The sequence below is a fragment of the Peromyscus maniculatus genome, chromosome 17 (genome assembly GCF_049852395.1).
Source record: "Peromyscus maniculatus bairdii isolate BWxNUB_F1_BW_parent chromosome 17, HU_Pman_BW_mat_3.1, whole genome shotgun sequence".
Classification (NCBI taxonomy): domain Eukaryota; kingdom Metazoa; phylum Chordata; class Mammalia; order Rodentia; family Cricetidae; genus Peromyscus; species Peromyscus maniculatus.
This window is the reverse complement of record NC_134868.1, coordinates 1,531,942-1,668,603: the sequence shown is the minus strand read 5'-3', so window position 1 is coordinate 1,668,603 and position 136,662 is coordinate 1,531,942. Positions and strand designations below refer to the sequence as shown.

The 136,662-nt window shown below is 51.9% G+C and overlaps 8 protein-coding genes across 19 annotated transcripts in view; 3 read left to right on the top strand and 5 right to left on the bottom strand.

The window, feature by feature from the left end:
- Positions 1-2,526, bottom strand: part of Borcs8 (BLOC-1 related complex subunit 8) — a 9,591-nt gene extending 7,065 nt beyond the window's left edge. For both annotated transcript variants that reach the window (XM_006995472.4, XM_042262949.2), the window contains exons 1-2: positions 2,387-2,526; positions 528-640 (exon numbers count right to left, since the gene is read on the bottom strand). In XM_006995472.4, the coding sequence (XP_006995534.1) occupies positions 528-640; positions 2,387-2,423 (150 nt within the window). In that variant the 5' untranslated portion in view covers positions 2,424-2,526. The remainder of the gene's footprint in view (positions 1-527; positions 641-2,386) is intronic.
- Positions 2,527-2,774: 248 nt separating this feature from the next.
- Rfxank (regulatory factor X associated ankyrin containing protein) lies at positions 2,775-13,149 on the top strand. Of its 7 annotated transcripts, none has more exons than XM_076553050.1 (9): positions 2,775-3,183; positions 4,033-4,227; positions 8,276-8,356; positions 8,757-8,822; positions 9,001-9,101; positions 9,198-9,323; positions 9,682-9,748; positions 10,033-10,113; positions 11,040-13,149. In XM_076553050.1, the coding sequence occupies exons 2-9, from the start codon at positions 4,041-4,043 to the stop codon at positions 11,057-11,059; spliced, it is 729 nt and encodes a 242-aa protein (XP_076409165.1). In that variant the 5' UTR covers positions 2,775-3,183; positions 4,033-4,040; the 3' UTR covers positions 11,060-13,149. The 7 variants fall into 7 exon arrangements, with proteins under 7 accessions (XP_076409165.1, XP_006995531.1, XP_076409164.1 ...); XM_006995469.4 differs by lacking the exon at positions 11,040-13,149 and adding an exon at positions 10,761-10,963; XM_076553049.1 differs by having other exon boundaries at positions 2,898-3,183; positions 8,774-8,872.
- Positions 10,458-12,690, bottom strand: Nr2c2ap (nuclear receptor 2C2 associated protein). Its single transcript, XM_006995468.4, has 5 exons — positions 12,556-12,690; positions 12,153-12,243; positions 11,860-11,965; positions 11,720-11,787; positions 10,458-11,138 (listed from the first exon to the last, which is right to left on the bottom strand). The coding sequence occupies exons 1-5, from the start codon at positions 12,591-12,593 to the stop codon at positions 11,019-11,021; spliced, it is 423 nt and encodes a 140-aa protein (XP_006995530.1). The 5' UTR covers positions 12,594-12,690; the 3' UTR covers positions 10,458-11,018.
- Positions 13,150-21,024: 7,875 nt separating the features above from the next.
- Positions 21,025-48,538, top strand: Ncan (neurocan). Its single transcript, XM_006995473.4, has 15 exons — positions 21,025-21,118; positions 25,072-25,151; positions 26,488-26,886; positions 28,253-28,427; positions 28,523-28,650; positions 28,956-29,249; positions 30,444-31,004; positions 32,159-33,406; positions 36,830-36,946; positions 38,192-38,305; positions 39,112-39,270; positions 40,574-40,656; positions 42,763-42,907; positions 43,648-43,830; positions 45,397-48,538. The coding sequence occupies exons 2-15, from the start codon at positions 25,079-25,081 to the stop codon at positions 45,525-45,527; spliced, it is 3,810 nt and encodes a 1,269-aa protein (XP_006995535.1). The 5' UTR covers positions 21,025-21,118; positions 25,072-25,078; the 3' UTR covers positions 45,528-48,538.
- Positions 48,539-51,674: 3,136 nt separating this feature from the next.
- On the bottom strand, positions 51,675-60,052 carry Hapln4 (hyaluronan and proteoglycan link protein 4). 3 transcript variants are annotated; one of them, XM_076553047.1, is made up of 6 exons: positions 58,779-60,052; positions 58,503-58,608; positions 57,697-57,817; positions 57,106-57,468; positions 55,039-55,362; positions 51,675-54,081 (listed from the first exon to the last, which is right to left on the bottom strand). In XM_076553047.1, the coding sequence occupies exons 2-6, from the start codon at positions 58,503-58,505 to the stop codon at positions 53,690-53,692; spliced, it is 1,203 nt and encodes a 400-aa protein (XP_076409162.1). In that variant the 5' UTR covers positions 58,506-58,608; positions 58,779-60,052; the 3' UTR covers positions 51,675-53,689. The 3 variants fall into 3 exon arrangements, with proteins under 3 accessions (XP_076409162.1, XP_006995536.2, XP_076409161.1); XM_006995474.3 differs by lacking the exon at positions 58,779-60,052 and having other exon boundaries at positions 58,503-58,652; XM_076553046.1 differs by lacking the exons at positions 51,675-54,081; positions 58,779-60,052 and adding an exon at positions 54,091-54,887 and having other exon boundaries at positions 58,503-58,743.
- A 1,224-nt stretch (positions 60,053-61,276) lies between these two features.
- Tm6sf2 (transmembrane 6 superfamily member 2) lies at positions 61,277-67,622 on the bottom strand. Its single transcript, XM_006995475.4, has 10 exons — positions 67,376-67,622; positions 66,076-66,179; positions 65,264-65,361; positions 65,075-65,178; positions 64,645-64,727; positions 64,003-64,127; positions 63,538-63,639; positions 63,141-63,233; positions 62,622-62,741; positions 61,277-61,708 (listed from the first exon to the last, which is right to left on the bottom strand). Exons 1-10 carry the CDS (start codon positions 67,468-67,470, stop codon positions 61,499-61,501), a joined length of 1,134 nt encoding a protein of 377 aa, XP_006995537.1. The 5' UTR covers positions 67,471-67,622; the 3' UTR covers positions 61,277-61,498.
- Positions 67,623-71,638: 4,016 nt separating this feature from the next.
- Sugp1 (SURP and G-patch domain containing 1) lies at positions 71,639-102,619 on the bottom strand. The gene is made up of 14 exons (XM_006995477.4): positions 102,316-102,619; positions 96,973-97,144; positions 92,551-92,651; positions 90,006-90,224; positions 86,660-86,783; positions 86,226-86,326; positions 85,459-85,582; positions 79,171-79,532; positions 74,754-74,860; positions 74,124-74,301; positions 73,789-73,895; positions 72,320-72,465; positions 71,943-72,072; positions 71,639-71,797 (listed from the first exon to the last, which is right to left on the bottom strand). The coding sequence occupies exons 1-14, from the start codon at positions 102,347-102,349 to the stop codon at positions 71,771-71,773; spliced, it is 1,932 nt and encodes a 643-aa protein (XP_006995539.1). The 5' UTR covers positions 102,350-102,619; the 3' UTR covers positions 71,639-71,770.
- Positions 102,620-102,695: 76 nt separating this feature from the next.
- On the top strand, positions 102,696-128,321 carry Mau2 (MAU2 sister chromatid cohesion factor). 3 transcript variants are annotated; one of them, XM_006995479.4, is made up of 19 exons: positions 102,696-103,005; positions 110,817-110,834; positions 111,308-111,373; positions 113,297-113,392; positions 114,104-114,198; positions 115,381-115,408; positions 115,838-115,993; positions 116,694-116,840; positions 116,911-117,001; positions 117,733-117,836; positions 118,233-118,310; positions 118,590-118,655; positions 120,640-120,723; positions 121,208-121,257; positions 121,442-121,519; positions 121,630-121,741; positions 123,967-124,057; positions 124,450-124,577; positions 124,700-127,046. In XM_006995479.4, the coding sequence occupies exons 1-19, from the start codon at positions 102,712-102,714 to the stop codon at positions 124,772-124,774; spliced, it is 1,857 nt and encodes a 618-aa protein (XP_006995541.1). In that variant the 5' UTR covers positions 102,696-102,711; the 3' UTR covers positions 124,775-127,046. The 3 variants fall into 3 exon arrangements, with proteins under 3 accessions (XP_006995541.1, XP_006995540.1, XP_076409160.1); XM_006995478.4 differs by having other exon boundaries at positions 102,697-103,005; positions 120,640-120,726; positions 124,700-128,321; XM_076553045.1 differs by lacking the exons at positions 102,696-103,005; positions 110,817-110,834; positions 111,308-111,373; ... (1 more) ...; positions 114,104-114,198; positions 115,381-115,408 and adding an exon at positions 115,591-115,730 and having other exon boundaries at positions 120,640-120,726; positions 124,700-126,165.
- The last annotated feature ends 8,341 nt before the right edge of the window (positions 128,322-136,662 follow it).

Here is a 136,662-nt window from a genome sequence, read left to right as displayed (position 1 = left end):
TCCTCCACCCCCCACCTGAGTCCTCCACCCCCACCTGAGTCCTCCACCCCCACCTGAGTCCTCCACCCCCACCTGAGTCCTCCACCCCCCCACTTGAGTCCTCCACACACACACCCCGGAGTCCTCCACCCCCACCTGAGTCCTCCACCACCACCCCCCGAGTCCTCCATTCCTTAGCTGTCTTGGTTGGGGTTTCCCTACTCCTTGCTTAGACCACAGACTCCTGCAGTCCTCTTCCCCCAATCTATGTGGCTGGCAGGCCTCCAGCCCTCGGCACTATTTCTTCTGCCTGGCACACCCTTCCGTGGGCTCTTCGCTCACCTTGCTGGTCACAACACAGACCACGCTGTCTCCTTCAGAAGCCACCCAAGGGCTGTCCCCACGCTGTCCAACCTGACTCAGCTGCCACAGGCCACCTCACCAGAGTCTCTGCTTTGACTTCAGCCCCTCTACATGTAGCACCCCACTCCTGATCAGGAGCTGTGAGTGGATCGGGGGAGATCCTCGGCAGGGCTGGCAGAACTCACCTTGTGCTGGGCCAGCTCTGGCAGTGAGCGGCGCACATGTTCCTGTAGCCGGTACAGGGCCACAGACGGCTCGTTGGCCAGGACATAGACACTCTCGGTGAACTTGTCTGTGACTGGGTGACATGGTGGGAACAGGAGACAAGTATTAGACCCCGTCTTTATTTTATTTTGAACTATGTGTATATGTGTATCTATGTGAGTGTATACACCCATAAGTGCAGTGCCATGGAGGCCAGAAGAGCTAGCTGGTGGTTGTGAGCTGCACACTGTGAATGCTGGGACCCAAACCCCAGACATTTGTAGACCACTACTGAGACCTCTCTAGCTTTTTTTTTTTTTTTTAAAGCTAGGGTCTCATGTAGCCCAGAGCAGACGTTAGCTTTCTGTAACCAAGGATGACTTTGAACTCCCAACCTCCTGCCTCCACCTCCTGAATGCTGCGAATGCAGATGTGTGACGCCCACTTAGTTTATGTGGTGCTGGGCGTGTAACCAGAGTTCATGCATGCCAGGCAAGCGCTCTGCCAGGTGAGCACAAGCCCACATTAGACTCCTGGTTGTTCAATCTTCGAGCCCAATCAGAGGAGGGGACCTGCCCGGGTGCACTCCTGCACCGGCCATCCACTGAATTCACAGGCTTCTCCCACTGCAAACCCACTGTCAGGGACACTGGCGAACAGTACTATGGCCTCTTTTATAACCTGCATGGAACATCATACGAGAATCCAGGAGCTCTGGACTCCCTGAAACTCACTGTGTAGACCAGGCTGTCCTCAAACTCAGAGCAATCCTCCTGCCTCTGCCTCCCAAGTGCTGGGAAGAGAAGCATGCACTAGCTGACCAGAGGATGACCAGAGAACCCAAAGGTGCCTCAAGTCCACATCCTCGTGTGGCCTCTACTTTGACCAAGATGGGAATGGTGTGAAAGCCCACACCCCGTGCTGTGATGGAACAACCCTTAGGTATACCCCGTCACCAGCCCTGCCACAGAGCATGCCTGCCGAGCTGCCCTCTACAGAACCCAGCAATCGCTTCCTTCTCCCCAGAACTCATGTGTCCCCAAGTCAACTGCACATAAACCATCATCCCACGGTCGACTTCGAGCAAGGGCTTTCCAGTCAGCCAAGTCTCCAACCTTCCTGCCCCATCCATCAAGAATCGTGTTGCTTCCAACTGCACTGTGCCCACTCCCTGCCGGTACCAGACCAGCTCTGACAACCGTCCCAGCTCCGGGCTGCAGAGGGCGCCAACACCCAAGGCAAAAATGACGTAGACCCCGCCTTTCTTATCATCCAGGGCTTCCACCAGCCAAAGAAAAAAACCCACTTATCCGGTTTTTATTTATTTTGCAATGTCGGGGATCAAACCTAGAGCCTTGGCAACATTCTGGGCAAAATGCTCACGACTGAGCTACTGCCCCAGCTCTTCTCCTGAGACTGAGTCTCCCTAGGATTAAACTGGCCTTCAATCGGTAATCCCGCTTCTTGCCGCTAGAGGAAAGACTAGAGTACTTCGTCCCCCACCTGCTCGTTTACGTGTTCACAGGATAAGACACCAATTAAACTGAGCACGGGGCGCGCGCCTTTAATCCCAGCACTCGGGAGGCAGAGCCAGGCGGATCTCTGTGAGTTCGAGGCCAGCCTGGGCTACACAGAGAAACCCTGTCTCGAAGGGGGGGGGAGGCAGAAGTGTTAGAGGCTAGCCTGATCTACACAGCGAGTTTTCCAAAACAGCCAGGGCTACATCCTGAGACCTTGTCTCAGAAACAGAAAACAGAGCCTTCCCCCGCCCCGGGTCACTACGCGGCGGTCACATCACCTCCCGCGGGGACCCCGCCATCCGCCCGGTGCCCCGCAACACCTTTCTTTCCCTTCAGCTGCATCTCTGGTTCTTCCATAGCGAAGGCCGCCAGACAGGGCCCCAAAAACGGAACCGGAAGTCGGGAGACCGGGACGGCTGCCTAAACTTTCCGGGTTGAAACAGCCGCCGCGAGCCTGCAGGTCTGGCGTCAGCTTTTGTTCAGACCGGAGATGGAGGGCGGCGACCCCGCGCGTGCGTGGGCAGGGGGAGCCTTCCCGGCGCTCTAGGGCACCGCGTCAGGGACCCCCTGGGGCTACCACGTCCCTGCGCACGCTGACGTCCCTCGGACCGGGAGGCACTAGTGAACCCCGGCCCCTTGACCTCCCAGGTCCCCCACGTGTCTCCGCCCCCGGGAGCCCCGCGCTCCGCCCGCAGGCGGTGCCGACTGCGGAGACGGTGGGCGGGGCGGAGGCTGCACATGCGCAGTGAAACCCTCAGCGGGTGCAGGCGCCCCCGGCCCGTCGCGGGGAGGCCGCGCGCATGCTCCGCTGTACTTCCTGACCTGCGGAAGCCGTGCCCGGCCCTCGGGTCTTAAAGGGCCAGAAGCAGCTGCGGGTCCTTGGCACTTTTGCTGGGAAGGGGTGCGCAGGCGCAGTGGGGAGTTCTCCAGTTGGAGTAGTCGTCGCGTATTAAGTTGCTGCTCTCTGTCCCAGCAGAGGAAGCGAGAGTGCTGAGCGTCCGACCACCAATTTGCACCTCACTAGATCCACTGGACCAGAAAAGTTTGTGAACAGGGGATCCCGAGTTTTGGGATACCCAGGCTTGCAGCGTAGGGGGACGGAGGAGGCTGGAGGGAGGTGAGTGAACCTCCTGTGTCGTAGCGTTTATAGAGCCCTAAGTCATTTTGGCGGACCCCGACCCAAATAACCACCGAGGCACACTGGTAAGTTTGGTGTTAGTACCCCTCTGTGCTGTCTTCTGACATGACCTCTCTGAGGCCTCGTTTTTTCACCCTATTGAGGAGAAAACTGAGGTTCAGCTTAGTCATAGCCCAGGTTTCCACAGCTTGTAAGCGAGGGGATTTGAACACAGACTGCTGCCCGAACTACGATTTTATTGCCTGGTGCAAGTGCCTGGGACTCTGGTGTTAATTTCTTGGCAATAGCAATTATCCAAAGCCTAAAGTTTCCCATTCTCACTATACAAGGCAGAGTATGCAGACCATGCCTAGTGTGTGTGCGCATATATACATATACATACACACCACACACACACACACACACACACACACACACACACACACAGAGGGAGAGGGAGAGAGAGAGAGAGAGAGATTTGAGATTTTTGAGATAGGGTCTCTCTAACATAGCTCTGGCTGTCCTGGAACTTACTGGGTAGACCAGGCTGGCCTCAAACTCAAAGGATCTACCTGATCTACCTGGCTCCTGAGTACTGGCATTAAAGGTGTGCACCACCATGTCAGGACCTAACCAAGTCCCAGCCCCGATAAGAACTAATTTATTCCTTTATTTGGGGGTGGGATGTGCCATGGAGCTGATGTGGAGGCCAGAGGACAACTTTAGTAAGTTCTTTCCCTCACCATGTGGGTTCCTGGGATTAAACCTAGGTCATCTGGCCTGGTGTCAAGCTGAGTCATCCTGGGGACCCAAGAGCTTTTGATAATTATTGTCATCTCTTCCCTCTAGCTCCCACCATGGAGCCCACTCAGCTTGCAGAGAACCTCACCCCAAACCAGCAGTCCCCTGCTCCTGAACTTGAGGATCCTGAGGACCCCAGAGACGAATCCCCAGACAGCTCAGATACTGTGGTCCTCAGTCTGTTCCCCTGCACCCCGGAGGCTGTGAATCCTGAAGCAGATGCCAGTGCATCCTCATTACATGGTGAGAACCTGGGTTTCGGTGAGGGAGACTGTCAGGTTCCACACGAACTCTCTGCCCTCATGGCAGGAGACTTGGGACCACTCTTTCCCTCCACACTTCTAGGTTTTTTTTTTTATTTCAGTGTGTGTGTGTGTGTGTGTGTGTGTGTGTGTGTGTGTGTGTGTGTGTGATATATGCACATGTTCCTGAGGTTGTGTGCATGTGTTCACACTACTGATGTGCATATGTGTGCACATGCATGGAGACCAGACGTTGACATGTTGTATTCTTCAATGACTTGTATACCTTGTTTATAAAAAATATTTTATTTTTTAAAATATTTGCCAGGTATGGTTGGCACACATCTTTAATCCCAGCTCTCAGGCACCTCTGTGAGTTCAAGGTCAGCCTGGGCTACAAGGGAGTTCCAGGACAGTCAAGGACAGTCAAGGTCACTTAGAGAGACCCTGTCTTTAAAAAGTGCGGTGGGATAGGTAGAGAGATAGCTGAATTGTTTAGAGCACTTGGTCTTCCGGAGGATCTGGGTTCAATTCCCATCACCCACAGAGCAGCTATAAACATCTTAACTCCAGCTTCAACCCAAATTCCCCCAGAGATCTGACTTCCTCTGGCCTCTGAGGACATCAGACACACACATAGCACACATACATTCATGCAAGTAAAACATACACATAAAATAAAATAAGTAAATCTAGACAAAAAAGTTTTAAAGGGTTTATTTTATTTTATTTATTGTATATTGTTATTTTGCCTGTGTGAGGGTGTCGGGTCCCCTGGAACTGTAGTTACAGACAGTTGTGAGCTGCCGTGTGCTCTTAACCACTGAGCCATCTCTGCAGCCCCTAAAGGATTTTTTTTAAAAAGATTTATTTGTTTATTATGTATACAGTGTTCTGTCTGCATGCATATCTGCAGGCCAGAAGAGGGCGCCAGATCTGATTACAGATGGTTGTAAACCACCATGTGGTTGCCGGGATTGAACTCAGGACCTCTGGAAGAGCAGTCAGTGCTCTTAACCTCTGAGCTATCTCTCCAGCCCCCCAAAGGATTTTTGAATGTTTTATTTTATGTGTATGAGTGCTTTGCCTGCATGTATCTGCACCATGTGCATGCAGTGCCTGAGGGGGCCAGAAGAGGGTGTCTGAACCCTGGACGGCAGTTGTACACCCACCCCCAACACAGATGCCGATCAAACCTGGGCTCTTGAACCCCAGAGAAACATCTCTGCAGACCCTAAATTTTTACATTACATTTATTTATTTCATGTGTGTTTGTGCACATGTATGAACATGTGTGTATGTGGAGGATAGAAGGCAGTTTTCGGGTAGGTTTTCTCTTGTATCTCACGGGTCCTAGGGACAGATCTCAGGTCATCATGCCCACAACACGTGCCTTTACCAGCTGAGCCATCGTTCTGGCCGCCACTTATGTTCAAGACAGAGTCTTTGAACCTGAAACTCACTGATTCAGCTAGACCTGCTAGTCAGTGAGTCCTAGAACTATAGAGGCAGAAGCAGGCAGGTCTCTATGACTTAGAGGCCAATCGGTCTACATAGTGAGTTCTAGGCCAGCCAGGGTTACACAGTGAATGTTTAAAAAAAAAATCTGTGTATTTGTATGTATATGTGCACATATATGTATGCATGTGTGTGTATATGTATGTATATAGAGAGAGCCTCTCTATTTAGAGTCCTGGATGTCTTGGAACTTGTCATATGGACCAGGCTGGCTTCAAACAGAGATCCGCCTGCCTCTGCCTCCTGAGTGCTGGGATCAAATGCGTACTCCTCCACACCTGGCCATTTTGTAAATGTCTTTAGTGTGGCAAAATACATACATTTACTATCTGGACAGTTTTTTGGACAATTGCAGTACAGGTTAGTGAACTTTGGCACACTCACCAGCTTGTGCCACCATCACTTCTACCTAGTTCCAGAATATTGCCATCACTGCAGGAGAAAACTCCCCTCCCGAGGCCGGGGCAACACTGATCTGCCTCCTGTCTCTGGTAATTGCCTGTTCACATTGTTCTGGTCGATAGTGTCCTGGGGGTGGCCCAACATCTTGAACTCATGATTGACCCAAGTGTGGCATGGGGCAGCGAGCTCTTCATTACTCTTCATGATCACATAGTATACTAGTGGGTGGGCGGACCACGTTTTGTTGACCTGTTTATCTATTCACAAACATTTGGGTGGTTTCTTTTTATTTTTAAATGTGTGTGTGTGTGTGTTTGAGCATGCATGCATGCACTGGTGCCTACAGAAACCAGAAGATATTGGCTCTTGCTGGAGCTGGAGTTACAGGTGGCTGTGAGCTGGCAGTGTGGGTCCTGGGAGCTGAATGAACTCCAGTCCTTTTTTAAGAACAACTGGTACTCTAATTGCTGAGCCAGCTCTCTGCCCACCCCCCAGCCCCCCAGGTTCTTCTGTGCTGTTGGGAATAGTATTGCTTCGAGCACCAAGTTTTCATTTGAACTAGGCTGTCTGAGTACTTCAGAGGTAGAAACAGGAAGATTTGAAATTCAGGGTTATCCTCAGCTACAGAGAGATCCTGGGCTACACAAGACCTTGTCTCAGGAAGGCTCCCACGGAGATGACTGGGTCAGGTAATGCTGCCCTGTGGACACAGGGACCTGAGTTCAGTCCCAAGCAGCCAGAGCAGAAGCTGGTGTGGTAAAAACACTTGCAGTTCCATCTCTGGAGAGGCAGAGACAGGAGGGTCCCAGGACCTGATGGACGGCCAGCCTCGCCCAAATGGTGAGCCCAAGCCTGTCTCAAAAGGCAAGGTGGACAGCTCCTGAGGAGTACCCCTGAGGCTGACCTCTGACCTCTATATGTGAGTGTGTGTGCCCCTCAAGCCTGTTTGTTCTGTGGCCTTTTTATGGCCCCTCTCTTTGGTTTCTCTTTGTAGCCCTGGCTGTCCTGGAACTCTCTCTGTAGACCAGGCTGGCCTTGAACTCACAGAGATCCACCTGCCTCTGCCTCCCGAGTGCTGGGATTAAAGGTGTGTGCTACCATCGCCTGGCTATTTACCTCTCATTTTTATTTACTTATAATCTTCAAAAGGATTTATTTTTACTTAAAAAAATTATGTGTATGGGTGTTTTGTCTGCATGTGTGTCTGTGCAGCATGAATGCCAGGTGCCCACAGTGGCCAGAAGAAGGCATCAGGTCCCCTGGAACTGGAGTTACAGTAGGTTGTGAGCCAACATATGGGTTTCATAAACCAAATCTGGTCCTCTGGAAGACCAGAGTGCTTTTAACCACTGAGCCATCCCTCTAACCCAATTTTGATTTTTAATTAATTATGTATATGTGTAGTGCACATATTGTCCACAGAGGCCAGTATTGGGTGCCCTGGGCTGGAGCTACAGGTTGTGGTTGTGAGTCACACAACATGTGTGCTAGGAACCAAATTCAGGTCCTTTGGGAGAGCAGCAAGCACTCTTAACCAAAGGACGATCTCTCCGTCTCCCTTCTCTTGTTGTTTTGTGCTGGGAATTCAGCCCCATCCTCACATTAGGCCAGGGCTGTGTCACTGCCCTGGGTCAACAGCCCTTCTCTGCCTCCACCTTCCCTCCTCCTCTGTTTGCTTTGGTTTTTACCAGACAGGGTTTCTCTGTAGCCCTGGCTGTCCTGGAACTCACTCTGCAGACCAGGCTAGACTCGAACTCAGAACCCTTGGAGTGCTGGGATCAAAGGCATGTGCCACCACTGCCTAGCCTCCTATTTTTTTAACATAGGGTTTCATTCTGTAGCCCAGGCTGCAGAGACTCATGATACCTGCCCCAGCCTCCTGAGTAGCTGGGAAAGTGAGCCTGTACCACTAGGCCCCGCCCCTCGCCCCTCATTTAAAAAGGTTATTTTATTTCCTGTTAGCGTCTGTGTGGATGTGGGTGTGCACATGGAGATCACAGGGGTGGCCTTTGCAAGCCTTGAGCCATGGAGATCACAGGGGTGGCCTTTGCAAGCCTTGAGCCTGCAGCACATGCCTGGCACCCCGAGACAAGCAGACACTGGGGAACAGGCTCCTCCTCTCCCTGCAGGCAGCTTCTTGAAGCACTCAACAACCCTCACAAACCGGCAGCGTGGGAATGAGGTCTCGGCGCTGCCAGCTACCCTGGATTGTAAGTAGAACTCGAGGAGGGGTGGGGGGGGGCTATAGGATTCCTTACAAGCCTGGCATGGCATCCCAGGGCCCAGCACTCGGGAGGTGGAGGCTGGGGGGTCAGAAGTTCAAGGACATCCCTGGCTACTTACTGAGCTGGAGGTCAGCCTAGACAAAGAAAAGCCGTAAGGGAGGGAGGAATGTGGCTCAGCTGGTGTCTGCTCACCGGCATGCACAGAGTTCTGACTTCACCCCAAGCTCCTCATAAACTGAGAATAGTAGCACGTACCTGTCACTCAGCACTCAGGAGGATCAGCAGTCCCAGGTCATCCTTGGCTACATAGCAAGTTGCAGGGTAAACTGAGACAGGCCTGGGGAGGGGTGGAGGGGGTGAGCACTGTGCCTGTCTCTGGTCCCAGCTCTGTCCATCCACCAGCTTGCAGCCCAAGGGGAGCTGAGCCAGCTGAAGGACCATCTGCGGAAGGGTGCGTGTCCTGTGTGCATGCACATGCCTGTCGGGTAGGGGAACTTATATGTGAGTGGCTTGTGTGTACAAGTATGTTTTGTGTGTGTTCCCGTTCATGTGACCCCCGAACCCTGCCCACCCCACTCATGAGAGTGCAGTTTTGTCATCTCCCACCCCATGTCCCTCCCACTTGTCAGGTGACAACCTGATCAACAAACCAGATGAGCGTGGCTTTACCCCCCTCATCTGGGCCTCAGCCTTTGGAGAAATTGAGACAGTTCGCTGCCTGCTAGACTGGGTACGTCCTGGGGACGCGGGGACAGGCTGGGCCCGAAGCCTCTGAAGCTGCTGCCTTTGAGATGGGCTGTCCCACTTAAGATTTCTGCTTCCCTAGGGTGCTGACCCTCACATCCTGGCCAAGGAGAGGGAGAGCGCCCTGTCGCTTGCCAGCATGGGCGGTTACACCGACATTGTGAGGCTGTTGCTTGAACGTGATGTGGACATCAACATCTATGACTGGGTGAGCACTGCCGCCTGGATCTGTCATGGCCCCTAAGCTTCCATTCCTGCTCCACATGGATGGAGTCCCTGGGAGGTGCTAGGCCTGCCCTGGGTTCTGGGAACACAGGACAACTGTTATCATAGCTGGTAAGAGTCCCCATTGTCTGGGAGACAGATGCACAAAGAGAATGAGTAGAGCTGTGAGGGCAGGCTCACCAGCAGCTGCAGGAGCCCCAAAGCCGTGAGAAGTCAGGGAGGGCTACCTGGAAGAATGGGCGTCTAAGAGACACAGCATGAGAGCCCATGTGGTAGACAGCAAGTGGGTGAATTGGCAGCCAGGGCAGGGGCAATGGTTTTCACCTAGTCTTATCCCACAGAACGGGGGCACACCACTACTTTACGCTGTGCGTGGGAACCATGTGAAGTGTGTGGAGGCCTTACTGGGTGAGTAGGAGATCACTGGGCACTTTGGGAATCCTGGACTCCAAAAGTAGACAAGAAGAGGCAGAGCAGTATGTGGGCTTTCATGTTCGATCCAGTCAGCCACACTGCCCCCCCCAACCCCCCAGGGACTCTAAATCCTAAGTCCTGTTCTTTGGGTAGGGGGCACTGAGGTCTTGCCACTGCCCAAGGTCACTGCAGACCTATAGCTGTACCATGGGGGGGGGGGGGTCATTTCAGCCCTGCAGCCCCCAAGCCCTGTGCCCAGTGTTGGTTCTGCTTTGCAGCCCGGGGCGCTGACCTCACCACAGAGGCTGACTCTGGCTACACCCCAATGGACCTTGCAGTGGCCCTGGGATACCGCAAAGGTGGGCTTGAGATCCTGGGGTGGATGGAGGGACCGTGTGTGGGGTGGTCACAGAGGGGTACACAGGATGCTCCCCGAAGGTGCTAGATGATGCCCTTTAGCACCCTGGCACCTCCTCATCCTGGCTCTTGGCACTTGGGCTGTGGTCGGGACACCTGTACCTGACAGGGATGGAAGCCACTCTCGGGTACACAGACTCGCAGAGATACTAACAGCCCCAGCTCAGCTCCAGGGTAGGTGTAGATCTTAGTCCTCCCTGGCACAGGCACGCACCGTGACACACGGTGCTGGGGTGAGCACTGAGGCCACCCCAAACTTGTATCTATTTCTGCTGCTCTAACAGAATACAAGATAGAAGGTTTTATTTAGACTCATGGTTCTGGAGGCAGGAGAGCTGCAGCCCTGTGGCCACGCTGGCTGAGGGTCTGGTATTGCTTTGACTGAGTGCGGAGCAAGAGTGGGTGTGGGGCAGGAAGCCGAGAGAAGCCGGGAGGCCGTGTCTGAAAACAGCCGATTCTCGGAGCTCTGCCCTGCCCTGCCCAGCTGGAGCAAAGCCCACTTGTGAAGGGCCCCAGCCTGAGCTGAGCACCTCTGGGGCCTCCTGAGCAGTCTCCCCAGCCCCTGTCCCACTCATACCTCCTCCCACAGTGCAACAGGTGATGGAGAGCCACATCCTCAAACTGTTCCAGAGTACCCTCGGGCCTGCCGACCCCGAGTGAAGACAGCCTGTTGGGAACCCAGGCACTCAGGGAACAAACCAGTCTGCCCACAACTGGCTCGAGGCAGCTCCTGGACAGTGGCGGGAAGGGGCCTGCCCCAACAAGAACCAATAAATCTGTGGAGATCTTGAAGGGCTTCCAGGTGCCTCCCAGGGGGCTTCCTGGAGGAGGTGACCGCCGATAGCTCTCATACTGCTTTCTCACCCAGCACCCGCAGGTGGTAGATGACCACACGGCCAAAAAAGTCGGTGGTGTCCTCAAAGGTCAACTTCAGTCGATCCACCTCCACAGTGGGGATGGAGAAGGTGTGGCCTCTTGCAGTCAAGGAAATGGTGACTTTGTTTCTGACCGACCAGGCCACCTTCCCAGTTCAGACGCCACCCAATGGACTACAGACCCTTTCTTGGTGCCTCTCATACCCAGCAAGAAATCAACAGCACCTTTCCCCCTATCCCTCACGGGGTTTTTCTGTGTAGCTCTGGCTGTCCTGGACCTCACTCTGTAGACCAGGCTGGCCTCAAACTCAGAGATCCACCCGGCTCTGCCTCCCGAGTACTGGATTAAAGGTGTGCGCCACCATTGCCCGGACCACCTTATTTTTTTTTTATACATGGGGTGGCCTCAAACTCACTGTGTAGCTGAGGACTACCTTGAACTCCTGACCCTCCTACGTATACCTCCGGAGCACTAAAGCTCCATGTAATAGCTCCTACTCAGATGTAGGAGGCCAACGCTTTAATTCTTTGGAGACAGTATGGTTATGTGGCCAGGCTGGCCTAACATTTTAGATCCTTCACCTCAGCCTCTCCAGTGCTTGTACCACCACACCCTCCAGAGCCAAGCCTTTTAGAAGACCACGTCCCTCAGACCCCAGGCCAAGCAGGATATTTGAAGAGCGTTGCTGTCCTCAGGGTAGAGGTCCACAATCTTGCTGAGGGTGTCCTTACCTTGTGAACCTGCAGTGGAGAAAGACAAGCTGAGAATCCAGGGAACCCCTTTGACACCCACCTCTCACGACCTTCCAGTACCTTCCAAGCAGCTGTGGCGACTGGAGAAGCCGCCCTGGAACTGCACCTGCAGCTGTGTGACGTGAACACGCTGGGGAAACTCGAGTGTCACCCACTGGGAGGGGCCCTGGAAGCAGATGGGTACTTGGTAACCACAGGGTAAGGGCCTGTTACGCTCTGCTCAGTCCCACGGCCACAGCCAGTCCAGGGAGAGTGAGCATGCGGTCATTTCTAGTTCTCCCCAAAATTCTCAAGGCACCCTGCACCCCGAATCTGCTTCACACTCGGAATGGAGGGGCGTGGACGCGCCTCACCTGGTCCGAGTTCCAGCACGTCTCCTCATCCTGGTCAAAAAGATGTTTCTTCCCAAACTGCCGGCTGTTGCGATGAAGCACAGAACTCACCCTGCAGGACAGGCGCAGGGCTGGGGGCCTCGGCGTGACTGTGAGCCACCCTCCAGGCCAGCCCCAGCCCAAGAACTGCCACCAACAGTCCGGAACAAGACCACCGGACCTCGCCCGGCCAGGGACTCGGCCGCCTGGCCCCGCCCCCGGCCAGGGACACGGCCGCCTGGCCCCGCCCCCGGCCGCCTGGCCCCGCCCCCGGCCGCCTGGCCCCACCCGACCCCAGGTCGGGACCCCAGATCCCAGCTGGCCTCACCACCGCGGCTCAGCTCCCAGTTCATCCGCCCCGAGTCCCACAGCCCCCGAGCCTCACCTGCTCACGGTCTCGGGGCAAACCAAAGACTGGCTCATCTCGGCTCTGCGACGCCTCGCCCAGAGCTCGCGCGAGTTCGAACTCCGGCGCTGCCACTCCCCACTTGACCCAGGTGACAAGGCGGGTGATCCGGAACCGGAGAGACAGAAGCGGCCGCCTAAACCTTACAGCCTAGCCCGCGTCTTTGCAGATCTGCGAACCCGACACCAGGACCCGGAACCGCGTGCGGACAGCGCACGCGCAGTGTAGCCAGGCCCACCCCTGCATCCGCGGTGCCGGGGCGGGGTTGGTGGCGACTTCGCTTCGCCTCTTAAAGAGCCCGCACCCCGAGGTTCCTCATTCCGTGGAGCTGGAGGGAAAACGCAGACAGCCCCGCTCCCGGAAACGAAACGTTCTCACACAGCCTTCTTGTGATCGCGTCTCCTGCGGAAGGCCTCCCTCGCCGCGGATGCAATCCAGCTCCCCCAGCAGGGTTGGGAGGGCGCCTGCCGCCCCTCGGGAGGCTAAGCAGGATTGCATGTTTCATGCCAACATGGACAATTTAGCAAGATGTCTCAAAATTATTTTTGGTATATAATATATTCCTTAATGTATCTTGTGTGTGTGAGGGCTTTGTCTGCATGTATGCCTGTGTACCACTTGCATGCCTGGTGTTTGAATGAGACTCCATGTGGGTGCTGAGAATCGAACCCCAGTCCTTGGAAAGAACAACAAGTGACCTTAACCACAGAGCCAACTCTTAAGCCCTTAAATGTGCTTTTTGAGGGGTTAGGAATTTAGCTCAGTGGTAGAGCGCTTGCCTAGCAAACACAAGGCCCTGGGTTCGGTCCTCAGCTCTGTAAAAAAAAAAAAAAAAAAAAAAAAGTCACGGTGAAACCAGATGCTCTGTAGGCTAATTTAAAAAAAAAAAAAAATGTGGTTTTTGAGAAAGGGTCTCTTGTAGACTTGGCTGCCTGGAACTCCCAGAAATCCTCCTGCCTCTGCCTCCACACCCTGCTGTGGGATTTAAATATATTTTTTTAATTAAAAACATTTTATTGCTGGGCGATGGTGGTGCACGCCTTTAATCCCAGGCTCAGGAGGCAGCGGCAGGCAAATCTGTGATTGAGGCCAGCTTGATCTACAGAAGAGTGCCAGGAAATCCAGGGTTATAGAAAGAAACCCTGTCTCAAAAAACAAAACAACAACAAAAAACCATTTTATTTAATGTGTAATGAGTTTTTCTTGAATGTTCATATACCATGCATGTCTGGTACCTCTCCCTCTAGAAGAGGACATCGGATCTTCCCGTGTCGGTCCTCTGCAAGAGTAAAGCGCTCTTAACCACTCTCCAGCCCCTAATTTTTTTTATTACATTTATTTGTATAAGTCAGAGCACAACGTGTTAGGAATTGGTTTTCTCCTTACACCACATGGATCCTGGGGACTGAGCTTGAGTAATCAGGCTTGGCCATGCCCTCAGCTAAGGATGTAGTTCAGTGACCGAAGGCTACCAGAAACTGCTAGGTGCTGAGTTAGTTCCATCGCCAGCCCCGAATGAAGTGGTAAGTCTCAGCAAATGGTGTCCTAGCACGTTATGGAAGGCTTGTTCAGAGAATCAGCATAGGAGGGTTTTGTAGGATGAACAGCTTATCCCAGTGGGAACAAAACAAAACCAGACTCAGACACCCCAAACCTCGTGGGTTCAGGGATGAACCACAAGGACAAACAGGCTGAGGAAGCCCTGAAGGGAGGGCTTTCTGGGGGGGACACGTAGTGGGAACGAGTTCCAGGCCAGGGACTGGAAAAGTAAAGGCAGAGACTCAGATGACAGACCTGTGGAGCCACTGCGCCCTGGGCTGGAGCAGCTTTGGGGAGAGGGTTGGACCCCCACCTCTGTGAATTAAGACTCAAGCTAGAGCAGTCCCTGGCCTGGGGTTGAATGGTCTTAGATCTTTTCCTCTTTGTACTAGGGCCAGGAGGGTTCCCAAGGCATCTAGTGTTCCCCCAAGCCCACCCCAGGAAGCAGGGCTGGCAGGCTAACTGGGTCACCATCGGGAGAGCTGCCCTGCTAGCCTGTAAATGCCAGGACTTCGGTTATGGGTCCCATCCAGACCTAGCTTAGCAGTCCTCCAAGGGCTGTGGAGGAAGCGTGTGTAGTGAAAAGCTTGGCTGTGTGATCTCAGACAAACATTTGACCTCTGAGCTCAGCTTCCTGTCAGTGGAGAGCAGGCTGTTTGGTTGATGCCTAGTAACAATGAGACACTGGGACTCAGACAAGGTCTGTCTCCAGGCACAGGCTCGTCATTATCCTGCCTAGGGCTGTCTGGTATCACTCCTATGGCACTGAATGCAAAAAACGTGGCCATGGTGCCTGAAGGCTGCATACAATCCCAGCCGGATCCTTCCTATATCGCTCCTGGCTCTGGCAGGAGGCTGCCTGGCCCCCTGGGACATGGCCAGCTCCCTACCCTCTTCCCGCCTCCTCACCCCACTGGCGCCTGGGCATGAAAGAGCCTCCTGTTTCACCAGGGAATTAGTAGTTCTGAGTTCCCAGTGAGGCAGCCAACGTGGTCCATTCATCCGCCTAAGGAAGGGAGCCCGGAGCCGCCCCCTTCCCACCGCTCTACAGGCCCGAGGCAGGGAGGTGCCATGAGGACCGGATCTGCCTATTCATTCGCTCTCCATTTTTTTCCTGTTTGTTTGTTTGTTTGTTTGTTTGTTTGTTTGTTTGTTTGTTTGTTTCAAGACAGGGTCTCACTGTGTAGCTCTGTCTGTCCTGTAACTCACTCTGTAGACCAGGCTGACTTAGAACTCTCCGAGATCCTCCTGCCTCTGCCTCCCACGTGTTTGGATTAAAGGAATGCACCACTATGCCTGGTTTTCTTTTTCTCTCTTTCTTTTCTTTCTTTCTTTCTCTCTCTCTCTTTCTTTCTTTCTTTCTTTCTTTCTTTCGACAGAGTTGCTGGCCTCAAATTCATTATGCAGCCAAAAATAGCCTCAGGCTCCCAGTCCCTCTCAGGTGGTTGGTGGCATTGTGTGTGACTGTCTACATGTGACCATGGACAGCTAGAGGGATATTGCCCCAAGACCTGGTTGTCCAGGAGCTTCCTGCCACCCATGTGGCCTCTGGGCCATTCATCCCCACCACCCCCCTTACCTCATCCCCTGATGGCAGCCCCAGGGTGCTTGAGACAGAAAAGGCCTTCCAGGCTGGAGGTAGGGACTTTCTGGATCCCAGAGTGGGCCTATAAATAGCTCTTTGAGCCTTACGGATTCCCAGGCAAGGTTCCCTCACTCAAGACCCCGGCAACAGCAGGTCTGGGCACGGGGCCAGTCCTCTCTTTTCAGCCCTGGCACCAGCCCAGGAATGGGGTTGGTGCGAAACTGGAGGGTCAGCTTGGCTCTGGGACTGCAGACAAGGTCTGTGCAACTTTAGGCAGGGCATCTCATCTCCCTGAGCCTCAGTTTCCCCCAGCAAATTCCAAATGAGCAACAGTAAGATGGTAGCCCTGGGTGTGGTGAAGCACGCTTCATCCCAGCACCCAGGGGCTGAGGCAGGAGAATCAGAGGACCAAGATTATCCTCAGTGGACCAAGGTCATCCTCAGGGACCAAGATTATCCTCAGTGGACCAAGGTTATTCTTAGGGACCAATGCCATCCTTAGCTGCTTAAAATGAATTGCAGGCTAGCCTGGGCTGACACTTGGTCTCAAAACTGCAAAACAGTAATGCATGAACGCATTCTCTCTCTCTCTCTCTCTCTCTCTCTCTCTCTCTCTCTCTCTCTCTCTCTCTCTCACACACACACACACACACACACACACACACACACACACACACACACGTTTCCTGTTGCATTCTAGCAATATATGCAGAGTACTCATACTCTCCATTGAGAGGGGTAAACTGAGGCATGGGAGGATGAGGTGGCTGGTTCAGAGTTGCACCGCTATGAGTGGTAAAAACAGCAGATCTTTCCCCTCGTTCATTCAGAACATCTTTTTTGTTTGTTTGTTTTGTTTTCCTAGACAGGGTTTCTCTGTGTAGCCTTGAGTGTCCTGGACCTCACTCTGTAGACCAGGCTGTCCTCGAACTCACAGAGATCCACCTGCCTCTGCCTCCTGAGTGCTGGAATTAAAGGTGTGCTCCGCTGCTACTGCCCTGCATAACTTTTTCGTCTTGCTGTTGTTTGTTTAAGATTGGTTCTTACTTTAGCTCAGTCTAACCCAGAAATTACTGTGTAGCCCAGGCTGTCCTAAAACCCGTGACAATTCTCCTCCTGAAGCCTCTTAAGCACGAGGATGACAGTTGCCAGCCGTCACGCCGTCTTCAGGGTGATAAGTTCAGAAGGTATGAAATTTGCTCTGATGGGGTGACATGGGGGGACGAGGGGAGAGAGGGGACGGTGCATCTTGATTTGATTGTCAACTCGATAGGATCTCACTAAGAAAATGTTTCCCTAAGGAAACAAACTTTTGTTTGTTTGTTTTTTAAAGTAATGTATTTATTTAATTTTATGTGCATTGGTGTTTCGCCTGCATGTATGTTTGTGTGAGGATGCCAGATCTCCTGGAACTGGAGTTACAGACAGTTGTGAGCTGCCATGTTGCTTCTGGGAATTGAACCCAGGTCCTCTGGAGAGCAGCCTGTGCTCTTAAGGGCTGAGCCAACTCTCCAGCCCTGGAAACAAACTTTTGGACATGTGGGGCTATCTAGATTAGTTGACTAGGTGGGAAGGTCCCCTTCTGAATATGCTGTCTTTACGTTAGTTTTCTGAAGGATTTTGTTACAGCTACCAGCAGACCAGTGTGGAGGGGTCTCCAGTGGGGACTGACCACTTTGCACACACTGTACCCAGGGCTGTGTTCATTGGTTAGGCAATATTGTTATTTATTGGAGGGGGTGCACGTGTGCCATGTGTGAATGTGGAGGTCAGAGGGCAACCTGCAGGACTCAGGTCGTCAGGCTCGGTGCCTTTACCTTCTGGGTCACCATCTTAGTCCAAAATTGCCCACTGTTTCAATTTTATTTCATTATTTTAAAAGAACTTTTTGGTGGGTGGTGGTGGCACACACCTTTAATCCAGCACTCATGAGGCAGAGGCAGGCAGATCTATGAGTTCAAGGCCAGCCTGAGCTACAGAGTGAGTTCCAAGACAGCCGGGGCTACACAGAGAAACTCTGTCTTGAAAAAACAACAACAAAAAGAAACTGTCTTGAAACACCCCCAAAAACAAAAACAAAAACCAACCGTGTGTGTGTGTGTGTGTGTGTGTGTGTGTGTGTGTGTGTGTGTTAGGTTTGCTCTACATATTTAACCCTGTCTCAAGAGCAAACCAAGGCTGGAGGGCTGGGACCAGGGCTGTGGGTAGAGTGCTTGCCTAGCATGCACCAAGCCCCAGGTTCCGTCCCCAGCACCACATCCCCCAGGCATGGTGGAGCATGCACCTGCAATCCCAGCATTTGGGAGGTAAAGCAAGAGGACCAGGAATTCAAAGTCATCTTTGGATACACGGGGAGTTAGAGGCCAGTCTCCTTACATAGCAAGCTCCAGGCTGGAATACATGAGATCCTGCACTGTTTTTTTTTAAGGATGTGGCAGGTGCTGAGACATGGGTAGTTAAGAGCATTTGCTGCTCTTGCAGAGGACTCAAGTCTGGTTCCCAGTGCCCTTGTATAGTAGGTCAAAACTGTTTATTCTGCTAGTTTCTGGGGTTCTGATTCCTTCTGACCTCGTTAGGCATTCACACTCAGAGACACACCCCTTCAAGGTAAATAGAAGTAAATCTGTGAACAACAAAACAATAGCAAGGCTGGGTATGTTGGTAACATTGTACCCATTGTTCTGGAAGCAGAGACAGGAAGGTCATTTGAAGTTCAAGTCTAGCCTAGGCTACATCCTTGCCAGTTCATACCAGCCAGGGTTACAGGGTGAGCCCCTATCTCAAATCAAGCAATCCACAGCAAGCAAACAAACAAAACCCTGAGGTCAGTAGATTAGTAATCCTGAAGCAGGGTGGGTTTAAGGATGTTTATATTATTTGAAGATAGCTGTCTTTTCTCGAGCTCACAGTTTTCTCTCCTTCCCCACAAGCAGTCATTCCCAGCCCTGATCTGTTTCCTGTCTCCGTGGGCTGGACTGTCCTGGGACCAAACATGATGCAGCCTTTAGTGCTTGCCTGTCCCTGACAATGCAGTCTCTTCATTCCAGGTTTATCAATGTGTGTAGAATTTTTCATGGCTACATAATATTCCACTGTGGAGATCTAGATTTATTCTGGTTCCTTTGGAGAGGCAGTTCTGTAGTCCAGGATAACCGTGAAATCAGGATCCCCTGCCTCAACCTGTTGAGTGCTGGTATCACTGGTGTGTGCCACCTTGTCTGAGTGAGATCTACAATCTGTGGGGCAGAGCAAATACCTGTGTGTGTGTGTGTGTGTGTGTGTGTGTGTGTGTGTGTGTGTGTGTGTGCGCGCGCGCGCTCAGGGGTGTACCCGGTACATGTGAGTGTGGAGGTCACAGGTTTGACGTGGAATGTCTTGCTCTATTTCTCTCCAATTTATTTGTTTATCCATTCACTTGTTTTTGAGACACCCTCATCGTTTTGGCTAGACCAGCTGGCTAGCAAGACATAGGACTCTGGACTGGGCAGTGGAAGAACTCACCTTTGGTCCCAGCACTTGGAGGCAGAGGCAGGCTGAACTCTGAGTCTGAGGCCAGCCTGGTCTGCAGAGTGAGTTCCAGGAATATCAGGGCTACACAGAGAATCCCTGTCCTAACCAGAGAGACAGACAGACAGACAGACAGACAGACAGACACAGGGCTCCACCTGTCTCTGTCCTCTGCACTGGGGTTATAGGAATGATACAATGACACTGCACATGACTTCTACATGGGTCCCAGGTCTCAGAGGCTTGTGAAGCAAGCACGTCCTATCCTGAGGCTCCCCCACTCCCCAGGCCCAGCCCTGTCTTCTGTAGCCCAGGCTGATCTCCATCTGGTATGTAACTGGGGTGAACCTTGAACTCCTAAGAGCTGAGAGTACAGGTGTGCACCGACTGCCATGCCTGGTTTATGGGATGCTGGGGTCAAACCCAAGGTTTCCTGCATGCTAAGCAAGCATCCTACCTATCAACTGAGGCACAGCCCCAGCCCCTAAAATCAAGGGTTCCAGTCAAGGCTGCACATATACTCCTGCCCACAGTAGGAGTATCCTAAACACATGGCCCTGGTGTGCACCCTTAAAATGATAGGACCAAGTGAGTGATGGGTGAGTGAGTGAGTGATGGGTGAGTGAGTGAGTGATGGGTGAGTGAGTGAGTGATGGGTGAGTGAGTGATGGTGAATTAGTGACGGTGAGTGAGTGATGGTGAGTGAGTGATGGTGAGTGAGTGATGTGTGAGTGAGTGAGTGAATGATGTGTGAGTGAGTGAGTGATGTGTGAGTGAGTGATGTGTGAGTGAGTGAGTGAGTGATGGTGAGTGAGTGAGTGATGGGTGAGTGAGTGATGGTGAGTGAGTGATGGTGAGTGAGTGATGGTGAGTGAGTGATGGTGAGTGAGTGAGTGATGGGTGAGTGAGTGATGGTGAGTGAGTGAGTGATGGGTGAGTGAGTGATGGTGAGTGAGTGAGTGATGGGTGAGTGATGGGTGAGTGAGTGATGTGTGAGTGAGTGATGGTGAGTGAGTGATGGTGAGTGAGTGATGGGTGAGTGAGTGTGATGGTGAGTGAGTGATGGTGAGTGAGTGATGGTGAGTGAGTGATGGGTGAGTGAGTGACGGTGAATTAGTGACAGTGAGTGAGTGATGGTGAGTGAGTGATGGTGAATTAGTGATGGTGAGTGAGTGATGGTGAATTAGTGACGGTGAGTGAGTGTTCTGCGGCTCACTGGTCCGCCTCTGTCCCCGATGATGTACGTGTCTTTCTTCTGTGTGGGTGCAGGTCAGAGACAAAGTGCAGTCACCTCTCTCCTTCCACCCTGCAGGTCCCAAGGATCGAACTCACAGCCTGGGGTTTGGCAGAAACTGCCGAGGAGAGATTATTGCCTTATCCCCCGTGACTGTTTGCCCCTGTGTGACCCAGGGACTCCTCCAGCCCATTTCTGTTCTAGGAACTGTCCTTGGAGCCTTGGACAGTCGGTTCGAATCTCTGCCCTGCCCTTTCCCTCTGCGTGACCTTAGCAAACACTCTTACCTCCCCGAGGCTGTTTCCCCACCTGTAAATTGGAGGAGGTGGCCTCATGAGGCGGGGGGGGGGGGGGGGGGGGGGGGGCATTTAGTAGGGTTCCTAAGGGGGCAACAAGGAGTGGGGCGGAGTCTGGCGTAGCCTGCCCCTGGGCTGTGTCAGAGAGACGTGAAAGGAACCTCAGGCTGGACGCCACCCCCGACCTCCATCCCACCCCCCGCCCCGCCCCGCGCTGGGGGTGGGCTGCGCATGCGCACAGCATCCCCGTGGTCCTTTATAAGCGAGGAGGCTGAGCCTGGCTCGCTGAGCACCCGGCGCAGGGGCTGGAGAAGCACCGGGCGCCGGCCGCGCGTCCTTTGTGCCCGGGGCCGTGGGGATGTGTCCGCGCTGAGGAGCCAGGTGTGGGGGGCCCGCAGAGAGGGGGGCAACAAGGTTTCGGACTTGGGGAGGACTGGCCAGGAGAAGGCAAAGCCCCCCTCCCGGATGGGGCTGGGCAGGGGGAGGTGGGGGAGGGGATCAGAGTTTGGGGGGCCAAGCACATGAGGGGCGGTCTTAGGGGTGTTGGGAACGGAAGGGAGTCTTGAATGAAAAGATATCCCCCTTCCCGGTGGGGAGCTGGCCGCGGATAGTTCTCTGGATCAAGCAGGAGGCGCCGGGAGCTAGGGCTAGGGGAGGGCACCCCGAGTTTGGAAGAAAGACAAGGGCATCCTGGACATAACCCAGGGAATCTTGGGACTGGGTACCCCGGTGTTTTAGCTGAGACACCGCTGGAATTTGAAGTGGGGATCTCCAATTTACAAGTGAATGGAGGGCTGCGGTGGGGAGGGGGCCCGTTCAAGAGTGTCTGCAGATGAGCCTAGGTCTCTGTCATCTAGCTGCATCCTGGGCTCAGGCTACCCCATCCTAAGGGGGCTCCCTGTTTTTCTAACAGATGTGGAGTTGGGGTACAGTCCCTTTTCCCAGCGAGCATGCTAATGCAGGGTGTGGGTTCTGATCTACCCCAATAAGGATGTCCAGGACCTGGATGGACAGGGAACCCCCAGATGTTGCACATCTTCACATCAGCCCTCCACACCGGTGTTTCACCCCCAGTCTGTCTCTATGGTGCATTTTTTAAACTGTTTGGGTCTAGGTGCTAGGAGGGAGGAGACCTGGCAATGAGGTATTCGAGTGACCCCCATCCATATACCACAGTGTGGCTTTGTTCATTCTAAGTGTCTGGGATGAAGCCAGGCTGAGGCAGGCCAAGGTGGGCGATGTCCCAAGCTGGGCATGTTGGGATGGGATGAATGCATGCACTGTGCTACCCCAGATCCTGGCAGTCTCAGTGGCCCCTGAACATCCCCACAGGGGAATAGGGAAGGTTCCCACCCCTTTTGTGGGGGTCTTTGTGTGTCATCATGCCATGAGGAGAGGCATAATCAGGGGCCCTGGGGTCTCCTGTGGCTGATACAACTGCAGTTAGTGTCTTTTGTTTCAAAACTGTGATGGGGACCACATTACCAGTGGCCATGCATCGGACACCAAGGCCACATGCATCCCGGTCTGTACTCAGGGCTGGTGTGGCAGCCTGTGGGAGGAGCCAGACCTGGTGGTTGATCATTGGGGGCTTCAGCAGAGGGCTCCAGACTGTGGGTGTCTTTGTGTAGCGGCCGCACAGCCTACCCAGTGAGCGCCTGCATGAGTTCTCTTTGTCATTGTCCCTGGAAGTCGCCGTGCGTGTCTCTCCTGGGGTGTATGTCTGGGGTGTGTTTTGTGAATAGGAACAGGTGATCCAGAGCATGGGGGTGCAAGGCTGAGGAATCACAGTGGGAGGGGTGGGGATCTCCAGCTTGGCTTCTCTTTTCCTACACAGTATTCCATGTTCATGCTTGTGCACACAAATCCAGTGTGAGTCTCAGGCCAGGAATGCACAGTGTCTGCAAGTGTGTGTGTGTGTGTGTGTGTGTGTGTGTGTGTGTGTGTGTGAATGTGTGTGGCCTTTGCCCAGGACCAGAAATCCTCCTGAAGCTCGTGTAACTGATGTCCCCACACCATAGGGTGCAGACAGGTATACCCTTGCCCAGACACAGCACCACAGATGCAGTCGCACACCCAGTGACACTAGATGGTTAGTGCCGAGCTCCAACTCGGTGGAGAGATAAGAGACAGGGTGGGTGGGAATGGGACGGACACACACACACACACACACACACACACACACGCGCGCGCGCGCGCGCGCACACGCACACATACACTTGAAAGTGTCTCCCCTTTCCCCTGCAGGCCCCTGCTTGCATATACATGAGGCTAATGCATCATTCATGAGGGGGTGGGCCCAGACCTCAGCCCAAATGCTGCCACTTACCTCTGGCGGCCCAGGGGAGGAAGTATTTTAAGAGAAGATTGTGGGTGTGTGAGAGTGTGAGCGGTAGGGAGACAGAAGGTATTAAGGAGGAGCATGAGGCTGACATTGTGTCTGTCACTGTGTTGGGCTACCTGGGGGTATTTTAGGGTGTTCCCAAGGTTTTGTATACAAAGAGCTGTTCTTAAATTTGATATAATTTTACAAGTCTTAGCCTGCTCCTTCCCGATAACTTCAGAGGGTCTGGACTGGATGGAGCTTATTTTACAGGTGGGGAAACTGAGGTATGGGGGAATAAGACCCCTGATGCAGAGTTGCATGGAGGTTCAGTAGGTAGAATGTGACATGGATTCTTTTGGGGTTGTTTTTGAGACAGGGTTTCTCTGTGTAGCCTTGCTATCCTGAAACTCACTCTGTAGACTGGGCTGGCCTCGAACTCAGAGATCCACTGCCTTTGTCTCCTGAGTGTTGAGATCAAAGGCGTGCGCCACCACACCCAGATGGATTCTTTTTTTTTTTTTTTTTTTTTTGAGACTGGGTCTCATGTAGTCAGGTTGACTTTAAATTCAAAATGAAGTTCAGGGTAGCCTCAAATCCTTCATCCTCCTGCCTCCACCTTCCAAGTGCTGGGATGGCAGTCTTTGGCCACCACACCCATGTGAACTCAATTGTGTGGAGAAGGCTGGGGAGAAAGAGAGAGAGAATGAGAGAACACACATTTTCTGGCCTTGATCTCTCCTAAAATCCTGAGGGGGTAATCTCACCATTAGTGTACTTCACATTGGCTCAGGGTTCCAGGGGAAGAATGGGGATCGTCTAGGTTGAAGTTGGAGGTTGTAGACATTTGCAGGTTGGTAGCCTGTCCTCTGCTGTGCATTCCAAAACAAACAACTAGCCTTCTCTGGGTGCTCAGGCAGGCCAGGCTCAGGGTTCAGCACCAAGGACAGGTCCACGGCAGGCATATCGGCTAGTGCCTGGAAAATCGGAGAGCAGAGGAAGTTGAGCTCTTCAAGGCCTCTGGAGACCTCACCCACAAGGGCCTGCTCTTCTGTGATAGGCTGAAGAGCGGGTTTGCGAGTGGCCCTGTGACTTACCCTCTCCAGTCCCCTGTGAGGGGCCTGAGCTGAGAGAAGGCCAAAGTTTTGTTGAAGAATCTCTGGGGAATGGATTTATTTTAGGCACCCGAGGTAGAAATCACTCACAGGCATTTAATAATTGCCTACCATATGCCGGATGGGACACAGCCCCTCTGGAGAGGATGGCCCCAGGGCAGAGGGGGCCCCCAAAAGGATAAGGACCCACTGCTTCCTTTAGGAGCTCCCAATCCAGTGGTGGAAACTCACAGGATTTCAGACTTGGCAGTGTGAAGTTTAATGATAATATTAGCCACAGCTGAGATGTTCTCCTTCAAGAGAGTTGCTGGAAGCATTGTGTATAAGTTGACTCACCATCCCTTCAGGCAGCTGTTATCCTCATCTGACCCATAGGGAAAGGGAGGCAGAAAGAAGCTAAGCTCCTTGCTAAAGTCACACAGCAAGGAAGAGGCAGACATAGAACTTGCTGTGCGGATCACGCTGGTCTAAACCTGTGCAGATTCTGTCTCCAGCCTCCAGGGCTGAGATGTGAGACTGTGTGAGCCACCAAACCCAGCATGGAGTGATATGCAGCACTGAAGCCCCAGCCTCAGGGTCAGGGGCCAGAAGTGGGGTCCCCACAGGAGTGTGGCAAGGACTGGGAAGAGAACCCAAGGCTGTGTAAGCCTGGAGGGTGCTGGGCGGAACCCAGGCCCGTGAGCTCAGCAGGTGCCCCACCACTGAGCTGCACTCTGCCCCACTGCTTGGATTCTGAAGTGAGATGCTCTGGGTTCAAATCCCGCGTGGCCCCTGCTTTCCGTGCTCTGTGACCTTCACCGACATGCTGGCCTTTCTGAGTTCTGTTTCCTCCATGTTCGGGGCTCGGGGAGGGTCTCTGCCATGACTCACCCTTCCTCCCTCTCCTTTGCCCCTAGCTCCAGTATGGGGGCCACATCTGCCTGGGCCTCAGGCCTGCTGGTGCTGAGGCTGCTGCTCCTGGTGGCTGGGGACCAGGGTGAGTGGGGCCTGTGGGGCTGGGGGTGGGAATCTGCTGTCAACCAGGGGTCAGCAGGATGGGATGAGGCCTTTTCATTCCAGAACCATCTCCTGCTGGTCCTCTAGCTGGGTCTGCAAAATAAAACAAGAATAGCTGAAACCAGTCTTTGAGTAGTCAAAGGGAAACAAGGCACCTGAGAGGTTATTTTTAGCTATAACCGGCAGAGGCCGGAGGTTCCCGCCTCTCACTGTCTTTTGCTGAAATGATCTGAAAAAGAAAGGTGGGGGAGAGACAGCAGCATGGGTCGGCACTGATGCCTGCCACAGGCGGGACAGGGGCAGGAAGGCCTGTGGGCCTCCCCTAGGATCTCCCCAATGGTGGTCAGTTCCAGACCTTATGAATCCCTTACTGAGTTTCTCTGTGGCCATAGGCAAGCATATTTGTTTCTCTGATCTTCAGTTTCCTAATGTCCCTAAAAGAAGACAAGCCTTTACCACTGCGGATGGTTATGGGTATTCAATGACTTGACTTCACTCACCCGACATAGTGGCACGCCTCTGTAATCCCAAGCATTTGGCCAATAGAACAGGAGGATGAGAAGTGCAAGGTCATCCTGGGCTATACAGCAAGTTTGAGGACAACCTGTGCTACAGGTGACCCTGTCTGAAACCAGAAGAAAAAAAGGAAAGAAACAAACACAGCTTCCAGTGTCTGCCTCTGGCTTAACGTCTGAGGCTTAGAGAAGGGAAGGGATTTTCCCAGGGCCACACAGCAAGCCAGAGTCAATGACTGCCGCATTCGTCCATCTAAGCAGCCTTGGAATGCTACCGAGAGAGACAGACCCATGAGTGGCCTGGCCAGCAGTCCCTTTTTGCACTGTGACACTGTGTGGACAGCCTGGCCTCTCCGGCCTCCATCTCTCTGTAAAGTGTTAGTGTAGCTGAGTGTAGTGCACGCCTTTAATCCCACGCTAGGGAAGCAGAGGCAGGAGAACCTCTGAGTTTGAGCCAGCCTGGTCTGTGTGGTGAGTTCCAGGTCTACATAGTGAGGCACTGTCTCAAAAAGCAAAACAAGGTTAGTGAAAGAAAAAGAGAAAACAGGCTGGCGAGATGGCTCACAGGTTAAGAGCACCGACTGCTCTTCCAGAGGTCCTGAGTTCAATTCCCAGCACCCACATGGTGGCTCACAGCCATCTGTAATGAGATCTGGCGCCCACTCTGTATACATAATAAATAAATAAACAAACAAACAAACAAATAAATCTTAAAAAAAAAAAAGAAAACAATCCTCCAGAACAAGAAATGTTAGTGTCCTGCTGCCCCCGCCTCTGATTCAGGTCCCCTCTCCATTCCAGACACACAGGACACCGTCACCGCGGAGAAGGGGCTTCACATGCTGATGTCAGGCTCGGGGCCCATCCGCGCCGCCCTTGCCGAGCTGGTGGCCCTGCCGTGCCTCTTTTCCTGGCAGCCACTGCTAGGCACCCTTCGAGACGTCCCTCGAATCAAGTGGACCAAGGTTCGCACTGCATCAGGCCAGCGACAGGATTTGCCCATCTTGGTGGCCAAGGACAACGTGGTGCGTGTGGCCAAGGGCTGGCAGGGGCGGGTGTCACTGCCTGCTTATCCCCGGCACAGAACCAATGCTACGCTTCTCTTGGGGCCACTTCGGGCCAGTGACTCTGGGCTGTATCGCTGCCAAGTGGTGAGGGGTATCGAGGATGAGCAGGACCTGGTGACCCTGGAGGTGACAGGTGAGTTGGCAGCAGGTAATGGGCAGGTCAGAGATGAAAGGGGTGGAGCCTAGGATGAAGGGGAAGGGTTGAGGCCGGGAGGAGGGGCAAAGGAAGGAAGAGGAAGCTGGAAAGAGAGGGTCTGAGGATGGAGATGAGGTGCCCAGGACAGAAGGGGAGGAGCTAGTGTGCAGGGGTGAGGAGACAGCAGGGAAGGAGCCAAGGAGAAGGGGGCTAGCACAGAGGGGAGGGCCTGAGGAAGAAGGGAGGGGGCTAGGATGGAACAGGGGCTGAGCGTGGAAGGGGAAGTCAGACTGGAGAGGGAGGAGCTGACAGGGAAGGGGAGGGGCTTAGTCGGGAGGGGAGGAGCAAGCCTGAGGCCCAGACTCCGGTTCACCTTACAAGTTGTCCTGTGACCTTTAATCCCAGCACTCAAAAGGCAGAGGCAGGCGGATCTCTGTGAGTTCGAAGCCAGCCTGGTCTACAGAGTGAGTTCCAGGACAGCCAGGGCTGCACAGAGAAACCCTGTTTCAAAAAAAAAAAAACTTTACTTTTTTATTTTATGTGCTTGGATGCTTTGCATGTATGTTGTGCACCAGGTGTGGCCCTGGTGCCACAGAGAGCAGAAGAGGCCATGGATCCCATGGAACTGGAGTTATGGATGGTTGTGAGCCACCATGTGGGTGCTGGGAATCGAACCTGAGTCCTCTGGAAGAGCAAAAATACTCAACTGTGGAACCATCTCTCTAGCCCCCAAATACGAATCTCTTTTAAAAGGTTAAGTGAGCCTATCTTTAAAACGTCAGTTAACACGTGCATTGATTAAGAAAAACCGATCTGGGTGTGGGGGTGAATTCACAAGCAGAGGTGGGTGAAGCTTTGTGAGTCTCAAGTCAGCCTGGGCTACATGAGACAATGTCTTTTGTGTGTGCGTGTGCGTGTGCGTGTGCGTGTGCGTGTGCGTGTGTGTGTGTGTGTGTGTGTGTGTGTGTGTTTCATTGTTCGTTTTGAGACACAGTCTCACTATGTAGCCCTGGCTGTCCTGGAACCCACTCTGTAGACCAGGCTGGCCTTGAACTCAGAGATCCGCCTGCCTCTGACTCCTGAATGCTGGGATTAAAGGCCTGTGCCACGACGGTCCAGCAAGACCATCTTTTAAAAAAGTCTGCTCAACAAAGAACAATCAGACTGCAACCCACAGATCCAGGGAGGCTATATGGCAGGGGGGACCCTAGGATGACTGTGGCTTAGAGTAAGTTTTGGTTTTACTAAAAACAAACAAACAAATAAATAAAAAGTTGGGAGAAAAAAGTCTGTTCGAGGGAGGTCTGTTCTCTTAAGATTCCACCATAAGCCTCTCCCCGGCCTCCCGGCTCCGACCCCACAGGCGTCGTGTTCCACTACCGGGCGGCCCGGGATCGCTACGCACTGACCTTCGCTGAAGCCCAGGAGGCCTGCCGCCTGAGCTCAGCCACCATCGCCGCCCCGCGGCACCTGCAGGCTGCCTTCGAAGACGGCTTTGACAACTGCGACGCGGGCTGGCTCTCAGACCGCACGGTTCGGTGAGGGGGTGCGCGGGAGGCTTGGGACGGGGTCGCTCCTGGAGGAAGGGGCTCCGGGAGCACGGGTCTGACAGCCACTCCCCTCCCACCGTCAGGTATCCCATCACCCAGTCGCGTCCTGGTTGCTACGGTGACCGCAGCAGTCTACCTGGGGTTCGGAGCTATGGGAGACGCGACCCGCAGGAACTCTACGATGTCTATTGCTTTGCCCGCGAGCTAGGGGGTAAGGGGAGCGCGGCTGGGACCCCGTGGCCACCTGTCCTTGAGTGTCAGGTGCTTTCCCAGTCCTCATACTTCCCTAAACCCACACGAATCTCTCCGAAGTCTCAGTGCCCTCCAAAGCTGCACTTGGAACCCAGGCCACCTCTCCCTGAGTGCCAGGTGTTCTCCAGCCCCCAAGTCCCTCTAAGTCCCCTCACAGCTCTCCAAAGCTGGAGCCAGGACCCGGGCCCTGAGCTTCCCGTCCTCAGTTCCGAGCTTCACCCCTTTTCCCACCCCTTTCTGACCTCCACCCTGTCCCTCTCCCAGGCGAGGTCTTCTACGTGGGCCCCGCCCGCCGACTGACTCTGGCAGGCGCGCGGGCACAATGTCAGCGGCAGGGCGCGGCGCTAGCCTCGGTGGGCCAGTTGCACCTGGCCTGGCACGAGGGCCTGGACCAGTGCGACCCTGGCTGGCTGGCAGATGGCAGCGTGCGCTACCCGATCCAGACGCCGCGACGGCGTTGTGGGGGTCCCGCCCCGGGTGTGCGCACAGTATACCGGTTTGCTAACCGCACCGGCTTTCCTGCGCCTGGAGCACGCTTCGACGCCTACTGCTTCCGAGGTGCGTTTATGATATGCCCCCATGGGGGGTGCTGAGGGCCACATCCACCACAGCCATTGTCTTGGGCCACCCTGCGTGGGTGTGCGTCATCCAGACTGGTCCCCCAGTTAGGAGTGTCTGACTGAGCCACGCCCCCAGGTGGTGTCCCTGCCCGACCACGTACACCTGGGCCAACCCCTGCAGCTACTCAGTTGTGGATGTGTTCCCTTGGGACCACAGACGCACCAGGAAAGCTTGGTTATGGCCATGCCGCCATGAGCGTGTCCCATCATCTGCATTGGGTGGAACAAACCACATGCCATTAGTTATGTTCCCTTGAGCCCATCAGCAGTAGGTGAAGGCCATATGTCAGAATCATTGGAGGCCACATCCCATAACCCTACCAGGACCATTGATGGTGGGCATGCTCCATGGCTGAGTCTTCTGTGGACATGCTTCTAGATACAGGCTAGTGAAGGCCACCTCCCTACCAGCTTTCATTTACTTGTTTCTCTTGAGACAGGGTCTCAGTGTGCAGCTCTGACTGGCCTGGGCCTCTTTATGTAGACCATGCTGGTCTTGAACTCAGGGACGCACCTGCTTCTGCCTCCAGTGCCGGGTCCACAAGCACTCCTTTATATTGTTCTTGGCTGTGGCTGTGGTTCAGCCGTCCCCATCACCAGATAAAGCCAGGTGTGCACCTGAGGGCCTGGGACAGAGAGGCAAAAGAATCAGAAATGTTAACATCATCTTGGGCTACCTAATCAGTTCAGGGCAAGTCTGGGCTACATGAGATCCTGTCTCAAAAAGCCAGAAACAAAATAATAAAATCATTCCCATGCCCATGTCTCCATGGAAACTCTGTGACAAGCATCCCCTCTGGGGGAGAGTCCCTCCTCCTCAGATGGGTCTTTCCTTTGATGTGGCCACTGCTGGGCCACTGTTGTGTCACCTAGCATTTGGAAGGCTGAGGCAGGAGGGTCTCTGGGAGTTTGAGGTAAGCCTGGGCTATATATTGATTTTCCAGGTTAGCCTGGGCTGCAGATAGACAAGAAGACACCACACTAGTGGACGGGGCACTGGAGAATTCTCCCCTTGGGCTCTGTTTCCCTGAGATGCCTTAACCCTAGCAATCCCGCCCTGGGTGGGGCTTCCCACCACTTCACTCTCCTGGCTGCGCCTGGGCCACCTCAACCACTGCTGCTTTTTCTATAGCTCATCACCTTACACCACAGCACAGAGACCCGGAGACCCCCTCTTCTGGAGATGACGGGGAGATTGTGTCAGCAGAGGGACCCCCAGCCCAAGAACTGGAGCCCAGCCTGAGGGAGGAGGCAGCACCTGAGTTCCAGGAACCTCTCCTGTCCAGTGGAGAAGACGAACCCCTGGACTCGACATGGACACAGGAGCCTCAGAGGACCCCTGGCCCTACCCCACGTGGTCCCACTCTGGCTTCATGGGTGCTCACAGGTGTCCCCAGCCCCAGCAGCCTGGGAGTGGATATGGCAGAGACGACACCCTCGGGCACACAGGTAGCCTCCACCCCCATGGCGAGGAGGGGCCGCTTCAAAGGGTTAAATGGTCGGCACTTCCAGCAACAGGGCACTGAGGGCCAGCTCCTTGGGACAGCAGAGGCCAGTGCCCAGCCTCCGACTCTGGAAGTTACTGCTGACTTCCTGGGGCCTTCTGCAACCACAGAGGCCTCGGAGAGTGACCAGAGCCACAGTCACAGTCCCTGGGCCATTCTGACCAACGAAGTGGACGTGCCAGGGACAGGTGAGTGACCTGGGGAGAAAGGAAGGGTTAGTAAGACTCACATTGTTCCAGCGCCCCCAACCTTGCCATAGTCCTGCCTCCAAATACCCATTTTGTTGTGTGTGCGTGTGTGAGTGTGTTTATATGAGTGTGTGTGTGGTGTGTGCAGTGTATGTGGTATGTGAGTGTGTGTGTGTGTGTGTGTGTGTGTTGTGGTATGTGAGTGTGTGTGGTGTGTGCAGTGTCTGTGGTATGTGAGTGTGTGTGGTGTGTGCAGTGTCTGTGGTATGTGAGTGTGTGTGTGGTATGTGAGTGTGTGTGTCTGTGTGTGTGTGTGGTGTGAGTGAGTGTGTGTGAAGGTGGGTGCATGCACACAAGCTAGTGGAGTCCAGAGGTCAACTTCAAGTGTCTCCCTTTATGACCCTCCACCTTAGGTTTTTTTGTTTGTTTGTTTGTTTTTTGTTTTTTCGAGACAGGGTTTCTCTGGAACTCACTCTGTAGACCAGGCTGGCCTCGAACTCACAGAGATCCACCAGCCTCTGCCTCCCTAGTGCTGGGACTAAAGGCGTGTGCCACCACCGCCGGGCTGCTCCTCCACCTTAGTTTTTGAGGCAGTTCTCTCACTAGACCTGGGCTCCCTCCCCTCCCCGCTCCCCCTGAACTGGAGTTAAAGACCAGGGCTGCTGTGGCCAGCTTTATGGGAGTGCTGTGGATCCGAACTCAAGTTTTCCTGTCTTCATAGCAAACACATTATCCTCTGGATCCCTCATCCAACCCTGAGTTTTGTGTTTTGAGGCAGAGTCTCACTCTGTACCCAAGGCTGGCCTGGAACTCAAAGCAATCCTCCTGCCTTGGTCTCCTGAGCACTAAGATGACAGGTGTGTGCTGACACACTTAGCTTTTACTGTTTGTTTGCTGGGGAGGGTGTGTTAAGACAACTTCTCATGTAGCCCAGGCTGGCCTCTAACTTCCATGTATCCAAGGATGACTCTGAAGCCCAGATTCTCCTATCTCCTAACGCACGGAGCGGGCTTGTTCGCCACATCTCTGGAGGCTGTGCCTCTGTGTAGTGCAGCTGCCCTTAAATGTTTATCCTCCTGCCTCCACTCCCAAGTGCTGGGACCACCAGTGTGTGTCGCCAGGCCCTGCTAACGAGAACTCCTTTGATGTCACAGGTTCCCATGGCAGCAGCAGGAGCCCTTCAGAGCCCTGGATGTGGGCTCCGTCTTTGACCTCACCTGCTGTCACAAGCCCTGACCGTGACCATGGCCTGAAGCCAGGGACAGCAGAAGCCCCCATTGTTAAATCAACCCTCCGCCACCTGCCCTGGTCTCCCTCAGAGCCTCCTGTTCCTCCTTCCAGCCCCTCGGAGGCCCCAAGTGTTGTCTACGATGAGGCGTCCCCTGATGACACCTCTCCAGACTTCCCCATTGTAGCGATGCTTCGCGCCCCCAAACTGTGGCTCCTGCCACACTCCACATTCGTCCCCAGTGTGACTCCCATTCCTCCGTCCCCAGCTTCTCCACTCCCCTCCTGGCACCCAGAAGAACAGGATGGGGCTCTCATCGCTGCCGCGCCCATCAGCCTTGGGGCAGAAGGCCTTGAAACCCCATCTCAGACCACTATGGATGCCCCGGTGGAAGCCAGCCACAAACACCCTGCTACAGATTCTAAAGAAATTGGGGGTGTCAACTCCATCCAGGCTACCAAGCACCCCAGCTCTGGCCCATGGGTATCCTTGGACTCCAGTAATGTGACTGTCAGTCCTGTACCCTCTGATGCTGGCATCCTAGGGACTGAGTCTGGGGTCTTGGACATATCAGCGAGTCCCACATCCAGTGGACAGGCCACTATGAGCAAGGTGCTGTCCACCTGGCTACCACTGCCCAGCCAGGGACTGAACACTGGTTCCCAGTCCTCACCATTGGGAGGCCATGGAGTCACCGTGAGTGTGAAACCTACAGTGACTTTGGAGGGAGGCACCCCTGAGGGTCCTAGGAAGGCCACCATGGAGCTGGTCCCCAGAGGTGCTGATGCCACTTGGGGGTTGGAACCTAAAAGTTCCATTTCTAGCACCCATGTGGCTGTGAGTCCAAGCATGGACCAAGGGACCATGGCTGGAGCTCAGGGTGTGCCTACACTGACCTCCACAAGCTCCCAAGACCACCCAGAGCCACAGGACCAGATGGTGGCCCAGGGGTCACCAGGGCCTCACAGCAGTCTACCTTCTCATCCATGGTCATCCCTGGCCTCCAGCATGGATGAAATGACCTCAGTTTCCTCGGGGGAGCCCACTGGGCTGTGGGACACCCCCAGCACCCTGATGCCTGTGTCCCTGGGGTTGGATGAATCAGACCTGAATGTTGTGGCCGGGAGTCCAGGATTGGAGAACTTCTGGGAAGAGGTGGCCAGCGGGCAGGAGGGTAAGTCCTGGATTCTCCATCTGTCCTAGTGTGGCCAGGACCTGGGGACTGGAAGCTGGGGCTTCCCTGAGCAGGGGAAATGCCCTGGGAGGGCTGGAATTTTCTAACAAAGGATGATGCTAAAGGTCAGAGGTCAGGAGGCAAGTTACATTGGGCATTTCTGTGTTGTTTTGTGCTGTTGTTTGGACAGGGTCTCTCTATATAGCCCTTGCTGGTAATGAACTGGCTATGTAGACCTGGCTGGCCTTGAGTGCACAGAGTTCCACCTGCCTCTGCCTCTCGAGTCCTGGGATAAAAGCATCCATCACCTTGTCTGGCTCACACTGGACCCTTCTAACACTCAAGGAATATGGACATTGACCAAAGCATGGGTTCCATGAAGCACTTGGGGAATTGAATTTGGGGGGAGTTCAATTTCCAAATATGCAGATAGATCACTTTGAGGAACAGGACAATGTGATGCCAAGGTCCTACCTTCAACAATTTTGATGTCTGTAGAAGACTACTGGATCTGGTTGCATCCCAGGCAGAGTAGGAAGGACAGGACATGGTTCAAGAAGTATCTAGGATGGGCAGGAACCAGAGCTGGATTGACTTAGTCTTGGAGATGGCAGGGGCTGGAGCCCTGAGGAGAAGGGGAGGCGGGAGCAGGCTCAGTGACCAACGACACTGCCTGCGTGGCCACTGTGTAACCCGGGGTAGCCTTGAACTGCTGACAGCCCTCCTGCCCTAGCTCTGAATGCTGGAATGTCAGTTGTATGCCATCATGCCCAGTGTCTGAGTCACTGTCCTATTGCTGTGGAGAGACACCATGACCACGGCAACTCATATAAAAGAAAGCATTTAATTGGGGCTGGCTTACAGTTTCAGAGGCTTAGTCCATTATCATCATGGTGGCAGGCATAGGGCTGGAGCAGTAGGTAAGAGTTACATCCTGGCATACAAGCAGAGAAGAGAACTGGGCCTGGCATGGGCATTTTACAGCCTCAAAGCCCATCCCCAGTGATGACACACTATCTCCAATAAGGCCACACCCCCTAATCCTTCTCAAGCAGTGCCACTCCCTGCTGACTAAGCCTTCAAATCTGTGAGCCTAAGGGGGGCGTTCTTACTCAGACCACCACACCCAGCCTGTTTTTTAAAATTCATTTATTTTTTGTTATGTGCATGCAAGTGCACATGTGTGTAGGTACACATATAAACACATGCATGTACGGTCCAGAGGTGCCTGTCCTCAGGCACTGTCCCTCTTGTTTATTTTTTTATTATTTTTGTTTAATGTGTGTGCATGCACATGAGTATATGCATGCCATGGCACTCTTATGAAAGTCAGGGGACAATTTTGGGACTGGGTTCCCTCCTTCTACCACGTGAGTTCCAGGAATCAAACTCAGGTCATCATCTTAGCATTAAGCATCTTCACCTGCTGAGCAACCATGCCAGTTCTCCAACCATGCCAGGTCTCCATCTTGTGTTTGAAGACAAGGTCTCTCACTGGCCTATGAACTTGCCAATCGAGCTATATTGGCTAGTCAGTAAGCCCTGGGATCCCTCTGTCCACATCTCCCCAGAGCTAGGACTGCAGGCACACACTTATCTTTTGGGGGGGGGTGACCACATGTATGTGCACTGCAAATGTGCCTAGTGCCCATGGGGATCCCTTAGAACCAGAGCTACCAATGGTTGTGAACTGCCGTGTGCATGCTGAGAATCAAACTACCAAGAACAGTGTGCTCTTAACTGCTGAACCATCTTTTCAGGCCCCTCCCACTTTGAGACAGGATCTCACTCTGTAGCCCTGCTGGCCTGGAACTTGCTGTGTAGATCAATAAGGCCAGCCTCAAATTCACAGAGATTTGCCTCTGCCTCCCAAGTGCCTGAATTAAAATCATGTGCCACCATGCCCAGCCCCACCCAGGTTTTTTGAAGTGGATGCAGAGGATTGAACTCAGGTCTGAGCCATGTCCACAGAATTACCCCCCCACACCGCACCCCCTTTTTTTAGACAGGATCTCACTCTGTAGCCCAGGCTGGCCTAGAGATCTCACCAACCCTTCTGCCTCAGTTTCCTGAGTGTGAGGATCATGGGCATGTGTTCCCGTTCCCAGACAGAATGGCAGAATGGTTCAACTTTGTAACATCTCATGGGACAAGCTCTTGTGTGAGGGGAGACTGAGGCACAGGGATATCTGAGAACTTAGTGTGTTCATGCAGCTGCAGCTGGAGCTGGAACTCGGACAGAAAAACAAAAACCAGAGCTTGTGAGTCGTGAGTTGGGCTTGGCACTGAGGAGGTAAAGGCAGGGGTCACAGGTCAGAAGTCAGCCTCGGCTAAGAAGTGAGTTCCAGGACAACCCGGATTGCTACATGAGACTGTATAAAGATGGAGTGGGGGAAGAAGGGAGACAGGGAGGAGGGAAGGGAAATAGAACGAAAGAGGAGAGGAGAAGAGGAGCCTGCAGGATGCCGAGTACAGGCTGTGCAACACACACAGTGGCAGCCTGGGCGGTCAGAGGCTGTGGCAACATCTGGAGGAAAGTTAAATAGAGGGTCTGCAGTCACCGGGTGGCGGAAGGTGGCTGTGGTGGGAGGGTGGCAAGACACCCACAGCACAGATGCTAATAAAGCCAAAAATACACCAGCTCAGCTGAGTCAGTGCCAGCCATGGGTAGGTGTTGTGATGGGGCAACCTGGTGGCTGTCAAGAGTTTCATGTCACCCTCTGTCCCAGACATGCTTACACAGGGCTGGGACTTCAGCAGGCACATCACACAGATCAGACCCCCCTGTTTCCCGGTGTCACTGCCCCAGGGACAGATGTCTCAGCACTGCAGGACAGCTGGCCAGCAGTGATTGCACACCTGCTGTGTCCTGGGCCTTGCTAGCTGATATTCTACAACAACATTCTCTGAGTGGTCAAGCTGACACGTGGCTCATAGAAGTGCATGCATCATCTCATTTTAATTAATTTAAGCGTGAGTGAGTGTGGTTGCCATATGGAATGTCACTGCTCTCAGAGAGAGAGACAAAAATCAGTGAGTACGAAAGGAACCTGGTGGGGCTGGTGAGGTTCAGTGGCCAAAGGTGCTTGCCGCCAAGCCTGAGGACGTGAGTCCAAGCCCCGAGACCCACAGAGTGACAAAGAGAATTAAATGCTGCAACTTTGTCTTCTGGTCCCTGGGTCAACTCACTGGGCTGGTGAGTCTAGTGTGACCTGAGAGAGAACTTCACTGTGAGCAGGGCATCCCACAGATGCTGTGGTGCAATTCTTGAAAGTGGTAAGGTCTGTAGCACAAAGCATGCGAGCCATTGTTCATTGGGGAGGCAACAGAGGGGACTTCACAGACAAGGACTAGTTTCTGGATTCCATGAAAGACGACGACGTGGTGGCCGGTCCGTCCTCACAGTGCCTGTCCATCCCACAGACCCCACAGATGCCTGCGAGAACAACCCTTGCCTGCACGGGGGCACCTGTCGCACCAACGGCACCATGTACGGCTGTAGTTGTGATCAGGGCTATGCTGGGGAGAACTGTGAAATTGGTGAGTGTCCCAGCCGAGCGCTGTCCTGCCCCCTGTGCTGTGGGTCAGGTGAATCAACCGAAATTAGCTGAGCCCAAACTAGTCAGCTGAGGGGCTGTGGCCTGGGGGCTGTAGCCCTGGAGAGTCGTTTCCCACCATGAGCGTTAGAGGTTAGGAGGGGACAACAGAAGGGTCAGGCGACCCCCAGCAAGCAAAGGCTCTGGGAGGCTCCCCTCATCTAGGTGGACAACAGTGTGGGCACCACTCATACCGCTAAATTGAGATTACAACACTAAGTATAAATGGTGACATTTCTTTTTTTAAAGATTTATTTTTATTTTATATTTATGGGTGTTTCGCTTGCGTGTATGTCTGTTGCACCATATGTGTGCATTGCCTGCAGAGGCCAGAAGGCAACTGGAGTTACAGATGGTTGTGAGCCACCAAGTGGGTGCTGGGAATTGAACTTGGGTCCTCTGGAAGAGCAGCCAGTGCTCTTAACCTCTGAGCCATCTCTTCAGGCCCAATGGTGTGATTTCTTGATCACTGTGCATCCTCTGCTTGACTTCACAGCCACACTAGGAATTATAGAGTCGTAACTAAAAACACAAATGAGGACCAGGCATGGTGGTGCACACTTTTAATCCCAGCACTCGGGAGGCAGAGGCAGGTGGATCTCAGTGAGTTCAAAGCCAGCCTGGTCTACAGAGAGAGTTCAGGACAGCCAGGGCTGTATAGAAAGATAGACCCTTTCCAAAAAACAAACAAACAAAACAAAACAAAAAACCCACACACAAAAAACAAAATAAATATCTTTTTTTAAATGTTGTATTTCAAAAATCCAAGAGTGACAACGGAGTAACAGCATCTCAGTTTGGCCTCTAGCCTCCCACACATGCGTGTGCATGCGTGCATGTGTGTGCACGTGTGTGCGTGTCCTTGTGGAGTTAGGTGATACAGAGGTTAACTGAATTGCCTGGTTCTCTCTGCAAACACTGCCAGTGGCGCTCAGGGGCCCTTTCAGTTGTGCAAAGGAAGCACTTTCAGGCTGCAGGTCCCCGAGGCCTCGTCCGTCCCTGACGAGGTCCCACTCGTCTGTCCTGTGGCGCCGCTGCCATTCGTGCCTCTCAGCCTCCCCTCGTGGCTGCAGAGCTGTCCCACCATCCCTATGGGTGCCCAGGGGACGGTCAGGAGGACCTTGACCCATCTGTCCCTGCGGTCTGAGTGGAGGCTGACCTCTGACCCCTAACTATCCATGTCTCCCAGACATCGATGACTGCTTGAGCAGCCCCTGTGAGAACGGAGGCACCTGTATCGATGAGGTGAACGGCTTCCTCTGCCTCTGCCTCCCCAGCTACGGGGGCAGCCTGTGTGAGAAGGGTGAGTCCCTGCCCCGACACGCCCAAGTCTCCTCTGAGTCTGGCTGAGTCCCACAGGGTGTAGATTAGTTTTATTATTTATTTAATATAGTTTAAAACTTATGTGTTCTGTGTATGTGCATGGTATGGGGCATGTGTATGCCATGGCATGCGTGTGGAGGTCGGGAAAACTTTCAGGACTCAACTTCCTCCTTTGATCGTGTCTAGTCTGCTCGCTGGGTGTGGTGGTAAGCACCCTCATCTACTGAAGTGTCTGGCGAGCCCTATCTATTTTTTATTTTATTTATCTATCTTTTCTTTCTCTTTCTTTCTTTCTTTCTTTCTTTCTTTCTTTCTTTCTTTCTTTCTTTCTCTCTCTCTCTCTCTCTCTCTCTCTCTCTCTCTCTCTCTCTCTCTCTCTCTTCTTTCTTTTTTGAGACAGGGTTTCTCTGTGTAGTTTTGGTGCCTGTCTTGGAACTTGCTCTGTAGACCAGGCCGGCCTCGAACTCACAGAGATCCTTCGGGCTCTGCCTCCCGAGTGCTGGGATTAAAGGTGTGTGCCACTGCCACCAAGCTACTTTTTTTTTTAATTTAAATTTTTTTTTTTTTTTTTTTTTGGTTTTTCGAGACAGGGTTTCTCTGCGTAGCTTTGCGCCTTTCCTGGAGCTCACTTGGTAGCCCAGGCGGATCTCTGTAATTTAAATTTTTTTAATTAATCTATTTTTGTGTGTGTGTTTGGGTGTTGTGACTGCATGTACGTCTGGGCATCACGTGTGTTGCCGCCTGGGAGGTAACTAGCCTACCTCACATTCCTGTCCCACCTCCCAGACACAGAAGGTTGTGATCGTGGCTGGCACAAATTCCAGGGTCACTGCTACCGGTACTTTGCCCATCGGCGTGCCTGGGAGGATGCAGAGAGAGACTGCAGGCGCCGGGCTGGCCACCTGACAAGTGTCCACTCGCCAGAGGAGCACAAGTTCATTAACGGTAGGGACAGTGTGGTGAGCTGGGGGAGCCCTGGAGACTTTAGAAGCCCACTGGCACCTCCCTGACCGTCACACATCTGTTGAGTCCCGCGTTAGTTCACTGATGCTCCCCAGTCTCTGCACGCCTGTTATCCCCTGCTTGTGTCAGGTCCTGAAATATGCAGTGAGACAAGTGTGTCATTAGGAAGTGACACTCACGAGGGGCTGAGGAATTTGACCATCACGCACGTCTAAGTAGGTGATGTGTCGCCTGGTGCTTGGATTACTTCCATGCTTTATTGTATTATTTCAAATCATTATTATTGTTATATATATGTTTTTGAGGCAAGGTTTCTCTGTGTAGGGCTGGCTGTCCTGGAGCTCGCTCTGTAGCCCAGGCTGGCCTCAAACTCACAGAGATCCACCTGCCTCTGCCTCCCAGTGCTGGATTAAAGGCATGCGCCACTGCCGCCCGGCTTTATTTTTTTTTTTTTTCTTCCTTTTTCCGGAGCTGAGGACCAAACCCAGGGCCTTGCGCTTGCTAGGCAAGCGCTCTGCCACTGAGCTAAATCCCCAACCCCTATTATTAACACTATGGTAATTGACAAATGGATTGGAGGCCTCTGGGTCTCTGCAGAGTGGCATGAACTGGAAGTGGCACTCATTGCTTCAGTTGGTGTTTCTTCACGTGGCACTGACCCTGTCCCTGTGCACTGTGGGGCTCACTGCACCTGGCTGACCACCCATGGTGCTGGCTTCTGGTTCGGGCTGCTCACGCTGTCCCTCCTGCCCCAGCCAGCACTGCCCGGGTGGCCTCTGACCCCACCCTCGCCTTTCCAGAAAGAGCTGACGGGACCTGTGCCACATTTGTCCTTCCGGGCTGCCCAGTTCGCCTCCCCTCACATGACCGGAGGGGCTCCAGGCCTTCCTCACCTCCGCGCTACAGCACCCACTTCCTACTCTGTCCTGCTCCACACCGCGGTCCACCTCTGAGCTCCGGGAAGCTGAGGCCTTCCCTGCCACAGAAACTGCCTGTTCCTCAGGGTGGGGCTCTGTCCTCCACCCGCGTCCCATTCACCCCCTAAGTGCGGTCATCTCCGTTCCTCCTGACCCCCTCCCGTCCTCCCCGTCCTGACTCGCGGCCCCATGCTTATTTCCCACCCTCCCTCGATGTCCTGCCGGCTCCTCCCTGTGTGATTCTCACCAGCCTCAGACTTCACCCTCCTCCAGCCTCCTCTAGTCCGGGAAAGAGAAGGCCCCCGGACATCATCTCCTTCCTCCAGGAATGGGGAGGAGCGTACCCTCATAGTCCTCCCTCCCAACAGGCTTTGGACATGAGAACTCGTGGATCGGCCTGAATGACAGAACCGTGGAGAGGGACTTCCAGTGGACAGACAACACAGGACTGGTGAGTGGCAGGTCCCTGTCTTCAGGCTGCTGAGCCCCAGTGGCCCGGCCTAATGGCCCCAGCTCACCCTCCTGTGAAGCAACCACTGGTGGGCATCATAGGTCCTCAGAAGCTCTGGGGTGTGGCTTGGCAGAAGAGCCCCGCCTAGAATCCCCAGTGAGGGGCTGGGGGCGTGGCTCAGGGTGGAGCCCCGCCTAGGATCCCCAGTGAGGGGCTGGGGGCGTGGTCAGGGGTGGAGCCCCGCCTAGAATCCCCAGTGAGGGGTTGGGGGCGTGGTCAGGGTGGAGCCCTGCCTAGAATCCCCAGTGAGGAGCTGGGGGCGTGGCTCAGGGTGGAGCCCCGCCTAGAATCCCCAGTGAGGGGCTGGGGGCGTGGTCAGGGTGGAGCCCCTGCCTAGAATCCCCAGTGAGGGGCTGGGGGCGTGGCTCAGGGGTGGAGCCCCTGCCTAGAATCCCCAGTGAGGGGCTGGGGGCGTGGTTAGGGGTGGAGCCCCTGCCTAGAATCCCTAGTGAGGGGCTGGGGGCGTGGCTCTGGGTGGAGCCCCGCCTAGAATCCCCAGTGAGGGGCTGGGGGCGTGGTCAGGGTGGAGCCCCGCCTAGAATCCTCAGTGAGGGGCTAGGGGCGTGGCTCTGGGTGGAGCCCCGCCTAGGATCCCCAGTGAGAGGCTGGGGGCGTGGCTTAGCCTGGCTTACATCTGGTTCCATCCCAACACTGTAAAATATGAAGAAATAGGTATCATTGAAATAATGTGGTTATTGCGGTGCGTGTCTGACATTCCAGTACTTGAGAGGCTGAGGCAGGAAGATCATTGCAAGCTGGAGCTTTAGCCAGGGCTACAAAGCAGTCATTTTGCACATTTGAGACTCTGTCTCAAAAAGCATCAGCAAGCTAAGCAACAGGTTAAAGGCATCAATGCCCAACTGCCTGAAACGAAGCCTGCAGAGGAGCCGTGGGGTGGGGGCGGGCAGGCGGCATGTGCCAGGCGCCAGGCAGGCAGAATGAGGAATTATTTTTGCCTGGATTGGTGTAGAATTTTGGTTTGTCGTGATGAGAATTTCTGGAAATAGATGCAGTGGTGATGGTTACACAACACTAAGATGGGGTAACGTCATGAACCACGGCTTTCAAACGATTTACATGGGGTCGGCGAGACAGCACAGCAGGTATACGCCTGTGGCCAAGCCTGATAACCTGAAGTTGATCCCTGGGGATCAAAGAAAAGGGGTTTTCAAAGGTGTCCTCTAACCTCCAAAGGTACAAGCTATGTGTGTCCCTCTCTGAAGTAATAGTTTTTGAGACAGGGTTTCTCTGTGTAGCCCTGGCTGTTCTGGAACTCGATCTGTAGACCAGGCTGGCCTTGAACTCACAGAAATTCGACTACCTCTGCTTTTCGACTGCTGGGATTAAAAGTGTGTGCTACCATGCCTGGCTCAAATAAACAAATTCTTGTAAAATTTTATTTACTTCCTTATTTGATGTGTAGGAGTGTTTTGCCAGTGTGTATGTCTGTACACCGTGTACATGCAGAGGCCAGAACAGGAGTTATCAATAGTTGTAAGCCACATGTAGATGCTGAGAATCAAATTTAGGTCCTCTGAAGGAGCAGCCAGTGCTCAACTGCTGAGCCACCTCTCCTGCTCAAAACATTTAAATGGAATAAAAATACCTTTAAAGGGAAGCTTCGTGGTATACATACACTACCACAGTTTGTAAAGAACTCATTTCCTCTTGGCCCCTATGAGATCTGGCCCTGCCCACTCTGTCCTGACTCCTTCCCTGCCCCTGGGCCTGTGCAGGACCTTCCCTGCGCTTGGCACTCTGTTCTCTGCCTGGGTGCCCCTCGGCTCCAGCGCTTCCTGTTGCCTCCTGTACTTCCAGCTGGGGTCAGCGTTTTTTCAACTATGCTGTGAAGCGGGTATAAATGAGGCAGGAAGGATAGACAAGGTGTTGCAACCTCCCAGCTAGAGAAGGGTGCCCGTCTAGAGATGTAGAGAGGGGGGCACCAGTTCTCTTGTTGGGGGTCTGGGCACGGGAATCACTCAGGAAGTGTCGGGAGCTGGGCTGGCACACAGGCACCAGAGTGACTGCAGCTCTTTCTTTCCAAAGCAATATGAAAACTGGAGGGAGAATCAGCCAGATAATTTCTTCGCGGGTGGTGAGGATTGTGTGGTGATGGTGGCACATGAGAGTGGGCGCTGGAATGATGTCCCCTGCAACTACAACCTCCCGTACGTCTGCAAGAAGGGCACAGGTACTGCAATGCCCTTCCCGCTTGTCCTCCAGACTCTTGTAGCTGTTTTCCTGACTATTCCCATGAGGGCCTGCGGCTAGTGATTTCTTTTCTTTTTCCTTTTCTTTCTCTCCCCCACCCCTTTGAAGACAGTGTTTCTCTGTGTCATCCTGGCTGTCCTGGAATTCGCTTTGTAGACAAAGCTGGCCTCGAACTCACAGAGATCCTCCTGCCCCTGCCTCCCGAGTGCTGGGATTAAAGGCGTGCGCCACCACTGCCTGGCATGATTTCTTTTTCTTTTCTGTCTTTTTCTCTTTCTTTCTTTTAAAAATTTTATTTGGTTTTTCAAGACATGGTTTCTTTGTGTAGTGCTGGCTGTCCTGGAACTCACTCTGTAGCTCAGGCTGTCCTCAAACTCACAGAGATCTGCTGTCTCTTCCTAAGTGCTGGGATTAAAGGCGTGCGCCACCACCTGGATAATTTCTAAGTGAAGGAAATAATCGTATGCATTCTGTCCACTTTCCTTTTGTGCTTCAGTTTATTCTTGTGCCTTATGCCCTAGAGAGTGGGGTGTGTCCAGAAGATTTCACACACACACACACACACCCCAGAAGCTCCTGGGCACAGCCATGTGGAGTTCTCTGGGCTCAGAGCTGTGCAGCGGTGGGAGCTGGCACCTGGAGGGCTCCCATCTAATAAGATGTGTCCCTGGCTTATCCTCACCCTCAGCCCCTCCCCTAACCAGAGCCCTCTGTCCCCAGTGCTGTGTGGCCCCCCTCCAGCAGTGGAGAACGCCTCCCTTGTCGGCGTACGCAAGGCCAAGTACAGTGTCCATGCCACCGTGCGGTACCAGTGTGATGAGGGCTTCTCCCAGCACCATGTGGCCACTATCCGATGCCGGAACAATGGACAGTGGGACCGGCCCCAGATTGTCTGCACCAAACGTAAGTACTGTGCCCGATAACCCATCCCTGACAAAATTCCAGTTGGATATCGTGCCCTGTCTCCACACAGTGGGATGGCATCATCTGTAATCCCAGCAACGTGAAGGCTTAGGCAGGAAGACCACAGTCCGAGGTCAGCCTGGGCTGTGGTGTGAGACCCACAGGAGAAAAAAAGCTAAGCTGAGGATGTGACTCAGTGGGTACAGTGCTTGAAGCTCAATTGCTAGAGCCAGGGCTTCATTTCCAAAGACCTGTCATCCTCCCAGCACTCAGGAAGTAGAGGCAGGAGTGCTGTGGATATCGCTCTATATAAATAAAACACTGATGGCCAGTGACCAGACAGGAAGTAGAGGCGGGACAAGGAGAGAGGAGAATTGGGGAAACAGGAAGAAGGAGGAAGAGACACTGCAGCCACCGCCAGGACAAGCAACATGTAAAGACGCCGGTAAGCCATGAGCCACGTGGCAAGGTATAGATTTATAGAAACAGGTTAATTTAAGATATAAGAACAGTTAGCAAGAAGCCTGCCATGGCCATACAGTTTGTAAGTAATATAAGCGTCTGAGTGATTATTTTATACATGGATTGTGGGACTGCGGGGTTTGGTGGAACCTGGAGAGAAGCCCTCCAGCAACACAGGAGGATCAGAAGATCAAGGTCATCCTTTGTTACATAGTAAGTTTAAGGCCAGCCTGAGCTACATGAGGCCCTGTCTCAAAAAAAGTCTTCCTGTGGCTGGGCAGTGGTGGCACTCACCTTAAATCCCAGTGCTCAGAGACAGAGGCAGACCTAAGCCAGCCTGCTCTACAAAGTGAGTTCCAGGACAGCCAAGGCTGTTACACAGAGAAACCCTGTCTTGAAAGACAAACAAAACAAAATCTTCCTGGTAATGCAGCCTTTCAGATAAGTGAAACCTCACCAGCCCACCTAATGCTTTCATTGTGTGTTTTGGAGACAGAAGGTCATGCACAAGCTGGCCTCAGAGCTGGGATGTGTAGCCAAGACGTGCTTCCCTCCCTGGAAGTGCTGGGTCGACAGGTGTACACGAGTCCCCACACCAGCTGATGGGCTTCTGGGCATTGATCCTGTTCTCAGCTACTCTGAGGTCAGTGCAAAGTAGCTGCAGATCCCAGGCCAGCCTGGACTGTAAAGTACGACCCACACAACTCAGGAATGGGGCTCTTTTGGTAAATGAAGCCACATTTCTAGCCCCCAACAAGTTGTTTTTTTGTTTTGGTTCTTTGTTTGTTTTTTGTTTTTCAAGACAGGATTTCCCTGTGTAGCCTTGGCTGTCCTGGAACTGTAGACCAGGATGGCCTTGAACTCACAAAGATCTGTCTGCCTCTATATCATGAGTCCTGGGATCAAAGGCTTGCGCCACCATAACCTGGCTTGGTTTTTTGAGTTTTTTGAGACAGGGCCTTACTGTGCAGCTCTGGCTGGCCTTGAACTCAGAGTTCTTCCTTGAGCGTATTTCTTCTCTTTCCATCCCCTGAGGAGGCCAGTAACATCCAACCACCCCAACATCCATCTTCACCCCTTCTTATCTCTTTCCCATCCCTGCAGCCAGGAGGTCACACCGGATGCGTAGACACCGCCACCACCAGCACCGACATCACAAACCCCACAAGGAGCACAGAAAACACAAGAGACACCCAGCAGAAAACTGGGAGAAGGACGAAGGGGATTTCTGCTGAAAATCCAGACTAAGCAAGCACATGCTCCCACACCTCCTCCAGAGCATTCACCTGGGGAGCCAGGACCCAGACAACCAGGAGAGAGAGGGTGGGAACACCCCTGAGACCCACACCCCTGCGGTCCACTGTACAAAGCTCAGATCTCCCTTTCCTTCCCTCCTGAGGTCCTCCTGCAGGGTGGCCAGAGTGGTCAGCCCAAGCCTCTAGGAGCATCTCCCAGCCACGGGAAAAGGGATCCCGAAGTCTGGCTGCTAGCCTTCCAAGAGGGGGCGACAGTGTGTTTGTGTGTGCTGGGGGTGGCTGTCACCCCAGAGATTCAGGCTTAGTCAACAGTGGACCGTCCTGAATCCAGGGTGAAGCCATGGCTAAAGGTCACTGATTCGAGAGTGGCGCTCAGCAGAAGCCCACAGTGCAAACATGACGTGCTCTGGCTTCACCTGGGATTCCCCGGAAGGGTGGTCTTTGATGTCTCTGGCTCTCTTTTGTCTTCCTTCCCCACAACCCCCCAGCTCCCCCATCCCCATAGACTAGGCGGGCCTTGAACTCACTAATGTAGCTGTGCACCGCCATGCCTGCCTGGTTCATTTGGTGCTGCAGATGGGACCCAGGGCCTCACGAGTACAGCAAGTGCCCTCTACTAACTACGCCCCAGCCTTGATCCCTGGTCTTGGTGCACAAATCTAGTGTGGAACTCTCCGTGTACTGAATTTTAGGACGTCGCTTGGAGTCACTGGCCTCCTGGGCTTCTGAGGGGAGATTACGTAGAGTGATGGGGGTTTGTATTGCTTACTCCCCCAGGTTAGTGCAGTGCTGAGATACAGTGGCTCTGTTTTGAGGTTGTTTTTGTTTTGAGACAGGACTTCACTGTGTAGCCCAGGCTAGCCTGGGACTTGCTATCTAGACCAGGCTGGCCTGGAACTCAGTGATTTGCCTGCCTCTGCCTCCTGGGATTAGCATGCCCAGACTTCTGTTGTTTATTGACATAGGATCTCTTTCTATAACCCAGGCTGGGTTTCAGCCCACAGCAATCCTTTTTCAGCCGCCTGAGTGCTGGGATGACAGGCGCACCATCATGTGTGGCAGTTCCGTGGGTTTGCGATGACAAATGTGTATAGAAATGAGATCTGGATGCCACTGCATTCCCCCCTCCATCTCTCAGGGAGACAGATAACCTCCTGCCTGGACCAAGATGGTGCCACATTTTCTAGCCCACAGCCTGTCCTTACTAAACCTTTCAGCAGACCTCAGTAAATCCCCTGCCTCGGGTTCTACCCCTGCCCCACCCTTTCCTGACGCCACACCCTGCCAGTGGACTGGCAATGCTTGAAGGGGCCCCGCCTTGTGGTCTCTTTGTAGAAGTGACACACACACCCTTCTCTCGTAATTTCACATTTTAAAATGTGATAGAGTCCACCTTACACTCCCTCTTCCCATCTGCACCTTAGAAAAGACTTCTCTAAGCCAGGGATGGGATCCCTCTCCCAGAGGGGCCAGAGATTTGCCTCCAAGGCCTCTGTCCATTTTCAGTCCCTCCAGTCTGGGAAAAAAATCTGTGAATTTGTATTAAAACCACAGTGCGGAGCCTGAGCACAGCCCAGCAGATAAAGATGCTAGCCAAAGAAGCCTGAAGAAGCCAGTTTAATCTCTGGAACCCATGTTTCAAAAAGGAAAAGCCAGGTGGGGTGGCATGAATCTGTAATCCCAGGATTAGTATTGTGAGAGGGGAGGTAGGGAGAGCAAGCTTGTGAGCCAGCTGGCCTGCAGGGAGTGGACGGCCAGAGCTGACCCCGAAAGAAAGGTCGTCTGACTTCCACACGTTCACTGCAGCCTGGGCGAAGCCATCGCACAGACCCCCACACACTGCACAAGCACAAAATAAACAAGTAAAGATTTCAAAATGTGTGGGAGGAGCTGGTGTGGCAGGCGGGAGCCGGGCAGCTTGGGGTGGGTGCTTAGCCAGCCCTGCACAAGGTCCTGGGGTCCGTCCCCAGCTCGGTTTCGATAGGAGAGGAAGACAAAGTTACAGACAGGAAGGACTTCGTTCTGGGCACTGTAATCAGTGTAAGGTTGTTTGTTAGACAGGGCCTCGTGCATCCCAGGCTGGCCTTCAGTTTGCTGTGTAGCTAAGGGCGACCTTAAACTCCTGGTTTTCCTGCCTCAGCTTCTCACGTGCTGGAGTGATAGGTGTGCACCACTATATATATACAGTGCCGGGGGTGGACCCCAGAATCGGGTGTGCTTTGTGCACATCCACTGAGCTGCAAACAACTCAGCCCCATTCCCAAATTCTGGTCTTGATTTGTGCTCCCAACACACACACACACACACACACACACACACACACACACACACACACACACGAGTAGGCTTGGAAATGATTGAGAAAAGCAAAGTGGACCCTGATCCCTAGTGGCCCCTGCTGCAGACAGCCACTGTCTGGCCTCTGGCTGTGGCTGGGAAGCCGGGAGCCACAGCTGTATTTATTTTAACATTTCTTTTCTTTTTTTGGTTTTTCGAGACAGGGTTTCTCTGTGTAGCTTTGGAGCCTGTCCTGGAGCTCACTTGGTAGCCCAAGCTGGCCTTGAACTCACAGAGATCCGCCTGCCTCTGCCTCCCGAGTGCTGGGATTAAAGGCGTGCGCCACCACTGCCCGCCTATTTTAACATTTCATGATACAGAAGGGAGACCCTTAGCCAGCCCCTGGCAATCCCGAGCTGGAGGGACGGGGGCGTGGCTGCTAGGGGCTCAGTGGCTGCTGGGGTGTGTTGCGCCCCGCTCCAGCCCCGCTCCAGGAATGGAGAGGCTTTGGCCTTTCTGGAGTGGAGGCTCATCTTTGCTCTTTTCCTCCATGGGCCACATCTGCAGCAGGAGTGCAAGTGTGTGTGTGAATGGCTACAGGTTCTGTTGGTTTTTTTCTTGGAGCTTCGATGTTCGGTGGATCTGTGGTATCTGACACTGTGGACGTTAATGTACTTCTTGGACATTTTAATAAAATTTTTTAACAGTTCATCTTTCCTGTTGCCCCCGAAACTGTTTCTCACCCATTCACCTGTCTGGTACTATTGACTGAGCCATTTGAAGTAAATGGCTCATGTATCCCAGGCTGGCCCAGAATTCCCTATGTATCCAAGGATGATCTTAAACTCATGATTGTTTTTGTTTGGAAACAGGGTTTCTCTATGTAGACCAGGCTGTTCTCGAACTCACAGAGATCTGCCTGCCTCTGCCTTCCAAGTGCATGCACATTGAAGGCATGCACTGCCACATTTGGTTTATGGGATGCTGGAAGCCTTGTGAATGTTAGCAGAGCACTCTACCCATTGGGCTACAAGCCCTCCGCCAGATGAGCCACAGCGCAATCTGAGCCTCATCACAAGCCATATACTATGCTGTGTGTAGAGGGAAAGCAGGGAATGGCAGAGGAAATAGGAATCCCTTCCTCCTCCTCCTCCTCCTCCTCCTCCTCCTCCTCCTCCTCCTCCTCCTCCTCCTCCTTTCCCCTCCTCTTCTCTCCCCCCTTCTCCTCTTCATTTAGTTAGTTAGTTTTTATTTTTTTTTTTTTGAGACAGGGTTTCTCTGTGTAGCTTTGGTGCCTTTACTGGAACTCACTCTGTAGCCCAGGCTGGCCTTGAACTCATAGAGATCCTCCTGCCTCTGCCTCCCCAGTGCTGGGATTAAAGGTCTGAGCCACCACCCCCCGGCTAGTTAGTTTTTAACAGGGTCTCACTATGTGTCCCAGGCTGACTTTGAACTCAAGATCTTCCTGCACCAGTCTCCCAGGAGTAGACCTGCATGCCAGGCGAGGGTGGATGGAGGCACAGCACGAGCCAGCCTTGGGGTCGGGGGAGACTAAAGTCATCCTATCAAACCGTGGTTTATTTGAAGACACGCAGGGGCGGGACAACGGCAAGGGTGCTGGCGGAGGTGCTCGCGGCTCAGCCCACGGTTTCAGTTCAGTCCCTGGACCCTGTGGGAGAAGCAGAGAACCACAAGGGGACCATGAAGTGAGTCCTCTCCTCCCCCTGCCAAAGAAAGAAATGTCACAAACAAAACATAACCAAGGAGAAAACGGGGAGCAGCAGCCTTCAGCACTCCACGTCCTCACTGTGAGCACAACGCGATCCAACGCCTCATGGCCCTGCCATCGAGACATTCCCACTGTGACAGACTGTATCCTTGAACTGAGAGTCTAATACACGCTTCCTCCCTTCATTTGCTATGGCAGGCATCTGGTCACAGAGAGAAGAGAAGTCACACACACACACACACACACAGACACACACACACACACACACACACATCTCAGCAGAGCAGGAGTGTGCACACGCCTCGCCTCAGCACTCTCGGCTCAGGCCGGAAGAACAGCCTGGGCTACACATGACCCTGTCAAAAACAAACAACGAAAGCAGGAAAGGAAAACCCATGCTGCTACACGCCGCTGGAGAAGAGCAGGTATGGACGGCCTGCCAGAGGTGCAGAGTTAGGGGCTCACTGTTGACTGGTTGCCTTACTCTGTAGCCCAGACTGGCCTGGAGTTCACAGCAATCTTCCTGCTAAGTCGTGAGATAAGAAGTGTGAGCCCAGCCAGGGCTACAGGGAGAAACTCAACAAAAACAGCCAGGCGGTGGTGGCACACTCCTTTAATCCCAGCACTCAGGAAGCAGAGGCAGGCGGATCTCTGTGAGTTCAAGGCCAGCCTGGTCTACAAGGCAAGTTCCAGGAGAGCCAGGGCTACACAGAGAAACCCTGTCTTGAAAAAGAAGAGAAAGGAAGAAAAAAAACAAACAACAAAGACGCTCCCATAGGAGCCCAAGAAGCAGACGTGGAGACCAAAGACACCAAAGACAGCGTGTGTGCGAGTCAGTTCTCCCTCTGCCCTGTGGGTCCCAGGGACTGAACTCAGCTTGTCAAGATCAGCGACAAGTATCTCTACCCACCGAGCCGTCTTTCCAGGCTCTGGGGTGGCCATGCACCAAGACACCAGTGACTGCTGCCAGCTCTGTAAACCCTCGTCTGCAGTGGGGACAGACGTGCACACAGGACGGGGGCGTGGGCTCCAGGTGGACCTCAGTTGGGAGGGGAGCACCAGGGGGTTTGGTGTGCATTGGGGTTATTTTTTAAAGTGTCTCACTATACAGCCTTAAGTAGCCTGAAAGGCACTCTGTAGACCAGTGGTTCTCAACCTTCCTAATGCTTTGACATGTTCCTCATGCTGTGGTGACCACTGACCATAAAATTATTTTGTTGCTACTTCATAACTGTAATTTTGCTACTGTTATGAAACATAATGTAAATACATGCGATCCCCAAAGGGACCGAGACCCACAGGTTGAGAACCAATGCTGCAGACCAAGTTGCCTTGACCTCAAGAGATTTACCTGCCTCTACCTCCAGAGTGTGGAACAAACGGTGGGCACCACCACGTCCAGCGTATGGGGGGGCGTGATTAGGGTGCTGGGACAGCGTGTGTCAGGTGGGATGACATCTAGGCAGATTTTCTCCATCCCTGAAGTGGGTCCAGCTTCTGAGTTTTCTCTTCCTGTGTAAAGTCCGTTTTCACGGGGTGAGAGTGACGGAAAGAGTCACCCCTTCCAGCTCGGCCACGAATGGTCTGGCTCATTTCCCAGAGTCACCCTGATTGGTCCAGGACTGCATGAATGTCAACCCCTGAGACTCAGGCCCATCCTCTGACCACTTGTTACACACTCCAGACACTAAACATAAGCAAATAAAATAAAGTCTACAAATAAAAGTTAGGGGGCTGGAGAGATGGCGTGGTGACTGGCTGCTCCGGCCGAGGACCGGGGCGCAAACCACACTCCATAAATCTAGTTGTAGGGATCAAGCTCCCTCTTCAGGCCTCCAGGCACACAAACACTTAAAAATAAATGAAAATTATAGATGGCTACCTCAATTCTACAACCAAATCCTGACTGAACACATTTTTAAAATTACAGAATTATTATTATGCACACATCTCACAATGCACTTGAGGAGGTCAGAGTATCTCACAGGGTCCTAGTCTTGACCCCTGGTAAACTGTTCTGCCTTTTTATGTCGGGAGGTGGGCACTGAATGAGGGGAGCTGCTTCCCAGCCCAGCCTAAGAAGTCCACTGCACTTATGAGAGAGGAGGACGGCAGCCATGTTTCTCATTCATCAAAAGGAACAAAGGTTTATTGAACACAGGGCGGTTGCACTGTGGGACCTCAGAACAATCCTGGTTCAAAGAAAACAGCCTAGACGAGTTCTGTCACTTGGTCAAACATTTTACAACCAAAGCCCACGGCCACCGGCTTCCAGACTCAGAGATGGGTTTTGCAGAAATAGATGGGGCAGGCAAGAGGCCACCAGCAAGGGTACCTGCTGCTCCGAGCGGCTCCTCGGAGCTGGGAGCCCCGGCATCTGGGATGCTGTCTACACGGTCTGTGAATGCGGTCCTGACCCCGGAGCACACGAGGGCCCCCCGAAACTGTTTGGTGGTTCCAGGCACATTCCACCCTTCTTCACCTCCAGGGAAGGAAAGCCCTGGCTGTGTGGGCTGTGTGCGGTACCACAGCCTGTCTCCTCACCTGCAGGGCGATCATTTACAGGGCGGTGGCTGGGCTCGGCTGCTGCCTGGCATAGAGTTAACGTGCAAACGAGCCGGGCAGACAGCTGCTCCGGCAGCAGAGCCTTGTCTGGGCCCATCTGAAGAAGGGACATTTGTCAGGCCCCTGAGGAACACAGCAGGCAGCTCCAGTGAGAGGTACTCTGCCCATGGCAAGAAGTTCCTGAGAGCTGCAGGTCAGTTGTCATGGAGACACTGATGGTCTCTATGGCGACAGCTGGGCAGGACAGGACCCTGGAGGGAAAGCCTTGGAGGGACAGGTGTTCTGTTACCTTGGACACCAGAGTTTGGTCTCCATGGCAACAACTGTGAGGTACAAGCTGTCTGGGGGTGGGGCTTGGACAGCTGAGAAGAGCCGGAGATGCACCTCGGGAAAGGGGCAGCTTGTTTCCATGGAGAGGCCTGGAGGAATGAATGCTAGGTCACCCTGAGGACACTCATTGGGGACGATGGTCTCCACAGTGGTCCATCAGGATGGGGACAGCCAGAAAAGGAGTGGTAGGTGTCTGGGCTCTAGGCCAGTGAGAAAGGAAAAGTGTGGTACCCATGGTTACAGAGGAAGGAGGATGCACCGTCTCGGTGGGTGTGATAGGTGAGACCTAGGGGTGGGTGCACGAGTGACCTTTGTCACCTTACGAGGCCGAGCAGCGTGTTTCCACAGCAAGTGAGACTTTTTTAGGGGTTTCAGGTCTGAGGGAATGATCTCTTTGGTGACAGCCCCAAGGAGCCTGGGAAGGGACATTCAGGCGAGTCTACTCTCTGGCCAGAGAGATACCTGAGGGGTAGGCATGGCCACTGTTCCTGGGAGCCAGCTGGGGACATTCTCCCATGAAGCCAGAGGTGTTGGGGCTGTCCTCCACAGCGACGGGGGACAAGGTATATTACCTTGGAAACTTAAAGAGACTCTCTGGAAGAGTGGGAATACACAGCCTTTGGGTTACCTGCCAGCACAGGGCATGGTCACCTTGTGACCCACAGTTTTCTGTTTCTTCACCAAGTGATGGGGAGAAGTCAGTGAACAGCTGACTGTCCAAGACCAGTTTTCCAGCTCCTGGGAAACGCAGAGGCTTTGTGTGGCCAGTCTCCAGTTAATCCTGGGGGTCCAGCCTCCAGGTAAGTGAGGGGGACTGTTTTCCAGGAGGCCACAGAAGGGTGGCTCGTCTTTAGGAAACCGTGGGGGTCCTGCTGGTCTACTGGGATCCTGGGGGTTGGGAGAGAGCGTGGCTCTTCTAGACAAAGTCTGGAAGATGGGACATCCATTATCCAAAGAAGTGGGCTTGGCCACTATCAGGGTATCTCAGAGGGCGGCATAGTCAGAGACCTCAACAATTGGGTCAGTCTGCAGCGCACTGCAGGGTAGGTATGTCACGTATCCAGAAGACCTCAGAAGGCGTGGTCAGTGTCCAAAGACCACAGGTAGCTGAGTCAGCCTGCAGCGCACCACAGAGGTGTGTCGTGTATCCAAGGGATCTCTGGTGCATAGTCTGTCTCCAGGGAGTATGCAGGGCCCCTGGATCCGCCACCAACATCCCCAAATGCCCATCTTCGCGGTCCTAGACACGCAGCGGAGTCCAGGCAGCCGGGTCCCTCGACCCTCCCGCCCAGCCTCCTCCGCCCGCCCAACCCCAGCCCCAGCCTCCTGGAGCCGGGTCTGGGGCACCTGGGGCGCGGTAGCAGTAGACGCCGAAGAGGCGTCGGGAGGCGTCGGGGAAACCCAGGCTGCGCACGCCCGGCCGAGGGCCCCCGCAGCGAATTCGCGGATTCACGATGGGGTAGCGCGCGCTGCCATCGGCCAGCCAGCCTGCAGTGCAGCGGTCCAACAGCTGCAGCTTCCACGCGGCGAACAGCTGCCCGACCTTGGCCACCGTTGCACCCCGCGCCGCGCAGGCGCGAGCCGCCCCGGCCAAGGCCACCGGCCGCAGAGGCTTCAGGAAGAACACGCGGCCTGCGGGACCCGGGGGCGTGTCAGCACGGGACGGGGCTGGGCCCGCTGGGCTCCCGAAGCCTGGAACTCCCAGCTCGGGGTCCATCCCATTCCCTGCCATCGGTTTCTGCCAGTGCGATGCCTGCGCCAGGTGGCACTTCACTGCCCCCCTGTGGCAGCCCTGGAAAATCTCCTTCCTACAGTAGCGAAGGGCCAGCAAGGGGAGGGGGCGGGGCCTGTCACTTAGGGGGTGGGGCCGATGCTCTCGGAAGCAGGGTCTATGCGCTTCAAGGAGATCTGAGTCCATTGGGCAGGTCTCCTATTTGGGGCGAGACCTATGTTTGGGAAGGTTTTCGCCGGTGGCGGAGGATGTGTTCTTGGGGGCATGGTCTACACTCTTGAAATGGACCTCCAACCACGGGGTAGGACCTGTGCATTTCGGACAGGCCTTCCTCTAGGGGTCAGGGAATATGCGCTGGAAGTGGGCCTCTCTTCTTGGGGCAGAGCCTACTGTGTGTGTGTGGAGGGGGTGTCGTCACTCAGGAGCCTGTGCCCTTAGGAATGGGGCCTAAGCTCTTGTCTGCGTTTCTGAGACAAACCTCCCTCCCTCTGCCAGGCCCTGTGGGCCAGCCTTCCCCCAAGACTATGCACTTGGGGTGGGTTTCCTTCTAGGGGGCGGGACACACGCGCTCGGGGAGGACCTCCTTCCAGGGCCTGGGCCTGTGCACTCAGGAGTGGGGCCACCCTCCGTGTGTCAGGGCCTGTGCACACGAGGTCGGTGTCCCTCCAGGGCGGGGTCATTTGAACTTGAGGGATGGGCCTCCTTCCTGGGAGAGGGCCTAATGCTCAGGAGGGCGGGAAGAGGGAAGGGTTCCCTTCAGGGGGTGGAGCCTATGTATTTATGGACGGAGCCTCCCTTCTGGGGGCGGGTATCTTCCCAGAGGGGCTGGGCTTCTTCAAGGAAAGGGCTTAACTCACCGGGGAGGTTGGACGTGAAGCAGAAGGCATCATAGCGTTCCTCCGCGTTATGGCGGTATCCATAGTTGCGCACACCGCCGTTGGTGCCTCCACCGGCCCCAGGGTTCCCAGCCCCGCCGCAGGGCTCCCGGGCCTGGCTCACTGGATACTGCACCGAGCCATCCCGTAGCCATCCCGCGTTGCACCAGTCCAGGCCGTCGCGCCAGGCCTGGTGCAGCTGCTCGGCCGACGCCAGAATGCCATCCTGCTCGGCGCACGCGCGCTGTGCTTCCACGAAAGTCATCTTGTAGCGGCCTCCGCGCGGGTGATAGGGGAAGACCACGCCTAGAGGAAAACAGATGGGAGTCTGTCAGGGTACCCGGTTTCTCACGCACCTTACATGAACCAGAACCTTCCAGTTCATTCTTCTCTCTGGCCCTCAGAGCTGGCCACACCTCCGGCCAACTCACACACATTACGGGTCCTTCGATTTACTTGTCCCCCTCTTTAGCATACTTAACCATGCCTACTCCTCTTCTATGGTCGGAGACCTTGGCTCACGCTCTTCCTATCCTTCTTCACCTGCCTAACTCTTATTCTATTCAGCCTTCAACTCTGACAGGGTTTCTATGTAGCCCTGGCTATCCTAGAACTAGTTTGGTAGACTAGGCTGGCCTTGAACTTACAGAGCTCCACCTGCCTCTGCCTCCTGAGTGCTGGGATTAAAGACATGTGCCACCACTGCCCAGTAAACTCAACTCTTAACCTTCCTCAGTCTCAATGTTCTGACAGCCCAACAGAACTGAATCCTTCCCAAAGGGACCCTGGAGCTGGAAATGCCTGTTCCTAGCTCCGGGTTCCTCTACACTGGCCCCTGAAAAGCTGGGTAGGGTGTTGAGCTCTTTGGCTTGCCAGTATTTATATTTAAAGTGCTTCTGTTTCAACTTCAGTGCACCGACTCCGAACTTGTTGCTCCCTAGACTCACAGTCAACACAACCCTGTTTCTGTGCCTAAGGACAGGGCTGGGGCTGAATCACGCGCTCTCAGCGATCCCAAGACAGATGTAAACAGCAGCTGCAGTGAAGACCCAGAGCTTGATGGACAAGATGTGGAATCTCCGCCAGGACCCTCACTCACAGGTGCCCAGGGCCTTCTTGAGACAGAGCTCATCTCCTGGTTAATAGCCGTCTACCTTGGGGATTTGGGGGAATTAAATGAGAAGCTCCAGAGAGCCCTTCAGCTAAGTGGCTGGCAAACAGAAAGCATCTAACGAAGACAGCTACTATTATCTGCCCTTGTTAAAATGTCCAAAGAGGCCAGTGAAATGGTCTCGGAGGGTAAGGGCATTTGCCACCGAGCCTGATGAATTGAGTACTGTTCTAGGACCTACTTGGTGGAAGAAGAGTCCATTCTGTAAGTTGTTTGTCACCGCCATGCAGGCGCCATGGTAGGCACACACCCATATGCATACACTTACACCCACTACAAATTCAATACATTTTTCTTTAAAGACCATGAGTTCGCTGGGCAGTGGTGGTGCACACCTTTAATCCCAGCAGTTCGAGGCCAGCCTGGTCTATAGAGTGAGTTCCAGGACAGCCAAGGCTGTTACATAGAGAAACCCTGTCTTGAAAAACAAAACAAAACAAAACAAAAAACAACCACTTTCTTCAGGCCCAGAGTTGTGGCACACGCTTTTAATCCCAGCACTTGGGAGGCAGAGGTAGTTGAATCTCTGTTAAATTTGAGGCCAGCCTGTGGGTTCCAGGACAGCCAGGGCTAAATAGTGAGACCCTGTCTAGAAAGGGGGAGGAAGAGAAGAACTCTTGCTTCTCTTTCAAAGGATGATGAGAGTTCCCCCACATCGACGTTAGGCAGTTTACAACCACCTGTAACTCCAGCTCCAGGGGATCTGAGGCAAGATGCCTTGACTATGCACACACATTCAAACACATACAGATAAATAAAAGCTGTAATAAACATTTTTAAACGAACTAGTCCCCTGCCCACTAAAATCTCCACCATGCCAACTTGATTCGGTTTGTCCCACACTGCCCCCCTTTCTCCTCTGCCCACGCTTCAGTCACCTTCCAGGTCCAGCTTGACCATGCCGGCGTCATCCTCTAGCTCATTGGTGACCTCGCACTCATAGCGTCCATAGTCCTGCAGGGTGACATTTCGGAGGACCAGAGAGGCGTCCCCAGGGCCGTCGTTCTGCAGCTCAGCCCGCCCTCGGTAGGGGCCGAAGGCTCGGTGCTGGGGACCCAGGGCCACGAAGACATCGGCGAAGGCCAAAGGATCTACTACCTTCGTCCACTTGAGGCGGACGCCGTCTTGGCCGTGGGCGGACGCCTCATAATGGTACCGGCAGGGTAAGACGATGGTGCCCCCGCGGTGGCTCACCACCTGCCCGGGCGCAGTCTGCACCACCACGGAGCCGGACTCGCCCTCTGCGGGGCGACCAATCAGGGGTCAAAGGTGCGGTAGGGCGGGACCCAGAGAAGGGATTAAGTCTAGGATGAGAAAGGAACTCCGAAGAGACTGAGTGTTGGGGACCACCGCCACCCGCCACCCACCCCACCCCCATCGTTCGCTCTTGGCCACAGCCGTGTGTTGTGTGTGGGGCGGGGGGGGCGGTGGGAGAGGGGACGGGAACTAGAGCTGCGCTCAAGACTCACCCAGCACGTGCACGACTTTCTTCCTGCCCCGCTGCGCCCCGGCAGGAACCGGGACCAGCAGCAGGAGTCCCCAGGCGACGGCCCAGAGCGCGCGGGGACCGAGGGCCGCCGGAGCGCACGCCTGCGGGCACAGGAGCCCCGACCCTCAGCAGCTCGTCCTGCCCTCCCCAAAGGGGTCTTAGCCTCGGAGCTGCCCGAGCATCAGATGACTCCTCTCGCCCTCCCTCAGGTCTCCGCCCCCGCTACCGGAGCGCACGGGAGGGGGAGCAGCAGCCCGCACCGGGGCCGCAAGGTTATCCGAGCGCCAGGAGACTGCAGCAAGCCCGGCGGCAGCATGTGCGGGGGCTGGGGCCAGCGGGGCAGGCGCGGGAGGAGGAGGGGACATCGGGCTACTGAGCCAGGCCAGGAGAGACAGCGGGAGAGAGACATGCAGACCCAGAGACAGAGACCCAGAACAGAGACCCAGAGACAGAGACCCAGAGACAGAGACGCAGAGACAGAGATGTAGACAGAGACCCAGAAAGAGACTCAGGCAGAGACGCAGAGACAGAGATGCAGAAAAAGACAGAGACTCAGAGGCAGAGGAAGGAGAGACTGGTGGCGAGAAACAGGGAAAAAGTAAAAGTGAGCACTCTCTCCCCTCCCCTCAAAATAAAGGGTAGACATTGAGGGGGCAGAGAAGGGGGAAAGTGCCAAAGAAAGAGAAAGACGAGGCAAGAGGAAAACAAAAGAGGGCGGAGATAGGCAGCGAGGAGAGAAACAGCGACAAAGGCGAGGTCGGGACCCCAGGGCAGCCCAGCACTCACCATCCTGGTCGCGGCCCCCGCTGAGCGACCCGTGCGCTTCCCGACTGCGCACGCGCACAACGTTCTGGCTCGCTGGTCCCCAGGGCCGTGCAATCCCGGCGTCTGCCTGCAAGGGGAGGAGGACGTGTGGGGCATTAAAGGCGCAGCGCGTGCTCACCGCACAGCACGGGGTGGGGGGCGGGGGAGTGGTGGAGACGGGCAGCCCTGGCGCTCCTGACCTGGGACCACGGTGATAGTGACCTTGGCCCACCACGACTTCCCAGCTATGTGGATTACCTTGGCCAGAGAAGGAGTCTCACAGGCCCCAGTTTTCACTCCACCCTTGGGATGGCAGGTATGCTGCAGCCCAGAAGTATGATATAATCAACCAATGAGCAGATGGGTAAACGGAGGCTAGCTGGTCAAGCCCCTTAACCAACTCTCCCAGCTCCTGCCAGCTCAGGGAAATCGCAAGCCCACCAAACCCCCGTGCCACCCATATACACCTCACTTTATGGTGGTGACTCAGGACTGTTACCCACGTACTCCGGGGAAGAGGGAGGAATCAGCAATTCAAAGTAATCTTCCACTACTTATCAAGTTCGAGGCCAGCATGGGATGAGAAGGAAAAAAGGGAAGAGGAGTGCAGGACTGGCTAGCCTGGCCTCTGCCCAGGCCCTGTATCAGTCGGAGGCTCGGGCTGAGGCTCAGCTGGAGGAGGGCTCACCTTGCATGCATGAGGTCCTGGGTTCCATCCCTGGCACCGTATAGCAAGGGTGGTTGTACACACCTGTCATCTCAGCACTGGGGAGGCTGAAGCAGGAGGATTAGGAGTTCAAAGTCATCTTGGGCAGTGTAGTGGTGCATGCTGGTAAGATATGCTATAGAGGCAGAGGCAGGAGGATCATGAGTTTGAAGCCAGCCTGGGCTACACATTTGGTGCTGTTATGGGGGCATACACCTAATCCCAGCACTCAGGAGGTAGAGACAGGCTGATCTCTGTGAGTTTGAGGCCAGTTTAGTCTACATAGTGAGTTCCAGGACAGCCAGAACTAAATAGTGAGACCGTGCTTCAAAAAAACAAATTGGGGGAGAAGTTACCTTAGGCCACATTGGGAATTTAAGGCCTGCTTGGGCTACATAAGACTTTGTCTTCTACAGAGTGAGTTCCAGGACAGCCAGGGTTACATAAACACCTTGTCAAAAAAAAAGTAACTGGGAAAGCCAGGCATGGTGGTACAGAATGTGTTCTTAGCACTCAGGAGGCTAAAGCTGGGGGAGAGCAAGCTCGAGGCTAGCCTGGGCTCCATATCCAGACCCTGTATCAATTCTCTGAAATGATAGAATGGATTAAGGGCTGACGAACTTGAGTCTTCTGTGCACTGGCAGGAGCAGATGGCTTGATCAAGAGGTCTGGCCGGTTAGCCTCCTGCGTCCATCTGCTCACTGGGTAATGATCCTGGAAACCCGGGCTCCAGCAGGCACTAGAGATGTGCGCATCCTCCCAAAATCACATTCCAGCACCGAGACCCAGAGGGACAAGTTCCACTCTTGCCCTTGCTGGCTGTGTCGCTCAGGGAGACTCTCAGTCTGCATGGGTCTCCAGGCAAGGCAGGGCTTGCTGTGACTGGGCTTCCACTTAAACCTGGTGAATGGTTGATCCTGGCCAGAGCGCTGGGCCCCAGTCACCCCTAAACCACCCCCTCATCCAGTTTCTAGACTAAAGAACAGGAAATAGAGAACCCTTTCCAGCCACTTACTGCCTGGCTGGCCTCAGTTGCCCTGGAAAGTGAGCCTGTTAGGCTGGAGTCGTCCCTAGCTCAGCTGTGCCCAGGTATGAATGGCCTTGGGCCAGAATCTTTACTTCTGATCTCAGTCTAGAATGTGGAGGCCCAGTGCAGCAGTCTGTTCACTGGGTCCCTAACAACGCCACCATTTGGTTATATTGCATTCTGTGTGTGTGTGTGTGTGTGTGTGTGTGTGTGTGTGTGTGTGTGTGCTGTGTGTTTGCATTGCACTTGGGAGTGAGTTCAGGTGTGTGTAGGTCAGAGGGCAACTCACTTCCTCACTGGTGGCCTTCTGTCTGTTTGGAACAACCTTGACTGGCCTGGAACTCACTCTGTAGACCAGGCTGGCCTGGAACTCACAGAGATCCACCTGCCTCTGCCTCCTGAGGGCTGGGATTAAAGGCGTGCGCCATCACAGCCAGCTTCTACCTGATTTGGGGCAAGGTGTCTCACTGAACCTGGCGCTGGCTGGCCAGTGAGCTCTGGGGACTCTCTCTTCCTCACCCCAGGGCTGGCTAGTCTCTCACATCGTTGCCACAGCAGCTGGCTTTTATGTGGTTGGGGATTTGAACTAGGGTCTTCATGCACTTTGCTGACTGACATATTGCCCGGCCCTTTTATGGGTGGAGGCGTGAGAATATAGTCCAGGCTGGTCTCCAACTTGCTATGTGGCCAAAGACAATCTTGTGCTCCTGATCCTCCAGCCTCCGCCTCCCCAGTGCTGGTACCCAGGGCACCAATGACAACTCCAAAAGCACTTTACCAATGGCTGCATCCACAGCCCCAGATGAGCTGTGACTTTCCCAGTTGACCTTAAGCATGGTCTCAACCCTTCTGAGCCTCAGTCTTCACATCTGGTACACAGAGCTGTGCATCCCACTGAGAGGCTGACTGTGAGTGTCCTGGCCCTCTGACTCATGACAGTGGCTGTGAGCACCCCACCTTCCCCTCATGGGTACAAGAAGATGGTCCCTTGCTCCAGCTCCCTGAAACACTCAGGTGGTGATGTCCTAGACATCAAAAGGGCTTTTATTAAAAGGATGTGGGCAGGTGATGGGTAAATTCCAGGAGAGGGCATTAGAGTCCTTGTGGCCTCTGGGTCTCCTATGCTCCTTCCTGGCCTGGATTGCAATTTCCCCAGATGTCCATCCAGCTTTAAAAGGGACGACCTATTCTTGGAGGCCAAGGCCTGCTGCACAGGCAGAGTGCCCTGCAGAGAAGTGCACACGCTCACTGCTGCTTCTTGCTTTGGTCCTGGGGTGCCAAAGGCCGTGCTCGCATGAAGAAGGCAGGCCGCCACAGGCAGCGGAATGCCAGCAGGTGCGGGCCCAGTGCAAACAGCATGTTGCTCAGAAAGAAGGAGGTCCAGGTGTCCTCGGGCACACGGTAGGTGAAGGGTGTGCGCAGGTGCATGGAGGCACCCATGTGTGAGAACTGCGCCTGGCAGGGACACAGGAGGAGCACAGGCCAGGTCAGCACTCAGGCCACCACCCACTGCCATGTTTTCTTCCCTCCCCAAAACAACTGTTTAGCAGTAAACATCCCTGCCTCTGACGGGATCCCATTCTTGCTCCTCACAAGTGTCATCAGAGGCGCAGAGACTTCCTGGGTCCCCCTGTCTTGGCTGGGTCTAGGCTACCTAGACCCTTCCTGCCTGGGAAAATAGCTCTGGGCCCTCCAGTGCTCACACACCTCCCATGGCTCCCTGCCTCCCCTCACATGGCTACAGCCCAGAGTTCAAAGTCTTCAACATCCAGCTCCAATTTCTCTTGTCTCGCTCTCCCTTGATGTCCTCTTGGCTGCCTTCCTATGCTGTTCCTGTTCATGGCTGTCCTTCCCTGCATGTATCTTCATAAGTCACAGTCTTTCCACTCTGCCATCCTTCTCAGCCCCTGTCTGTCCGTCCGTCCGTCCGTCCCTCCCTCCCTCCCTCCCTCCCTCCCTCCTTCCTTCTTCCTCCTTCCTTCCAGGTTTCTGTTTGTTAGTTTTTGTTTTTAATTTTTAGACAGGGTTTCTCTGTTTAACAGCTCTGGCTGTCCTGGAACTTGCTCTGTAGACCAGGCTGGCCTCAAACTCACAGAGATCCTCCTGCCTCTGCCTCCTGCCTGAGTGCTGGGTTAAAGGCCCAGCTCGTTAGTTTGTTTCCATTGCTGGGGAACGGAAGCTATGGGCTTGCACATGCTAGGCAAGCCCTGTACCGCCATCCACACACTAGCATGGTTCTTTTTAGCTCTGACCACAGAGTTTGGAGCTACCTGTGGCCTAGGGGCTATGCACACCCAGCCATCTCCTGCACACCAGGGGATTCTGGAGCACTGGGCCTGAGGTCCACTGTCACTGCCCCACCCCTTACCTGGCCAATGGCTCCGGCGAACACCAAGGCCCAGTCCGGCAGCCAGGAGCAGCCAGGGAAGGTGAGGGCATAGGCAGCCAGGCAGTAGAAAGGTAGAGCATAGAACAAATACATCAGCATCTAGGGGAGACCACAGACTATGAGAACACAGGGTAGGGCTCTACAAGGGGCTCCTCTCTCCCTCTAGCCGACCCTCCCCATCACACACAGCGAGTTACACTTAGCTGCCGAGATGGTGCGGAACTCTGGCCTACCAAATCGGAACAGCCTATCTCCAAGGCTAACATGATTGACAGGGGCATGTGATTCAGGCTGGGCTAAAAACAGAGCCTCGGTGAAACACGTTCTTAAATCCTAGGGTTCCCAAAGGGGTGAATGAAACCCGGGAGTGCTTCTGGGACACATGTTCAGCCCCTGGATCCTGTCACACCTGAAGTCGACATGTGCACCTGCCTGGCTGGCACGAGCTTCCGGCAAGGGCTCAGAGAAGGCTGGGCCTTCCCTTCCACCTCCTCTCACCTGTAACTTAGGGTAGGCCACAGGGTCCCGCAGGTACGGCTCGTATTGGTAAATGTAGATGAAGCAGGCGTCTGTGGGGCAGTCAAGTACCACCTAAGACACACAGATAACCACCATCCATCTCAAGCCTCTCCCAAGGCTCCTCCCCACTCCAGCTCTCAAGGCAAAGCCACACCAGCCACCCTGGTCCCTCTCACCCCTCCCTAGTTCTCTCCCGTTGGCTATGGATTCACAATAAGAAAGCTGAGGCTATGGGGAATAGGCATTTGTCATGAAACCTTCGTGTTGGACTTGGTGAAGAACTTTCTCGGGTGTCAGAAGAATGCTGTCCTTTTGTCAATGAATAAGGAAATAAATTTGGGTGAAGGCCGAGGAGGGAGACTGGAAGCAAACTCACCAGGCCCCGGAAGAGAGTGAAGAACGCAGCAAGGATGAGATACGCCACGAGTGTCAGGTCAGCTGGGCGCTGGAGAAGGCTTTTGTTCTGTTCCTCCTGTACCTGCCCCATAGGAGAGAGACCTGGAGTCCGGCAGATGCTTAGCAAATGCTCTCTCCCTCTATCTTCTGAGAACCAAGGAGGCTCTCTCAAGTAGACAGCTGTTTAGTCTTGAGCTTATACGGGCTGAGCAAGTGTTCTGGCCCTGAGCCATACTCCTAGTCCCTCACTAGGGGGATCCTAGGCCAGTGTTGAGCCACATTTGATTCCTTGGAGTTTTGAGAAAGTCTTACCATAAAACCCATGCTGGCCTTGAACTCCTGGCAATTCTGCCTCGGTCTCCCCGGTACCGTCATGATAGGTATGAGCCACCATACCCCTGGCTTACCCAAAGCCATTCACAAGCGTGGTGTAGCGGGCACTCACCATGTCGGGGGTGCAGGAGGTGGGTGCACAGGGCTGGCTGAAGATCCTCACACCAGCCCAGCATGGGACCAGCACGTATAGGATGGCGAGGAAGAAGGCAGGCCTGATCTCTGAACTGTATTTACCTGTCAGCATGGGGAGAGCATGTGATTCGGGAAGATCTAATGGCCCTGGGCCACCCAGGAGCCCCACCGGGACGTCTGGAGTCACACTATGCTTGCTGGAGCTCTCCTACACTCCGGGTTCCTCAGCACGCTCCTTGCTCTGGCCTGGCTGAGTTTACGCTAAATACAGACCTGACGCTTGTGCGGATATCTTTGTTCCCCATCGAGTATGTCTCCTCGCTTGGCATTTACTGAGCCATTTTAACACTGGGGCTTGTCACTCCGCCCTACCTCCAAAGACCTATTTAACAAGCTTACATTCTGCCCCAGGATCCACCCTAAAACTCCCTTCCTGTGTGAAGAGCATTCTGGGAAACCCTTGACATCATGGGCCAGTAGCCTGCAGAAGAAGCAGGATTAATGTTGTCTCCCCTTCACTTCCATGAGGAATGGGAGCCGAGGGGGTCTTGGCTGCTGGCTGGCCAGGGCTCGGTTACTGGGTCTTTGGACACGTGGAGGCGCAGAGGCTCGTCCTTACCGAGGATGTTTCCCGGGAGGAACACCAGGAGGCTCATGGCGAACGACCCCAGCCAGTACAGCCCCAGGCTCCGGTACCTTTTCCTGGGAAGTGACAGAGGAGTAGCCGTGGGCCACTAACCCTCCATCTCAAGCCCCTGCTGGGGCCCAAAGGCCCACCTTGACTCTTTAGCTGGGTCTCTCTTGGACGTTATTTATGGTAGCTGGGGATGGAATGTGCTGGGTCCTGAGCATGCTCAGTATGTGCTAGGATGGCACCTCACACAAGGACAATCAGCACTGGCAATGGTACCAGTGGCTCAGAAGATGTGGGTCTTCTAGCCATCCACGGGTGACCATACCCCTTCTCAAACACTTCTGGCCCCCCAGTGACCTGGGACCCACCTGAGGAATAACTTCCTCCTGGGTTGCTAGTCTCCTGTCTCCCTCACCTTTTGCGGATGGCACCAGCCATGGTCAGGTAGAGTAGGTAGTGCACAGTGCCATCCCAGTAGCAGATGAAGATGCCATGTGCTGTGCGTAGGTAGGGCTCACCCTGTGGGCAGGGGTGGGGCTCAGGAGCATGCACAGTGGGGCCAGGACCACGCCCAGCCACCCCACTCTTGGAAGCCACCACCTACCTCCTTGGTGTAGAAATCCATAAAGCCTGCCACGTAGCCGTCTTCTTGGAGTGCAATGACGAGGTCCACCACCGAGGTGAAGGAGAAGATCACAAAGACTGGGGGGAGAGTGGGCGGGGCTGAGCAGGTGCCTGGCTGACGGGCAGGACTATGGCCAGTGTGGGTGTGGCTGAGCCAACACAGTGGCACTTTGGGCCTGTGCAACCTCAGCTCCTGTTCTTTTGACACAGGGTCTGAGTCTGTAGCTCAGGCTGCTCTTGAACAAATGGCAATCCTCCTGCGGCAGCTTCCCAAGTGCTGGGATTACAGGCCAGAAACACCATACCTAGCTTTTAGCTCAGCTTAAAACTGGACTTGAAACATCAGGCCCAGGATGAGGTGACCAGGCGAGGCTCCAGGCCCAGGCTGTACACAACAGCCTCTCATTCTACTTGTGTGATGGAGGAAACACAGCCCAGGCGTCAGAAGTCCTTAGTCTAGAGCCGTACAAGGTGCCAATGCTATCCCAGCACGCAGCACGTGGGGTGGAGGCAGGAAGATCAGGAGTTCAAGGTCAGCCTGGGCTACATAAGTGGGGGGAGTGGGGGGGCACTGGTCTGATGGGGGAGACATAATTGCTTCTCTCTGGAGTTCCAACTCTGAAAGAGAAGGTCTTCAGAAGCTTCCCAATCTAATGGTGTTCTAGGCCCCCTGAGTTTTACAGTTTAATGGGAATCCTTCATAGACTGATGGAGGTCCTCGGTTGGTCCCAAGTCTAGAATGGAGGCCTTTTCCCAGACAGCCCTGCTCCCCACCACCTCCCAGTGACTCACCAGCATAGAGAGGGTCATAGGTGATCTCCCCATGAGATAGGCTGTAGACGGCCATGAAGAGCAGACCAAATATCAGTGCACTCATCAGCACTGCGCACAAAGGCCTATGGGAGTGGGGGAATGCCAAGGGAGGCCATGCTTGGGTGAGACCTCCTGGAGGAGTTATTCAGGAAGTACCAGCAAAGGAGAATGAAACGCCTTCCCATTCAGTAGCTTCTTGCTTAGGAATTCTACTCGACAAACTCCTACACATCCTTCAAGGCCCATCTAGATTGCTCCCCCTGGAACCCCTCCCTGATTTCCCTGCCCCCTTCTGTTAATTCCATCATTAGCTGATACTCATTCATTTGGATTTGGTTGCTCAGTCATTGAGCAAGGCTCACCCCTCATGGTCAGACTCAACCCTGATGGGGAGAGTTTCCAGTATTCCCCGAGGCTCCCAGTTCCTCCCAGCTAAAGTCCAAATGCCTCCATCTGCTCCACCCTATCCTTGCCCAGATCTACCCCACCGACCAGATAAGACAGGTCATCTAGTTGCAAAGATAACAGAATCCAGGGCTCTGGGTTTCCCTTCACACAGCTGGACAAACAAACCAAAACCCAGAGAGGGGACTCTACCTGACCAGTCCGCACAGCAAGGTTGTCCAATTCTCCTACACTACCCAGGCCACATTTCATGAACCTCAGCCTGGTTTTACCTAAACAGCAATGCCAATCAAACACCTAATCTTGACACTGCACGGAACTTGTGATCCTCACTCATGACTATAGTGAAACTTAGAGGAAGGAACCTAGGCTCCCAGAGTGCACTTGGCTCACTCAGATTTCCGGGAGACAGATATTGGTACCCAGGGAGTCAGACCTATGGCTAAAACCTTCTCTATCCCATTGTTTGGGTCCCCTGAGCTTTGGAGTAAAGGGCTTGCTGGACCTCCAGGGTCGGGGTGGTCACTGAGTGTAGGAGAAAGTTACTCTAAGCCTGAGTCACAGGCGATGGAACAGGGCATGCGTGCCAGGGGAGCTGGGTCAGTAGGGCTTTATCTAGGACAAAACTTTGACCCTAGGCGACTTTGGAACCTGCACGGAGTGCATCCCTGAAATACCCACTAACTAGCGCCCCAGACACTAAGGCTCCACATCACTTTTCCCCAAAACCCCACCACAGCATCCCCCTGCCTCGGCGCGGCGGGGGAGGGATTTCTTCTTGCATGTGCATCCCCCAGGCCCAGCTCCGACCCTCCCGGGCTCTGCCACCCTTCATCCACCCTCTAGCCCGGTGGTCCTCGCGGACGAAACGCACTGTGAGAGCGCCGAGATGTGGTTGAGCGCGTAGGACACTGGCAGGGCGCCAAGAGACATCGCAGCGGTCTTGCCGGCTAGAGGCGGGATGTCCATGGCAGCGGTGCCCCGAAACCGGCGCGGCCTCCGAGACGCTTGGTTCCGCGACCGCAGCGAGTCTGAGCTCTGGGGTGCCAGGGACCTGCCCCGCACAAAGGTCGTCCCGCGCGCACGCGGAGCCCAGCGGCCACCCTTACCCGCGCTTGTATTCCTGGCCAATATGCGGGGCCCCGCCCCCACGAGACTCCGCCCACCACCTCCCCCTCAGTCCAATCATCGATTGCACAGCCGTAGCCACGCCCCTTACCTCGGCTCAGTGTCTAGCTCCGCCCCCAGATCCTAGTCTGCGCGGCTGAACTGTAGCCACGCCCCTTACCCTAGTCCACAAGAGCCACGCTTCCCCCGCCCCCTTCACAGCTTCTACTCGGCTGTGGCTGCGCCCCCAGGTCCTACTCACGGCGGCTGCAGGACTGGAACAACGCCCTGCACAGCCCTGTCCCCAGCCCCACTCACAACCGCTACACAGCTGCAGCCAAGACCCTCGCCACAGTCACACCTCATAGCCCTACCCTTAGCTCCGCCTCGGCCTCTCACAGTCGCCAACTCTTGGTTCTCTTGTGCCATGCTCCACGAAACAGGTCTTCCTCTTTGGATTTGGGTGAGGGAGATAGTGGGGAGATGGATTGTATGTGTGTTTGAGTGCAAAGACCGAAGGAGCAGATCAGTGGGGTGTCCTAATCACTTTCTTCCTTATTATTTTGAGACAGGGTGTCTCACCCAACTGGGGCTAGGCTGGCAGCCAGCCAACAATCCTGTCGCCACCTTCGACAACACCTGGCCTTTTACATGAATAGTGGGAATTTGAACTAGGTCCTAATGTTGCACAGAAAGCTCTTACAGGTGTGGATCACCCTGCCTCCTTTCCGTTCCTCTGCCGCCTTAGACCTGACACACTGATATTACCACCTGAACATGGAGAGGAACCCTTTTTAATTAAAGATGTGGCTGTGTGCATGTGGGCATAACTCCCCATCTATTCCTTTGAGGCAAAGGTCTCTCAATGAACATGGGGCTTATTTTTCTTGCCTAGGCTGGAAATCAGCAAGTATCATCCTCCTCCATGCCCCAGGAGCTGTCACAGGTGTACTGGGAGCATCAAGTTGTGTTCTGGAGTCTGAATTTTTATCCTCATGCAGCAAATCTTAACCACTGAGCCTTCTTTTTAGTCTCAGGGACACTTTGAAGGTTTCAAATTTAAAAATTTTGTGCATGGGTATTTTGTCTCCATGTATGTCTTTGCGCCATGTGCCTTTAGTAGCCATGAAGGAGGCCAGAAGAGGATATCTAATCCCTTGGGACTAAAGTTAACAATGTCTGTGACCCTCTGTGTGGGTGCTGGGACCTGGACCCTCTGAAAGAGCAGCCATGGCCCCAGCTCAGGTTTTTGTTTTTGAGAAAGGGTCTCACCAACTAACTCTGAATGGCCCGGCTTTAAGATCCACCTGCCTCTGCCTCCTGACTGTTGGGAGTGAATAGATAACTGTGCTGGGCTTTTTAAAATTAATTTTTTGTGTGCATAATGTAGGAATGGCAAACATGTGCCACACTTCTGTGGGCGAAGATCAGAGGACATCTTGCCTATTCTGTGGGCCCCCGAGACTGCACTCATGTTGTTAGGCTTGGCAGCTGGCACCTTTACCCACTGAGCTATTCATTGGCTGGCTCTGTGGCTCTATGTATGTGCATATGTGTGCTGCTGGGTGTCCTGCTCTATCACTCTCCTCCTTTGAGACAGGGTTTAACTTGGAGTTGAAATTTCAGCTAAGCTGGTGTTCAGTTTCCATTCTGTTTCTGTTCCCTGCAGTGGAACCATATCTGACTTTCTGCATGGACACGAGCATTATAACTCAGGTCTTCATGCTTGAGCATCAACTACTGTTCGCTGAGATATCTCCCAACTAAAAGGGACCCCTCCCCACTTTATTTTTTGATTTTTTTTTTTTTTTTGGTGGCACACACCTTTAATCTCAGTACTTGGGAGTCACACACCTTTAATCCCAGCACTAAGAAGGTTGAGACAGGAAGTGATATGGCTGGGTGGAGAAAGGAATATAAGGTAGGAGGTGACAGGATCTGGCGTCCTTTTGGCTAAGGACTGAGGGGGACTCAGTCTGAGGATTCCTGGAGACGGGATCTTCCCTTTTCGGCTGACGAGCTGGCGAGGTGAGAAGTGGCTGTGGCTTGTTTCCTCTGACCTTTCAGCATTGACCCCTATATCTGGCTCTGCGTTATTATAAAACCAATTAGGATTTGTGCAACACTGGGGAGGGGTGGGAACACTTATTTTTCTTTTTTTGGTTTTTCTTTTGATCATAAAAACTGGTTATAATTCAAAAGTTCAGGGTTATTTGAAAGTGGAAAATATTTTCTCTGTAGAAAATAGTAAAAATAATATTTCCCAATTAGCCCTTTTAAGCCAAATAATAGCTGAATTATACATATATTGATTAGATTCCGGGGGTACAGAAGAAACCTATCTTCATCTGTTCAGAGAGTTATGTTTTACTTAACTTGTATAAGTGAGATCCCTATTCATCTTCCCCTTCACTGTTTGATTTATGGCAGACATGTTTCTATAGGCTAATCCATAATCTAAAAAGATTTTAGCCTCCCCTTCTGAAAGTACAGCCAGCATTTTCTTTCATTAGCTTGATACAGTACAAATTCTTATCCTAATAGTGAAATGTTTCACTAAAGCTTGCCCAGTGGTTGGGCAAAATCAAAACTTATAAGCTGCCACAGTCATTTGGTACACTGCTGGGTAGTCTCCCTGGATCTGTGGGCTGCAATCTGATTGTTCTTTGCTTTATATCTAGTGTCCACTTGTGAGTGAGTACATACTGTGTTTGTCCTTCTGAGTCTGAGTTACCTCACTCAGGATGGCATTTTCTACTAGTTTGTTTCCAGGTTCTGGCTATTACGAATAATGCTATGAACATAGTTGAACTTGTATCCTTGTGGTATGATTGAGCATTCCTTGAGGATATGCCCAAGAATGGTATGGCTGGGTCTTGTAGATGGATTCCCAATTTTCTGAGAAACCACCATACTGATTCCCATGATGGTTGTACAAGTTTGCACTTCCTATTTTTATTGAGACAGTTTTTCTGTGTAGCCCTAGCTGTCCTGGAACTCTATCTGTAGACCAGGCTGGCCTCCAATTCAGAGATCTGCCCGCCTTTGCCTTCCAAGTGCTGGGATTAAAGGCATGTGCCACCTCCATCTGGCAATAGGGACTGTTAAGTCCCTCATATTTCCGGACTACTGGCACCCACAACCTGTGGATCAAGAGAGCATCTTGGTGCCAGGCAGTGGTGGCACAGGCCTTTAATCCCAACATTCAGGAGGCAGAGGTAGGTGGATCTGCAAGTTCCAGGCCAACCTGGTCTACAGAGCAAGTTCCAGGCCAGCCAAGGCTATGCAGAGAACGGATGCTTACTGAAAGGGGAGCCATGTCTACCTGGATACAGCATGACCATCACTGAACTTGAATTTGAGAGTTTTCTTGAAGTGACCACAGGCAAATGTGAACCCATGTCTGGGTGTGAAGCTTTGGGGTATCATTCCCACAGGTCCTGAGGCATAGGAAGTGGGAACACACTCCTCATGGCAGTCATCACAGGCACAAGAGGTACTGGGCAGCAGGAAGGCTCAGCCAGGCAGGATATGGTGGAAAGGGAGGTTGGAGAGGTGCACTGGGGATATTAGGGCAGCTGTGATGAGGACTCTGAACAGCTGGAGAGCTGTGGGCAGGATCAAGGGGCAGCACAAATGGGGTGGAACCCAAGAGCCCGATACTAGAAGGCCACCTGTTCATCACCGCCTCCAGTTGGGCTCTTGCTCATGTGAAGGCCTTGTGGTTCCGCAGTGAGCACTAGTTCTGGTTTTTCAAAGACCCTTGCAGTAGCTTCCAGTATGAGAGAGCCCCTCTCCCAGGTCTCTGCCTCCAAACAGGCACCATCCCCATGCCAGCTGTGCCCAGGACACACCAGCCCATGCACATATTACGAAGTGTTTGGAGTCCTCTTTTTCTCCTGCCTGGGTAACGTTCTCACCAACTGACTGGCTTCCGTTTCCTAGGAATTTAACAATGAGGCACACTGGGACCACACTGGGTCTGGAGGAAGGACAAAAGGGGATCCTGGCAACAGCACGAACAAGATGCTGGGCAGGAGAGCATTAGGACTTTAATACACAGCACAACACTTGTGACGACAGGGTGGCCGGAGATGTATCCAGAACATTTCACAGTCCCAGGACGGCCGATCTGAAAGAAGACTTCGTGTTTCCAGAGTACTCAGTAGTAGGGCCGCCTGGGGTTGTTCTGCGGGAGACCAGAGATCAAAGGGAATAGTGTTAGTGGGAAACGCAGGACCTTCCAGGTAGCAGAGCTGATACTCTTTGGGGGCTGAGGCAGGGGCTTAGCTGTCACCTCCCCACCGCCAGCAGGGAGTCAGGGAGGCACACACCAGGGGGTTGGGCCGGAACCGGTAGGCTAGCATCATCCTCTTGCGGAAGGCCTCATACTCATCGTCTTCCTTGGAGAGCTCGGCTGGCCGGTCAATTCCAAAGCCGGCTCCATCGACTGTGGTGGCACCCCTGTGGAAAGCCGGCCGTCGTAAGCAGGGCCCAGGATGGGACAGATAGGAGAGGACTGCAGGGCGTGGGGTGGGGACTAGTGGCGGGCTCAGCAGCCCCGGGAGAGAGGTCCTAGATCAACCCCAACTTGGGTCATCCAGCCTTGAGATCACGCAGCACTGAGGGGAGCAAGGCTTCACACCTCGGACAGTGCTCACTGGTTTCTGGAACCTCACGTGTCCATGTGGGTGCCCCCGGCAGTACTCACTTGTTCACTGGGTTCTTGATGCCCTGGCCCTCGGTGCCCAGGCCCTCGCCCTCCTTCCAGCCCATCTTCATGAGCATCTGGTAGCCGATGTTCTCCACTGTCAGCCTGAACTCCTTGTACTCCGAGTAGTCTGGCTCTCGGCCCTCCTGCAACACAAGAGGACGTTGCCAGCCACGGGGACCGCAGTGATCTCTGCAGTAGAGCCCACCTGCTCTTGGCCTCAGCCCAGACTGGGACCACCCATGTGCCCCACTCCCTCCAGTGGCAGACGCCACTGAAACAAATCAGGCTCTCCATCCTTCTGCCATCTCCAAGGGGCAAGGTGATGATCGACACGGTCCCATTGGGAAAGAATAGCTCATGTTCTAAAAACCATTTGTTCCGAATACCCAGCCAAACAGGCGTAGCTATGGAATACAAAGAGCCCAGTTTCTGTCACAGCCGCCCACTGGTTCTCAAGGCCACCAGAGGAGCGGCACACAAGGCGGTGCCTCCCAGCACTTGGGAGGCAGAGGTAGGATGACAAAAGATCAAGACCAGCCTGGTCTACACAGCGAGTCAGGACTGCACAGCAAGAGGCCCACCCCTGCTGTGGGATGTTCTATATGGCAAATGTGTTGCTCTGATTGGCCAGTTGTCAGGCAGGAGGAAGTATAGGCGGGACAAGGAGGAGAAGAATTCTGCGAAGTGGAAGGCTGAGTAGGAGACACTGCCAGCCGCCACCCTGACAAGCTGCATGTGAAGATGCCAGTAAGCCACGAGCCACGTAGCAAGGTATAGATTTATAGAAATGGGTTAATTTAAGATATAAGAACAGATAGCAAGAAGCCTGCCACGGCCATACAGTTTGTAAGCAATATAAGTCTCTGTGTTTACTTAGTTGGGTTTGAGTGGCTGTGGGACTGGCGGGTGAGAGATTTGTCCTGACTGTGGGCAAGGCAGGAAAACTCTAGCAACCCCCCCCCCCTTTGTTTTTTCCGAGATAGGGTTTCTCTATGTAGCCCTGGCTGTCCTGGAACTCACTCTGTAGACCAGGCTGGCCTCTGCCTCCTGAGTGCTGAGATTAAAGATATGCTCCACCACCACCCAGCAAGACCCTGTCTTGAAAAGAAAGAAAGAAAGAAAGAAAGAAAGAGAGAGAGAGAGAGAGAGAGAGAGAGAGAGAGAGAGAGAGAGAGAGAAAGAAAGAAAGAAAGAAAGAAAGAAAGAAAGAAAGAAAGAAAGAAAGAAAGAAAGAGGGAGGGAGGGAGGGAGGGAGGGAGGGAGGAAGGAAGGAAGGAAGGAAGGAAGGAAGGAAGGAAGGAAGGAAGGAAGGAAGGAAGGAAGGAAGGAAGGAAGGAAGGAAGGAGTGGGTCCTCTGAAGTATTTCTGCTCCACTGTTGGTTAATTCCCTACCTGCCAGTGCCTACTATGGCACAGAAAGGCTGAGTGCCTCCATCAGCTTCCCCAGGTCTGAGCCCAGGGCTCACCTTCAGGGCCTTGAAGGTCTCCATGAACTTCTCCAGCTCATCAGGGGGCAGGAAGTCACCAATGAAGTGCTTGCCCCGACCCATCTGTGTTAGCTGCTCTGCCCACTCTGCCCAGAGAAGAGGGAAAATGAATGGTGAGGGATGAGGTGGTAGGAGATACCAATGTTGCCCTTTCTTGACTTGCGACCTTGCCCAGTGTTCCACACCAAGACCAGTGAGACAGAGGCTCACCCCCTTACTGAGGAAACAGAGTCAGAGGTAGCATCTCTGGACCACGTGCCATGGCCAGGTGGTGCAGATAAATGGGGTCCACCCCTCCCTCATGCCCTGCACACCCCGTGTCTTGTCCATCTCCATGCGCCGCAGCTGGTGCTCCCAGGTGCCCAGTTCGCTGTCCACCTCCTCATCACTGTCGTAGCCATGCTGGTGTTGCTGTAGTGCCTTCTCCCACAGCAGCTGCATGTCCTGCATTGCGCGCTTGTGCTGCATAATCATGTCATACATCTGCTGCATCTGCAGAGAGGACAGGCAGGGACTTGGTGAGGATGTCTCCTTGCCTAAGAAATCGGGGCAGGACAAGAGCTGCAACCTGTAGCATCCACACTCCAGCACCGAGAGTAGGGACACTCAGCACAGAGCAAGTACCGCAGAAGACGTCAGGCTGCAGGCCTATGGCAAGGCAGGGCTGGGGTTCTCAGGCTGTGGTCCCACCTGACCTGCCTAGTAGAAGACCCGGTCCTAGATGCTAGAGGGAGCTGGGGAAGGGGAGAATAAATAGACATCTTCCTGCAAGGCACAGTCCAGAGGCCATGGGCACTGCCCTCCTAATGCTGGTTCTGGGGACTTGCCTGTCATGAACTCCTCAGGCAGCGGAGTTCATACATACATGGATACTCCATCATACATGGATACACAAGTGGCACTTTACCAGGGGGCAGAGCTGAGCCCCCCACTTGTGGCCTTACCTCCTGCTGCTCCTTCAGCTGCTTCTTCTGTGCATCAGACAGCTCTGTGACACCCACCAGGCCCACAGGTTTCCCCTTCTCGTAACCAAGCCCCTTGAGATCCTGAACTAGAGACAGAAAACAGACGACAGGACAGTAAGAAAGTGGCAATCTTGTGCCAGGGTTTCAGGTACCTGGTGTCAACTCTGCCCACAAAGCCCCAGGCAGGGTTCACAGAACAGGCCCCTTGTCCTAGATGTCGGCCTGGAGAGGCCCCACTGTGGTGGAGGCTGCCATTGCACTGGTTGTTCTCCTCTTTAGGAAGAGATCCGCTCCAGGAAGGTTCCACAGTCCCTTAGGCACAAATGTTGACACCAGGGATCAGAGAGGGTTCCATAACCCAGGACAAAAACCTGGTCCGAGTCCTCACTCAATACCACAGTTAACGGTTGACAGGGCAGGGGCCTGGCAAAGGAACAGAAAGGAGCTGAGCTCTGTGCATGTCCGTGAGCCATACATATGCTCCCTCATGTAGATGCCCACTGGGTTGGGTCTGACATCAGTCTCTGCCGCATGGCTCTCCCAGCTCCCTTGGGGGAGACAGCTAGCTATCCTCAAAGCCCCTGACAGCTGCACTGACCCTGTGAAGGTGATGTGACAGCCTGTATGGTTGACAGAAGCCATCAAACACCTCTCGGAAGGGAAACCACGTCCCTATGCACAGATTCCTCTAGAAGATGGAAAGGGCTGAGTCCACCAAAGTCATCAAGGTGCCGGGTGGGGTAGTGGTCGTGGCGGCGGCGATCGCCTTTAATCCCAGCACTCGAAAGGCAGACACAGGCGGATCTCTGAGAATTTGAGGCCAGCCTGGTCTACAAAGTGAGTTCCAGGCCAGCCAGGGCTGTTACACAGAGAAACCCTGTCTTGAAAAACAAAACAAAAAGTCATCAGGGCTGGGGTATTGCCCTTTAGAACTGGCTACCAGGGATAGATGTGGCTCAGGGGGCAGTGTTTGATGAATATAAATGAAGTCCCGAGTTTCACCCTCAGCAACACACAAGTACATGCAAACCTAAGAACTGAAGGCCCTGGGTCTGGGGACTGGCCCTCAGAGCTAGACAGAATGCCCACCCACAGGAACCAGGAAAGCAGCCTTTCCTGTGGGCTGTGCTGGCTGAGGGGAGGGAACCTCAACTAAGAAAATCAGGCTGTAGCTGGGCAGTGGCGGCGCACATTTTTAATCCCAGCACTTGGGAGGCAGAGGCAGGTAGATCTGAGATGAGGCCAGCCTGGTCTACAGAGTGAGTCCTAGGATAGCCAGGACTAACTACACAGAGAGATCCTGTCTCCAAAAAAGGAAGGAAAGAAAGAAAGAAAGAAAAGAAAGAGAGAGAGAGAGAGAGAGAGAGAGAGAGAGAGAAAGAAAGAAAGAAAGAAAGAAAGAAAGAAACAAAGAAACAAAGAAACAAAGAAACAAAGAAGAAAGCAGGTGAGCAAGCCAGCAAGCAGCAGCACCCCCTCCATAGCCTCTGCCCCGGCTCCCGCCTGGAGGTGCCTGCCCTATGTGAGTGAGTCCCCGTCCTGACTTTCTTCCGTGAGGAACAGGAGGAATCATATGCCAAGTGAACCCTTTCCTCCCCAAGTTACTTTTGGTCATGGTGCTTCACCACAGCATAGTAACCCTAACTAAGACGGGGCCATCGTCCTGCTAATGTGAGTGACTGGGGTACAGAGTGGCAGTGGGTAGGAGAAGGAGCCAGGTGGCAGAAGTTCCTCAGCCACTGTCAACTCCATGACAGAAGATCACCCCACACCCATGTGGGCTTGTGGCAAGAAATGAGAGACATTCGGCTGTCCCTCAAACTCCTGTGAGGAGGAAAGGTCAGAGGTGATTGTACAATCACAGTGGTGGCTATGGTAGCTTCCCATCTTGCATTTCCTTAACTTTCTATAACAAAAGCATAAGCCATGTGCTTCAAAGTCTAGGACAGAAAATAGTACCATCCGTGTGACCCTGAGTAGAGGCTGACTGCAAACCATGGACACAGACAGGGTGGAAACAGATATGCCCAGGAGAGTAACTGAGAGCCCTGATAATGGTGCTAGAGCTCTGGGTGAGACCTGCTAAGTACATAAAGGTCAAGAGACATGTGAGGAAACACTCCTCACAGAGGAAGGGACAATTATAAATGCACCCACCAAGAACCTCCTAACACATGCTGGAGATGGATCAATGGGTGAAGGAATCTGTCACTAAGGTGATGACCCAAGTTCCAACTCCAGGACACACATGATGGAAGAAGAGTGCCGACTCCATTGGGTTATCCTACAGCGTTCACATTCCTGCCATGACACACACTTGGTGGTGCACACCTTTAATCCCAGCACTCAAATCTCTGAGTTCAAGGCTTTGTTGGAAAACTGACGAAGAAGATAAGATGCCTGCTTCTACCTTTTCTTATGCCACATGGTACACAGGTCCTAACCAGAGTGATTAGTTAAGAAAGAAGTGGTGGTGCATACCTTTAACCCCAGAACTTGAGAAGCAGGTGGAGTTTGAGGCCAGCCTGGTCTACAGAGTGAGTTCCAGGACAGTCAGGACTACACAGAGAAACCCAGAGTGAGGTCAGACTTGCTATCAGAAGTCTGACAGACAGAAACCCACTCCAGCCACAGTGGCAAACACATCATACCAGCACTGGGAGGCAGAGGCAGGAGGATCAGTTCAGTCAGTCTTGGTCACATAGGAAAAATATGAGACTAACTTGGTTATACGAGACCGGCTCAAAAAGAATGAAGAGCTGGAAAGATGGCTCAGCGGTTAAGAGCACTGGTTGCTCTTCCAGGACCTGGGCTCAATTCCTAGCACCCACACCTCTAACTGTAGTCCCAGGGGACCCAATACCTTCTTCTGGTCTCTGTGGGCACCACATACATGTAGTATACAGATATACATGCAGATAAACACCCAAGCACATAAAATAAACAAATTTGTAAAAACAAAAGAATGGAAGCTAGTCATGGTGGTTCACACCTGTCATCTCAGAACTCAGGAGGGCTGGGGCTGTAGTGCAGAGGCTGCCCAGCATGCTTAAGGCCCTGGGTTTGACACTCAGCATCCAAAAACATATGTATCAGCCCAGTAGTGGTGGCAAAGGACGCCTTTAATCCCAGCACTCAAGAGGCAGAGGCAGGTGGATCTCTGTGAGTTTGAGACCAGCCTGGTCTGCAGAGTGAGATCCAGGACAGCCAGGGCTACACAGAGAAACCCTGTCTTGGGACAAAACAAAACAAAACAAAACAGAAAAAATATAATTTATCATCATTAGCTTCTTAAGTTCTCTATAAAGTTTTTTGTTGTTGTTTTTGTTGGGGAGGTACCTGCACTATGTAGACCTCGATAGCCTGGATCCCACAATGAAGACCAAACTGGCCTCAAACTCAGAGATTCACCGGTCTCTGCCTCCTGAATGGTGGGATTAAACTATGTGCTACCATGCCCAGCCCTTTTTAGCCCTTAATCCTATTTCCTCGCCCACCATACACAGCCCTGGAGTAAGGAACTATTGACTACACTTTGCCTAGCATCTAGAAGGTAGAGGATCAGGGTCTGGTTATCCTCAGTTACATGAGACTATCTCAAAAACACTAAACCAAAAAACACAATGAGACTGTTTCATACCTACCAGGATAGATATGTATGTATTTATGTATACATGTACGTTTTGAGACAGGGCTGGCCGGGTGGTGGTGGTGCATGCCTTTAAGCCCAGCACTCGGGAGGCAGAGGCAGGTGGATCTCTGTGAGTTCGAGGCCAGCCTGGTCTACAGAGCAAGATCTAGGACAGGCATCAAAACTACACAGAGAAACCCTGTCTCGAAAAACCAAAAAAAAAAAAAAAAAAAAACCAACCAACCAAACAACAAACAAAAAAAACCCCCGACAACAAAAAACAAAACAACAACAACAACAGAGACAGGGCTGGCCTGGAACTTGCAACTGCCCTGAAGTAGCTTTCTGAGTGCTAGGATGACAGAGCTATGCCACTAAGCTCACTGTACAAAAGAGACACTGCCAGGCTGCAGTGGCGCACACCTTCAATCCCAGTGCTCAGGAGGCAGAGCCAGGAGGATCTCTGTGAGTTCAAGGCCAGCCTGGTCTACAGAGCAAGATCCAGGACAGCCAGAGCTGTAACACAGAGAAACTGTCTTAAAAAAAAAAAAAAAAAAAAAAAAAAAAAAAAAAAAGAGGCATCAAATTTAGCCGCAGGCGTTGGTGTTTGTATGGGTCCTGGACCCAATCCCTGAGACTCAGGGCTAGTTCTGGTTGCATGGGTGCCTATACACAAGTAGCCCAGAGTATCCAGCCACAGGAGGAAGTGAAATGGTGGCCCATGATCTGAAACACCTCTAGGACCAACAAGTCAGGGTAGCCCACCTGAGAGAGGTGAAGGTGAGGCATCTATGTCCCTCTGTGCCAGTTCGGCAGGTGGCAGTTCCACTTTGTCCTCTTCAGGCCCCCATCGACTCTTCCGCTTCCTCTTCACAGTGGCCGTGGTGGTGGGCTTTCCAGGGATGGACGGAGTGGGGTTGACAGCAGGTGCTGGGGCCACTGGAGTGGGGCAGGCAGTGATGGGGGGCACAGCCCCTGACAAGGTTTCAGGGGCTGACTTGCGCCGCAGGCTGGGGTTGGGAGCAGGAGCAGGGAAGGAGCCTGTGGAGCCTGCCTTGGCTTTCCGAAACTCCTCCAGCTTCTGCCGGTAGTATCTGTACCCTTGGCTGTTGGGATCATAGAGAAAACTGCAAAGAAAAGTGGGGGACAACATAGCTGGGTTGAGACCTGGTCCTGCTTACTGGCGTTAGAGCAGAGCAGGCTGTATGCACTCAGGGTTGCTGGAGTCACTGTCCAGTCATACCTCAGTCAGAGGCAGTATATTGCAAGCCTGTATCAAGGCCCCTTCAGTCAGAGGCTCCTACTGGGATGTGACAGGCACCCTCAGAACCTCCCCACCCAGTAATGACCTTACATCAGAAAATTCTGAGCTGTTGGGAGACCTTGGATACCCCTCCTTCAATTCCAGCCACATCTCCACTGCACCTCCATGTGCTGGGTTTCAGTCCCACCTTGAAGGTAAATAAGTGGCTTGGGAGCAGAAGCACTCATTCCCTAAGAGCTGTAGGCAGATGGGAATGCAGGGGACAGAGACAACAAAGACCTCAGCTCTTCTCCACTGCCTGCTTCTCTGACAGGGCAGAATGGAGTGACTTGGCCCAGTGTTCCCAGTTTTATGTGGCAAATACCAAAAAAGACTTAGCTATACGTACACACAGTACAGGGGACTTGGTCCTGGATTGAAGACTGAGGATTCAAGATGTGGACTTGTGCCCATGAATCTGGAGCTGGTCCCAGCATAGCTGTACCCCACAAAAGAGCTGTGGTCTTGGTACCCCAGGGGCTGTCTGAAGCCTGTTGGTACCTAACTCTCTGTGCTCTGTTTTCTCAGGTCCCGCCCAGCCCTGAGGTCCCTCAGTCATTTATAAAATAATCATTCAGAGGCTTAATATTAATTATCAACTGTATGTCCTATGGCAGGCTTCTTGCTAGCTAGCTCTTACAGTTTAACTCAACTCCTAACTATTCATCTATGTATCACCACATGTTCCGTGGCTTCACCTGCATCCCATTACATGCTGCTCTCAGGATGGCAGTCTGGCATCTCCCCAACTCCACCTTCTCTTTCCTGTCTCTCTCCTTGGAGTTCTCACCTGCCTCTAAGCTGTCTTGTCATAGGTCAAAGCAGCTTACTTATTAACCAATAGGAACAACATATATTCACAGCATAAAGACATCCCTCAGTACTTCATGCCAGTAGGATTTGATGAAGGAGGCAGAGGCAGGAGGATCTCTGTGAATTAGAGGCCAGCCTGGTCTACAGAGTGAGTTCCAGGATAGGCTCCAAAACTACACAGAGAAACCCTGTCTCAAGGAAAAAAAAAAAAAAAAAAGACAGAAAGAAAAGGAAAAAAAATGGAATAAACAAAGAATGGAATAAATGGAAAATGGAATAAACGGAGAAAAAAATGGAATAAATGGAGAGTGCTGTGTAGCTGTGTGTGCATCTCCTGCCCCAGCAGCCATGCCCCAGGGGCATGTACCTCAAGGTCATAGCAGTGTTACTAAGGGCAGTGCTTCAGGGCACGGCTCAAACAGCCGTCCACTACAGTGCTCAGATGCTCAACCTCTCCTATAAACGTTGTAGATTTGCACAGAGCCTATACACACACACTCTTCAGGGCAGAGATCAGCAGCAAGTGACTGAAAATGCCTTAAACAATGGCAGTGGAGCTGCCCTGTGCTGTTCAGGGAAGGACTGTAGTCTGCACACACGGCACTGAGGAAGCATGCCTTTGAATAGTTTCACCATGTGGCTTGAAAATGTTTGGTGGTGCACCAGAGGACACAGGAGCAGATATGAGGCTTCCTTTTGCATGAGCAAGAACCTCCCACAAAGCTCCATAGATTCAGTCTGTGTGTCCACATGAGCCCTAGGAGACAGCTGGAAGAAGTTTGCTAACACCTGCCACCTGGGGAGGGCAGACCAGGAAAACCAGAAAATGGTGTCTCCTTTGTCTTCCTGGGTCATAGTATAAGCATGACCACGTATAGGCCATTAGTAAAAGAGACAAGGGGGCTAGAGAGATGGCTCAGGGAATAAGAGCACTAGTTTCTCTTAAGCAAGACTAGGGGGTTCAGTTCCCAGCAAGCACATGGCAGCTGACAACTGTCTGTAACTCTAGTTCCATGGGATCTGACATCCTCTTCTGACCTTCATCATATGAACACATGCAGGAAAAACCCACATACAATTCAAAAACAGATTTTTTTTTTTTAAGAGACAAAGCTCTGGCCTTTAATCCTTGTACTTGGGAGGCAAATGTAGAAGGATTTCTAAGTCTAAAGTCAGTGGTTCTAGACAAGACAGAGCTGCAGAGTCTCCTGCCCCCCTCCCTCCACACCCCTAGGATCCAAGTACTTGAGAGGCTGAGACAGGAAGATGGAGAGTTCAAGGCCAGCCTGGGAGACAAAGGCAGAGGAGCCTGCCCTTAAATAAAAATGGAAAGCAGTACAAAATGCACACCCCTTAACTTTGGGCTAGAAAGATGGCTCAGCCATTAAGAGCAGTGGTTGCTCTTCCAGAGGACTTGGATTCAGTTCCCAGAACACACATGCATCACAACTGTTATAACTCCAGGCCCAGGAGACAAAACACCCTCTTAAGGCTCTGCAGGCACTAGGCATGCAAGTGGTACACTGTCATCCATATATGCAAAACACACATACACATCAAAACAAAACAAACAAAAACCTGACAGGCTGTAGTGGCGTATGCCTTTAATCCCAGCATTCAGGAAGCAGAGGCAGGTGGGTCTCTGTAAGTTTGAGGCCAGCCTGGTCTGCAGAGCGATTTCCAAGACAGTCAGGGCCACACAGAGAAACCCTGTCTCAAAGAACAAAACCAAACACCAAACCAAACCAAACCCCAAAGTAAGCAACCCCCATCCTCTTCGGCTTTTGTTCACACCATGGACTGAAGAATGAAGAACCAAGCAAACCTCCTTTTTCTCTACAATCTACCAAGCCTAAGGAACACTGACAGCATCTAGAACTGAACAAAGACACTATTTCAAAATATGGGACATGCTCCTCAAACAAACATCTTTCCTTAGTTTCCTTGCCCCTAAGAACTCAGCATCTGATCTGGGTGTGGTGGCTCATGCCTTTAGTCCCAGTACTAAGGAGGCAGAGGCAGGTGGACCTCTATGAGTTTGAGACCAGCCTGGGCTACAGAGCAAGTTCCACTCCAGCCAGGGCTACACAGAGAAACCTTGTTTTTAAAAAAAAAAAAAAAAAAAAAAGAAAGAAAGAAGGAAGGAAGGAAGGAAGGAAGGAAGGAAGGAAGGAAGGAAGGAAGGAAGGAAGGAAGGAAGGAAGGAAAAGAAAAAAGCCAGGAGGCAGAGGCTGGCAGATCTCTGTGAGTCTGAGGCCAGCCTAGTCTACAGAGTGAATTCCGGAACAGGCTCCAAAGCTATAGAGAAACCCTGTCTTGGAAGACAAAACAAAGAAACAAACAAAAAACAAACACACCAGAAAATAAAAATGAACTGAGCATGCCAGGACGTGGCTCACACAGCACGAGGCCGGCTGCCTTCCAGCAACTGTGCCGACATTAGTCCCTGAGGCTGGATGTTAGATCTGTGATTAACATTTCTGTTTTACAAGGTAGAGCCTTGCTAATCCTCCTGCCTCAGCTTCCTGAATCTGGTTTGTTGCTACTGCTGTATCCTAATTTCGGATGACACATCTGACATGCTTTCTGGGGCACAGCTTAGCAATGTGTTGGCTTGCCAAAGGAACATGCCTGACACATAGCTACAAAGGGGTCTTTCCCTGTTGTTTGTTTGAGATAGGGCCTCACTATGTAGCCCTGGCTAGCTGGCCTTAAACTCACAGACTCACCTGCCTCTGCTCTCCTTAGTGCTGGAAACAAAGGCTTGCACCACCAGATCTAACTTGAAAAAAATTTTTTTTGTTTGTTTTTGAAGACAGGGTTTCTCTGTGTAGCCTGGCCATCCTGGAACTCTCTAGATCAGGCTGGCCTTGAACTCACAGAGATCTGCCTGCCTCTGCCTCCAAAGTTCTCAGCTTAAAGGCATACCAACCCTTAGGCTATAAAGTTTTTAACCAGGCTACAGGGTGCACAAGGTATCTGGCCACATTAGGGAGTAATGGGCACACCCTCTAAGACAGGAATGCAAGGAGGTGCCACCTGTCTACCTGGCCAGCTTGGGCTTCATGGCTACCTGACATTTAATCAAATGTGATGATTAGTTTTCATTATCAACTGGACACAACCTAGAGTCATTTGGGAAGAGAGTCTCATGAGGGAATGTCTGGATCAGGTTGGCCTGTGGGCATGCTTAGGAAGGGTTATCTTGACTATGGTAACTGGGGTGGGAAGAGCTGCCTACTGTGTTAGGGTCTTGGGCTGAACACTGGCAAGCATGCATTTATTCTTCGAGCTTTTGACTGTGGCTGTGACTAGCTGCTGTAAGTTACTGCCACCTCTCCCCAGGAAAGACTGGAACCTGGAACTGAGAGCCAAAATAAGCCTTCTCCCCTCAGCTGCTTTGCTCAGAAACTTTTCCATGGCAGCTAGAAACAAAGCTAACCCAGCAAGTGAGACTCAACTATCCATTTCATTCAAACTCACATGTCTTGTGGGCACTGGACAACAAATGCCCCATTCGTTCCCCAGTCTGGGGAGTCACAGGGATGGGAGTGGGAATAGTCTCCTGTCAGCCACTCCACATCCCAGGTACGCACCCAGTGTCAATGACAGTTATCCTGAGGCTAGGCATCTACTGCCAGATCCTTCAGGCGGACAAAGAGCCAGGCAGGAGGTTCAGGGCCACCCAAGTCAACTATACCTTGGTGAAAAGCTGCATGGGGCTGGACCTTGACCTCCTGAGAGGCAGGGCCTCAGAATAAAGTCCCATCACTCTGCCCAGTTGTCCTGTGCCAGACAGACCTCCATAGAAAATAGAACATGAGTTTGCCGGGCGTGGCGGTGCACACCTTTAACCCCAGCACTCAGGAGGCAGAGGCAGGTGGCAAGTGAATCTCTATGAGTTCAAGGCCAGCCTAGTCTACAAAGCCCTGGACAGCCAGGGCTGTTACATAGTAACCCTGTCTGGAAAACCCAGGGGAAAAAAAAGAAAGAAAAAGAAAAAGAAAGCCAATGAGCTCTCATTTAAATGCACTCAGTAGATACTTTATAAAGGTTGCATACACCTGTCACAGCAAGGCAGGAGGAGGGGCAGGGATCCCAGGGCAGTCCTCGCTGCACGGCTAGACTCTGCTAGCTCCCTTCAGCCTCACGGCACACTGCCTTCCAGAGCATAGGGCACAAGGCACAGAGAGTCTAAACCTCAGGCCCACTGGTGATCCAGCCCTCTTTGGTTCCCACTCCTCACACCATGACGCTTCTGTTCTCTGCTGCTCCCTCATCATAAAAGGCATCCCAAGACCACATCCAATAACTGCCATCTGTCACAGGAACAAGGCAAAGGCTACATTGTCTGTTAGACACATGGGAGAAAGAGACCAGTGTGCCTGCTCAGATACCACTCAAGAAACATATCCATGAGCTCTGGAGTCAGAAACTGCCAGGCTAGCCTGGCGTGGTGGCATTTGCTTTTAATCCCAGCACTCAGGAGGCAGAGGCGAGAGGATCTCTTGAGTTCCAAGCTAGCCTGACCTACAGAGTGAGTTCCAGAACAGCCAAGGCTGTCTCAAAATAAAAAACATAAAAGAAAAAAAGAGAAACCCTTACACATGGAGTTCTACACCTTCACCTGCATGGGCCATGGCCAAGGTGAATTTGAACTATCCACCACAGGTTAATGTTCTCAACACCTGGTCCTTTTAAGTGGTGATACTCTGGAGGGAGCCTTCAGGAAGAGTCCACCAGTGGCCTCTGCGGATCACAGTCTGGCCCCTGACCCAGGTGCTCTCTGCTTCCTGGTCAGTGCAGACAGCAGGGCCTCTGCCGACACACTGTAGACTCCATACTGCCTTCCTAGCCACGGTGGAGAACAGCCGGGGAGACATGAGCCAACACCCCCCCCCCCCCCCCCCGGTCTGCATACACACACAGAGCCTTACCTGAAGGCCTGATTCTCGCGGTTATTCTGTAGGGCGATGGTCTCCACCTCAGGACCCCCGTCTGCTATGAACCTGGCCAACTTTTCTGCAAGGTTCTTGGCCTCTTCGTCCTCTGGGGGTGAAACTTTAAGCAGGCTGTCAGTACTGAGTTCAACTCACCACACCCAACAGCCTAATTCCTGCTAAAGAGCCCCGCAAGGGCGAGCGGGACTTGTCTTAGGAACAGTGCAAAGAGAGACAGGCAAACGGGAATCAGATTATTATAGGGACCAAAACCAGAGAAATATCACAACTATACAATCCCACCCCACCCCGAAAGTACAGGGCACTGGGGGGCTCACCCTCCTGCAGTGATTCAAACATGTTTCCACACATCAGACTCCTGTTGCCTACCAGAGCCCTGACCCACAGACCCATCCCATCCACCTCCTGCTGTTTGTCTCCAGTCCACCTACTTGGCATCAGGTACCACACCTGCCTTGGGCGCACATGGAGCTAGAGCTAACCCAGAACTTGTCCACATGACAATGGAATGCTCCCTTGGCCCATTCCCATGTTCTAATGAGCATCTGGACAAACCCCAGCCCCATAAGCCCGACATGGCACAGTCCCACGTCCTAGAGCCAATCCTGGTACTCAGAATTCAGCTGGTCCTGGGGACCTGCAGGTGTGCCGACACATCCCAAGAGTAACTGCCACTGCCCATGAGGGCACAGGTTCTGACTGCCACATCCCACAGTGCTCCTTGCCCTCCTCCAATCACTTACCTTTCTGGGCGGCTGCCTGTGGCTTTTGGGCTTCCTTCCTGATCTCAGCTACCTTCTTTCTGTAGTACAGGAATTCCCTGCTATTCTTATCATGTAAAAATCTGGAAAGGGATTTGGAACATGGGAAACAAGGTTCAGTGGCGGGCAAAGCTGAGGCCCCACTGCAGAGCCCTCAGCAGGGCATTTACAAAGTGCCCAAGGCTGGCTGTAGCTCAGCAGCAGAGTGAGACCCGAGTCTACCCCCGGCACTCCCTCCCAAATAACACTAATAATCTCCTTTGGAGCTGGGGTGTGGCTTAGTAGTAGAGCCCTTGCTTAGCACACAAGAGACTCTGGGTTCCATCCCAAGCTCCAGGCAGGTTTCCACGCCTGTATGCATGACCAATGACCACAGCCATGTGTGAGCAGCATGGCACTGCCCCACCGGTACTCACGTGAAGGCAGGATTATCCTTGTAGTCCTCCATAGCTACTTTCTCTAGCTCAGGGCCTCCTTCTGCCACAAAACGGGCCAGCTTCTCTATCACTCTCCGAGTCTCGGCTCCCTCTGGGGGTGAAACTTTAAGGAGGCTGTCAGTACGGGGCTCCAACTCACACACCCAACAGTCACTAGGTACACTCTCTCTATAGACCGCAACGACAGGGGGAGAGGAGCAGGAGATGCAGGAGGCTGCTGACAGCCATGCACCCGGCTCTGGAGGATGCTTGGTCTCTACAGTCAGACAAGCCGCTGGCAGTGAACCATCTCCAGGTTAAAAGAGGCCACTGGGAAAGTATATACAGTCTCTAGTCTGTACGTGTGTTAATTTTTTTTAAGGCTTTTTGTTTGTTTGTTTTTCCAGACAGGATTTCTCTGTGTAGTTTTGGTACCTATCCTGGATCTCGCTCTGTAGACCAAGCTGGCCTCAAACTCACAGAGATCTGCCTGGTTCTGTCTCCCAAGTGCTGGGATTAAAGGTGTGCACCACTACCGCCCAGCTGTTTTTGTTTTTTGATACAGGGTTTCTCTGTGTAGCCCTGGCTGTCCTGGAAAGATCTGTAGACCAGGCTAGCCTTGAACTTAGAGATCCACCTGCCTCTGTTGCCTCCTGAGTGCTGGGATTAAAGGTGTGTGCCACCATGCCCAGCTGTTCCTTTATTTCTTTCCTTTAGATTTATTTTTATTTTATGAACATTGGTGTTTTGCCTACCTGTAGATCTGTGTGAGGGTGCCAGATGCCCTGGAACTGCCATGTGAGTGCTGGGAACTGAACCCGGGTCCTCTGGAAAAGCCGCCTGTGCTTTTAACTGCTGAGTGGTCTCTCTAGCTCCTCAACTGCTCCTTTTCATTTCTTGTATGCGTATGCAGGTGCAGATGTATGTGAAGGCGAGGCTAGGGCATAACCTCCAGTGAAATTCCTCAGAACTGTCCACCTTTCTTCTTTCTTTCTTTCCTCTTTTATTTAAAAGATTTACTTACTTTAGGTTTTGTTTGTTGTTGTTCGGGTTTTTTGCTTGTTTGTTTTTTGAGACAGGGTTTTTCTGTGTAGCCCTGGCTGTCCTAGAAAGATCTGTAGAACAGACTGGCCCTTGAATTCAGATATCTGCCTGCCTCTGCCTCCTAAGTGCTGGGATTAAAGTCATGCATCATCACTGCCTGGTTTTATGATTTTGAGTGTTTTGTCAATGTGCATGTCTGTGTACCATGTACACGGCTGTCACAAATGGTTGTGAGCCACCAGGTGGGTACTAGGAACCAAACTTGAGTCCTCCAAAAGAGTAGCAACAAGTGCTCTTAACTGTTGAGCTATCTCCCCAACTTTTTTTTTTTTTTTAATTTTAATTTCTGATTCAGGGACTCTCCTGGAACTTGCCAAGTACACTAAGCCTGAGCTATCTCCCCAACTCTTTTTTTAAATTTAATTTCTGATTCAGGGTCTCTCCAGGAGCTAACCTGGCTAGCTAGGGAGCCATACCTGTCTCCACATGCCTGGCACTAGGATTACAGCACGTGTCACCACACCCCACATTTTCCTTTTCTCTTCAATGTGAGCTTTTTGATCAAACTCAGGACCCCCATGCTTACGAGCCATGAGGACACCACACACTTTCCTGGCTGAGCTATCTTTCCAGCTCTAACAATTCTCCTTCAAAATCATCACACGCTGTGAACTGGACATCGGGTGGACTTCAGTTCATTGTGTTGAAGCTGCCTCCCAAGCACAATGGATGTGATTCCTGGAGTTTCTGATGGATTACCTAGTGCTCCGGTAATCTCTTGCACCCTCATACACTCACAACCAGCCAAATCTCCAAGTGGTCTGGGTTAGTGTTGGTGGGAAAGTATACTGGCAGCCTGCCTTCTGGGCACCAGCATACCCACTTCCTCATGCTCCATCATTCAATCACTATCTCAGAGATACAATGTTGTGTGTGTGTGTGTGTGTGTGTGTGTGTGTGTGTGCCCACTCCCCTCACCCTACCCCCACCATAGGGTTTCTCTGTGTAGCCCTGGCTGTTCTGGAACTTGCTCTGTAGACCAGGCTGGCCACAAACTGATGATCTCTCTGCCTTTGCCTCCCAAGGGCTGGGATTAAAGGTGTGTGCCACCACTGCTCAGCTGTTTTTTTCTGCAGGTTGTCCTTGGACTAGTTTAAGGTTGGTCTTAAATTCCTGACACCCCACCCCCCGGCTTCAACCTTCTGAGTGTTGAGATAACAGACATGCATCACCATGCCCTAGTTATGCAGTGCTGGGAATGAAACCCAGGGGATCTGTATATGCTAGGCAAATACTAAACCAAATGACTGACACACACACACACACACACACTCCCCCAAGCCTGAGAATATCTCTTTACAGGTGGATTAGCTGCCTATTTGAGGCAGGTGGAACTTGCTTTTTTATTTCTTCCTGGCCTAGTCCTGAGGTTGAGTCTGTTAGTCATTGTATGGACCATATCCTCCTATGACTATCACAAGGGAAATAGCTCACTGTCATCTGGTGGCTGGCCATTAGGACAGATGCTGAGTGCACAGCTAATCTTACACTCCTTGTTGCTTGGTTACCAGGAAGCACAGGAGTGGGATAGAGGAGATAAAAGTACATATGACCTAAGGTGGATCCCAGGAGTCCTGAGGCAGTCTATGCTGGATCTTGTTCCAGCTCCATCTTCCCCCCACCTGCTCTCTGTGTAGAGAAGCTAATGTAAGGCCACATCAATTGATGCCTGAACCAGGTGCTAAGGCCTTGAGAGCATTAGCAGAGCCTCCAACCTGCTCTGGTGACCCTCATTCAGAAAAGGCTGCCATGGCATAGCTAAATGATCATTTTGACCTCTGTGTCAGGGTGACAAGGTATGCAGCTAGTTCTCCACAGGGTCTTGCTGTCACAGAGCCTTGTTCTGAATGATGTGGAGCTGAGTCACTACAAGAGAATGACCACTGTCAGCCTGAGACCAGAGACCACCTTCCCCATGTGGGAGCACATCCTCCAATCTTTACATTCTGAACTTCTAGCCCAAAATGTAGACACAGCCACAGAAGCTCCTGCCTCGGCTGACCTGAGGCCCTATCCAGGAAAACTTCTTTGATGGGCTGTGACAGCAGCCACTGTTCTCAGAATGGGGCTGGTGTCCTTGGCAGGGCTCTTCCAAGACTTCCCAGGATGGCCCCTCTGCTCAAACCCCACAGCTTCACTTAGGCACCTGTGGGTTGCTGACCCAAGCCACAGCGCTGTGTGCCAGGCTCTAACCACAGCTGCCATGACAGTGGGTAGGAGCCACGGCCATCCCACAATTTACCTTTGATCTCCAGCCATTGCTCATAGTCCTCCTCATCATCATCATCAGGGGATTGGAAGACGCTCGGCCGGTGTGCAACGGGCAGCTGCTTGGCATGTGAGTAGTTCTTCACAGGGCCCAGCGGGCTGCCCAGCCCCAAGCCTGTCCGCTTGCTGAGTAGGAGGGGTCTCTTCAAGGTGCTGGGCGTTGGCATGCTGGGAGGGGCACTGGGGGGTGGATCTGGGTTGGACAAGAGAAAACACACACTGGAGATCCGCAGAGGGCAGTGCTGTGGACACACCCATAAAGCATGGTCATCATGGCAACAGTCATCTTCAGGCATGCCACGGTTCTGCAGACGCCCTAGACCTCTAAAGTCCCCCCCCCCCCCCCCGCCCCCCAGGCCGTGGAAAGTGGGCTGGGGCACAGGAGAGAGGACTTTCAGGGTAACTAGCTACAAGAGCATATGCCAGGGCTTGGCAGGCGGCAGCTCTTGCTCGATGTGCCTCTGCACACCACACCCAGAATGGAAGGCAGTCAGCTCCTAGGTGAGACACCAGCCTCCACATTCCAGGTCACAGCCTCCCTAAACTGAACCTGTGGCCCCGAGGGTGAAGGGCTTAAACAATGTGTCCTCTTCTGACAAAGGCAGATTTAAAGCCTGTTTCAGTAATGAGCTCCAACTGGGCTGTGTGGCTTCCTTGTGCCTGGATTTCCACCCAATGGGGCAAGCTCCAAGATGTGCTGGGGTATACCGGCCCCTCTCCTAAGACCCTACATGTGGACAGGGCCTGGGGTTGAAAACCTGTAATCTTAGTTACTCCTGAGACTGTGGCAAAAGGCGGATTTCAAGGCCAGTTTGCGATACATAGTGAGTTCAAGGTCAGCCTGGGCAACTATGTCTTGTCTCAAAATGAAAAGCTAAAACAGGGCTCTTCTGAGCACGCATGAGAACCCGGGTTCAGTCAGTAACCCCCCCACAATGGGTACAATTAAGCCCATGACAAGGCAGCACAAACAGGCAGGTGAACTCAGCACAGGCGCTGCACACTCTAGCCTTACTCTCCAAAGCCTCAGTTTCTAAGTGTAAAACGCGTTCCTGGCTATGTGATGCTTCAGAAGCTGAACTCAGGCCGAGATCTGTAGGTACCCTCAGGGTCTAAAGAGAACCCCTCACCAAACAGAAGCAGTGCCTCATTGCTGAGGACAGGACGACCAAGACTGTCAGACACGTCCCGTCAGCAATGGGTTCCTGGCATTGGGAACGCAGAGGGAGCATGCTACAATTTCCCCATGTTTTCTATTACTAAATAAAAAGACCAGGGGCTGGAGGGATGGCTCAGCAGTTAAGAGCACTTACTGCTCCTGAAGAGAACCTGAGCCCAGTTCCCAATACCCATCCATATCAGTGACCCTCTGGCTGCCAAGGGCTTCTGCAACCACAAGATGCACATGAACTCATACAAGCCCACATACATATGAATTAAAAATCAAATCAAAAAGTCTTAATGAAAAAAGCCAGGCAGTGCACACCTTTTATCCCAGCACTCAAGAGGCAGAGGCAGTTAGATCTCTGAGTCTGAAGCCAACCTAGGCTTCATAGTGAGTTCCAGGCCAGCCAGGGCTACATGAAACCCTGTCTTTTTTGTTATTGTTACTTATTTTTTTTTAGATTTTTTATATGTTTGAGTGTTTTGCCTGCATGTATATCTATGCACCATGTGCATGCCTGTTATTCACAAGATAAGTGTTGGATCCTCTGGAACCCGAGTGGTTGTGGGCCACCATGGTGGTGCTGGGAAATGAACCTTGGTCCTCTACAAGGGCAACAAGTGCTCTTAGCAGCAATTTTAAAAAAAGGATCAGAAGGCAGGCTGGTGGTGGGTTATTTCTTTAATCCCAGCACTCTGGAGGCAGAGGCAAGCTGATCTCTGAGTTCAAGGTCTGCCTGATCTACAGAACGAGTTTCAGGACAGCCAGAGCTACACAGAGAAATCCTGTCTCGAAAAACAAAAACAAACAGATCAGAAGTAAAAATGATGGGACATCAAGCCTATGGATTCAGGTACAAGGATGCATGTTTCATCAAATTTCAAATAGACATGTGGCAGCAGGGTTGATGAGGATTCTCTGCCCACAGGCTATATGAAGGAAGATGACAGAAAGGCAGGGCAGTGGCCTGTATGGTGCCAAGTGCAGGAAGCACTGGCTGGAGATGGCACTCAATAAACTCTTGCGACATCTGATCATTAGGTGACTTGGTCACTTCCAGAATGCCTCCCTGTCCTGCACCATCCAAAGCAGGCCTAAATGTGTCATCTTCTGACACAACTTGGGTATCTCAAGCCAGCTTGGTGCTAGTATACAGCCCACCCGCAACCCACTGGGAACCCTCTGGGCCCATTACGGGACATGCAGGACCCAACCCTTCTGGTGGCAGCCTGTCTTGTCATCCCACAGGAGAACAATGAGCGCACTTAATGGTCCAACGTGGGACCTGTCACCCCCCAATGTTCCAGAGAACCTGGGGGACAGAGGCTGGGGTGGGAGGGCTGGTTGCACTCACCTGTGCTCGTCTGTGCCTTCTGCAACTTCAGAAACTGCTGCAAGAAGCTGCCATCATTGGCAAACTTGTTGGAGATACAGGAGTCATGTGCATTGGCAATTCTAGAACCAAAGCATGGGTGACAGTGAACTGCAGAGGAAGAGAGCCAAGGACAGGGCTAATGCACTGACATTCCTGGCCCTACACCCATCTTGTGCTCTTCTGCTGAGAGCCAGATTGCAGCCCCAAAGATGTCAGGGGACAATTTAGGTTCAACATTTTGAACTTACCAAGATAGGATAGGTATGGAGTAGTTTCTCAGAATTTGTCAAATGTTAGTGGACTAGACATTATTGACCTAATTATTGCCTGTATATATTGTATATAGTTATTGTACTTATTGTATATAGTTTTTCTTATATTAGTTATAACCTTTTTTAATTTTACACAAAAAATGGAAAATGTGATTTTGTGTATGCTCTAACAAATGAAGCTTGCCTGAAGATCAGAGGGCAAAGCCAGCCACTAGTTAGCCATATGGGCCAGGCAGTGGTGGCACACACACCTTTAATCCCAGCACTAGGGAGGTCGACACAGGAAATGATATGGCTGGCAGAGAAAGAAATATAAGGTAGGAGGAGACAGGAGCTCAGCCCTTTCAGGCTGAGGATTCGATAGAGGTAAGAAGTCTTTCCAGTGGCTGACTGTTCTGCTTCTCTGATCTTTAAGCTTTCACCCTGATAACTGACTTGGAGCTTTTATTAAGACCATTAGAATGTGCACTACAGACAGTGGTTAAGTGCAGGAAACAGGCATACATGGAGTAGGCTGACAGTACCTCTGCCTTGGTGAAAATAACAATGCACATACTTGGGCTACCTCTGCTTGAGTTCCAGCCCTGTGGTCCTAGTGGCCCCCATCAATATGGCTCATGCTCTTTTGCTGCACAGCACATATCTTACTGGATAACTATGACCTGGCTTATTGTTCACTATGTATCACAGCTATCTCTAGAGCAGGATGCTTATTGTTCACTGTGTATCACAGCTATCTCTAGAGCAGGATGTGTGTGTGCACCTTGTGACTTTAGTTAGTTTTTTGAGACAGGGTCTCTCTATGTACCCCTGGCTATCCTGGAACTCCCTCTGTAGATCAAGTTGGCCTCAAATTCAGAGATCCACCTGCCTTTGCTTCTTGAGTTCTGCAATTAAAGGCATGCACCACCATGTTCAGCTTTGTGGTTTTATTCTGTTTGCTTTTGTGACAGGGTCTTATGTAGCCAAGAATGGCCTATTATAACTCCTGATCTTCCTGACTATACCTCCAAGTGTCAGGATTGCAGGTATTGGCTACTAAACCTAATAGTTTGGCTTTTTTCCCCCTTGAAAATGTGTCTTACTATGCTTGGTTGGCCTAGAACTCACTACATAGCCCAGGCTGGCTGAAAACTTGCAAAGGTCTCTTGCCTCATTCTTCTAAGCACTGGGATTTGTACAAGTGTCGCCATACCTGGCATTAATGTGTATCACCCACATATACATAATCTGGCAGAAGCTTCCATAGGTAACATGCTCACAGGGAACACCCACAGCAAATGCCCAGAGCTGAAGGGATCTGCTATATATTGTGCTGTGAGGGCTTGCTCCTTGTCATTCTTTGATTTAGAGACAGTGTCACATCCTGCAGTTTCCCTGTCTCGGTCACCTGAATGCAGGCAGAAACCATTTGCCTGGCGCAAAAAAAAAAAAAAAAAAAAAAAAAAAAAAAAAAAAAAAAAAAGCCTTTTCTGTGTTTTAGGCAGGTGCAGCAGCTGTACCTTGTAGTCCTGCCTCTTGGGCAGCTGGGGCAGCAGGATGGCTTGAGCACAGAAGGAAATAATGAGCCACCATCTCCAGATGAAGAGAACTGGTGTTTAGCATGTGCAAGGCCTAGGAGTCTATCCCAAGCACCAAAAACACTGTAACAATTAGTTGCTGGAAAAGCACCCCAAAATTCAAGTGGCACTCAAGTCTGATGTCAGGGTTGAATGACATTGGCTTTTCTTTGTTTCTTCTTCTATTTCTTGGATTTCCTATCATGCACATACATGATTTTAAAATATTTTTAGGGGGCTGGAGTGTTGGCTCAGTGGTTAAGAACATCTGCTGTTCTTGCAGAGGACCTGGTTTGATTCTCAGCACCTACATAGTGGCACACATCTACCTGTAACTCCAGTTCCAGGGGAACATCTGATGCCCTCTTCTGACCACCTCAGGCACTAGGTATGCACATGGTACACAAACATACATGAGGGCAAAACACTCACACACATAAAATGATGAAATAAATTATTTTTAAAAAGAAATTAAAAATTTATTAAATTACATTTACTTATTTATTGTAGTGTGTACAGGTCTGTGTACCATGGCACATGTGGAGGTCAGACAACTTGCAGGATCTCCTGTCATCATGTGGGTACTAGGGATTGAACTCAGGTCACAGCTTGACAGCAAGCACCTTTACCCACTGCGCCATCTTGTTGGCACACAGGTTCTTACTAAGTTTAACAATGAAAAGGTCCCTAGCTGCTCCTGGGTTTTGACATCAAAACAATAAAGGCAACCAAACAAAAGCAAAAGTCAAAGCTTTCTGACACACCAGAGAAGTCTCTGCTGCTTAGGAGCTGAGGCCCTCGAGGACACTCAGGCCCTGTCACTGCCCTCACACGGCTCCAACACCTAAGGTGGAATCGTGTGGCATCTGCATGGGACACAGAGTTCTTCCATATACGGTTAATGATCTCTAGATGTTACGAGTAACTACTGCACCCAGATGCTGTGCAATCAATTGTCAATCTGTGTTGCTTAGTGAACAATGCTGACAAGATAAACCCAGCTGCTGGGGCTGTGTGACCCCCAAACTCAGAAGCGATGCAAGAAAACCTTGTCTCAAAAAGTGGGGACAGCTCAGGCCAGTGCTTGCCATGAAAGTGAAGACTAGAGCTCCACCCCAGAAACATGGGAACGGCCAGGCAAGATGGTGTGTGCAGACACAGTATCCCTTGGGTTTGCTGACCACTATCTGGTGAGTTATACGTAGGACAGTGAGAAGCTCTTTCTCAAAAAACAATCTGGCCAGGCATGGTGGTACATGCCTTTAATCCCAACACTTAGAAGGCAGGTGGATCTCTGTGAGTTCAAGGACAACCTGGTCTACACAGCAAGTTCTAGTCCAGCTTGGATTACACAGTGACACCCTGTCTCCAAAAAAAATTAAAAAAAAAAAAAAAAATGCCATGTGACACTTAGGCTTATCTGAGAGAAATCCTGTATTGAAAAACAAACAAGCCGGTGGTGGTGGTGCACGCCTTTAATCCCAGCACTCGGGAGGCAGAGCCAGGCGGATCTCTGTGAGTTCGAGGCCAGCCTGGGTGAGTGAGCTCCAGGAAAGGCGCAAAGCTACGCAGAGAAACCCTGTCTCGAAAAACCAAAAAAAAAAAAAGAAAAACAAACAAACAAAAAAAGACAATCAAAATATAAACAACTCCTAAGGAAAGATACCCAAAGGCTGCTCCCTGGCCTCCACATGTGTGCATACATGTGCAAGCACAAACCCGTACACAAATACAAACTAAAATTTAAAATACAAAAAGCACATAATGTTCAGTATACACACACTGCCCCTCCATTTTCTTCTTCTCCATCCCCACAGATGCACCACAGGGCCTCAAGCAGGCTAGGTGAGCACTCTACCAATGGACTATGGTGACAGGCTAGGTGAGCACTCCTCCAATGGACTATGGTGACAGGCTAGGTGAGCACTCTACCAATGGACTATGGTGACAGGCTAGGTGAGCACTCCACCAATGGACTATGGTGACAGGCTAGGGGAGCACTCCTCCAATGGACTATGGTGACAGGCTAGGGGAGCACTCCTCCAATGGACTATGGTGACAGGCTAGGGGAGCACTCCTCCAATGGACTATGGTGACAGGCTAGGGGAGCACTCCTCCAATGGACTATGGTGACAGGCTAGGTGAGCACTCCTCCAATGGACTATGGTGACAGGCTAGGTGAGCACTCCTCCAATGGACTATGGTGACAGGCTAGGTGAGCACTCCTCCAATGGACTATGGTGACAGGTTAGGTGAGCACTCCTCCAATGGACTATGGTGACAATAGCAATGCAAGGCACAGAGGCCTGCAATCCAAGCACACAGGATCAAGAGGGTTTTTGTGTTCTGAAACAAGTTCTCATACAAACCAGGTTGGCCTTGAACTTAACACGTAGCCATGAATGACCCTCAATTGGGGATGTTCCTGCCTTTCCCTCCCAAGCTCTGGGTGAACAGGTAAGCACTCCTCCACACTGGAGCCTCTCACACCAGCCCCACTTCTACTGTCACACCGTCCTGTGTCCTGTCCTCTGAGACTCTGCTGCCCTAAGGCCTCAGAATCCACTTACTCCCCAGGATGAGGGGGCTGTGGGCTGGCTGCATGACTCTGCCTGGCCTTCTGTTCCATTCTGGCTTCGATCTCTCGCTTCTTCTGAGCGATGAGCTCTTCCTGGTGGAGGATGTTCATATTCATCTTTCCAGACTTGGGCTGTGCCATCCCAAACCACCGATTAGCCTTTCCTGGGGAGGGAAAAGACGGGGATCAGAAAACACCTTCGCTCCATCAGTATGCTTAACAGCAATGATGGGCCAGACAGCTACAGATATTCAGAGGACTCAACTGGTCATTTGTTCAGTTCTTCAACAAATGCTTACAGAATGTCTGCCATGTACATAGCACTGTGCTAGGCTCTAAACAGAAGCTATGAGGATTCTGTCCAGGTGGGACTCACCTCTGACTGAGAAGGCAAGAGGCACATTAACATGAAAAGTTAGCTGCAAGGTTGGTAGTAGGCTGAGGCAGAAGGCCAGTCTTACCTACACAGTAAGACACTGCTGCAAGGCTGGGAACACAGCTCAGTTGGTGGACTGTGTGCTGAGCATGAATGCTTGGGTGCCGTTCTCACAGTGCATGAACCAGGTGTACTGGTGCACGTCTATGACCTCAGCAGAACAGAAGTTCAAGACTGGGGCTGGAACGACGGCTTAGCAGTTAAGAGTACTGGTTGCTAAACCCAGGTTTAGTTCCAGTAACCATATGGAGACTCACAAACATTTGTAACTCCAGTTCCAGGGGATCCCTCTTTTAGCCTCTGTGGACATTTTAAGCAAAAGGTTGCACATACATACAGTACACCCAGGTATTCACACAAAACACGTAATTCAAAGAAGCTCAAGGTCATCCTCTTATATACAATGACTTCTAGACCAGCCTGGTGTACTTGAGACCTTGTCTCAAGGAAAAAAAGTTGTCCTGTGATTTTTCACAATTGCACAGTGTGCAATATATGTGTGTGTGTGTTGTTTCTTTTTTAACTGTGCAGCGTGGGGATGATGTGGAAAGGTTGGACAAAGGACAACATGCAGTATTCTCAGGAACCAATTGGGAATTCTGTCAACTTCTAAGTATATCTACCCCAATTATACATTCTGGGACTGGGGAAATAACCACAGGATGAGTTCAGAGATCCACTGGACCTACCACTGGACCTACCGTAAGTCAGACTTCAGCCAAAACTCGATTAATCACCTGACCTTCATAAGCCCCTACTTTAACTGGAGGGCCACAGTATTTTGGGGGATCTCTGGGAATCAGTGTCAATTCAGAACCAGTAGACCCTGGATAATCCAAACAGACATTGGATTGTTCTGATTGTTCCCTTTCCCCCAGTGCACAGTTACCCTTGTAAAAGCTGTAGGTCCCTCTGGGGGAAGGATGGGAGAAAAACTAACGGTAAACTCTTAGGTATTTTACCAAGGCCCTTCCTGAGGGAAACCTGGTTGTCCCATCATTCAAGGGGTTCTGGATCTGAAAACTATCTCAAGTCTGGAAATTGGTTCACTGGCTGAGATTCCCTCTTGCCATGATCCAGTTCTTTACTTACACTATGTGAGTCCAGGAATGAAAACTCAGATGATCATGGTTGGCAGCGGAGGACTTTGTCCACTGAGCCATTTCCCCAGCCCAATATATTAAATTTAATTAAAAAAAAAAAAAAAAAAAAGGTACAGGGTGATGCTGGCACATGCCTTTAATTCCAGCACTTGGAAGGCAGGGGCAGGCGAATCTCAGTGAGTTCGAGGCCTGCTTGGTCTACAAAGTGAGTTCCAGGACAGCCAGGACTGTTTCACAGAGAAACTCTGTCTCAAAAAAAACCAAAAGAAAAAGGAAAGAAATTAATTCAAATTATGGTAAGAACTAAGCTAGAAACACAAGAGGTAACAGAACAGTGCCTATACTGGTAAGAGAGTCTAAAAATAACCAGTTCAGCTGGAAATGAACTTATCAGGAACCAGGGTCAGGAAGAACCACGTGAATGGGGATCAAGGAGAGAAGGAGCAGATGTCAAAACCAGAGACAGTTAGATGCAGTGTCCATGGGAAGACAATAAAAAAAACAAAAAACAAAACCTACCCAGTGGGGCCAGAGGAACCACTAAGGAGTGGGCAGAGGCAAGTGTGGCAAGGGTCGTAGCTGTTACTTTTAGGGCTTTGGGAATTCATGAGGTAGTATTTGGTGAACAAGTAACAAGATCCAACAAAACTTTTCATTTGTTTAATTTCTTACGTGTGTGCGCATGGGCATGTGTGTTCCACGGCCCCACACATGGTCAAAGAACAAAATGGGGTGCTAGTTCCTGTCTTCACCTTGAGACACAGGCTCTTGATGCTCATAGCTGTGCATTCCAGGCTAGGTGCCCGGCAAGACTCCAGGGCGCATCCTAGCTTTGCCTCCTATCTCCTCTGGTGACAGGAGCATTAGGATTCCCGAAGTGTTGTAAGGTTTTCCTGAGTTCTGGGCATCGAGCTCAGGTCCCCAGGGATTCACCCCTCAGCAGGCCTTTTATTTACATTTACTTACTTAGATCTCACACGGCCCTAGCTGTGCCCCCAGAGCAATGGTTCTCAACCTGTGGGCTACGACCCCTTTGGTGGCCGAACAATCCGTTTTCAGGGGCTGCATATCAGATATTTTTTTTTTAAAGATTTATTTATTTATTATGTATACAGTGTTCTGCCTGCATGAATGCCTGCAGGCCAGAAGAGGGCACCAGATCTTATTACAGATGGCTGTGAGTCACCATGTGGGTGCTGGGAATTGAACTCAGGTCCTCTGGAAGAACATCTCTCCAGCCCGCATATCAGATATTTACATTATGATTCATAACAGTAGCAGAATTATAGTTATGAAGTAACAACATAATAATTTTATAGTTGGGGTCACCATAACATGAGGAACTGTATTAAAGGGTCGCAGCATGAGGAGGGTTGAGAACCACTGCTTCGAAGTGTTATGTAACAAGTGTGGGTCCCCTCAGCCAACTCCAGTTTTTGTTTTTAGTTTTAGTATGACCTTGAGGACAGGGTGATCATTCTGACATAGAGAAAGTGCACAGACAGAAAGATGACCAAGACAATTACTGAGGGTTAGAGCAAAGATAAAAGTGCCGTCCAAAGTCAGGAGGCTACGGCAGGAGGAACACGCTTTCTACACAAGCAGGGGCTGAGCCAGACTTTGCCTCAATAAAGTAGGATTGTAGCTGGGTGTAGTAGCACAGCCTTTAAATCCCAGGACTGGGATTTAAGAGTTCTGTGAGTTCAGGACCAGCCACAGCTATGTAAAGAGACGCTGTCTCAAAACAAAAATAAGTAAGAGTTGTAGCCCAAGGGTTCTCAGGAAAAATTTCATTTTTTTTCCTAATTAAAAAAAAAATTTTTTTTTTGAGTTCAAGGCCAGCCTAGGAGAGCTAGAACTACACAGAGAAATCCTGTCTCAAAAAAAAAAAAAAAAAAAAAGGCTGGGGGGCGGTGGTGGCGGCGGCGCACGCCTTTAATCCCAGCACTCGGGAGGCAGAGCCAGGCGGATCTCTGTGAGTTCGAGGCCAGCCTGAGATACTGAGTGAGGTTCAGGACAGGCTCCAAAGCTACACAGAGAAACCCTGTCTCGAAAAGCCAAAAAAAAAAAAAAAAAAAGAAAAGATCTTTTTTAGATTTGTTTTATGTGTATGAATATGTACCACCTGAGTGCCTGAGGGTTATGAAGGATTATGAGCCAACTTATGGATTCCAGGAATCAGACAGGGGTCATCTGCAAGAACAAGCATTTTTTAAGTTTTTCAAGATGGTTTTGTGTAGCCTTGGCTGTCCTAGCACTACCTCTGTAGACCAGGCTGGCCTTGAACTCATGGAGATCCACCTGCCTCTGCCTCCTGAGTGCTGGGACTAATGGCATTGTAACACCACCACCTGGCCCAACATGCACTCTTAACTGCTGAGCCATCTCACCAGCCCTCTATTTCCTTCCTCTATAGACCAGACAGGCTTCCACTTGAAACAAGCCTCCTGCCTCTAACTCCCCAGCGCAGATCAAAAGCATGTGCCATCCCGCCATTTAAAGACAGGGTCTCAGTTTATGTAGCCCTGGCTGGTCTGGAATTCAGAGGTCCACCACTGTTCCTGACTGCCTAATATTTTGGGACAGAAGAGTTCACAGGTGAGTTCCCTGTTTCAGCTAGACCGTTGCCACTAAGCCCCAGAAATCCATCTGTTTCCAACTCACGGTGCTGTAGTTACAGACAAACAACATCGTATCTGGATTTTGCTGGAGATGGGAAGCCTGGTCCTCATAATTGAGCAGCAAGCATTTTAACCACTGAGATGTTTCAACAGCCCTTAAATTCTAAATGTTAAAAGCAAGCTGACCCCCCAGGCATTATCAGAGCTGGCTTCCCTAATTATCTCCACTTCATTCATGACAATCACCAAAGGGACAATCCCAGTCCACTCCAAGGCCTGTCCAACCTCTACAGGGGGAAACCTCTGCCTTCCCACAGATGGCATCTACTCATTTCAAACATCTTGAGCTCAAGAAAGGCCTTTCATGGAGTTGGAGAGATGGCTCAGAGGTTAAGAGCGCTTGCTACTGTTGCAGGGGACCCAAGCTGAGGTGCCAGCAAACATCCAGTTGGCTTACTACAGCACCAGTTCCAGGGGATCCGAAATTCTCCCTGGCCTCCGTGGGAACACACACGCGTACTCACACGCACAGAAATAAACACAAACAAGTAAATAAAATTTAGAGCCTTCCCTGGTCTTCAATATATTAGCAGACCCAACCCAGACCTCAGTCACCAGAACTATGCAAAATTTGCTGCCAGTTACTTGGGACACAGGAATCGTGGAAGCATATGGTGAATGGACGAACGCATCCCATCCTAGAGGCATTGGGATACCTAACCCCGTGTCAAAGTGGGGCTCGGTGGCCGTGGGAAATCGTGCTCTGGCTGCACCAGTGCAGTTCTGAAACGCAGATTTTTTTTTCCCCACAAAGCGGGACCCAAGCCAAAGGCAGCTGCCACCTGGAAGGGACCTGGCGAGGCAGCAGGGCAGTCCCGGTGGCCGCTGTGGGTGGCGCCGGCCTGAGGGCAGTTCACTGGGGAGGCCCGCGCGGGGCCCACTCGGCGCCCAGGGCTTTGGGGAAGCCACGGTGTTCTCGGCCCCGGGCGGGGGCGGCCAGCAACCCGAGCCGGGGGTCTCGGGAGGCGAGGGCGCTGCACACGCCGTTACTGAAGGTTGCCGAGGGGCTGAGGCAGGGAGCCCGCGCGTCGGGTCCGCGACAGAAAGGAGGGTGAAGGGGACTGTGCAGTCGCGAGCACCCAGGAGGGCGCCGGAGGGGAGGCGGGGGCTGTTACCTGCAGCATCCCGGTTGTCCATCTTGAGACTCATCCAATCCCACAATGCTCCGGCGCCACCCGGGAGGAGGGAGCCTGCGTTGGCGTGCGCTTGGTCTGATGGGAAATGTAGTCTTCCTCCGTCAATCCCGTCCAACCCCTTCCAGGACGTCCACAGTCTCCTCCACAGAAACGCCGGCGTCAGCCCCCGAAGGTGTGTCCGTCTCCGCTGCGGCGATGCAGAGGCGTCGGCCTCTCCTCACACTCTCCCTCAGTCGCACTCACTGCGAATAGACACTCTAAGTCCCAGGAGACCTTGCGCAGCGGTTCTCGCGAGAGCCACCAGGAGCGCCGGGCCCCGCCCCCCGCGGTGCTTCCGCCTCTCTGTGGAGGCGGCTTGTTGTTGTGCGGGCCAAGATGGCGGCACAGGCGGCGGCGGCGGCGCAGGCAGCGGCGGCGGCGCAGGCGGCCGCGGCGCAGGCGGCGCAGGCCGAGGCGGCGGAGTCGTGGTATCTGGCTCTCCTGGGCTTCGCCGAGCACTTCCGCACGTCCAGTCCGCCCAAGATCCGCCTGTGCGTCCACTGCCTGCAGGCCGTGTTTCCCTTCAAGCCGCCTCAGCGAATCGAGGCCCGTACGCACCTGCAGCTCGGCTCGGTGCTTTACCACCACACCAAGAACAGCGAGCAGGCGCGCAGCCATTTGGAGAAAGCGGTGAGCGGCCGGGCGGGCGGGCGGCCGGGCCACGGGGTGCTGGGGCGCGACCCTCCCCGCCGCCATCGCGTTGGGGGCTCCCGAGGGCCTCGCCCTCACCTGTGGTGACAGACACGGCCCTGCCACGCCCTCCCGTCCGGGAGCTGGCAGAGCTGTCCCTTAGCCACAGCAGACCCGCCTCGGGGACCGCACGGTTGGAGGGCCGCGGCCCCGAGCGTCAGCCTGCAGAGGAGCAGGGCGAGAGCCGGACACCCAGAGACGTGCAAGTGAGGTCTCGGGAAATCGGGGAGCGGTCGGCCCTGGACCTGGCGGTCGGACACTCGGGGTCTGCGCCTCGGGTCTCTGTCCTTTGTGCTGAGGTTATGGGGAAGGTGAGACGCAGAGCCTGGGTGAACATGGGTGGTCTGTGGTCCCAGGGTCAGTTGCTCCACGGGGGTCTGGAGGTCGGTGCCGCCTTCGCCCACCGCGTACTGGCCCGTCTTTGAAGGAATCCCCACTCACAGACTCTAAAGAAGTAGCTGTCGTTCCTCCCCTCCGTAACTCTGAGTGCAGACTTGTCTCTTCTCATCCAAACGCTGTCCCTTCCACACCTCCACCTCCTTTTTGCCGATTACCTGTCTGTTCTGACTGGAGGAGCTCCTTGAGTCGTCTCAGAGGTTTAAATGCACTGACCCGTGGTCTGTCTAAGAAAACTTCAGGAGGGATGAAATCCTTGTTCCAGGCTGTGCAGAGTTAGCACTTCTGATCCTCACCGACCACCAGCTTCCTTATTTCCAGAGTGAGACCACTCAGGCTTAGCCAGGTGACGTGATTAACAAAGATCACCCTGTGAGGTTTTGGTTTTGGTTTTTTGGGCAAAAGTCTTACTTTTGGGATGTCTGTGATGTGAGCACTCATCACATCAGAGGAAAGAAGATAATAAACACAAGACTAGCCTGGGCTACATAGCAAAAATGTCTCAAAGAAAGAAAGTTAGGTCTGGCTAGATGACTCGGTGGACAAAGGTATGATAACCTGAGTTCAATCTTTAGAACCCAGTCAAAGGTGAGAACTGATTCCCAAATGTTGTCTTCTGACCTCAACATGTGCCTGCACTCATATACATCATATACACACACACAAATAATAATTAATTTTAAAAATAAAATGAAGAGTTGGGTGTGGTGGTAGATGCCTCTAATCCCAACACTCAGGAGATGGGCCGAATCTCTGTGAGTACTGCAGAACATCTGGGACTACATAGAAGACCCTGCTCAAAAAGAACCAATGATGGTGATGAAAACAGCAATTAAAAAACGAAAGCTGGGCTCAACTTTGTGGATTTTATAAAGAGTTAATTATTTTCAGTTATGTGTGTGGGTATATGCACATAAATGTTGTGCCCATTGAGGTCAGAGGCCTTGAGTCCCCGGGAGCTAGAGTTAGAGTCAGAATCATATGTGAGCTGCCCTATGGAGGTGCTGGGAACAGAACTTGGGTCCTGTGCAGAGCAGTATGTGCTCTTAACTGCTGAGCCATCTCTCTAGTCCCCTCAGTTTAGTGATCATCAGTTCCGGGACTAGAACAAGATATCATTATTGTGTTAGTAAAGTTGGGTTTTGTTGTTGTTGTTTTGCTTTTTCTTTCCTTCATCAAGGAGATGAATTCCCCTCCCACTGAATGTCAAGCCTGTTTTGGACTCTGGGTATTAGCTGACTGGAACAATCCCTACCCATGGAAGCTTTTTTTTAGTTAGACTAGCAGTCAGTAAAGCTGTTGTATAAGAGTTGTGGACACTGGACCACAGGAAGGCATAGAGTTGATGTCGGGCTAATTGGGACAGTGGGGATGAGAGAGTCTGTTATTTGGATGAGTGACATTTGAATGGTGTGAGCTAGTGAACCCACTCGGCTTCAGGTCAATAACAAGGAGTGCCGTGGCCAGCAGTGGATTGGAGAGGCCAGGGCAGTAGGGAGTGAGGTGACCCTGCCAAGTGCCAGGCTTCAGTGTAGGCGCAGGCTGGAGGCTGCCAGGGCCTGCCTGCTTCTGAAACTAACTAACTTTCTTTCTTTCTTTCTTTCTTTCTTTCTTTCTTTCTTTCTTTCTTTCTTTCTTTCTTCCTTCCTTCCTTCCTTCCTTCCTTCCTTCCTTCCTTCCTTCCTTCCTTTTTTCTTTCTGTGTGTATATATGTATGTATGTTTGTGTTTTGTCTATTATCAGCTTGATACAGTACAAATTCTTATTCTAATAGTGAAATGTTTCACTGAGGCTTGCCCAGTGATTGAGTAAATCCAAAACTTATTATAAGCCACAGTCATCCTCGGGTCCCCCTGTTAGGTAGTCTCCCTGGTTCTGTGAGTTGCAATCTGATTGTTCTTTTCTTTACATGTAGTATCCACTTGTGAGTGAGTACATACCATGTTTGTCCTTCTGGGTCTGGGTTACCGCACTCGGGATGGCATTTTCTAGTTCCATCCATTTGCCTGCAAGTTCCATGCTGTCGTTGTTTTTACTGCTGGAAACTCTTTTCTTTCTTACTCAGGGCAGCTAATCCCACCACCTCTCTCACTCTTGTTTCCTTGGGTGTCGGTGTGTCCTCGTATTTCACCCACTCAGCCGTGTGCTGCAGTTGCTCTCCCTTAGCCCTTGGCTTGGAGACCAGTAACTGAAACCCTTACCCTTGTGAAGTGCTTTTCCTTGATGGAACAGAAACCTGACTCCTGTGAGGTCTCCCACAGAACTACATGTTGCCCTTCACAGGTCACCCCAGCTCAATACTTGGAAAACCTTGTTAATCTCAGCTGCTCCTCCATTCAAAATCTGAGGAGTTTCATTTAAAGTGGCATGTATAGCCCCCCCTTTTTTTGTCCTTGGAGTGACCCTCGGACGCTGTACATAAGCCACTCTCTGCTGCCATGCTGTATCACTGACTCCTTAATTTATTCTTACTGCCCTTCCCCAAAGCACAGCCATGAACTTTCCTCTCTTGGACCCACTCAGTAAAGAATCATAGCATGAATCACACACAGACGTGTAGTCTCAGAGCCCTGAAACGGGTTTCAGCCAGCCCAGGAATTCCAAGCTAGCCTGAGCCACAGGACAAGATGCCCTTTTCTTTCTTCCTTTATTTGTTTTTTAATAAGACTTTTTTTTTAAATCTCCCCCTTTATTTATTTATTTATTTATTTTTAAGATTTATTTATTTATTATGTGTACAGAAGAGGGCGCCAGATCTCATTACAGATGGTAGTGAGCCACCATGTGGTTGCTGGGAATTGAACTCAGGACCTCTGGAAGAGCAGTCGGTACTCTTAACCACTGAGCCATCTCTCCAGCCCTAATAAGACTTTTCTTAAAGAGTTATTTATTTATTTTATGTATATATGAGTGCTCTATCTGCATGTATGACCTTATGTCAGAAGAGGACATTAGATCCCACTACAGATGGTTGTGAGCCACCATGTGGTTGCTGGGAATTGAAAACTCAGGAGCTCTGGAAGAGCAGCCAGTGCTCTTAACCTCTGAGTCATCTCTCCAACCCGCCCTTTTCTATAAAAAACTAAAAGTGTAATTGAGTTCTTTTAGAAAGTGCTGGGGTGAGAGGTATGTGGCACCACACCTGGCTGGTTCTTAGGTTTGAAATTGTGCATTCTGTTCCTTCCTTCCCTTGCTGGTCTTTGTCAGCATATCCACAGCATGCCCATGCTGTAGATGATACCACCCTCTTATTGTGAATCCCCATTAGCAGATATCTCAGGTGTCAAGTACAGTATGCAGTGCTGCATTTAACAGCTCTTAAATAGGTGTCTGATGTCTAGTCACAGTGCCTGTGTCGTTCAGTCACCTTGTCAACATAGTATATAGAATAGCAACTCTTACCACATATAGGGTAAGTTCAGAGCAATAAGGTATTTTGAGAACGAGACCATGAGCCCATAATGTTTTGCCATCATTTGATCAGGTATGTGGGAAAGCTGGGATGGGGATGTTGCTCTTTTAATTTTGTTTTATGTGGATTGGTGTTTTGCCTGCATGTATGTCTGTGTGAGGATGTCAGATCCCCTGGAACTGGAGTTACAGACAGTTGTGAGCTGCCATGTGCTTCCTGGGAATTGAATCCAGGGTCCTCTGGAAGGGCAGCCAATGTTTTTAACTGCTGTGCCATCTCTCCAGCCCTGGGAGTGTTCTTATCCTAGCTTCCTAGCAGCATTTGGGGTCTTGGGAAATCCTGTAAATAAGAGAAGGCTAGAAATTTCACCCCTCCATCTGTCCCTTCCTCCCTCCCTCTCTTCCTTCTTCCCTTCCTCAGTGTGCATGTGTAAGAGAGAGAGAGAGAATAGGTGTGTAAAGCCATCCTCTTTAGAATCTTTGTGGGGTGTGGACATGTGGGAATTCTCCCTGCTCTGAAATGCTCCAGCAAGCAACAATGGTGTGAGCTCTCCTCTTCACAGAATTTGCTTTTCTTGCTGGAGAGCCTGAAAGCCGCTGCTGCAGGCAATGTGAGGCTGCATTATGTCACACAGATCCTGCTATTCCTGTGTGAATTTGGTCTGTCTTCAAAGCCAAAATGTGGCTTCTGCTTCATTTTCACACCCATCCTTCAAGCAGACAGGCTCATTTCAGTGGTCTGCCCATCTCCGTGGGACTGATAGACTGTGGGTAGCATCAGTTGTTTTCTCAAGTTTTGAGACAGGAATGGAAACTGAACCTGGAGATCATCAATTGAGTAAACTGGCTGGTCAGCAAGCCCAGATGCCCTCCTGCCTCTGCTTCCCAGAGCTGGAATTATAGGCATGCATCGTAGCACCTTGTTTATGTGGGTACTGGGTGTCGGGACTCAGAGAGTACTTGCTGACTGAGCATCTCCCAACCTTCTTTAATTTGTGGTGCTGGGGATTGAACCTAGGCTCTTACTGCATGCTTGAGCATGCATCCTACCATATGTTATCTACTCCTCACTCTGCCAGCCCCAAACTTTGTTCTTTTGATCCCATAATCCCTTTTGTCTCTGGACCTGCAAGTGTGAATTGTCATTCTTAGATGCTCCCAGTTTGAAAGCCACGAAGAAGAAAGGAATCATTATTTTCCGCATCTGCAGTCATTCTATGGCCTGGCTGAGGACACCATGCTGACGGCTTGCTGCCTCTGGGTTGCTTTGCTAGATGGGCTTGGCCTCCTAGGCTGGAGTGGCCGTCCCAGGCCTCCATAATGGGCTGCAGGTGTGTGCCACACCTGCCCTGGCTGCTCTGGGATGATGGCTTTGCTCATCTGACCTGGAAAGCAGCTCCAGCTCCACTGGTCAGACACTGTTATTCTCTGGGCGACCTGGAAGTTTCTTCCCTTTCTCTGGATGCCTGAGGCTCAGATGGAGCAACTCTTTCTCTCCTGGATTTTGACCATGTCCTACTACATTCCATAGGCCTGGACTAGAAACCCATGCCCAGGCTTCGGCCACCGTGCAGAGCAGCAGCTCCATGTGCTTTTTCCTGTTTTCCTTTCTGCTCTCTCTGTCTCTCACTCTCCTCTCTCTCACTCTCTCCATCATCTCTGACTTTAGGAACTAAAGTCAGCATCACCTTTTATTCTGACTCACCCCTGCTTGCCTCTTCCACTTCATCCTGTCTTCAAAATACTGTTCTGTTTTTATGTTCATGTGCCATCCCTGTGTTAAGCTCTGTCTCATTGGATCCTCAGCAGACCAATGTGATAAAGACCTCCTGACCTCCCTTTTCACCTTGTGTAGTGTGTGCATGTGTGTACACAGAGCATGTGTGCAGGTCAGAGGATAGCTTGTGGAAGTCTGCTCTCTTAGGTGGTCAGGCTTGGTGGCAGGCACCTTGACCCACTGAGCCGTCTTGCCCACCCCTCTCCTGAGTGCCTTATACCCACACTCAGGCATTAGGGAAGCCCCCTGTTTGCAGTCGTGACTGTGGCAGTCTGTGGTTATCTCTACTCGGGTTGGTGGATTAGAAAACCTGATTTTTTTTTTTTCAGTTACTTCATTTTCTATGAATGAGAAGCCTGTAAGTGGGTGTGCAGACTCATCCCTATAATCCCTGCACTTTGGAGGCTGAGGCAGAAAAAAAAAAGCTATTCAAGGCCAGTATAACCTTGCCTCAAAAGCCAAAAAACATGAGGCTGGGCAAATACTCACTGGGTAAAAATTGTTGCTGTTGAAGAATGAGGACTTGAATGCAGATCTCAGTCTCCATGTGAAAGATCTGGCATGTGCACATAACCCCACCGGGAACCCCAGTGCTGTGGCTGCTGAGGAGCAGGAACAAGAAGAGCACTGGGGCTTGCTGGCTGCTAGCCTACCTCCAGTCTCAAGGGAATAAGGGAGAGAAGGACAGAGCATGATGGAAAGACCTGACTCCCACAGGCTGCCCTCTGACTTCCACAGTCACACCATGGCCTATTGAGTGTGTGTGTGTGTGTGTGTGTGTGTGTGTGTGTGTGTGTGTGTGCATACATATAAGTAAATCATATAAACAAATGAGATGTTTAAAAAAATCTGGGCAGGTCCTTTGATTCTTCCCCACAGGGTCAGGCTCCACACCCAGGGGTGGACTCCCAGCCAGCTAAGCCTTGTAGCCCCAGCTAGTCCAGGGCTTGGTTCCTTTCTTACCAGCTCTTCTGTGTCTGGAGCATCCTGCTTCCCCTTTTCTACAGAGCCCTACGCTCACATCCTACTCTAGCCTTCAAAGCCCAGCACCAAGTAGATGCCCCATCTTGTGTGACCTTTGGACACAGTGGAGTGGACAAAGGGCCCAGTCCACCTGTCCACACCTTTTGGGCTCCTCTCAAATGTTAATTCTTAGGTAACTGTTTGTTGGACCCTAGGTTGGCAGGTCAGTGTTAGGTGTGTTCTTAGGAAGTCCCTGAAGATCCAAATGACCGTACACTGCATTACACACTAGCTAGGAACCTGTTGGAACATGTAGCTTGAGACATAGTGGTTCCCCAAGTCAAAGCTGACCCTCGGAATACTTTTATTTATTTACTTATTTATTTGGAGAAAGGATCTCACTGTTTAGCTTTGGATAGCTGTGTAGACCAGTCTAGCCTCAAACTCATAAAGTTTCACCTGCCTCTGTCTCTCCAGTGCTGGGATTAAAGGACCATGCCTAGCTAGTTATTTTTATATGTCTTCTTCTGTTTGTGTGTACACCTGAATGTAGGTGCCTGTGGAGACTAAAGATGTTGAGAAGCTGGAGTTATGGATGGTTGTGAGCTGCCCAGTATGATGGGTTCTGGGAACCAAGCATGAGTCCTCTGCAAGAACAGTCAACACTTGTTAACTGCTGAGCCATTTCTCTGGGTTTGTTGTTGTTGTTGTTGTTGTTTTGTTTTGATTTGAAGATGTTTCAGTACACATCCTCAGGTTGGCCAGCTGCTGTCCATACTGGCACGTCCCTTCTGAGGCTAGCTCTGCCTTCTTCAAGCCTCTTTGATATGCTACTTCCTCAGGAGGGACTTGTCAAGTGTAACTCACTCCTCAGGCAAAGCTTTGCTGAATGTCCAAGCTTTCTGCCAGACTATCATCAGCCCTGCTAAGTCGTGGAATATGGCCAAGTTCACCGGGGTTCCCTCCCTGTGCTCTGTGGGAGCACTAGCTGATGTTAGAAGGAGAAGTCCCCTTTGTTAGGCGGCTGTCAAGTGCCCTGCAGCTTCCATTCCCACGACCAGATTGCAGGGAAAGCAAGCACACAACCCCCTTCCCCACAGTGCTCTTGGTGATGGGCACGCTGTGCCAGCCTCAGCATAAACCGAATAACCAGGCACCAAACATTTGCCTCAGAATTAATTAATCCTTTTTCTTTCTCTTTCAGTGGTTGATATCACAGCAAGTATCCTTTTCTTGTGTGTATGTGTGTGATGGTGGGTGCCCGTGCTAGGGATGGAACCCAGAGCCTGGGGCATGCTAAGCAAGTGTTCTGCCACTGAGCCATACTCCAAGGCCCTGTACTGTGCTCTTGAGGAAATGTCCTGCTTGAATGAAAAGCCCCCCTTCCCTGGCATATCATGTGCCCTAGCTGCCCTGGAAGCCAGCCACCACTCTGGGCAGCAAGGTCCTCATCCTGCTCCAAGGTGTCCTCTTGCCCTGCAGCGCAGAGGGGGAGGGGGACTCACTTGGAGCTGTGGTCCTTTTTAAAGAGATGTCTTTGCACTAGGCAGTAGTGGTGCACTGTGGAGGCTGAGGCAGGGGGATCTCTGTGAGTTCAAGGCCAGCGTGGTCTACATAGAGAAACCCTGTCTCCAAAAACAAAAACAAAACAAACAGATATCTTTGCATTGTACTTCCTTAACTGGACTTCTCCAGATCCCACAGTTCGAAGATGTTAAGTTTGAGGCCGCAAGCCTGTTGTCAGAGCTATATTGTCAAGAGGTGAGAACATGTTACTGGTTCTGAAAGCAGAGTCTCTCCCTGTCTCCTGGGCCTAGCGGGAGATTATGCTTCCCAGTTGGATAGAAGTTCACATATGTTCAACCCCCGGAGACCCTGGGGACTCACCCCATGATGGTTGAAAACACCAGTTCCAGGAGGGGCTCAGAGCCCTTCTGTGGAGTGCTGCAGCCTGTATACAGAGCCTGTGCATGGTTCACACTCTCATTCCTGTGTTGATTAATTCAGGGCTAGAGACAAGCTGGTGCCTCGTCTGAGCTAGACAGATCCTGCCACTGAGCTCTGTCCTGTCCCTCCCCTCCCAGTGTGCACTGCCTACTGTAGTAGAAGTGACTCGGCACCATTGTCCAGTCTTCTTTAGGGGGTAACTTTTCCTTGTGTCTTTTTTGTCGTCCTGGGGGCGCCATGGCCTTATGCCTGTTAAGTAGACACCTTCTAGCACTGAACGGCACCTCCATCTTTTAGATTTTGTTTTATTTATTTTTATTTTATGGGTATAAGTGTTTTGTGTATGTAAGTGTACCACATCCTTGCCAGTTGTTCAGAGTTTAGAAGTGGACATGAGATCCTGTGGAACTGGAGCGACAGAAGGTTGTGAGCTGCCATGTGGTGCTGGGAACTGAACCAGGCCCTCTGCAAGAGCAGCCAGTGCTCTTCACCACAGAGCCAGCCATCTCTCCTACCTCCCTCAGAGTGTGTGCGTGTGCGTGCGTGTGTGCGTGCGTGTGTGTGTGCGTGCGTGTGTCTGTGTGTGTGTGTCTGTGTGTGTGTCTGTGTCTGTGCGTGTGTGTGTGTGTCTGTGTGTGTGCGTGCGTGTGTGTGTGTGTCTGTGCGTGTGTGTGTCTGTGTGCGTGTGCGTGTGTGTGTGCGTGTGTGTGTCTGTGTGTGTGCGTGTGTGTGTGTGTCTGTCTGTGTGTGTGTGTCTGTGTGTGTGTGTCTGCGTGTGTGTGTGTGTGTGTCTGTGTGTGTGTGTCTGTGTGTGTGTGTGTGTGTGTGTGTGTGTGTGTCTGTGTGTGTGTGTGTGTGTCTGTGTGTGTGTGTGCGCGCGCGCGCGCTTTGGGGTTGAAGTTTTTTTGGGGGTGGGTGTCGTTTTGAGACTGTTCTAGTTTATAGCCTTGGCTGGCGTAGAGATCCACCTGCCTCTGCTTGCCAAGTGCTGGGATTAAAGGCGTGAACCACCAGACCCAACACCAAATATAAATGTGTGTGTGTGTATAACTTTTAAAGTTGTTTTTTGAGACATAGTCTCACTATGTACCTATACCTAGCTGGCCTAGAATTTGCTGTGTAACCTGGACTGGCTTCAAATCCATACCTCCTGCCTTAGCTTCCTCAATACTGAGATCCCAGGTGACATTGCCTACCATTCCTGTCTGAATAAGAAACTTATTATATTTTATATTCTAAACTTTTTGTTTTGCTTTTTTAATTTTTTCCTTGTTTTGTTTTTTTGAGACAGGATCTCGATACATAGCTCTAGATGTCCTAGAACTCACTATGTAGACCAGGCTGACCTCAAACTCTTAGAGATCTATCTCCTTAATGCTGAGATTAAATGTATGAACCACCATGCATTTATATTCTAAATTTATTTATTTATTTATTTATTTATTTATTTATTTATTTATTTATTTATTTATTTATTTTTGTGAAAGAGTGTCACCCTGTAGCTTAGGCAGGCCTTGAACTCACAGGCAGTCCTGCTTCAGACTCCTAAGCATTGATAAGACAGTGTGAGCCACCACACCTATCGAGAAGTGATTTCAGGATCCGTGCAGACTCCCCAAGTGGCAAGTGCACTGCACTAGCATTCCCATCTCCCCATGAGGTGGCAGCTGCTGCATCAGGGTCCAGCTCTATTGCCAGCTCGTCCTCCTCCTTGAACTTGAAACGGTTTCCTTTCAGAACTCTGTGGATGCAGCAAAGCCACTGCTGCGGAAAGCCATCCAGATCTCACAGCAGACGCCATACTGGCACTGCCGCCTGCTCTTCCAGCTCGCCGTGAGTACAGGAGCAAGCGAGTCCTTGGGGCATGAACTCAAGTACCAGTCACACAGACTCCCCTTGGGAGCCTCCTGGCTGCCCTAGGTTGTTCCGCTGTCACATCCTCTTTCCTGCATCCTGTCTGCACCTCTTTCTCAAGGGCACCTGGATGACCCCTTGCTGGTGTTGCCTGCCCTTGACCTAGCCATCTGATATGTCCCCTGTCTTCCTGTGATACAGCCCTATCACCCACATAGCCAAAGATACTGGACTTCACAACCTTTCCCCAAGAGGTCCCCTTAGGCTCCCATGCTCACATTATCTCCTTGTAGCCTCCCATGTGCTGTTGCCAGCAGCTGAGGAAGTGACACTGTGCAAGGGAGCTGAGCTCTATACCAAGGATCTGCATGTGCCCTTCCAGGGCTCAGCCAGATTTGGTCTCTCTTTCAGTTGTTCAGGCTTCTGGCTTGAAGCATCCTTATTCCCTGCTCCCGAGGCAGCCCTTCTTAGTAACTCACCTGGTATCCACTGGGTCTGCCCGAGAACCCAGACTGCCGATTTTGTGCACCAGTAAGCGGAAATGACAGCATGGGGCGAGTATGCCCAGCTGTGTACCCCAGCAATCTGTGCTGATGGCTGTCTTGGTGCTTGAGCTCCAAACCAACACTGCAGTGACTGTTGATGGAGGAGGCGTTGGCAGCCATGGTCATTGCTTTTTCCCCTCTTCAGCAACTGCACACACTGGAAAAGGACCTGGTATCAGCCTGTGACCTCCTGGGCGTGGGGGCTGAGTATGCCCGAGTGGTGGGATCTGAATATACACGGTAGGCTCCGCCCATCCTTTTTCTCCTGCTCTCTAACTTGAAAAGAGTTTGGTTGTCCTGCTACTGACCCTAAACATGGCATCTTACTGTGTGGAAGTGGCCTCTGGTGTAGTGAGCCATGCAGTCAATCCTAGGAAGTGGCCCATCAATAGATGAGACATGAATGGCTGGCTGGGAAGGCAGGGGCAGTGTCTCATTGGTAGAGCTGGTACTGGCAGTTTCTCTATCTGGTATTTTTTTTTTCAATGTTTATTTATTTGTTAATGTATATGGTGTTCTGCCGGGAAGAGGGCACTGGATCTCATTATAGATGGTTGTGAAATGTGGTTGCTGGGAATTGAACTCTGAAAGAGCAGCCAGTGCTCTTAACCTCTAAGCCATCTCTCCAGCCCCTCTATCTGGTATTTTTGAGACAAGCTGTCACGATTGTAGCCCAGGATGGCCCCCAGCTACTTACCTTAATCCTCCTGCCTCAGCCTCCTCCTGGGATGACAGGTTTGCATTTCCACACACAGCTTCCAAATTTCTTGAAATGGAAAGCACTGGTAGGGTTTGTCCAGCCACAGGTGCCCCCTCGACAGCCAAGTGTGATTCCTACACGCCCTTATGGCCTCCCTGGGTGACACCTGGATACATGTGGTGCGCTTGTGCATGTAGGCACACACACAGACATATATATATATATAATTTTTCTTTTTCTTTTTTTTTGAGACAAGGTTTCTGTTTTGTATCTCTGGCTGTCTTAGAATTCCATATGTAGACCAGTATGGCCTTGAACTCACAGAGATCCACCTGTCTCTGCCTCTTGAGTGTTGGGATCAAAGGTGTGCTCTACCATGCCTAGTTAATGTGTATTTTTTTTAAGTTCAAAGTTAAGCTGGGAATATAGTGCAGTGGAGGAGTGTAAGACCTTAAGTTCAATTCCCAGCATGCCAACCCCCCTGAAAAAGATGTTCATGGTCATCGTCAGCTGCATAGTAAGTTTGAGGCCAACCTGGGTTACATGAGAACCAGCTTCCTGACTCCCCTCCCCCCGCAAAAAAAAACCCCATAAATATAAATGAGGACAAAATGCAGCACTCTAAAAAGTTCTGTTATTAAGCTCACCTCCCTGAGGGGCAGCCTTATTGATCCCCAGGGTTCCTGGTATCTTTTAAACCTGATGTCTTGTCTCTTTTCCAGGGCACTATTCCTGCTCAGCAAAGGGATGGTAAGTTAAGGCTGGACGGGTGCAGCTGTATTGCGGGCATGAAGACACCTGCAGGGGCTTCACTCCACAGTGTGTTCTCAAGAGCAAGGGTTCTGCTCTGGCAGGCTTCATTCCGGGCCCTGAGGTCACAGGTGGTAGGTGTGGTATTGAGGAAGCCTGCTGTGGAGCTACCTGTACAGTTTCTTTGTTGTATCCAGCTTTGTTTATTTGAGACAGGGTTTCTCTGTGTAGCCCTGGCTATTCTGGAACTCTCTATGTAGACCAGGCTGGCCTCAAACTCAGAGATCTGCCTGCCTCTGTCTCCTGAGTGCTGGGATTAAAGGCAAGCATTGCCATTCCTGACATCATTGCACCCAGCTTTGCCTTCTGGGGGGCTGTCCTCAGCTGTTGGACTGGTGACAGTGATGCCCACCTTACCATCCCTTCCAGTTGCTGCTGATGGAACGCAAACTGCAAGAGGTACACCCACTCCTCACACTGTGCGGGCAAATTGTGGAGAACTGGCAAGGCAACCCCATCCAGAAGGAGTCGTTGCGTGTCTTCTTCCTGGTGCTGCAGGTGACCCACTACCTAGATGCTGGGCAGGTATGTGGTCTTTCCGGCAGGGGAGGGGTTGCTCATGATATGGTCTCATTGTTGTATGTTTGTGAATGCACTAACATAGATTCAGGTGTCCTGCTCTGGCACAGGTGCAGTTCTGCCACACTTTATGATATGACCCCAAGGGTAGAGTGTGCTCAGGGGACAGGCTTTATTCTAGTGGCCCCACACCCATTGAGTGCACACATGGTTGGGGTCTCCAAGGGAATCATGCAGCAGGCTCCCCTTCCTCAGTTCATGCAGCTTTGTGAGGGTCAATGGGGACCTTGGTGTGGCTGCATGGTTGCATGGAAGCCCTGGTACCTGTGTTTGTGTGATGGCCTCAGCTGTGATGAATGGGAGCCACCTTGCCTGCCCTGGCCCTTGCCTGTTCCTATGGGCCCACTGGCTGCATGCCACTGTGCAGTACTGGGCCAGTGTTGTAGGGACCAGGAAGTGCTTAGTGAGCCTATTGTTAGTAAGGTTCCTGTTGGGCCCAGCTCCTCATGCAGCATGGAAAACATGGCAGATATGGGTTGTTCCTGACTGCTGAGAGTTAACTCAGCCAGGGTCTCTGCTCCCTGCCAAAGAGCTAGCCTGGACCTGGGGATGTGGGCTCCTGCAACAGGACAGGGAGGTCCCATGCAGGAGCTGGGCAAGAGTGCTAGATCTCCTGGGGTATGGTGCTGAGGCAAACATGCTGCAGGTGAAGAGTGTCAAGCCATGCCTGAAGCAGCTGCAGCAGTGCATCCAGACCATCTCCACGCTACACGACGATGAGATCCTGCCCAGCAACCCTGCTGACCTCTTCCACTGGTTGCCCAAGGAGCACATGTGTGTGCTCGTCTACCTGGTGAGTCCCATCACCCTGGGCCACCTGGGCTGGGAGAGGGCCCTGTGACCACCGCCCGCTCTCCTTGCAGGTCACAGTGATGCATTCAATGCAGGCTGGTTACCTGGAGAAGGCACAGAAGTACACAGACAAGGCACTCATGCAGTTGGAAAAGCTCAAGAGTGAGTGCCACCTGGGTGGGGATACCAAGCAATCCCAGCAGCTCCAAATTGTCCTTGACATTAGGACATGTCCACGCCCTGGGAGGCCACAGTAGCCCTCGCCTGCCTGCTCTGAATCCTCCAGAGTCTATGGGTTCTGTGCACACACTTGATTTTATGCATCCCAGGATGCATGTGACCTTAGTATTGCTCTAAATCACATTGGCCCTGTGCCCTCCTCAGCACTACTGAAGGGAGAGATAAGATGGGAACACCAGAGCCTGTGGAACCTGCTGCTTTTTACCCTGAAGCTGCATTGGGCAAGAACTAAGCCCCTTTTCTTCCTTCCAAGGAGAGCTGTGCAGGGCTGCCAGGAGCTGCCTGGGGTCCCCATAGCTTGGATACTGGCCCAGGCATGCACAGTTGAAGACATCTTAGAGAGCCCACTCAGCAGGCTCTTGAACTCTTAGCAGGGTGGCAGTTGTGCCAGCTTCTGTAGAGCTTGCCTGTGTGTGGCACGGTGCTCAGCCCAGGGTCCTGTGGTTTGGTGCTCGGTATCCAGGCCAGGACCTGTGCTCGCTGAGCCCCTGCTGTCCCTGAGCACCACCCGTGGGGGTTTCTCAGCTTGGTGCACCTGCAGTGGCCGTGGTTTGAGCTTTGTCCTCATCTAGATGGGAAGACGTGGCGGGGATGGTGTGGGAAGGGCCCTCGGGGACCATGCCTGCATGCTCACCCCTGCCTCCTGTCCCCAGTGCTGGACTGCAGCCCCATCCTGTCATCCTTCCAAGTGATCCTCCTGGAGCATATCATCATGTGCCGGCTCGTCACAGGCCACAAGGCCACTGCACTACAGGAGGTACAAGCACAGAGCAGAGGTGGGAGCCGGCCTGGGTGGGGGCACGGGTGTCAAGAGGGGAGGGTGTAGCGACCTCACTGTCACTGCTCTAGCATGGTGAGCTGTAGAACATAATGTAAAGTCTTTTTTTCTTCAAACTAATGCTCGGGGAACATTATGATGTAACTGGGATCCGTGTCACCAAAATGCCCACCTTTCTGAGATCTGAGAACATTGAGAGAAGTTGGGCCAGTGGTCAGCATGGGCAAGGAGGAAGGAGATCAGGGTCACCCTCCTCCCTGTGCAGCTCCTCCTTCCAGGACTTGGGCCCTCGTTTGGCAAGCATGTCTTCCAGCCTTGAGGCTGTACTCCACTCCTGGGGACCAGAGCAGGCAGTGATTTCCTTTCTCTCCTCAGATCTCCCAGGTCTGCCAGCTATGCCAACAGTCCCCTAGGCTCTTCTCCAACCATGCTGCCCAGTTGCACACACTGCTGGTAAGTGTGTCCTGGGTGCTGGGTCCCACTCTTGCCAGAGTCCCGAACCTAGAACATACCTTACAAAGAACATGATCTACCCTGAAAGAATCTGGAAGTCCCAGTAAATAACCCTGTGACACTACCCAGTTAGTATCCACATGTTCTAGTGAGCTCTGTTCTGTCAGGGGGAGGGTGCCCTTTACAATAGTGTGAAGCTCATTCCAGAGGCCCAGGTACACATCATGCTTGCCTAGGGCCACTGTGTCAGCTGCCCTACATCTATCCCTGTCCTTGCAGGGCCTGTACTGTGTTTCCGTGAACTGCATGGACAATGCTGAAGCCCAATTCACCACAGCCCTGCGGGTAAGGCTGGCTCTCTGAGTGGCAGTTTGTCAAGTTGGGTACCCCCTAGTGAGGATGGACCAGTTCGGGTCTGCTGCTAGAACAGTAGACTTTCAGCCCATGTCCTCTGCAGTCAGCTGTCACTGACCATGACAGCGACACAGTTCTTGTTTAGGTGGGAGCTGACTGGGGTGGAGGGTTCCTGAACACCCTTGGCAGATTTAAGGGAAGGACATATGTATCGGGGACATAGGGACACTAGGTGGCTACTTTGACACCTGGTAAGTGCCAGGACACTCTCTGTCTGTGTCAGCTTGTGGTACTCCTGGAGTCATGAAGAGTTCTGAGGTTGTGTAGAGTCACATTGTGTAGATGACCAGTGACTGGGACGTGCCCTTATCCTACCTAAGTCCTTTGGTAGGTGCTCAGAGACAGAGGACAGGTTTTACCTCAGAGAGGGGGCTTCACCCTTAGGTTGCTGACCTCCTATAGGTTCCTGCTGGTCCCTGAGAAACTGGTCCATTTCTCCCAGAGTGGCCCAGATGCCTCTTGGGCCAGCTCACCTCCCAGCTCTGCCCACCTGACCCAGGACCAAGGAAAGCTGTCCCTACCCTGGCCTCAGTGTCCTTGCAGGAAAGGGAGGCTACTGATCTATTCCTCAGGGAGCCCCCAGTAGACATTTTGGTGAGCAGGATTCTGTTCTATGAGCAAGGTGCTGGGGCATCTCTGACTGTAGGATGGGGGTTCCTTTCCTTGGTGGTCTACATGTCTTTGGGTGCTGTGTGAAGAGTCAACTCCTCTGGCTGTACCCTTGTTTGTCTCCCTGGGCCTCGGGCCTTCCAGCTGTAATGCCAAGGCCCTTCTTCAATGCCAGAAACCTCATATTCTTATTGGGTGTTGTATTTCTTTATATGGCTTTGGCTCAGCAGCACAATGCTGAAGTCATGTGCTGAGGGGAGTCCTTTTGGAGAATCCATGGGGGCGAGGAGCTAGGACAGACAAGGACCTCACCCTCAAACTAAGCTCCTCCTGTTACCCACGGTGACAGCCCAGTGCTGGTGCAGGTCAGGGAAGGGTACTCCAGGGTTTTGTGTGCCCGGCCTGCTGGCAGGCCCTGTACTTCAGTGGACATGCCCACTGCAGGGACCTGGGCTCAAAGGGCTTGGGCTGCCTAGAATCTCATATCCTTTCCTCCTTCCTTCTGTCCCATACTGGAGATTGAATCTAGAATTTCACACATGCCAGGCAATTGCTATATTGCCAAACTGCAGTCCCTGCTCATGGTTTTTAAGAGGATATCTCAGTTGCACAGACTGGCCTTAAATTCTGATCTTGCCTGGCTGGATGTGGTGGCACACACCTTTGATCCCATCACTCAGGAGGCAGACACATGTGGGTCTCTGAATTTGAGGCCAGCATGGTTTACAGAGTGAGTTCCAGGACAACCAAGACTGTTACACAGAGAAACTGTCTTGAAGAACCAAAAAAAGAAAAAGAAAATTTCTGTTCTTGCCTCAGCCTCCCAAATGCTGGGGTGACCAGCCAGTACCACCACACCTAGCAGTTTACTTCTTCTCTTGACCCTGTAATGTCCCACTCTCTGTGGCTCAGTGGCAGAGAGCATGCTAAACATGCTTCAAGGCTTGGGTATACATCTCTTGGCTTGCAAAGAAAAACTAAGCCAGGGTGGTTGCAGGCCTCTCATCTTGGCACTTGGGACACTGAAGCAGAAGGATAGAGAATTCCAGGCCAGTCTGGGCTGTGTGTTGAGACCGCGTCTTGCCGTTATCCTCTAATTGGTCATTGATAGGATCAGGATAGCTAGCTTCCCTGTTCATGTCCTGAATGTCCCCTGACAGGGCTGATGGAGAAAGAGCTAACCTCTACTTTGTGCTTAGGTCTGGAGTGAGCTGGGTGAGTTGGAAGGGAGCTCTGGGTTCAGTCAAGCTCCAGCAAGGTGTGACAGTGGCCAGGCTGGCCACTGAATGCTCTGTCTTCATTGCAGCTCACCAACCACCAGGAGCTATGGGCCTTCATTGTGACCAACCTTGCGAGTGTGTATATACGGGAAGGAAATAGACACCAAGAGGTAGTAGGTGACATGCTTCATGTTCGGTATCCTTTCTCCATCTCTGCCCAGGGGTTGTGGGTGTCCTGGGTGCCCACAGACCTTTCTATGAGGACACATTTGAGGGGTCGGGACTGGGACTGGAGCTGCACTCTTGAAGCCATGTGGCCTCTGTCCCATCCTAAGCCACTCAAGCTTTATTGACCCCACATTGTGCCTTTTAACGAAATTTTTGTGGTGCTAGGGTCCAACCCAGGGCCTCTTGCATGTTGCCAAGCATTCTGCCACAGAGCCACAGCCTTGCCTCAAATCAAGGCCTAACGTCCCCACTCTCCTACATGGTTCCCTCAGATGGACACCCCCATCTTGAGGGTATTCTGGGCAGGCATGCTGCATATTGTTATATTCCTCCATTGGAGTGGAGGAAGCCCTGTCCCCTGTAGCATGTTCAGGGCCTGGCCTCTGGGTGGAGCTCAGTCCTCACTGACTGACATTTCTCCACCAGCTATACAGTTTGCTTGAGAGGATAAACCCAGACCACAGCTTCCCAGTCAGGTGAGTAGCCTGTGTCCAACACAGACATCCCATGCTCCCATTGCTCATGGAGTGGTATGTGCTCCTGTGGGCCCCAGACTGCCATACAGACTCAGCCCTGCTTGTACCCCATCCTTCAGACAGTCTGCAGGCCTCCCTTTGAGAAACCTTTCTCCTATAACTGACTGTGACTGCTTCCCTGCAGCTCACACTGCCTCCGAGCGGCAGCCTTCTATGTGCGGGGGCTCTTCTCCTTCTTCCAGGGCCGCTACAATGAAGCCAAGTGAGTTTGGGTTGGGGCACCATGTATGATGGCCTCTCCTGCCTCAGGCCACCTCTGCTTCTGTGTGACTGATAGGCCTGCAGGATGTCAGCATCTGTCTCCTTGTGCAGGCGATTTCTACGAGAAACTCTAAAGATGTCAAATGCAGAGGACCTGAACCGCCTCACAGCCTGTTCACTCGTGCTGCTGGGCCACATCTTCTATGTGCTGGGGAATCACAGGGTGAGTCCCTACCTGGCCAGCGGGCAGGATGGAGACCTGGGGTGCACCACTGTGGAGGCCGGCACTTCCTGTCCTGGAATCCAGGAAAGCATATTGCAGAACACACACTACTGACATGCAGGGTGTGGACACACGGGGGCCTGGGGTTAGGGCAGCCTAGACAGCAGGTTCCCTTCCAGGGTGTATATGTCAGGCTCACAAGCCTCAGACATGAGAGGCAGAGCTGCCTCCTGCCATGCTCCTGTTGGCTCCTCAGCACACCATCCCTCTGGAGTACATAGTCCCCTGGGACTGACTGCCCCAGGACCTTAGATGGAACCAACAGTGTCAAAACCGCCTATGTCTGTGGCACCATCAACCACAGGACCTCACAAGACTTAACTTTTTTCACTTTATGGTAAAATATAGTGAATAGCCAGTGAGGGTAGCTTGGCTGTAGAGAGCAGGGAGTGGCCTTGGTGTTTCCAGTGCCGCGGCCTGCTGAGTGGGGCAGCTGCCTGGGCACTGGGCAGGACCATGTGGTTACCCCATGTGGTGGTGGGACTCTAGTGTGGGGTGGAGCACTCGGAACAGCATGTGGGCCAGAAGTCTGCTTATCTGGCAGTGTTTGCCACTCCCATGGCTTGCCATAAAACACCCCTCTGCCTGTGTGAGCTGACTCAGGGACAGCTGGGCCTGGCATGAAGCAACAGGGAAAGGTCAGCCAGGCCAGACCCTCATGGGTGAGACAAGCAAGAGCCACAGGCACATGACCAGGAGAGGGCTGGCTCAGATGAGGTCAAACCTGCCCTAGGTGTCTATAGAGCCAGCCCGTATTTCAGCCTTTCCTCGGGCCAAGAGGAGGGGAACAGTGCCCACCGAGGTCTGAGAATCCTCTGCTCGGTTTGATTTTGGTTGTTGGAGGTGGAGGTCTGACTGTAGCCCTGCCTAGTGGTGTTTGGTTAGGGTGTTTGCCCACTAAGCCGTACCCAGGCCTAGAATCTGGCTTAAGGCTCTTAAATTTTAATTAGATTTACTTATTTAATGTGTGTGAATGTTTTACCTGTGTGTATGTGTGCTGCGTGCACATGCACGTGGTGCCCACAGGGATTAGAAGGATGGGGTCAGATCTCCTGGTACTGAAATCAGACAGTTGTGAGCTACCGTGTGGGTGCAAGAGCAGCCAGTGCTCTCAGCCTCTGAGCCCTCTCTCTGGCCCCTGGTTTGAGGGTTTGGTGTCTGCTGCTGGGAGCTGTCACAGGACATCCCCAACCAGGCCTGCAGTCTGGGTAGTACACAGGGCGCAGTTTGGACTTGAGAGCAACCTCTTGTTCCTCGGTGTGGGGTCAGCATCAGGGGCGTGCTCCCCAGGACTCCCCTGGCCTCATGAGAGCACTGGGCTCTAGGTCAGCAGCTCGGTTCACACAGAAGCTGAGTAGAAGGGGTTACGGGCCAGAGACCCCACCTACAGAAGCCAGCTCAACGGAGTAGACCTTCCCATCAGTCCAGTGGCTTCTTCCTCCTGAAGCAGACATTTGGCACAGGCTGCTTTCCCTCAGAGGCCCAGGGACACCTACGTGAATTCGCAGTTCCTTTCTTTTCTTTTTGTTTGCTTTTGTCTTTGAAGACAGGGTTTCTCTGTGTACCCCTGGCTGTCCTGGAACTCGTTCTGTAGACCAGGTTGGCCTCAAACTCACAGATCCACCTGCCTTTGCCTCCCGAGGGAGGGATTTGCTGGGATTAAAGATGTAGAACACCTCCATCCAATCTTTTTTTTGTTTTTTTTTTGTTTGTTTGTTTGTTTGTTTATTTGTTTTGTTTTTTGAGACAGGGTTTCTCTGTGTAGCTTTGGAGCCTGTCCTGGAACTCACTCTGTAGTAGCCCAGGCTGGCCTCGAACTCACAGAGATCCTCCTGCCTCTGCCTCCTGAGTGCTGGGATTAAAGGCGTGCGCCACCAACGCCCTACTAATCATTTCTTATTGTGGGTCCAGAGCTGTCTTTTTCTCTAGCTTGCAAGAGGCCCACTGTGGCCCACTTATTGCCTCATGTGCAGAGTTCAGTGTGCAAGGATGCTCAGTTTTTTGTTTTTTTTTCAAGGTGGACAAGAGTACTTCAGAGGACCATTTTAAGTGGGCTCTGAGGTTGGACTCCTAGTTGTCTAGCAGCACTAGAACATAAAATGGGCAGGTGGAGTCAAAACCACTCTTCCAAAGCCACCAGTTCATTCTTAGCTTTTGATTGGCAGGAGAGTAACAACATGGTGGTGCCTGCCATGCAGCTGGCCAGCAAGATCCCAGACATGTCTGTGCAACTGTGGTCCTCGGCCCTCCTGAGAGGTGAGAGTGAACAAGGCTACCAGGCATACTTTTGGGGCCCTGATAGCATATGAGCAGGGGTACATCTTCAGAGGATTTTTATTTTTGTTTATTGAAGACAGGGTCTTGATGCATAGCCCTGGCTGGCCTGGAATTCTATGTAGACAAGGCTGGCCTTGAACTCACAGAGATTTACACTCCTTTGTCTGCCAAGCCACTATGCCTGGCTTTCCAAGGGACTTTTAAGGACTATGGCAGGTGGGGTTGGGGCGTCTCCTTACAGGGCTTTATGGATGATCCTCCTGGACCTCAAGATGGGTTTGGATCCTGAGGACAATTCCTGTCTGCTCTGGGTGGTATGGTTTTGGCCACCCAGGAAATGAACTAGACAATGACACCTGCCCCATCCTCAGATCTAAACAAGGCATGCGGGAATGCCATGGATGCCCATGAGGCTGCGCAGATGCACCAGAACTTCTCACAGCAGCTGCTGCAGGACCACATTGAGGCCTGCAGCCTCCCAGAGCACAACCTCATTACGGTATACAGGGTGGGGAGACGGACACGGGGATGAGGGGCTCCGGCTCCTCGGGTGTGGAGGGCTGTGTCAGTTGTCCCTCTCAGAAGAGTCACCAGGCCTACCCATGTGTGTTCTTCCCACAGTGGACAGACGGCCCACCCCCTGTGCAGTTCCAAGCTCAGAATGGACCCAACACCAGCCTGGCCAGCCTTCTGTGAGGCCCCATGGCCTTTGTCCCCAACTTGGACCCAACACTGGAGCTTTCTGGGAACAAAACCACCAGGGTGTCCACCAGCCCTTCACCATTGTCCGGAGCTGAGTCCCAGTAGTGCTGGAGTCGTCATCTGCCGCTGAGGGTGACCGCCAGTCCTGCCTGTACCAGGCCTCGGTGCGTCTGTTGGAGAGGACTGATGACCTGATCTGGGTCTGAGTCTCGTCTGTGAGGAATTGGATGACAATCTGTGCGGGGCATCATCAGACCGCCCCACCAAACCTTGGTGCCGACTACCTAAGTACAGCTGCACAGAGCAGCCCAGGACGAGCTGAGGGGAGAGCAGTAGCCCTCACTTTCCTCATCCTGCTGTTCTTCCAGTGTCCCTGCACTCAGGGACTTCTGAGGACCTGGAAGTCAGCCTCTCAACCTGACTGTTCCTGGAAGGTGGCTCTAGTGCCAGGGAGGAGCTTGGGACAGGGTGTGCGTGTGCAGTTGATGCAACCGAGACCTGTGTCCCCACCATGCCCTCGGCAAGCTCCTTGCTTATATTCAGAGCCACCTCTTGGCTCTGCCTGGGCACTAGGCAGGAGTCCCACTGGACCTGGACGAAGGAGCTTCCTTCCGGCAGCTGTGTGGCCTTCCCATGGAGGACAGTCACGGGACCAGCTTCGCTCCTCCTCCTAGCTTGAGGGCTGCACCAAGGTGACACAGTGGTGTCAAGAGACAATGGTTCCTGCCAGCTTATACAGGGCTTCTCTTTGGTGGTGACGGTGGTGCTTGGGAGCTGTCACCCAGGTACCGTGAAGGCCACTTCTCAGAGCTTTGGAATCCATGACTGAAGGGACAAGGCTCCAAGGCCTTGGTGTACATCCTCACTGAGCCATGTGGCAGCCACTGCCCACGGCCAGGTGCTCCCTACCTTTCTGTCTTCCTCCAGCCCTTTGGGTCCCAGGGACCCCTCAGTGTCTTCATCACAGTCCTGCCTATTTATTTAAGCTTTTTTTTTTTTTTTTTTTTGCTTCTAGGGCATTTTGTACATAGAGCAATTCAAACAAGAACCTCGCAACTTGACATCTGTCCTGATGTTAGAGTGCTTTTAGTGACCATGTCTCAGGCATGTGACTGCTAAGGATGGGGTCATGACAAACTCCATGATCGATGTTGAGGGTTCTACTGAAGTGAAACCTCCATGACCCCAGTGCAGTCACCACAGTGTCCAGTAACTAAAGATTGAGAGAAAAGCCCAAAAGGGTCAGCACACACAGCTATTATGTCCCAGGAAGTGCCAAGAGCCGGACACAAGCCACCCAGGAAACCAGGCTGGGGTGTAGCCCTAGATATTGGTGTCACCCCTTGAGCTACAGGTGACACTGTCGAATGAAGGAAGGCATGTCATGAGTGAGGAGAAAGTTTTTTAATATGATGGTGTTGCCTGGTTTTAGCAGCCTATGCTTTTAATCAAGAACTTGATCATTTTAGGTGGGGAGCTGTGAGAAGATCCGCCTGTATTTGCTGCTGCAGGGCCGCCGCTTCCCAAGCCTTTGCGTTTTCCCAGCCTCCAGCTCTCCCTGCAGTCGCTGTCCTGTGGGCTGCAGCCCCTTTCTGAACTCAGCCTAGTGGAAAATGGTCCACAGCCCTCTTTGTGTTTGGTCTCGGGTGGTTGGTTGGTTAGTTTCATTGTTCGTGCTTGTTTTTGAGGGCTGTGCAGTGGAGCAGTGGCCGCCTGAAGAACTCAGTTCTCTTGTATCAGCTTTGCAAGTGCTGGGATTCAAGGCAGATTCCACCATGCCTGGCTCTTTTAGTTTGGCTTTGGAGTTTTGATCAGAAGGGGCAGTGTTCAGAGCTTTTTTTCTTTGAGACAGAATCTCTTCTTTATGAATGACCCTGAACTCTGATTCTCCTGCCTCCACTAACCTAGTCCTGGGATGTTAGGCATTTGCCCCCACATCTGCTCTATCTGGTGCTGTAGACCAGCAGTCTGCCAACTGAGCCATAGCTTTATCCCTTAGTCCCCTGTCTTGATACAGCATTTGGGGTTTGGACCTTCTGTGAAGGGCATTCCACCCTGCAGTTCCAGCACACAAGCCCCTGGACAGGCTTGCTCCTATACCCGGGTGTCCTTCTGTTCCCCAAGTTCTTAGAAGGAAGAGATCAATTGGACATGGTGGTTCATAGCTGTCATCCCAGCATTTGGGAAGCTGAGGTGGGAGAACTATTCCAAGTTCCATGCCAGTCAGGGCAACACAGTGAAATATAAATAAACCAATATAAGAAAACCTGGGTCAACTCCTGTGCCCCAGAGTGGGGAAGGCTTTTTGCTTTCCCATGGGATTGGTGGGTTTTGTTTGGTAGTTGAATCTTGACTGTTGAGTTGAAATCCATATAAAATTAGACAGCTTTTGTTGATAGGGTTTTTTTTTTTTTTTTTTTTTTTTGGTTGACTGAATTTGACAGATAGAATTTTACTGTGTAGCCCTGACTAGCCTTGAACTTGTAGTTATTCCTCCCTGAATCTCAGCCAAGAGTAAGGTGTGAGCCACCACTCACAAGTTTAGACTGTTGTTTTTGTGGCTTGGTTTCAGGATCTCTCCCACTAAGCCTAGAGCATTCTTATGCTTCAACCCCATGTCTCTGAGACCATAGGTGGCACCCTACCATGCCATCTCTCCAGCCACTTTTTTGTGTTTTTTGTGCTTTGCTGGGGTGGAACTGAGGCATTGTGCATGCCAGGCACACCTTCCTCACTGAGGTGCACTGCAGCTGCTCCCTCAAGTCACTATCAAGACCTCTCAAGACCTCAATGCTAAGAGGACTCCAGAGCCACCTCTGTCCTTCCTGAGAGGATTTGGATTCCAGCTGTGTGTCCATCCCCCACACCTGTCCACAGCTGCCTTTGCAATCCAGCCTAAACTGGATTTCAGGTAGATTCTGCTCATCCTTCGCCAACTTGAAGGTTCTCAGAACAGACCAGTGTCCCAGGTCCTCCTCACCAGCCAGTCTCTGGAGAAGGGTGTGCTAGTTGAGTCCTCATGCTTTACTAATGTGTGTCGGTAGTTGCTCCACAAAGGAAGAGCTGCCCTGTGGCGGCAGGTGTCCCCACCTGGGAGACGTGAGTCTGTCAGCAGCCTGTCCTGAGCTGTTGGAGACAGTGCCCCAGAGGCTGAGGAGTGACTGTAAAGGGGTGGCTACCCTTCCATGCCCAAACAACAACCACCTCACAGCCAGGCAAAGTGTGGCATAAAGCTATGGTCCCAGCACTTAAGAGAGAGGCAAGAGGAGTTCAAGTCACCCTCAGGCCAGTCTGGGCTATACAAGACCATCTTAAAAAAAGAAAGAAAGAAAGGAATGAAATGAGCTAGAGAAGTGGTCCAGCTGTTAGGAGGAATTACCGCTCTCCCAGAGGACCTGAGTTACTTCCCAGCATGCACGTCAGGCAGCTCACAACCACCTGTAACTGCAGCTCCAGGGGTCTGACACCCTCTTCTGGCCTCTACAGTTACTCGAACACTTACTGGATATACACATAATTAAAGGTAAATCTATCAAAAACGCTCCTAGACCCAAGTCAAGTCATTTCTTCCATCCCCAGAACCCATGTAAAAAGTCAAGTATGAGTTGGCAAGATGACTGTCTCAAGGGTAAAGGCACTGACTCTCAAACCTAACAACTGAGTTTGTTCCCCAGAACATAGCAGAAGGGGAAAATCAGCTCCCAGAAGTTATCCTCTGACCTCCACACATACATCATAGCATGCAGACCCACAATTGCACATGTTTTAAAAAACAACAAACAGTTGGTGGCTTAAGTTTGTGATCCCAGCACTGAGGACATGGAGACAGGTGATCCCTGGAGCTCAGTGGCCACCTGGCTGAGACCTGACACCTGTGTACACACAATGTGCCCCAAAAACCTCGGAAGTCTACTCGTTCTAGAGACTGCAGTCTTCAAGAAGAATCCATTGAAGCTAGGCATTGTATAAATAGGATATAGCTGCTCCAAGGTGTGGTGGATATGAGGGAGAGGACAGCCAAAGGCATCTGGAAGAGTCCAGAGCAGGGAGAGAGTGGTAGGTGGAAAGTGGCCAGCAGACTGAACAGGACCATGAGAGGAGAGGGGGAGAGCAAGAGAGGAAAGATGATTGAGAGGAGGACCAAGAGCGTGACCACCCAGAGTGACAGGTATGTAAAGAGAGGAGAAACCCATAAGCTGGGCAAGTTTAGGGTAAGGGGTTGGGGTGGGCAGAGCTCCAGGTAGTTACGAAACAGGAAGTCTAGAGGACAGCTTGTGCTTTGCTGTGCTGTTTCCTTGGACCTGACAGGCATAGTGGCACATGCCTTTAATTCCAACACTTGGAAGGCAGGGGCAGGTGGACCTCTGTGATTTTAAGGCTAGCCTGGTCTACATAATTCCTGGACAGCCAGAGCTCTATAGTGAGACCATTTCAAAAACAAAAAAGGATCCGTTGCTCTGCATGTCACCCAAGGCTGGGTCCCCACTCTGGTGGGAGTTCAGTGCATCGCTCACCTCTAGGGCACACACCTCATAGTTTCCATAGAGCTCTGATGACAGGTATCTTCCCATGCTGCCCTAAAGGATTACTCACAAACTGCTCCAGTGTGGCTGTGACCCGGAAGTGCATGTCTCACTGTCCTCGTTTGTATGTTTGCCCCTGGGGGCAGGGACATGCTCCTACATTGGCCACCAGAGGTCAGGACAAGCCCAGGAGCCAAAGACAGTTGAGCATGTCCTGCCAAGTAGGGACTCTGGAGGCCTCAGCCTGGATTGAAAAGAACCAGACTGAAGGCTGGCTGAGGGTGGAAAGTAGGGGAAGAAATGGAGAGATGACTCTGAGATTAAGAGCACTGACATTCTTCCAAAGAGCTGGGTTTGATTTCCAGCACCCCGTGGTATCTCAGATCTATTTGTGACTCCAATCCCAGCGATGTGGTATTCTAGTTTCTGTGGGTATACACATGGTGTACAGACATACATGTGGACAAAACACAGGAGATAATTATATATAAAACTTAATTTTTTTTCAAAACAATTTCTCTGTGTAGCCTTGTCTGTCCTGGATCTCGCTCTGTAGACCAGGCCTGGCTTTAAACATAGAGATCCACCTGCTTCTGCCTCCCAAGTGCTGGGATAAAAGGCATGTTTCACCATGCACAGCTAAATAACAATTGACAAGTGTTGGGTTGTTTTGTTGTTGTTGTTTTGGGTTTTGTTTTGTTTTTTGCATTTTGAGACAGGGTTTCTTTGTATAACAGCCCTGGCTGTCCTGGAACTTGCTCTGTAGACCAGGCTGGCCTCAAATTCACTGAGATCTGCCTGCCTCTGCCTCTCAAGTGCTGGTATTAAAGGCGTGCACCACCACCCGGCAACAATTTTTTTTTAAATAAAGGAAGGGGAAATCTTGGGACATGGGAAGGGAAAGAAACTTGTCACTCTGGAATGTGAGTGAAGCCTCTTGCCAGAGGAAAGCAAGAATTCCAGCCCAACTACATTCTCTCTTCCCAGGTATAACCTGTGATTTCCTCAGGATCTCATTATCACATATGCAGGGACAGGCCCCCAGTGCAGCTCTGATGGCCCTGGTTTCACTTCATCAGATTATAACCTCACCCAAGGTTTCTGCAGAGCCACCTTACATCTCCTTTCAGATGAGCAAGAAGGAGCCTGCAAGAAGGTTCAGTGGGTTAAAGAGCTTAGAACTCACCTAAGTTCAACCTCCAGGACCTCCATGGTGGAGGAGGGAACTGGCCCCTGCAACTTGTCACCTGACCTCCATTCACACTGTAGCACACACACACACACACACACACACACACACACACACAAATTAATAATGACATGTACAGGGCTTTTGTTGTTTAAACAAAATCTTGCCATGTAGTCCTGGCTGGCCTGCCTCTCACAACATCCCCCTGCCTCTGCTTCCTGAGTAGTGGGGTTAAAGATGTGTGTCATCACACCCAGCATTAAGATTTATTCTCATTCTTATTCATGTGGATATTTGTGTGTCTGTCATGTGTGAGGGCATCAAATTCCTTTGGAACTGGAGTTGCCGGCCGTCATAAACCAAAATCAAGCGCTCTGGGAAAGCACTGTGTGCTAACTGCGGAGCAATCTCTTCAGCCCAGCACATGTCATTTTATAAAAAAGAGAAAAGGGAGAAAATGGTTTCTTGGCAACATGCTAAAATGATACAGATATTTAATGCTCATGTGACCCTCTGCCCTCTCTGGCCTAAGAGGTTATGCACAGGCATATACCCACACAGATGTGCACACAGACATGATTATAATAATAATATTTTCAAAGACGTATCTTTTATTTATTTGTCGTCACATGGACTTTGTAGCCCTAGCTAGCCTGAAACTTGCTCTGTAGACCAGATTAACCTTAAATTCATAATGGTCACCTGCCTTTTGCCTCTTGAGTCCTGGGATTAATGATGTATGCCATGGTGCCCAGCTTAAAAAGTACATATCTTTATAAATACATATCTTTAATAAAATTTCCAGCTCTGATTCATAAACTGGCCTGAGTCAAGATCCCTGAAAGTCCAGGAGGACTCAGCTCAAGCTGATGAGGGTGGCAGTGTGGGGCTGTCTCTGTCACCCTACTACAGACATGTCCAGGCTCTCACCTCATCCACAGGGCTTTGGGGTGACTGTTCCCTCCCAGCCTCTCAGTTCCCTGTTACTCTCCAATCAGCTAAGAAAAGGCTCAGGTCTTCCCAGGCATCACGACACCACTTCAGTGACTGGACAGACATTTGCAGAACAGCTCTGTGCCAAGGCATGGGCAAAATGACTTGGGACTCTACAGACACACCAGGCCCTTCCTCAGATAGGGGACTTTGAAATATGTATGTTGTTATTGAGGAAGTTCAGGTGGCGGTGGTCAGAGGACAACTCCATGTAGTTCACTCTCCTCCCACCTTTATTAGGGGGACTTCAGGGATCAAACTCAGATCATCAGACTTGTTTGCAGATGCTCTATCCTCTGAGCCTTCCCCCATCCCCAGTGGGGACATGGAACTTCCAGCAGTGGGACCTGTCTGTAAGAAGGGCCCAACACCACTGGGGACAGATAGCAGGTCGAGGAGGAGACATCTCTTGGCCAAGCCAGTTATCCTGGCATTGCAGAAGTGGAGGCAGGAGGATCAGGAGTTCTTGGGATCCCCAGTTACACAGACAATTTAGGTCAGCCTGGCTCCTTGAGACCCTGCCTCACATTTGGGGACTGGAAGAAGCCAGAGAGATGGCTCCATTGTTAAGAGCATTTACTGCTCTTGCAGAGGACTGGGATTTGGTTTCTAGCACCCACATGGGTGATCACAACCACCTGTAACTCTAGCTAAGATATCTTTTTCTGGCCTCCTTGGCCACCCTCAGACATGTGCACAAACATACATGTATACATAAATAAAAATTAAATCTTTTTTAACATTTGCTTTTGCTTTATTTTATGTGTACAGGTGTATGTCTGTATGTATGCATGTGCACCATGTGTTTGCCAGATACCCACAGAGGCCAGAAGAGAGCATGAGACAGTGGTGAGCTGCTGTGTGGGTCCTCTGGAAAAGCAGCAGTTACTCTTAGCTGCTGACCCATCTCTCCATCCTGCTGTGGAATAATCCTCTTGTACACTGTAAAGATTTGTCACTCGAATTGGTTTACTAAAATGCTGATTGGCTGGTAGCCAGGCAGGAAGTATAGGTGGGACAACCAAACCAGGAAAATGATGGGAAGAAAAAGGGCAGAGTCAGGGGAGATTCCAGTGAGCTGTGGAGAAAGCAGGATGTGTAGAAAATGAGATATCAAGCCATGAGCCATGTGGCAAAGCATAGATAAGAAATAGGAGCCAGGGATCGCTATGAGTTCGAGGCCAGCCTGGTCTACAGAGAGAGTTCCAGGACAGGCTCCAAAGCTACACAGAGAAACCCTGCCTGGGGGGGGGGGAGTTGAAATAAAAAAAAAATTAACTATGAGATGGGTGGTGGTAGTGCATATCCCAGCACTTTAATCTCAGCATTCAGGAGGCAGAGGCAGGCAGACCTCTGTGAGTTAAAGGCCAGCCTGGTCTACAGAGTGAGTTCTAGCACAGCTAAGGCTACACAGAAAAACCCTGTCTTGGCGGGGGGAGACATATGGGTTAATTTAAATATAAGAGTTAGCTAGTAACAAGCCTGAGCTATTAGCTGATCATTTATAATTTATATTAAGTCTCCAAGTCAGTTATTTGGGAAGCACTTGCCAGTTATTTGGGAAGCACAGGCAGTTGGGACAGGAAAACTCTACCTACACCATCCCCTTAAAAATTTGTTTTGAATGTTAATAAAACAAAACAAAAACAAAGTCCAGTTGGCTGGGGAGATCAAAGGTCCTGGAGTTCTAATTCCCAGAATAGTAAAAGTCAGGTGGGTGTGGTGGCCTGCTTCAATCCCAGCATTCAGGAGGTAGAGCCAGGTGGTCATGGCAGCCATCTATAATCCCAGCATTCAGGAGGTAGAGCCAGGAGATCCCCTGAAGCAAGTGGGCCAGCTAGGCTGGCAAAATCAATGAGTTTCCTGTTCAGTAAGATACCCTGCTAGATTTATGGGGTAGACAGATTGATTGAGGGAGACACATGACATCAACCTCTGGCCTCCACACATGGATGCATACTTGTGTACACACACACAGGAACACTTACCAGTGTGAGTGTGTGTGTGTGTGATAGAGATGGCTCAGAGGGTGAAGGTATTTGACACCAAGCTTGATGACCTGAGTTTGATCCCCAGGATCAATGTGGAAGGAGAGAACAGATGCTTGCAAATTGTCCTCTGGCCTCCACATGTGTACCTGCACCATAGCAAACAAATACATGTACACAAAAAACAAAATGTAATAACAAGTTAGGTGTAGGTCTTTCTATATAGAATTTGCTGTCCTGGAGCTTACAATTAGTTCCAGGTCAGCCTGGTCTACATATTGGGCTCAGGACAGCCAAGGCTGCATAGTAAGACTGTTTTTTGTTTTGTTTTGTTTTTTTTGTTTTGGGGGAGGGTTGAGACAGGGTTTCTCTGTGTAGCTTTGTGCCTTTCCTGGAACTCACTTGGTAGACCAGGCTGGCCTCTAACTCACAGAGATCCGCCTGCCTCTGCCTCCCAAGTGCTGGGATTAAAGGTGTGCGCCACCACTGCCCAGCTCAGTAAGACTGTTTTTTTAAAAAAGGAATAAAGTACTAAAAATAAAAGAACAAGAAGACAGCAAGAGCTGGGTGATGGTAGTACATGCCTTTAATCCCAGCACTCAGGAGACAGAGCCAGGAGGATCTCTGTGAGTTCGAGGCCAGCCTGGTCTACAGTGCGAGATCCAGGACAGGCACCAAAACTACACAGAGAAACCTTGTTTAAAAAAAAAAAAAAGAAAAGAAAGAAAGAAAGAGAAAGAAAGAGAGAGAGAGAGAGAGAGAGAGAGAGAGAGAGAGAGAGAAAGGAAGAAAGAAAGAAAGAAAAGACAGCAAGTGTACTTTAAAAAAGAAATGAACGGGGCTGGAGAGATGGCTCAGCAGTTAAGAGCATTGGCTGCTCTTCCAGAGGACCTGGGTTCTATGCCCAGCAACCACATGGCAGCTCACAACTGTCTGTAACTACAGTTCCAGGGCATCTGACACCCTCACACCAATGTACATAAAATAAAATTCAGGGCGGGCGACTGTGGCGCTCGCCTTTAATCCCAGCACTCAGGAGGCAGAGGCAGGCAGATCTCTGTGAGTTCGAGGCCAGCCTGGACTACACAGTGAGTCCCAGGAAAGGCGCAAAGCTACACAGAGAAACCCTGTCTCGAAAAACCAAAAAAAATAAAAATAAAAATAAAAAAAATAAAAAAAAATAAATAAAAAATAAAATTCAATTAATTATTTAAAAAAAATAAAACAAGCCGAGCGGTGATGGCACAAGCCTTTAATCCCAGCACTCGTGAGGCAGAGGCAGGCAGATCTCTGTGAGTTCAAGGCCAGCCTGAACTACAGAGTGAGTTCCAGGACTGCCTCCAAAACTACACAGAGAAACCCTGTCTTGAAAAACAAAACCAAAAAAAAAAAAAAAAAAAAGAAAAGAAAAGAAAGAAAGAAACTAAGCCTCAGGTCCAGACTGCCTGGCTGACACTCTCCTGTCTGTCTGCTCAGAAAGGACACCAAGTGGCTGGGCTGCCAGGCCTGTGCTGGTGTTTGTGGAGGGCGAAGTCTCCTCTGTCACGGTATATGTTATTGACATCTTGAGGAGCATCCTTAGAGGACAGAGGGCTGAGGGGAATGAAGGAATGTCTGCAACCTCTATCCAGAAACCTCTCTGTGCCCTGTTCTCAGTTCTGGAACCACACCTTGGGAGTGGTGGTGACATATCCAGACCACACGTGTGACGAGTAGGTGGGTCTGAAGGGGACAGGGCCGAGTTAGTCCCAACTCCTGGGACAATGTGTAGTAAATACCCCAGCATGGATCCAGACACCCACAGGGATGTGGCTTGAGCCAGTTTCCACCAGGAGCAAATGCAAATGCTGCCTCAGTGTTGGGCCCCAACCCAAGTACCCCAGGCACCCTGTTCACTGTTTCCCTAGCCTTCCCCAGGAAAACAGACTTCATCTCTCCAGGAAGCTCCGCCTGCCTCCAGAACCTTCCTCTCCAGAACATTCTCTGGCACAGACAGAAGGAAGTCCCTATTGGGCCACACCCGGGCCACTGGTTCACAGGACCAAGGAATCTCTCACCTAGGAACCCTTCTTAGACTCCAAACCCAGATGACAAAGTATACTTTCCCAGAGCCCAACCCAGGCCATATCTCAGAATGGGCTTTGGCCAGGTAAGGAGGCTGGGTGGCTTTTGCATACAGACTGACCCAGAGACAGCACCAATATGATCCTTTGAGGTGGTTTATGACCCACCCATTTCATCTTCATTGAGTCCTTCAAGGTCTTTTTTTTTCCCCCAGAGCTGAGGACTGAACCCAGGGCCTTGTGCTTGCTAGGCAAGTGCTCCACCACTGAGCTAAATCACCAATCCCAAGGTCTTGCCTCAATACAGCTAATAGGGATCTCAAGTGCTGGGTATACCTCCATCCCCAAACTCCTGGGCGCAAGCCTTACTGTGCCAGCGCCCTAAGAAGCTGGGGAATGATGGCTGTGGGTTTGTTTGTTGCTTGAGACGGGGTGGGGTCAAAGGCGCGTCGCTACTCCTGGCTGTTTTGTTTTCGTCAGTGACATCTTTGATCCACGTACACCAGCGCTCAGAACTCTGAGGCAGGAGGAGCTCAAGCTCCAGGCCATCCTGGGTTACTTAGGAAGACCTTGTTTAAGGAGGTAGGGGGTATCCCAACATTTGGGAGGCAGAGGCTGGCAGGAAGATAGCCGTAAGTAGAGGCTGCCTTGGATTACAAAGCAAGACCTTGTTTCAAACAAACAAACAAACAAACAAGGATGTGACGAAGATGTTTGAGTGTTTTTAGCTCTGTTTGTGGGGTGCTTACTTAGCATCCACAAAGCCTTGCACCATGTAAACTGGAAACTGGATATGGCAGCAGGCTCAGCATTTGGGAAGTGGAGGCAGGAGAATCAAGAGTTCAAGGTCAGTGGTTGTGCATGCCTTTATTTGGGAGCAGAGGCAGGTGGATCTTCGAGTTCGAACCCAACATGGTCTACAAAGTGAGTCCCAGGACGGTCAGGGCTACACAGAGAAACCCTGTCTCGAAAAATAAAGTCATCCTGAGCTTCGTAGTAAGTAAGGCCTGGACTGGAGGAGAGCCTGAACCTGCTGCACCTATGAAGAGCAGGAGAGTTCAAGGTCATCATCCTCAGCTACAAACTGAGTCTGTCCTTTGGCAATCATCCACAAGAAACTTCCCTG

Coding starts and splice junctions, on each gene's coding strand:
- Rfxank (XM_042262945.2), top strand. CDS start 4,041: ATGGAGCCCACTCAGCTTGCAGAGAACCTCACCCCAAACCAGCAGTCC. Junction 9,324..9,681: donor ACATCAACATCTATGACTGG/GTGAGCACTGCC, acceptor CTTATCCCACAG/AACGGGGGCACACCACTACT. Junction 9,749..10,032: donor GTGTGTGGAGGCCTTACTGG/GTGAGTAGGAGA, acceptor TCTGCTTTGCAG/CCCGGGGCGCTGACCTCACC.
- Nr2c2ap (XM_006995468.4), bottom strand. CDS start 12,593: ATGAGCCAGTCTTTGGTTTGCCCCGAGACCGTGAGCAG. Junction 11,788..11,859: donor TCGCCACAGCTGCTTGGAAG/GTACTGGAAGGT, acceptor TCTCCACTGCAG/GTTCACAAGGTAAGGACACC. Junction 11,139..11,719: donor AGGACAGCAACGCTCTTCAA/ATATCCTGCTTG, acceptor GCAAGAGGCCAC/ACCTTCTCCATCCCCACTGT.
- Ncan (XM_006995473.4), top strand. CDS start 25,079: ATGGGGGCCACATCTGCCTGGGCCTCAGGCCTGCTGGTGCTGAGGCTG. Junction 31,005..32,158: donor AGTGGACGTGCCAGGGACAG/GTGAGTGACCTG, acceptor TTGATGTCACAG/GTTCCCATGGCAGCAGCAGG. Junction 42,908..43,647: donor CGTCTGCAAGAAGGGCACAG/GTACTGCAATGC, acceptor CTCTGTCCCCAG/TGCTGTGTGGCCCCCCTCCA.
- Hapln4 (XM_006995474.3), bottom strand. CDS start 58,637: ATGCCCCACACGTCCTCCTCCCCTTGCAGGCAGACGCCGGGATTGCAC. Junction 55,363..57,105: donor GGTCAAGCTGGACCTGGAAG/GTGACTGAAGCG, acceptor GTTTTCCTCTAG/GCGTGGTCTTCCCCTATCAC. Junction 54,082..55,038: donor CTTCACGTCCAACCTCCCCG/GTGAGTTAAGCC, acceptor CGGGTCCCGCAG/GCCGCGTGTTCTTCCTGAAG.
- Tm6sf2 (XM_006995475.4), bottom strand. CDS start 67,470: ATGGACATCCCGCCTCTAGCCGGCAAGACCGCTGCGATGTCTCTTGGC. Junction 66,180..67,375: donor CACATCTCGGCGCTCTCACA/GTGCGTTTCGTC, acceptor CCACTCCCATAG/GCCTTTGTGCGCAGTGCTGA. Junction 64,128..64,644: donor CCTCCCGGGAAACATCCTCG/GTAAGGACGAGC, acceptor CCATGCTGACAG/GTAAATACAGTTCAGAGATC.
- Sugp1 (XM_006995477.4), bottom strand. CDS start 102,349: ATGAGTCTCAAGATGGACAACCGGGATGCTGCAG. Junction 85,583..86,225: donor ACAGGCAGCCGCCCAGAAAG/GTAAGTGATTGG, acceptor GCCTGCTTAAAG/TTTCACCCCCAGAGGACGAA. Junction 72,466..73,788: donor AGACCTTCAAGGCCCTGAAG/GTGAGCCCTGGG, acceptor CTTGTGTTGCAG/GAGGGCCGAGAGCCAGACTA.
- Mau2 (XM_006995478.4), top strand. CDS start 102,712: ATGGCGGCACAGGCGGCGGCGGCGGCGCAGGCAGCGGCGGCGGCGCAG. Junction 111,374..113,296: donor CAGAGCTATATTGTCAAGAG/GTGAGAACATGT, acceptor GTTTCCTTTCAG/AACTCTGTGGATGCAGCAAA. Junction 124,058..124,449: donor GTCCTCGGCCCTCCTGAGAG/GTGAGAGTGAAC, acceptor CCCCATCCTCAG/ATCTAAACAAGGCATGCGGG.